Here is a 121,896-nt window from a genome sequence, read left to right on the forward strand (position 1 = left end):
GAAGGGAGATGCACAGCAGATGCTCCATCCCATCCCATCCCATCCCATCCCATCCCATCCCCATCTCCCACCCCACCCCACCTCATCCCTTCCCCGTATCACCATGGGACGTGAGCCGCCCTCCCCTCCCAGGGGAAGGAGCTTTCCCCTCTCGGCCAGGGATGCCCGCTCAGGAGTCGCTGCCCAGCTCAAGCACACGTTGTTTTCGTGCAGTGGAAATTAAACAGACCCGTGAACTGGGACCAAAGTCTCTATTGACAGTGATATTATTTGAAAAGATATGACTTCAAATGTGTACTGCATGAGATAAAACCCGGACAAGCAGACAATAGAAGAGTAGCTTTTTTTTTTTTTTTTTAATTCTTTGGAAAGCAAGATTGCCTTGCACAGTCAGTGCTATAATAAAATAATAAACATATTTTAAAATGGTTTAGGGCAATTGGGAACGTAAAAAAAAAAAAAAGAAAAAACAAACAAAACCATTAGCATTTACTTTACTCTAACTGCCTCTCAGAATTGGAAAAAATCAGTTCCTTCATCTCAAAAGAGTTACATCTCCTCCAGCCAGCTGTTGAGGACCAGCGCATGAAATGAATGTGCCTTCTGAACTGAAGCACCAAACACCCAAAAGACGGGTGCAGGAGCAGCAGCCCTCCCGGGCACCGTATACCTGCACACACGCCGTGTGTCTGAACACAGCCCGAGCCCCGCTGGCACAAAGCTTTACGCATGCAGAAAGTATTTTAAAAAGACAAAATGTACCTGAAATGCTTAGCATCTCCACCCGAGAAACCGAGCAGTTTCGGGCGTGCCCTGCTCCGGTTTCTCCCCCTGGCCTGGCCGTTTGGCTGCCCCAGCCCACAAAATCCCCCAAATCCTCCCCTCGTCCCAGCACATCTGGACGTGCAGATCCAGCTGCCGGAGCCCTGCAGCCACTGGCCCACCAGGGAGGGACTGAGTGGCCTGGGGGCCAGCCCTGCCCGCAGCCTGCAAGGCCAGCTCGTTTTAGCTTTTCCAGTCTTAGACCTCTGCCTTTCTGCCCTTTTCCGTCGGTATTTTAGAATCTGCTAGGGGGCTGTTTTGTTTCACCGCCCTGTTTACATTTAATAAATCAATAGTGAGACAACAGAAGCCAGCTGGGGAGCAGCAGAGCAAATGAACTCCTTTCTTATACCCGTTTCCACTCTTTCCCCATCAGCCTCCCACCAAACCCCACCGCAGCCCCTTGGCCACCTCCAGCCCCACCAGGGGCAGCACGCGGAGCGGGGCCGGGGCTGCGGCCCATGGCTGTGTGCTTGCCAACCAACCCTGGGCTGCCAAATCTGCTCCTTTCTGCTTCTCTGCAACAGCCCCTCTGCCAGTAACGCAAGTCGTAGACATGTAATCGGCTTCCAGACGTTCACCCTTCTCTCAGATGTGCTTGAAATTGGCCAAACCGTTCAGAAACGGTGACGGTGGGGGAGAGACTGGTGAGGAGACAGATGGCAGACAGCTCAGCTTCCCCAGCCCAAACTGAGCTGATGGAGACGTGGGAATGCTTTCACCCTCTCATGAAAAATGATATCACTCTTTCGTTGAAATTCAAAACTTAGCTTCCCGACATTAAAAATGTGACTTCTCCACCTGGCCAAATTGGGGATGACATCAGGGATATCTTGGCAAAACAGTACTTGGTGCTTTGCCAAGGAACGAAGCAGCCCCAAGCAGTGGATTAACATGCAGCTGGAGGACGAGCAGAATAATGGGAACAAAACAAAACAAAACAGAGCGTGGCGTTTGCAGGGGAATCAAGGATGGGAGACGGGCAGCATGAATTGTAAATGCGTTTCAGAAAAATGCATGGGGAAAAGCTGTGCTATCAGCCAGCCCAGATTTGCACTGGCAGGGTGAGTTTTTCTGGGCTGGGTTTGCTGCACGCCCAGGCTGGGCTCGTGCAGCCACTGCTGGGGCTTCTGGAGAGCAAAGCCACCAAGAGCCGCCAGGAGAAGGAGCTGTTTCTGGACCGGCCCTGGAGAGCCAGCCCCGCGGGTGCCAGCAAGGATTCAGAAATCCTGGTTCCTCCTAATAAATCACCGCTCTCGGTGCTCTCCTTCAAAATCACCCCCAGTTCAGAATTGTTTATTCTGAATTATCATTTAACTTTCGTCTTTTCCTAGCTTAACGTGGTCATGGATTACAACTGCTACCTGGTGGAAGTGTACCGCATGTAAGCAAGGCACGATCAAAGGTATTTGCAGGCCAAGTGGCTACCAGACAAAGTCTCTCACCACCACAGTGCCGTGCCCGGCCTCGTGTCAGCCCAACCGCTGAGGTCCAGCCCAAGGGACACAGCAAATGTGGAAGACACGGCTAACCAGGAGCAGCCCTCATGGGAAAGACAACTTTTGAGCTCTTGGCTCCATTTCCGAAGCAAGACGCATCCTCCCCTTGGACACCCCGGCCACAGGGGCACCCAGAGCCCCCGTCCCCCTGTCTGTCCGTGCAGACAGACAGGGGGACGGAGGGGGCACATTCCCATTCCTCCCAGCCATGCATTATGCACCGGCCACCTGCATCTTTGTTCTGAACACAACGCGTGCGCCTCTCCTAGATGCATATTCACTCGGTTCTGCCACAATAAGAACGACGCGCTGGTTTTTGCATGTCTACATGAGCCATCTGCCTCTAGTTTATTGATAAAAACCTGGAACAGCATTGCTCACCGAAACAAAATAAGAGTGCTTGTAAGGTGTGGATGGTTGTGTGTGCGTGTGGGTAATTTCAGCCCAGAATTCTGCAGAAGCTGGGTTTAATGCTTTTTTTTTTTTTCCCCAGTCAGATATCATCTAGACATTAGTATTCCTAACACAGCATATAATTAGCGAGAGGCAATATATTGTATGATCATGCACGTTAACACTTAAGTAGAATAAAAATGTTTCATTGTCAAGTACATGAAAAGCTAAGAATAAACCCATATCACTCTTCCTGTTGAATATCCAAACATCTTTTCATCGTATTTTTCATCTTCTTTTTTTTTTTTTTATCACAGTTTTGCACTTCAGCTTCTCTCTTTCAGTCCCACACGTAGCAAGTAAAACGATGCTCATACCATTCCCATGGCCTCACCAGTCAGTACCAGTCATCCACTAGCTAGAAAGAAGGTACAATTTTCAGTGCTATCTTTGAACTTTATGAAAGTGAAAAGGGTACATGAATTTGTTCCGTGTAACCTTCAGAGCAGAGCAGTTCTTCTTTTATAGACATATTTATAAATTGGCAATAAATTCAAGCTCTACAAGACCTGCTTTTATAGAGACAGGAGTTAGGGAGCTGGCATTTTTATTAATTTGTCCATATTGATGCGATGTTAAGTGATCGATTTATAGAGGATACACTGCGTTTCCTGGGAAAGGAGAGCTGAGACCCGTGTTACTCCTGACGCATCCTCAGCCACAGGTCGCTCCGCATTTCTCAGCGTACCAACCAGCCCGAGGACATGACGGCAGGGAAGGAAGAAAAATCTCCCAGGGGATTATTCCAAGCATCAGAGGCATCAGAGGGAGGTGCAGGGAGCGAGCTCGCCGTGCTGCCTGGTGCCAAGGCACCCCAAAAGCTCTGGCATCCACCCACCAAGCAGCTGGAGATGAAACACTATCACATCCCAGGGCACGTGCGAGAGGGGCTACATGCAACTTGGCCAGAGAATCCACCACGTCCAGCAGTAAATGCAGCCGAGGGGCTACAAAGACCCATCCCTGCCAGAAAAGTGCATTGTTCCAATAGAGAAAGAAGCCAATATGCACTAAAAATGACTTACTATGTACAGTGTGCTTAAATCAACAGTAGAACGTACGTTGAAATGTGCTTCATGCAAATGCCCGGGGGCATTCTACCATAAAAAACATTTTTATATACACATGTATAAATGCCACGCAATATTTAAATGCTAAGTCTACCAAATGATTACTCCACTTACTCTTCATGACAGGCAGGAGGCAAAACTCTCTGCTGGGAAAAAGTCGATGGAGTTACAATAGGGAATAGAGCCCAGCATGACAAAAAATACAGCCGCTCCAGCAGAGGCCAACAGGAGGGATGTGGGACTAGCTTAATTGGAAACCTTGTGCTTGAGATGCCACATAGTGACAGCAAGAGATCGGAGAACAGGTTTTATCCTGAGCACCATGAATATAAAATATTGCTGCCAGGCACGGCCCTGACTTGGAGCAGATCTCTACTGATATTAACAAAAGGCATGGTGGAGGTGGTGTGAAGGAAAAGCACCTGGAAAGTGTTAACAAGACACAACAGGGATGAGGAAAACTGGCAAAATTCTGTGATTTTTCCCAGCTGCTAATGAGAAGTTTGTAATGTTCTCGCAAGTCTGAGAAATTAAGGGAGAGGGAATCATTTGGCACGATAAAATGCCTTCCCTGGAGGTGAAAGGTAATTAATGGTTGCGGGACTCAGCAAAGAATTCAGCTTGTGTCCAAATCCTGAATCCTTCTTGTTCTTCACCCATGGCCAGAACAGCTTTTGGTCTCGGTCCTCAAGTTGAGATCCACCCACGATGGGTAGGAAGTTACAGGGATGCCTCTGGAGCATTTGGTACCTCCACGGTGCTGGTCTGCCACAGCCAGCAGGGGCCAAGAGGCCACGTCCTCACCTCCTCACACCTGCAGCTCCCTTGGGAGCTGAGATTTCTGTTCAGCCACACTTTTGTTGAGCACAGCCCAAGACTCTGCCCTCAAATTTTCTAAAGAGATGAGCATCGATGGATCTTCATGGCTCCCATCTGGCTCTCGGGTCTCCTTTTGAACCTTTTCCAGCTTCAGCTGCCCACTGCTCCGTGCCGGTGACAGGGGAACATGTGGCTGTGTGCTGTGCAAGGCATCGCTGAGCACCACAACCACCTGCATCGCTCACTCTGGCCCCATCTGCAGCCCCTCACCAGGCCCAGGCTGGTTATGTCCCCAAAAAATGATCAAACACATCTCAACAGTGGCCTTTTACCTGCCATATCCAAGCGCTGGGTTTTCCCTGCTTTTCCTTCCCTTGAGAACTGGGGGAGCAGAGGGAAGCAACCTGGCCTTCAGCCATCTGATGTGGGGAGCAGAGGGTGCACAGCCGGCAGCTCTCCCGCTGCACCCTCTTCCGTACGGGTGGTTTGCGTGGAGAAGAGAGGGATTGTAATGCTACAAGAGATGAATTGTAACACTAGAAGTGATGAATGGTAGCTACCAAGTTCGTTATCCAGGCTATCCAGTATTGACCTATATCTGCTTCATAAAGGTGAAAAAACATGGATAGCTGCGTGGGTTGAGCAGGAACATCTTCCTGCTGCCAGCTGGCAAACAGCTTGGGGATTACAGCATGAGGATTAATAGCCTTTGTCATTTGTAAGTGCAGATGCTAACCTTACTCACATGACGGACTGATCTTCTTTGGATTCTGTGCCTGTTTGCTGTTCCAGAAAGATGACCTTGAGCTGCTGTGAGAGACAAAATATTTACACTTTCATTTCTTAAGGCCTACAGTGCAGGCTGCGGGAAGACACGCGCTCACTCTGCTTAGGAGGAGGAGGAGAAAAAAAAAAAAAAAGCTATGCCTTGTGTATGCCTTCAGCAGCTCTGGGGCTAAGGAGCTGTGGTGACAAACAGCAAACCCACAGGTCTGCAGCAGTGCAAGCACCCAGCCTTCCCTCCCCCTGTCCCGGCCACTGCTGGGGGTTTTCACTTCTTGCATAACTTCTTGCACGTCGTGCCTGCTAAATCTGCACCAGATCCCAAATAAACACTTAAATCAGCTACACTGAGTTCCAAGCTCTAAGACCTGCCAGCGTCTGGCTGTGTTTATCGCTGAAGAAGACCAGCCGGACACCAGCGGCCTACCTCCAGCCCGGCCCCTCAGGTGGCAGCTAGCCCCGCCGCCATGCCCTGCAGCAGGCCCTAGGCTTCGCTCGGCCTCCACATCCACCTTTGTGGCGAGGGCAGGAGGCAGCTGAGAGGCCGAGAGATGAAGTGCAGTGATCACACAGATTAAAGACGATGATAAATATGGGAGTGGAAGGAAAGCTCTGCAGGCACGCTAGCTGCAAGGTCAGCACCAGCTGAAGGAGAAAGCGAACCGCCACCAGAGGAAACGCCCGCTCCTCTGCCAGGCTGCCACCGTCAGCTTTGTGCTGGAGAAATGATCAATAGCAGCTGGCAGCCCCTGGTTCTGTGAGTCCAAGAACATCTGAAGACATTCACAACTGAAGATCAGTCGATTATGTAAAGCACACGGTAACTCCTCGGGATCTGAAGCCGCTAAAAATACCCACACGCATTGTCCGTGCACCCCAGGAACCGCGCACCCCGCGAGGGAAATGCAGGCAAGCTGGAGCGAGCAGGACACAGCAGGGCCCAAGTAATTAAAGACAGCGGTAGAAAGGAAACCCAGACTCATCAAACCGCGCAGCAGACAGCCCAGAGGAAGGCTTTACAAAGGGGCACTTCAGTTAGCTGTCGCTGCAGCGCCGCGGGCTAAAAGAGGTTCTCGTTTCTGTGGGCATTAGTTGAAAGTCAGCATTACTGCAGAGAATACAAACGCGGTGAGATCATTCTGTTCTGCTGTCGATACACATTAAAAACAAAACAAAAAAATAAAATAACAGCAGAGTGCCGAGCAGGACAGGGGCGTGCTGGCTGGAGAGAGACCAAGGAGGGAGCAGACTGCAGCTAGCTGAACGATGCTGCTTGAGGTACAGAGATGTACCCAGAGCACTTGCCCACAGCACTCTGGGCTTATGCCAGTGTTGTTAGCTCCTTCCCACACAATGGTTTTGTGGGTTTGGGGGCTTTTTTTTTTCCACCACTCCCCAAGAGAAGAAAATTCAAACAAACTCTTAGGGGATTCCAGACAAGAGAATCAAAAGGAGATGAATCACCTTAGAAAACGTGTTAGGAAACTTGCACAGGGAGGATGTGCAAGTGCCCAAGCACTCCCAGAACCAGGTCAGCCTCTGATTGCCCCACGGCCTCCCTCCTCTCCAGGAGCCCCACAGAAGCAGAGACTGGGCATCAGCATCCACGTGGATGGAGGCTGGCAGAGCACTGGGCTCCAGGTCTAGTGACCACCACCAACAGAGGGCTAAGTGCACGGCCAGATTCCCAAGGAATGGAAGTACTTCTGAAAATTCAGTCTTCTCAGCCACTTCTAAAGGAAACAAGGGGTTAAGACAGTGACTGAAAGGGCAGTGGTATTTACATGAGAAAGACCAGGAGCACAAGGCCAGCCTGTATCAATATTAGCAATGACTAATTCAATCTGTCAATAGGAAGAATTACGGGAGCTCTGCTATAAAGGGGAGCTGCCGCAAAGCCTTCTTCATTTCACAGATACTCAATACTGCAAAGAGAAATAAACCAAAAAAGCAACAAAACCCCCAAACTAGAGCTCGTAAGCATGAGCTCCAACACTGTTCATCCCAAGATTCCTAAATCCCCCTGTACTTCAGTAGGAATTTAATGAACCTCACAAATGTACTGCTCAAGGCATGGATGTGCCAGCGGGTTTAGCAGCAGCCCCAAAATAATAAAAATAAAAAAAAATCAGTGCTTCCCTTCCCTCATCCCTTTTTCCTTCCCTCCAAATTCTTCTTGTAAAACATCAGGCCAAAATGCCGTTGCAATGATGCAGGAAGCTACTGCATCTGAGAGCAAAGTTTTAACACGCTCAGATATTAGCTGACTCCAAGTATCCTGACTCCCACTATTCTACAGTGGAAATATATCTTAAAATTCAATTTCCCTTATGCTGTATCTTCAGAGAAGATGCAGATACGAAAATAGCACGGAAGTCCAAAAACAGTTTACTTCATTGCTTTTTAAAATGGTCTTTTCCAAGATTTCTTTTTAATCAGACAATTAAAAACCTGGGTTATCTCCAGTTCACTTCTGAAACATACTATCAAGTTATGCTTTTCCCTTAGCTAATCATTAAATTAAGCATAAGCAATACTTTGCAGGTTCAAGAAGTAACGAAGAGAATCTCAGTAAGTTTATTATACATACACATTTCAGATAATAAAGTTGCTTATAAACACTTGTATATACATTTTGTGCAGTTCAGGAAAAACAGATGCAGAGATTGGAAAACATCTGAAATCAGCAAATGCACCTTTTGAATTGGGCTGTTTCCTGTACTTTTTTTTCCAGAAGAAAAGTACATGGTAAAAAGAAACACAGACCTGTTCTGCTCATTACCACTCACATGCTTATTTTCTCTCCTATTGGTAATACAGCTGCATTAACAGTGCAGTCAAAAACGTAGTTCTGTTTGGGTTAGATCCTGCTTTGCGATACAAAGCTCCAGTAGTGCAAAGCAGATACTATGCCAGCTTATCTAGGCAGTGGAGGACAACCCTCCTGCATAGGACACCCACCAGTCTCACTGGAAATGGTGCTCAGACAGGTAAGTGTAAGAATATCTATAACCATGACCTGTAGGATAATTTGTCTCACCTATACCTGCAGTCCTTCTCCCTACAGATTATTCTTTCTTGTTGGACTGCCCCGCGAGGGCAGACAAAGCCTGTGTGTATCACACCAAGTGATAACCCAAGTCTAGCACTTCACTGGGTGTGAGGCAAACCAGCACCCACGCTCAATTTTGGTTAAAAAGCCCGTGCCCAAACTTGCACTGGTTAGATCTGCACAGCACCATCAAAGGGAAGGAGACAATTGTGGTGCAGGAGGCAGAGTTTGGTGCCAGGTCTTAGTAAACGATAAAAACAAAACATGAGGTGATTCAGGACTCAGAAACCTTTTCAGCAGAATATTTCCTGTCTCATTACCATCAGCAGGAATGAAGAAATGCCAGTCCTCTTCTAAAGAGAACAGGGAATCAAAATCAGGCCGATGATAGCATTTGAATGTCTTGGCACCTTACTGTCTACGTACCATCACTGCACGAGAGGATGAACATCCTTTGCTGTGTCACACGCAGCTTTGCAACAGCTAACGACTGCTAAACGTTCAATAGTGAGACAGCAGACGAAGACGTGTTCCCTATCCATTGACTCCGTTTTTTTTCATTTTTTGACTTTAACTCACAGAGACAGGAAAAAAGATTAAAATGGAAAATGACAAAAAGGAGTCCGAAGAGTAACTACATAAAAGTGTCATCACCTCATCCAGCAAGCCTGCTCCTTGCACTGGTTTCAGTCAGAGACAGGAAACGTAATACTTTTCTCCGGTGTGGTTCGTCAGAGCCAGCACCCCCTCTAGGAGGGGTCCCCTGGATCCTATTTCTTGCCTGTAGGAGAGCTTGCCCCAAAGATGAAGTGATGTGGTCTGGCATTCCCTACTGCTCAGCATGCCAAAAATGGTCCCTTTTCAGACCCCCAGAAGACATTACAGGATAGAACATTTGAACAAGAGCCCTCAGAGAACTTGAGTTGTGCTTAACTGAGTGAGAGAAACCACAGCCAGAAGGCCTTTCTGTGCACTGCTCACAGGAACGCTTTTCTGAATGAACCTCACTTTTACAGAGCAAAGTGACACATGGCCAAAACGATGCAGAAAAGTGTGATTCAGGCACAAAGGTGGATGTGCAGCTTGTTCTGGTCGTTTTTTGTTTTTTTTTTGGTATCCATGATGACAGAAGCCATGAACTTCAAGTAAGCATCTAAACATGCGTTGTATAACTGCAATATAAAACCGATGCTAGTTACCTCTCATGCACGCCTATGGCAATACAGGCTAACAAGTGCACAGGGTGCCTCATTAAAAATATTGGTAGTATTAAGTCCTAATGAATAATATCAATTGTTAGTACAGGAGACAGTAGTAATGCCTAGGCACTTAAAAGTTGACAGAGAATTCAACAGTGCTTTCCCATGCTGCCTGAAAAATCCAGTCCATAGTGGTACCAAATGCTTATTTCTAGGACTCAAAAACATGATAATGAGAGAGAGAGAACGTGATCTGCATGCAGTTTAGCCTATCTGTGAGCTATCTGCGTGTCAAGAATGTTTGCAAACTTCATTAATATAAATAAGGGAAAGGAAGGAAGGGAGAATTTACCCCAGAAGAAAACAGCATCAAAATCAGACTGTGATGGTTAGGCCTATGATAAAATGAGCAAGACAAGGCCCAAAGAGGGGATGTTGTAGGTTTGCCCATTGCTTTTCCCTTGGGATAATTATTTGGATATGGAAAATGCAGGGAAACCTGCAAAGACAAGAAGTAAACTTGCTTCTCAGGCCTTGCCACTTCCAGTGCTCATGACAGATGACACTGACAGTCAGGTTAAAGTGTACAAGACCTGGCAGAGCACAGTGCTTGCCATGGGATAGCTGCTTCCTGCTGACTGGGAACACAGCCCACAGTCCCAGGACCCGCAGGCTGCCCCTGTAACCATTAGGACTCGAGCAGTGTGTGCCACCTGCAGACCTGTGTCCCCTTTGATTCCTTCATTTCCTGCCAGTGACCCTGCTCTTCCTGCCCGCTGCTGTTCTGCCCCATGGAAATCCAGCCGACCATCTCCTTGCGCTTCATGCTGCGCTTGTTGTATATGGAGATCATGAGCGTGACATCGGAGAGCTGGAAGAGGGCAACCTGGAAGATGAAAGTTTCCTTGTAGACGGGGTTGGGCTGTCCTCGGCGGATGGAGGTCTTGCAGCGAGACATCTCCTGGCCCATGGAGTTGAGCAGGCAGAGCTTTCCATAGGTGTCTAGGACAAAACAGAGGAAAGAAAATGTTTGGAATGGTTAACAGACTAAATGAAAGCCCCAAGTCATCAAAAAACAGCCAAAAAACTTGAAGCAGAGCAGCTTTGTCTGCACTGCAAAACGGATGAGGGCTGGGCTGATCTCCTTAGTAAAATCCATGGGATGAGAAGCAGATGACAGCACCTCTTGGTGCACCTCATATTCAGCTGGGGAAAGAAAGGAAGGAAGCAGCCCTACTGAAGAAGAAAGGAAAGAAACAGTGCTTCAGCCCTACTCTCTTGGAAAAAGCAGGAAAGTTGGTTCCCAAGCCTAGGAAACCTGTCTAAGACTAACTGAAACTATGAGCATCTCTGTGGATTCTCCACGTCAAATGGTGCATCTGCACCTTACCCTCCTCTCCCTCACAACAAAGTTTCTTTGGAGCTGTCCTACCAGGGCCTCCCTTGGCTGCACTTTTTCATCTGAGAAAAAAAAAAAAAAAAAGCCTAAAAGCCTCTACAACCTATTACTTGAAACAGCAAATGAAAAGGGTGATTAAAAAGAAGGAAAAGAAACCTGCGTGCACAGTAAAAAGCCTGTTCCAAATTTTTGTCTTATTTTTTTGGTGGCCTCAAAGTCAATTTTATTCACTATTTAGGTCAATGTAAGGAGTAAAAATGATCAGTAAATAAAGGGAAGGGATTCTAATTCTATATTCCTATAAATCTACCCTTAAAACTCTTGCTGTCTCCTGTATTAACTATTTCACCTCGGTACGTGGTGGTCTCAGGCAGAGCTCTGCAGTCCCACTGCTCCACAGACCCAGCTCTGTGCAATCTTTCGCCTTGCTCTGCAGGCGATGGTAGCAGATCACTTGGCCAGAAAAAGCCTCTCCTAACCCCTCTGTAAATCTGTGCCTGGGTTTCTGCAAGCGATTATTATTTCAGAGTGTGCTGAAGATAGGAAATAAATAACAAGCCGCGGTCTCTTGTCTACAGCATGTCTATCCTCTTCTGTTCCCGTTTGATGTGCTATTTTACGCACTTATCTGCTGAGCGACACAAGGTGTGAAATTACACTTCAGGTGTGAAAACACTTCTGTGTCTCCAAAGCAGGGCTCGCCGCTCCTCAAACTGTTCCACTGAAAAAGCTGTCAGGAGACTGACAATCGAGGAGCAATTTGTGAGCCTGCACAGCTGTACAGCTATCGAGTTACTGCGGGGAAAGTTCAGTCCAATCATTAGCTAGCGGGGCCAAGTTGGCTCCCAACACAACGCTGGAGATGAGTAAACTGTGCCAGCAAAGACCTGCTCGTTAGACAGAAAAGCGGAGCTCTGACGTAAAAGAGTTTGCCGATCGTAGCTGGGAAGGAAAGAGCTGCTTCGCTGAGAGCTGCTTTCCCAAGAGGAGGGCTAATTCCCGCTGGAATATTCGACTCAAATCCCTCGGGTGATGCCGAGGGGTTGGCATCTGGAACGACTTCGGACCCATCAGAAACAAAACACGCAGAAGAGGACTCTGCCCAAGCTCAACTCAACGTGAAACCAAGCCAGATAACCACCAGGCACAATTTCTTGCCGTACTCACAGAGATGTCACTTTATTTTGCTCTAACAAAGCAGAATGTGCACTGAAACACGAGAATCATTAAGGTTGGAAAAGACCTCCAAGACCCTCTAATTCCTCAGGCTGCAGGGAGCTCCCCAGAATTAAAGATAAATGGGGAGTAAGGTGGGTTTTTCTGTGTTTTTTTTTTTTTAACATATTTTTTCTTTTTTTATTGTGAGGACAAATTTCAAAGCAGCCAGAAACTCAGCCAGACTGATTTTTGGATACAAACAAGCATCTAAGTAGGACAATTCCCTGCTTAAATTCCAAACTGCCTTTCCTTTAAAAAATTGAAATCTCACATCTTCTGCATAATTTCAGTACATTTTCCAAACCAATCCCACGTGCAGACAGAAAGCTGAAAAGGCTCATTTCTGCTGGCATGTAAGCGAGGGAAGGGCTGGGACCCAGGAATTCACGGAGCTGAGACCCTCTGTGCTCCACTCCCCTGTAGGCATGGCCTTGGTGTCGCTTCCCTTTCCCCACCACCCTCTGAGAACCGCTTTGCAGAGGGTCAGGACACTTGGCTGGGATCGCAGTAAGGGCTGGGAGGTCAGCGAGGGCAGAGCTGGGTCTGCAGCAGTGCTGGGAAGAGGGGGCAGAGGGAGCCAGAGGGTCCAGGAGCCCCTGGCAGGGCATCCCTAGCTGTGCTGGGGCAGGGGATGGACAGAGCAGAGAAGCAGCATCCAGCCAAGGAGTGCCACAAACGCTATCTGCTATCCCACCCGAACACAGGACCTGGAAACTTAGCCAACAGCAGGTGAAGTGCTTTTTTAGCTTCCCACGCCACTTGGGAGAAGGGTCACCCGCACATGCCTGCATCTCTTTTTCTGAGAAAACAGAGAGGACTGAGGTCTCTCTGCTGAAACGTCCGTTTCGGCAGGCCCTGCGGAGTCAACCAAGTTGCAGTCACTACAGCCAAAGGAGCACGTGGCATAACTGGGCAGCCATCTAGGCAATGCTGCCACTGGAGATGAGCTCCGTTTCAACACTAAACAAGTGCCACAGCTTGAACCTCACAGGTGTTCCACACGTCCCAGACAATTTTCCAGGCAGCAAATGGACGGGTTTCTTGCAGTGTGTCACATCCCTTAGTGAGGCCTCAACTTTGGCAAGTGTGGAGTAACAGAGCTGGCTCTAAAGACAACCAAGCACCGCACAGCTGATGACTTAAACTGAGAGAGATCAAAACCAGAAAATTAGGCTTTTTCCTTAATACGCATCAGAATCTGTTATGTAATTCTCTGGCACCGTCCTGCCTGCACGGTACCAAGGTCTGAGGGAGTTCTGCACACATCATCTGGATAAGGTGAGAACGTGCAGGCTGGGAGGAGAAGCAGCTCACTGCAGAGCTAATACCAGGAGCCTTACTCACCTCCGTGTAAACACAGGCACAAAACCAGTGCAAGTGACATCAGGCTGCTAATTCTTCTCAGATTTATTCCACTGGGTGTATTTTACCAGCCAAAAGAATCGAGCTTGCCTGAACAGAAATGAAGGAGTAGGTGTGGATAATATATTTAGCATATGAAATTTGCTTTGCAGAGCTGGTGCGTACGAAGCAGAGCTGTTATTCTGCTTCACTAACCACATTTGTGGCTCGCTCACCCATACTGCATTGTGCTCCTTTCAGCACCTTTTTAGGTGTCTGATCAGGAAACACTTCCTGGCTCTCCTTGTAGTCCAGTCTGGTTCTCTGAGATGGAAAGCTCTCCCCTTGGCTTGGCTTTGCCAAACAGAATCCACCCCTGGGTACCCGGCAAGATTAGTGGAACTAGAGCAAGAATGAACTTGCCAATTTGCTGAGGAATGTATGTGTGAGAGCATCTATTCATTACGAAGGCAAACATTTTCCATCTAATTACATGCTCAGATTCAGTAATGGCCTCATTACTGTGGTATCTCAGCACTTTACACTCTTGAGTGTATGTACTTTCATGTCACCTCTGTCAAGCACAAAAGGGGAAGAAAGATTAAGGCTTACATTCTTTAAAATGCCTAAGAGCTCACCCTCTATCGAGGCACCTACCTCACTGCTGTGAAGAAGAGCCAGACCTCTTAATACCTGGGATTGTGTGGCACTGAAGCTTGCCTACGGTTACACAAAAGTCTGTGAAGAAGCAGGAACGATGTTGGATTTTGCCAAGACCAATTTTAGCACCGCATCCACCAGGCTCTCTTTTCTGTACAGACTTTGGACCAGAAGCTCTTGCCACAGATCGTTTTTACGTTAAACTCATCATTCAGCCCTGGGATGAGGGGAGCGAACAATGTTCACAGACACGAAACATCAACACCTCTGCATTTAATACCGGAGCGAAGAGCACTAAATCAAGGAATGCTGCAGGCAGCCAGACACATTTTGGGCTGGCGCTGTGTATTACTCCAGAGGCTTGGCCAAACGTCTTCTCCTGCAGACTGCTCTGTCTCCATCAGCAGTGCCCCAACCATAAAACACCTCTTGAGAGCTCATCTGCAAAGGCAATCAGTTTATCTGTGATTCTTCTAATGACCCATTTCTGTCATCATCCTTCCAAGGGAACTAACTGATAATGACAACTCAGGGGAATAATCAACTATAATTTATACGTTCCTGGTTTTGGAGCACGGAGCTTAGCGTGAGCTCTGCTTTCACTTACCCTAAGCTTCACCATTATTAAAAACACTGACCTGTGAACAAAAACACTGCAATACAAAAGGGTCCAGCTCCCTGCTTGAATTTATATTTAGAAAGGAAATAAACAACCAAAGACTTCTGACCTCTCGGGCTGTGGACTGCAGGGCATAACGCAGCACTGTGCGGACTCTCCCACCCTCGCTCCAGGCAAGCTAGCTCGTTTCCAAAAGCAGTATAACCATGCCAGCATGCTGCAATCCAGACTAATAAGACCCATAGTAAAATAAAGCCTTGGGCCTTGAGCTTAATTTCCCCCAGCTGGCATGGCCACACTCCCAGCCCACAAAATAAACAGCAGCAAAGCAGCCTCGGGGGCAGCATCCCTGCTACTCTGCACGGCACAGCATGGAGATATCTGCCCTGGTACCTCCACTGGCTCTGACTGACCTGTCCCAGGAGGCTGCTGCTCTGTCAGCCCATGGCTTTACCTCCCCATGAAACTGGCACCGGGGCAGGGATCCCCGAACCTGGCTCACCGCAGCTGTACCGGTGAAAAGAGCACAGAGGAAAATTAGACTCAAGCTTTTGCGGCCAGCCCCACGTCGTGAAAATCTGCACTGGGCCAGAGGCTGCTTGTGGCCTACTCTGTTTACTATACAAGAGCTGAGAGCTGCCTACTATGTCACTGAGGAGCCAAATTTCTTTCCCTGCTTCCACCGAGCCTCCGCCGCTGCGGTCCCCCTCCCGCGGCTGGCAGCTCTCCGCCAGGAGAGGCTGGGATCTGGCAGCCTCCGCGGTGTCTGAGTCACCGGGGAACAGACCGGCAGCACCTTTCGTTTGAAAGGCAGCAGAGAAGGGTGCTGTGCTCCCTGTAAGCACTGTTTGGCCTCAGCAGGGGGAATTGCCAGCACGGACAGCTTGTTTCGTGCAAGCGGAGGGGCTGCGAGGGGCAGGAGATGAGGGGTCTCTCCAGCTGCACGAGGTCTGTCCTCCAATAAGGGCGTTTTCAGCGCTTCCTACAACGTATAGCGTGCCTTATGCTGCCTCAGAGAAGAGGGGAATTGTTGCTGGGAGTGTATCAGAAAGCATGAAGGCACAGCTTCTCAGCAACGGCAGCGATAGCTCTGCTGCAGCATGATGTAAGGGTGCTTAGGTTTGGCTGTTCTCATCGCCAGCAACAGTGCCCACAGGCACGGCTTTATCGTACCGCCTGTCATCAGGCCTCCTGTGAACGCTGCTCCATGCAGTCGCTGTGGGCTTGCCTTAAACATTCGGCTCCAGCTGAAATTTGGAATTAGCAGGGAACAATTCCTTTGTCTTCTGCTTGTTTTTGGAGGGAAAAAAAAAAGAAAAAAAAAAAACATTTTTTCTTTCTTTTTCAGAGCTATGGCAACGGGAGAGGCATTGCCATGCACTCTGCTTCGGATGCACTCTTCTGGTTCTGAAATAACTTCACATTATCCACAGCAAGTGTAAATGGTCATAGAAATACAAAACCCTTGAAAATGTTACCAGATAACTGCAAGTGCAAGCTATCACTGGATGTTTAATTATTATGGAACATCCCCATGAAAATCTCCCAATTGCTCCTTGAAAGTTCCTTGGTTTTCAGTGCCAGGCTGCACATGTCTCACATGGAAGAGCTGTACCAAGTCAGTCCATCCACCCAACAGTACCCAAGAGCCAGAGCTGCATATGGCATTCATTGTGCAGGTGCTTGGATATTTACAATCAAATAGATCTTTTTTTCTCTGTATAATATACATTTGATTGACTTTTTTTTTCTTTTTCAGAGGATATTTACTATAAGCTTAATACCTCACTCCCAAGAGGCTCCGAGTCCACCCTCGTTGAGTTTGAATCCCACCATGTGATACCTTTCATTTATCTACACTTCATCTTCCATGCCAGTGCCCAGCTGCTCACTACTGAGACATCCTTCTGGGACTCGTTGCAGCTGGCCTCATCTTCACTACCTTGAACAAAGCTTCCTCAGCTTATTTAAATTGATTCAAGATATATCCAAGGACGGGCAATGGAAAGATGTCAAAGAAGAAGTGGTCTTGTACAAGCTTACTGTGACCAACCGGCAAGTAGTCAGCACCAAACAGTTGCACCTTTACTGCTGTTTACCAAGCTCTCTGGGCGGAATCTATCCCAGCTGCCTGGTACAAATCACCCTTTATTACTGATGAGATGGGAGCAGGAATTACAAAGCTTTAGGAACTCAAGCAAGCTCCCTGTTCAGTGCCAGATATGCTGGTTAAAAGTTACCTTTTTATTCAGCTTCCTGGCCTAAGTGGGATCAATTAAAGAAATTAACCTGTGTCTTAGTCCTCCAGGAATGAAACAAGGATAATAACCTTCCTTCCCCAACAACGAATTTGATAAAATAAAATCCACTAATGACTTTCAAACACTCTGATACCACACCAACAAATACCATCTGAAGACCCTGATTTTTCTACATGAGCAACTTCTGCACTTCTTGGCATTGTTGTCTGGGGCTCAGGTAGATGTTTGTTTTCAGACAAGTCTTTACTTCAAGAATTTCTCCTGTTCCCAATAGAAACTCTGATAGCTTGTTCTCTCCCTCCTGTCTTTCCCAGAGTTAGTGCTATTGTATTTGTTTAATGGGGTTAATATGCTGCTGGTATAATAATGATCATGTACGGATGTAATTACTATGTGCGATTAATTCTGCAGCTACTGAAAAGCTTGGAGGACTTTTCTTAGACATGGGAATGTCTTTACAATAGTCCTTCTCAAATTGCACTACACCCAGACGTAAAGCCCAAAAGAAATGTGAAAGAGCAAAAGCGAAGGCTGGATTAGAGGAGGGAGAGCTGCACCCAGCAGAGCAGCTGATGGAGGTTAAATATCTCGTGGGCAGAGACCATCCTTCTGCTGCATGTTCACACGCTGATGAGGGCAAATGATCCCTGGTCCATCACTACAATCCCAAGGTACTATTATACCATGAAGATAGCATGTAACCGGTTATAAATTTTTAAAGATGTGTCTGCCAGTGTTGTATGCTTCTCTTGTTACTTTCCTTATAGTAAACATCCTTTAAGCGAACACGCTGAGCTTTGTTCTTCTAAGAAAACCCAATACCACAGACCGAAATATGAACCCCTACGAAATGCTAACTCGTTAATGTTGGCATAAGTAATGTTAATGATTTTCACAAGAACCGAAGAGAAGGAGGTGCACAGGACACGTATCATTAGTGCTGAAACACCTGGGGTGCCCACATCTGACAAAGCTGTAAATGCATTTGTGCACGAGGCTTTTTGGCAGACGCTGCCAATTTACAGCCCAGTGCTGCAGCCCTACTCCTGAGTGCTCTTAAGTGCTCTGAGTGATAATGGACCTGTTTGTGTGCTCAGGGATCGTGAACTCAGCTCTTTAAGTCTGCATATTCCCCAGAACAATGCCTGGATGCTTATTCTTGATCAAACGATCCTTACATTCCACATATGTGACCTGAAGAGAAGATACTGCCTGGTAGATTTAAGTCTCTGAGGGCCACCCAGCTGTTTCCTAACCCAGCTATTACCCATGTAAGCACCCATGACTTTGATATTGAAGTGACTCAGTTCAACTCTGCATCCCATTTAAAGGTTTAAGGGAAGCATAAAATGTTCCCAGGAAAAAACTGAGAGATGTGCACAATCCCCCACCTCCAATCTTCCTGACCTTCTCCAGAAATTACCTGTTGTAGCCTCGGCAGCCTTTAACACCTTAAATCAGCAGTGCCTGAGTCCAGTTCCCTCTTCTGCGCACTGAAATCCCTGTGCAGAGAGGCCAAGAAAGGAGCACACATGCTGCAGGAGATGTTGAGATCACCTGTGCAGGACCCCAGGTGGCAGATCAGGCAGCAAAAGAGCACAGCTGGAGAATTCGCTGTCTTGTAAGACTCTCCTGTCATTCCCCACAGCTGCAGCTGGCAGCAGCAGACAATACTAAAGCCACTGGGCTGCGACAGGACCACAAAAGGGTACTGCAGAGTCTCTGTGTGTGCAGGGGTGGGAAATGGAGGTGAATTCTGCCTATTGAGTTCTCCCAGTCTTACCACATGTAACTGACCTGCATAGCAGTTTGGTCTTGGTATTTAAGTGTCTTGAAGCGCTATTATGTCTGAAATCCCCATGATAGTGTCAAGAAATAAATCGCTCTCTCCGAGCCTCAAACAGCAGAACCATGGATAGGCTGTATCTAAGGAAACACAAGGGCTATTTCCTCGCCCTCCAGAAAGGGAGGCAGCAGTTTTAGTTTTCAGCTTGTGAAGGACTTATTGAGCTTCCCGTTCAGCCACCAGCACGTTTCAGACAGCAACAATCCCACCCCACAGCATTCCTCTGCAGTGTCTGCAGGAGCTATCAGTGAAAAGCTACTCCAGCATCTGAGACAAGTGCTGGTTTTCTTCCTGCTTCTACTTAGCTTCTTTTGATTCCTGCTTCACAGGATTTTCCTCTTCTCAGCACACTACTGGGCACTTTACAGGTGCAGAAAAAAACTGTGAGTTTGAGTAAAAGAAGCAGATAGTGATAGGTTCAGAACTTCCTTGTAAGAACTGATGAACTTCACCTGATAGCAGATCTAACATTGAGACCTAGCTGGCTTGATAATGCTAAAGTTGATCTGGATATAGAAAGGGTGCAAAGGAAGAATGGGACAATGCAAGATAGCCTTAATAGCAAAGACAGGGAGAACCATTATGAACCAGTGTCAGGAATATTAGTTTGCACGGCTAGCTTACCGAACTGATTTCATTAGGATTATCTGAAGCCCCACAAACACAGAAAGCAGAACATTCAGGCAGAATTTAAAATAAAAGGTCCCTCAAAGAATGCCTTCTTTTCTCATGCACTGCTCCTGTTCTCTTCACATCACCAAACATGCAAAATGCTTACGAGGTTTAAAGATGCTGTTGACCAAGCTACTGCTTTCCTGTGTGCCCATCAGCTAAAAAGCTTAATGGGACATCTAATCAAGGCAGCTAAACTTTTCCATCCTGAAAGCAAATTTGTGCGCACACCGCTAATCTGCCAAACCCCATCCCTTGAGAGGCCCAGGACAGACACAATTACACAGCATTCAGACGATGAATTCAAGGGTTGCTCAGCTTCCTGCAACACACGGAGCTAGATACTGTGCACCCAGAGAGACGCTCATCAGAAGCATACCAACAAATGTCAGCAATTTGATCATGATATTGCAGGTAGTAAATTGGAGGCCAATTATTTGAGTTCTTTGCAATGCAAACATTTCATTTATGGGGAAAGGGTGGGGCAGTACAGCTGCCTGACTGAGCCAAATGCAAGACGTGCGCTGGGCCTGATTTAAGAACAGAAGTGCTGCAGAATCCTGCCCTTCAGGCAGTTAAGTGACAAAACACCAAGACCACAGGTAGATATGTGAAAACACACCAGAAAAACTGCAGCAAATTAACTTGGACTTATATTGGGACTACTTTCATTCAATGTCTGAGAATAAAACTTCAGGAATATGTCCATTTTGCATAAACACATGTGAACTTGCTTGCTAGAGAATGTGCTAAGACCCTACTCTTAGTCTACCTTTGCTTTAAATCAACTAAAAATGCCCTGACTTGAAACTTTTAATAAAACACATGAATGCAAACAACACCACGCCTTTAAGTAACTGCCATGGAGATCTTTGTTGTCACAGCTAATGTGAGACTAGCTAGGGCTACACAGACTGAAGTCATGTGTTTTACTGTTGAAGAGACTTGCACTTAATTCTTGAAGGATTGATTGCTCACACAGTCAGGTTTATTTATGTAATGAATTGAAGTACTGAAGTAGTTTAGTAAAAACTTAAGTTTTCATGTCTGTATACCAAAACATTACATAAATGCTTTGCTAGCTCTGGGATAAAGAGCACAGCATCTTGCAAAAGCAATCTTAGCATTTTGCAAGCTGGAGATACTGCATCAAATCCAGTGAATGCAAGGAGCTGTCAAAGGTTCTTACCTTCTCTACTGGTGACAGACAGACAACCAAATCACAAAACCCAAACACAACAGCAAACAAAAAATGTTATTCTACATTGCCATTAGCTGCTGGTTTCAGCCAGCAGGCAAAAGGATAATATGGGATGAATACAGAGCTGCCATTCAAACCCAGAATAAGGGGCACAAGCAACAAAGCAGATAACGCCACGCACCATGGTTGCACGGCCCCATCTGCATCACAGACATTAGCACCATCCATCCACTGTTCTCCTCAAGGACTAACTATAGCTCAAGCACTAACCAAACCTACTGAAAGGCAATTTCCATTTTTTTCCTTTAGGTATTGGAGGAAGGGAACTCAACTATTGAGGCTCAATAGAACATCTTTCAAATCTTCTTTCTGCAAAAGGCTTTTTTGTGTGGCTACAAAGAAATCACAGCAGGAAGATCCCCCAAGGCCAAAAGCACCAGGTCACCCAGTGCTCAGCAGCACAGAAGGGGACTAAAAGTGTAGCCCTAGGAAATATTGAATGGCACTAGGCAGGGCCTCTGCATGTCACATGGTAACATATAATCACTCAAAAAGTGCTTCTTTTTTCTGTGGATTTGCTGACAATTACTCTGTGCTTTGGGTGTAATAGCACCTTTGCCATGATCAGCTGTTGGAAAGGTACATGCAAGAAAAGGAGCATTCTGGTATTGCTGTCCTGTCAGCTGCGTCTTCAGATGATTGCCTCCATTTACACTGCAAAGTTTACCAGCGCACATATTTGCAATAATGCTTTTAATTTTCAATCAGATACTCTGCACGGAAACCTAACTCAGAAATGACATAATTGAATATCTCGAGGAGGAAAATAAAACACAAATTTTGACTCGGTGGTGTTATTTAATAGCAGTGAAAGTACTTACCAGGTGGCCTATTAATTGCGAGGTTTCGGAAATGACTGCCTTTGATCATCTCCACTGACAGCCGCCCCGTAGTGGCATTGTACGACAAGCCCACAAGCAGCTCTGGCACCCCTCCATGCGACAGGGACTGTGTTGAAGAAGTGCTATCACTGTGAGAGATTGCTGACAGACTAAGCTGAGAGTCTGCACTCTGCAGGGAAAGAGCACTGAAAGTCTCATCAGAATGTTCACCACCACCCTCCCTTTAATTTATATCTTGTAGTCTTGCTTAGTAAGATCTCCCTTAAGAAATGGCAATGACTAAGAATGAATTATGATAAGGCACCAAAAGAATCAGAGCATTACTTTTACAAAAACACCATTTAGCTTTCTCTTTAAAGATGAGGAACGCTATGTAATCTGTAAACCTAGTGTAAATCAAAGCCTCTGAGATAAGCATACATCCTAGTTCATTAAATGCAGAGAAAATCTTAAAAAAAGACTTTTGGATGGAACGCACTTTGGATTTTTTTAGTCACGTACTGTGTATTTTCTTAATTTCTTTCCTTACACCATGACATTCTCTCTATCCCCTTCTCACCCAGACTGTGATGTTTCATTCATTTCGTGTGCCTAACCTCTTACTGAGCTTCTTGTAGACAATGAATCATGTCAGAGCTCATCTACACAAACTGATTGGCATAGCCAGAGCTGGATACAACTGTAGATGCATGGAAGGCTATGAAGCAGCACTGCCAGTTCCTCCTCCCATGACCTACCACTCCCATCTGCCATGAAAAGAAACATTTTCTGAGTGTTTCTGGCAACATGGAAACTGCTCAATTCCTGAGATCCACAGGCCAGGAGCTAGTGCCAAATGAGGTAGCTCTTGAACTGGCAGTAGTACAGCTCCACCAACATAACGGTGCACAAGAACTACTGTTCTCGTTGAAACGAAGGTAATTAGCCTGTGTGATTCCAGGACCCAAGCTATTAATCCTGCATGGCACGGTATTTGATGAGTTGTATAGAAGTACAAGCTTGCTAGCTGAGCCACATTAACGAGGCGCAGCTTTCTGTATGGAAGACATGCCCTGTGCTTCCCCTTACTGCTACCTGTGGTAAGTGACAGTAGGATAGATCCACCAGTTGCATCCTAACGGCCCTGAAGTAAAGGTATTAAGAACAGCTGGTCCCCATTCAGCAAAGGAACAATTTTACAGACTCCACATTTCTTTCATCAAACTTACAGTCAAATTACTCCTTGGCTCCAAGATCAGTGTCACCTTCACCTCCCCTTCCTGGCTGATGTTGCTCAGGTAGAACAGCTGTTCTCCCATCATCTTCTCTCCAACCATCTTGTGCACGGCATAGAGGCGGAAACGGATGGCGTAGCCACTTAACTCGTGTGGCTCCAGCTTACTGAAAGTAATTTTATCCTTGAACACCGGGACGGGTCCTCTCTGAACACTTGTCTTACCCCTCTGTTTCTTGCTCGGCATCAGGACTGTGTGCACTTGCCAGGTGTTCACACCGCTGCGGTCTTTGTCTGGGATGTCCCTGGCCTCCAAGACAGTAACCACCAGCTTTTGACTTGAGGCTTTATAAGTGAAGATGACATCTAGATCACCACATCTACAAACAGGCTGATGAGCACTGTGATGATCTGGTACACTGTTTACTTCATCATGCTCCTGCAAAGAGAAGGAAGAAATATAACCTCCATCAAAGCTGAATTGCCTTTGTGATCCCAACTCTATTTAAAAAAAATTTTGCTCTCCTCACTTGTGTTTGCAAATGTAGGGAGTTTCTCTGCAAAATAAGGGTCCCACTTTCTTTCGAAATGCCAATGCTAGTTAACTGCCTGATCCTGTGTAATATTTCCCATACAATCTAGTAAGCAACAGCACTTGTTGAAACATTTCCAACAAAAAGTTTCATCAATATTTAAATGTTTTGCAGAAGACTGTTAATTTGGCAAAAATTGTATATAGGGGAAAAATGTTTTGGTTTCATTTGGTTAAAAAAAAGACAACCTATTACTTTGAATATACACTGGAATTTTTTCAAGATGGCTTTATTTTTTTTTTTAACATTACTGAAATCAAACACTTCAGTTGAACCTGCTACCTTTTGGGATATTTTGTTCTGTAGGAAATTTAAAAAATTAAGCACTGTGTTCAGCTTGATTGAAGGGGAAAATCATAATGTCAGAACTTGTGGCAGAATGGAAATTCCATTTCTAGATGCTACCCTATAACTCAATAACTTTCCTACTGCTAAAGCAATGATAATCAAGAAAAACGGTCTGATTAAATACATATTGATTCTTTATTCACTTTTTAAATCTCCCAAGAGGTGCATCTGTTCCTTCTGTTCAGTCTGGATACTAATACATTCGGAATAAGAATTCAAAATACAAAATCAAAATGTGCAGACGAATTCACACGCGATCTTTTACCTTCTTCTAAAGCAAAAATCGTCTTGATAAAATAAAAAATGGATGCTCACCTTACCTTTTGATGAGTGGGCGTGTGCGTTTCTGTTCAAAAGTGCTTGTTATCTTAGAGCTAGAATGTGCTTCATGTGATAAAGGGGTTGCTATAGTGATCAATGATTTGTATTTAAAACATGAGTATACACTGTACTTGGGAAAGATTTTCAGTTAATAGCCAGAAGGTGAATTAAGGCCTGTCACTAGCAGTCTGAGTCACCCTCCTCCTCAAACATTTATCTTCTTTCGCATTTCAAGTAACACTTCTTTTCAACAGAGGGATCTTATTGTTTAGAGCACAGATGATGGGCCAGAAGACTTCTGATGTAATTCCCTTGAGAAGTTTCTAGGGTGGCCTGTGTCTCTACCAAGATCTCAGACAAATCTCAAAATTTCCATCTACTTCCTGTCGATCAGCTTTTCAAGTGTTCAGACTCATCTGCAGAGCTCCAGCTTTCCAAATTTTACAAGTGTTTGAGGCATTCGTGCCTGTGGATACAGATGTCCATCTGTGTACATTAGTGATGGAGACCTGCTGTCATATATCTTGCAGAAGTGATGTCAAAGAGAAAAATCACCTTTTGGTCAGCACACAAAATGACTCAGTTGTTCGTAAAAATGCCTTTCTGTATGAGCAGCAGGTTTCAAAGACAAAGATGCCAGGCAGGCCAAGCTGCTGGGAGAGAACGTGACGTTATGCAAATGTAAGTGCTGCTGTGTAGCTGTCAAGTTATTTCTGTCTGGCTGCTGAAACAATATTTAAGAAGGAAATGTAAAGGGATTGCACTTGATTCATGCTTCCCCCCACATGTTCATCCCTCCCCACTTTCATCCGTGCATTTGCTGTTGAGGAGATGGGATCAAGGCGCATTTGAGAATTGCTACTGGAGTACAGAGAAAACCGTGCTTGCAGCATAGCTGCTTTCATCGACATGCCTGAGCTGGGAACGTGAGTACCTGTGCGTCATCATCTTGTACAAAAAGCCAAGAGGCACTTTCCTACCAACAGGGCTGAGCGTCTCATCTTCTGGCTGCCTGAAGGGCGGGCTGAAGGTCAGATATCTGGTCTTTGATGGAGCAGTTAAAATGGATCTGGATATCAGGAAACCTCAAACTGTGCTACAATAGCTGTGGCCACATCCACTGCAGAGAAAACTGCATGCACTGGAGGAACGGAGGGAAAGAGAAATGCCAGACTCCGTGCCAGTGACCTTTCTGTGGACAACCAAGCTGTTGGGATGCCATAGGCTTGTGCTTTCAGAAAGAGCTGTGCTATCTGGGACTCACCTCCCTACATGTGTTCAGCCCACGAAGCTTACAGATGCTCAGTCTTCTTTCTGTGGAAGTCTTGACAAAATTCCCATTGGCTTCTGGGGCTCAGCTGGGTCTGTGAGTGCTTTGTGAATGTATTGGCTATACAAACTATATAAACAGTTAAACTGAAATCCAAGGAAAGCGTGGGGTCTAGAAACTTCATCCGAATTTATTTATTTCCCTCTTCCCAGCTCAGCTGTGGTGGCGTCAAGCTAAGTAGACTGATTGATACTGTATGTCTAATCCAGTCGCTCAGGACAGAGCCAACATCCATTTCACTAGGTAAAATAAGTCCATTTCTGTCAGAGAAACCTGTGAGAGCAGCTAATTATGGACTAGGCTTGAAATGGCACTTGTGGTTCCACGGTAGGGGCATAAAATTATCATTTTTGTCTCTAAAGAGAGGAGCTCTGAATGAAGCATAATAGAGCTTGGACATTCCTGGCATGTTGGAACATTTAGTTCCTGTAATAAAAAGTCTTTCATTAATCCACACAATACCTTTGGATGAGTAGCTGCTCGTAGTAGACAAACTGGGACTTGGGGATATCCGCCACCTGATGCTATAACCATTGTTTGCATTTTTTAACTGTACATACCAGGAGCAACACGAGAGATGGATTCCAAAGAAATACAAGTGGAGGACAGCTGAGACATTGCAACACGGGCGTACCACGGCAATGTACATCAGATAAAGAGAAGGAGGAACGAGCCTCAGATGGGCAGACAAACTCTGCGTGTCAGGCACACGGCAAAGAGAGGTCTGGGCTGCCATCGCATGGAGTTCCCATGTTGTATGGTGCTTTGTGGGACTGGTTTGTGCAGCAAACCAAAATGCTATACAAAATGCCCTTTAAAGCTGGAGCATACGCACCGAGGAGTGGCTCTCCATCGCTTTAACCAGCTGCAGGCAGCATGCTCGGAGGAAAGGAACCTTGCCCTCAGAGCCTTGTTGCTCGGAGTACAGAGGTATTAATTTCCACAGCTGAAGAACTGTCTCCTTTAACTCAGGCAGAAGACGTGACCTTTGTGCGATTCTTTTAATATGTCTGATGCAGGCTGATATTTTTTCAGAAATTCAATCTCATGGTAAAATAATAATGAAACCAAACATCACGTAGAAAGAATATGAGAGAAAAGAGGCATGCTAAGTCATCAGGCATTTACAAGTCTTAAAATCTGTAACGGTTTCTTGAGGCTTCAAAATAAAGGTGCAGAACCAAGGGAAAGCAAAGCAGCTCTAACCTCATTCCCTCTCCTTCCCTGGAAAGATGCCTGGTATCAGTGGGGACCCTGGTGATGGTCACTTTGCCAAGTCACAGGCACCAGTCGCCTCCAGCTTGCCAGATGCTTCCCATTGCCTAAGCCACAAAAACCTTGTGGAAAAAGAGGCAGAGACCTGATCCAGGGACAACACCATGTCTCCAGACCCGTACACTGCACATGCAGCCAGTTGCAAAGCCCTGGGCCACCACAGGGTGCTCTTTGCTAATTGATGGTAAATGCTGGTTGCAGTTTCAGTTCAAAGACCGAAAGTCAGACATCAAGCAAGAAAGCAGCTTCTCTGAATGAGCATTAGTAGCAAGAGGTGCAACACGAGAAACAGGAGAAACACACAGAGAGGTATATGCTCATGCACACAGGAGAACCATTACCTTCTGCTGTGCCGATCAATTTTTCACTTAATTTCTCCCTTAACATTCTTTGGCCCCTGGTATCCTTCAAAATCTTACACCACATGTAATAAATGACAATTCACTGTACCTCAGGGCTCCACGCTGATGAGCTGTCAGTCGCATCATTTCCTTCAAATCCCTGGTTGGAAAATGTTGTCTCCAGTTCCAAACATCCATGGGTGGCTTGCTGGCTAATGCCATCAGCAGTGCGGGACTCCATCCTAGGCCCTTTATGCTGCCCAGCACCCCTACTCTCCATTGTTCTTCTTGAATCAACAGATACGCGGTCATCTTCACGATAGGGTAGGTTGTCTTGGTAACTCAGTTGGCTTAGTCCATCCAGATCTAACAATTTTCAGCAAGAAATTAATTTCAGAGGGATTAGAATGAATTCCTCCCCGTCTCCCTCCCAAAATGTGTCTTCCAATCATATTTTTTTCTTTTCTTTTTTGACCTTGTCTCCACGAGGCATTGGGACGGGTTGCCCAGGGAGGTGGTGGAGTCACCGTCCCTGGGTGTTCAAGGAGAGGTTGGACGTGGTGCTTAGGGACATGGTTTAGCGGTGACATTGGTGGTAGGGGGATGGTTGGACCAGATGATCCTGGAGGGCTTTTCCAACCTTAATGATTCTGGGATTCCACTGTATGTCAGAGGCAGTTTCTACTTAGGAGCACTGCAGCACTGGACTTACAACAAATCTTGTATACATCAGCTTTTGGTGGGATGGAGATGGCTGTTTCTTACTTTCCACATCCTGAATAGAGAAACTAGTTTCCCTTACTTGAAGAAGCTCACCACCAAATGCAGTATGGGGTATTCAAGAGCCTTGGGGTTGCTTTGTAGTCCCAAAGCAATCGCTTCCATGAAAATTTAGATCAGACAAATTACAGAAGAGCACAGCATGACCCTGATGAACAGATATTAAGGTCGGGTTGGATGGGGCTTCGCACAACCTGTTCTAGTGGGAGGCGTCCCTGTCCATGGGGTTGGAACTAGGTGGTCTTTGAGGTCCCTTCCAACCCAAACCACCCTGTGATTCTGTGATATCAGCAACTTCCTTTTATGCAGGAGGAGGAGAAAAAGATGAGTCAGTAAGGCGAAGGGGATGGAGCTGGTAAGGAAAAGAGTTTCACATAGCTGAGAGCGCCACCACGACCCCATCACCCATCCCTGAGAGCATGGGTACACACTATCAGCCCCACAAGCCAACCAGGAATTTCCAAACTCTATGTTTGGGCTAATTTGTTCCATGGGTGGCTGAAGGGAGATGTATTCCCCAACTTCCTTGACTCTTTTGTTAGTTTTAATTGATCTGGTCCCACACATCTGCTTTATGGGCTAAAGGAAGGTTCATTAACAAGAACAAAATGATCTTCTTTGGTTCAGACCACCACTGATTCCTCCTCTACGCCATCAAAGCCTCTATTTTGAACACAGGGCACTTCACTCCAAGGCATCAGTGAGAGCACTCTGTGTAGAGTGACACAAATAATTGCATGGGCAGGAACGCCGATGAAAATAACGTCGTGATCTGGCCTTGAATGTGCTCTGCAAACACCTGCGGAAGAAAATCAAGGACCTTCCTCCTTCCAGTGAATCTGATGCCAGGCCTCGATTTTATGAACACAGAGAGCCAGGTTCTGCCTCCCTCACTTTCAAGTAGGAGCAGTTACAGTGAACAAAAAAAAGCCGCACCTCCACACGGCTGATGAAAGTAACAAAAACAGATTCAGAAACACAGACACATGGGATGCAAAGGTTTGTTCTCATGAAGGTCATTACCATAAAACAACAAAAAATATTCATATTTGGCCTCCAACTCAAATAATAGTAATAATCACTGTATTACATAGAAAACAATGTCTTTGGAAATACTGATTCATCTAAACCAAAGCATTCTCTCCACATCCCACTGTCTTGAAGAAAAAGCCCAAATCCTTCTGAGTAGAAGAAATTCTGTGCTTGGTCCTAGGAGCAAATATGCTGTTTCTGATTCATATCTGCCCCACACAAACCAAACCAAAAGCACAAAGGGAATGGCACTCAGGAGCCATTTCTCAGAGGTGGGCAGAAGCCCCTGCCCCCCTCCTTGGCTACTCTTTCAATCAATGACCAGGACAACTCCTTGTCCCCTTCCCTCTGCCCCCAAAGGGTCTCTTATCCTCCCTCCCAGCAAAATGCCTCGAGTTCAGGCACTTCAAGAGAGCAGTCGGAAAGCACCCCACAGCTTCACAGTTATGGTGCTCTTCTGAGATGTGGGAGATGGTCCTTCAGGGGAATGAGGGATCCAAATCCTGATCTCTCAAACGCCAGGTGAGTGCTCTTCTCACTCCCTTCTAAGATGCAAACGCCACCCTATCTTCTCCTTCTCCCAGCTGGCAGACCTGGTTCTGAAATCAAGAGCCCTCATCCTCTCCCCTCTGCCCCGAGCTGAAATCAAGCGAGGGTAGGAAGTCATTTGATTCTTTGCCATTACTCCCACTCTTCCCTACAACGTCAGAAAACAGAAACAAGTAAACACGAGAACACAGGCAAGAAATAAAATAACTGAAATTCCACATATACAAATTTACTTAGAGTGAATGGGTACAGGCGCTCCTTAAGGCATTTAATTAGCAAGCCAACGTCTAATACACATTTTAAACAGTGGGTCATCCATCAAAGCACACACCACACAGCAGGCTTTCAGAATAAAATGCTACTGTAGTAAGAAATTATCCTCACACAATTGTCTTGTGGTTTTGACTCCTGCTGGGATAATATCTAGATCAATAATAGAGGAATTTTCAAAAACTACATTAAAGCCATAAAAGGCTATTCATAACAGGAAAACTCCAGAAATGTATTAATAGAGCAAGCCATTTCCCTAAGACTCAGGGAAAATTAATGTGTTAGGAAAGCAAATGTAGTATTCAGGGAAAGGAAGGGAAAAGGTGATTCACCAAAACCATTTAGAGAAACAGTCTGGCTTTTTCTTTAAATTTAAAGCAGTTTGGTAAGTGATAATCACTTACAAATACCAGTATTAGGGGATCATTACAGGTAATAGCCCAGCTACACAGACTAGAACAACTATACGTCTCCAATTACATTCATTCTGGTGTTATATTCACAAAAAAAATGGTCAAAACAGAAGTTCTTCATGTAAGGGAAAAGGTCATAGCAGTAAAATGCTTGTAATTTACTTGAGAGAACTTTAAGGAAGAAAATGTCAACTGTCTTATGAATACCTGACATGAATAAACAGCAGAGTATCACAGATATATGTTGAGACAGCATTACCTAACTATCTGAACTTTAATTAGCCAGGAGTCCCCTCAGAGCAGTAGCAGCAAATTCTAAACTTAAGGGCACATTATACACTAAAAGAATGTGTTTTTTCTTCAGTCCTGCCCCACAACCTTTCCCTGTTGTGTCATGTGTCACAAGTCATGATGAAGGCCAGGTGAACACCAGGGAACATAAATCACCAAAAAAATCAGGAAAGTCTGCATTCAAGGTTGCAGAACTGGCTGTGAAGAAACCATGAATTCTGCCAGATGAAAGGATGAGCCTCACCTGCGACACCAGGGAGCAGAACTCCAGCAGGTACTGGGATGCAGAGGCACCTCTCCAAGGATACGGGGAAAGTTCAACACATCCAATACTGAAAGTCAGGCTGGAAAAAACTGTGAAGACTCCTCTCGAATTAGCAAGTAAATGGTTTGACTAACCTAAAATATATTTTTCTTCTTTTTTCAGAGATGCACAGTCTCCCAGTTCTATGAATTACAATGCACTAAAGAAACATCCTGAGAGGCCTCAACAGTTCCTAAAGTGCACTGCCAGAGTTAAAAGATGAAGCCTACTAGATCTTACTAAATTAACACCAAATAGTTTATTAACCATCAAGAAACACTGAGATGAAGGGTTTAATGTGTGTCTCTTACTTGTGCTGGCCAAGGTGATGTTTGCTCTGTGGACTGCAGTGAATCACTGTTTTTACGAGAAAAAGTCTTTTCTTTGCGATTTTCCAAAATGGCAGAAACTTGATCCCTGCTTCTAGACTGAACACAAAAACACGTGGAAAGTTACAAGCTTGGGCAAGAGAAAGAAAGCACAGGCAAGAGAAAGTATTTCAGGATAGATCTTGAAACTTCTGGACTTGGTGGTGATTTTGAAGTGCCTCTTCCTGAAAGACAGGCACAGCAGCAGAGACACGAGTCAGTGGGGTGAAGCACGTTTGCCCTCATACAGCACTACTCCCTTGCTAGATCCCCCATTCCAAGCCATTCTTAGGTGCCTCGGCACCACGTGCTCCCACACGCTGAACCACAGCAGACACGGGGAGACTGAGCCGTGCTCTGCCCCTGGTTATTTCGAGATTACCCATCAAAGTGCTAAAAAACTTCCCAGAAGAGCTTCAAAGAAGCAGAACCATTACCTAATTACTATAAATCTAAACAAAAATGGCTTGTAAATTTTAGGGGCTAAGGAGAAAAAGGATCTTAAATTTCAAGTGACATTATGCAATCAGGCCAAGATTGTTTAATTTACCACATGCTGGGTAATTGCATAAGACGACTCCATGTTTCCAGAACTAAAACAGGCTCTTTATTAACCAGGTGATTTGCAGAGAGGCTGTGGGCAGAGCTGGCATTCAAGCCATTCAGCTCCCCGAAGCATCCTCAAAACACCTCCTTCCTGCCGAGCACACTCCTCTTCCCAGGCTCTATTCAGGTTACTACAACGATTTTTAACGGTTGAAAAGTTCGGGCTAAACAAGTTCAAAGTGCCAACTGTGATGACATTCAGAAATAGAGGGTCAAGGAAAATCTCATTTAAGAACAGGATGTGCGAAGACTGCTGTATGCCAAGGATGAGTGGGAGAGAAGCTATTCAGGGCCCTCCAAGATGCTCAACTTCTCTGGATGCCTAAGTCTGTTGTAGATTTCTGATTCTGTAAAAAAAAAAAAAAAAGAAAACTACCAGTTTGAAGAGACCTGGCATACCCAACGACAATAGTTTACAGGCATTTGTTCATAACGAAGGATCTAATTTTGAGCTTAATGAGGAATGGGGTGGTGAACCCAATACCTTCGTTGACAGCAGGTTTCAATATCTGGTTTAATCTAGTTTCTGAACAGCTATTTAAATAATATTAATATTACCTCTGAAAAGTTATGCCAACACATGTTGTGCCAGAAGAAGAGTTCAATGGAGAGCCATATCTTGAGATGATCAGAGGGTGAATTAAAACCAAGCAATTGTCTTTCAAAATTAAGGCATTCTACGGAACTGAAAACAGAGGGCACTTTCACAGCTCTTCCCTCTAATGAATTTCTCCAGATTTTAGAATGTGTTCAGCCCAATTTTCTAAGTAGCTACATTTTTAAATGCATTCCATCTTTGTTTGTATAAAAGAGTCATTACATTAGTCCATAGAAGATCATAAAATTCTTCCCTTCTGTGCCATAAATTTTTAGTTTCTGTCATTGCCTGACATTTGGCGTATGCGCTGGCAAATGATCCAGCATAATTCATTCACTGTTCACCTTGCGTTTGCAAAGCTGCTGCAAAAGGAGACATGCAACTTTTGCTAAAAGGCTCGCTAAAGAAATGACTTAAATGGCACAGATCAAAAAATATTAGAACAAAGTCCTGCAGTCTTTATTCTGGCAAAATAATCCATAAAAATCCCTGTGGATTTGGAGCCAGAACTCAAAACCAATAGACAGTCAATGGAAAGATCTTCATGGACTTCATCAGGGCTTGGATCCAGACGCTTCCCTCTTTTAGTATTTTAGAAATGAGCTGCAGGTAATCAATAAGGAAAGCCAGTTTAGTAAGAGAGAAAGCAAGATCACATTCAGATACCTCTGTACTGCGCTCCTCATGGCTGGAGAGAAGGAGCTGAATGTGGGTCTATGCTCCACGCCTGCTTGTGTTGCTTTTTCAGATACTCCTGATCAAAAATTTTGTAAGCATGACATAGATCTCAAGCTGCTTAATCACCTCATTCATCACTGAAGATGATGTCAGTTCTTCATCCACCCCATAACTGTTTACTGGGAGGAAAAGACAGCTTGGGCTTTAGACAGTCTGCTGCCCTCAGCCAAGAAGCCAGACGAAATGGCACACTTCCAGCTCTCAGATGGACCTTCGGGGGACAGACAGCTGAGCAAGGGTTTGAGGAAGGACTGGGGAATGAACTTGACATGGACCTGCTTCTTCAAACCTCGGGAAAGCCTGTGGATGGCATACTGTATCAGCAGCAATTACATCTTATTAGACCTTGCCCACCTCTGCGCTTCACCTTATTTTGTTAATGCATATATTTAACAGAGCAGAACAGAGTAGGATAAAACATACACAGGGAACCACTTGTAAAATCGTTAGCCCGTGCAAAGACAAAGCAATCAGCAGAGTGCTTGAAAACTTTCTTGTCCTTCCATTTGCCTTCAGCTCCTGCAAAGGAGAGGGAACTTCTTTTGTGCAGAAAAAGCAACTCAGCCACGACCTCCTCTGGGTAATGCCATGAGCACAGACACGGCACATGGCTAACAGGCGCTGCTGACTCCATCTGCCAGCAGCAGAGGAACTTGGGAGACCAATGTAAATCGTAACCTTTAAAAGTGCAGATACACATTTGAGCACGTCCCCACGAACGCCCTTCCCCTCCTTCTCCCAGCACGTGCTCTGACTATGAGATGACTGCACCCTCATTAGCGCGGAAATATCTGCCAGCTGGGAGGAGGGCTCAATACGCACTATATATACTTGGCCTTGCTTTCTCGGGGTGAAAATGTAGCAGCATTTCGCCCATCTCCCTGCCAGCTCCCTCCCAGCATCGAGGGAGCCCAACAGCAGGAGGCTCTGACCCAGCGACATGCACGGAGAGGGAGCCCTGGGGACGATGGGCAGCCAGGGTGTGCGTACACGTTTGTGTACACGCACGTTTGTGTACACGCATGTGAAGGAGCCAGATGTCCACCGCGGCCAACCTGCTGCTCGCTCTTGAGCACCAAGTATACAATAATGGTTGCCAAGACTCGCTTTGATAATCGCCATGGCAAACCCATGCAGCTGAACAAATGAGCGGTGCAGGCAAACGGGTGGAGGGCTGCTTTCTCGGGAAAGCACCTTTCCTCACCTCGAATCTCACTTACACCGGCCACATGGGGAAAACAGCATCCTGCCTTCATCTGTTAAAAACCTGTGACCTCGATGACAACTTCAGCTCCTTCTCCATAAGCACATCAGCAGCGATGATGGGGTGCTGGAGCTGACAGCACCAAAGCAACCTGTGCCCACCTCCACGCAGCAGAAGGCAACTTCTTCCACATCCCGCTGGCAGACTTGAGCCCCTCTTGCTCTGATTTACCACTTATCTGACAACAAGGCTGCTGCACCTTCTAGAAAACTGCTCTCCGTTGGAGGAAAAAGCTAAATGTTCCTGTTGTGATAAAAATGGAAAAGGGTTTTAGGCATTAGTTTGTAAATGGGCAGTGCCCAGCCATCATAAAATTTGATTATTTTTACATAAGCCCTTAAAAGTAAGTTTCTTTGAAATTGCTTTAACTAAGAATTATTTCAAGTTGTAACAACCCTTTGGTCTAAACGCGCTATGATCTGTCCAAATAATTGAAACACATAAAACTAAATATTCCTTTTCAGCCAACTGTGCAGTCAACTCACTACCCACAGCTCATGCAACCTCTGCAAAATTAATTTCAACGCTCAGCAAATACCGATAACCTCTACTTTACACTTATCTTCTGGGTATTCAAGGCACAAAATAAAAATTACTTCAGTTTAAACAGAAGTGTGCTTTTCACTCAATTTGCCGAAAATCCTGGGTAAAACGTTATCTTTAGTAACTAAGCCATGTCTTTCAGCATTTTCTTGTGAACACGTAACATTAAGATCCTGGGTCCACAGGCACAAGGCTGTACACTTAAATGAATGTGTATTGATGCATGTAAACCAGGTTATTAAAAGAAATTTTGCAGAGGCGACGTGGATCCTGTGCTCCTGGGGCGACCTGCGAACAGAGGGGAGCCCCTTCTCTGGGACAGTCAGCTCAATTTCTGGCCATTTGAAAATTCAGTACTACTTCTTAGGATGCCTAACTGAGGAACACTTTATTAGATTCATTTAAAAGCGTGGGGTGTAGGAGAGAAGACAGATACCAGTGCTCGCTTTGCAACAACACTTGTGGGATTCCTTTGTAAATCTACAGCAAAAACCTAAAGTTAGCTATCCAACTGCAGCCTTTAACTGGGCTGCTTCATCATTTGTTTCCACAAAGCTCAGAATTTTCTTTTTTTAAAGGATCTTTTTTTTAAATGGAAGATTACATTGAGCCAAATTACATGTCTGTACCATCCACTGAATTCATCTACTGTGTCTTGCTTGGGCAAAGGGAGGAGTTTGGCCAGGTTTTAGAGATTATTGGCCTCTTGACTTTGACTCCAACTGCACAAATCCCCAAAGTATGACTGCATCGCTTGTTATGACACGATGCTATTTCTTACTTGCATTCGGAAGCACACAGGCTAATTAAACAGAGGCACTGGGGAATCTGTAGCAAATGCTTGATACGTCTGCTGTTGAATCTGTGCCTGAGCAGCAGACAGCTCCATGTCAGCTTAATGCCTCCGTATTAATAAAACTAACTCTTCCCAGGGGAGGGAAAAATGTTCACCATTCAAACATACAAGTGTCCTGATTAGGAAAGGACAAGGGGGAAACATTTTCTGTATCGCCATGGAAACTGAAATAAAGGGCCCATAATTACAATCTAAATTCTGGAAAGATAATGAATACATCTTGAGATCTGCAGATGTTGCGTAGCATATACATATTTCTAGCAACTTCAACTCAATTACTTCTACGTATCATCTGCTTTACAAATCAGCTTCCCACCGCTCTTAAGGAAGCATGTGAGTTGTTTTTGGTTTTTTTTTTCCAAGGATGACAGCGTGGGAGGAAGGAGGCTGACCTCTTTTTCTTGCAAGGTATTCCAAACTACCACTACTTACTCAGAAATTTCAAACACCCAATCAGTTACAAAGTTGGCTTTCAGGCATCCAGACACACTAAGCTAAAATGTAGGAAATAAATAATTCAAGAATTCTCTGCAGCATTACCAAGTATAAAGAATAACTTAGCATTTGTTCAAAGCTCATCCAAGAAAAAAAAAATTACCAAATAAAATACATAGCGTAAGTGTAAAATATAGATGTACCGCATCCTGTCTGCTTGCATGTTAAAAAAAAAAAAGTGATTTTGGCTGAGCAAGAAAAAGTTAGCAAATCACAAATTTCTGCTTTCCTGTACATTTAATGCTGCCCTTCACTTTCTTCCTAAAGATTTTGATTCTGCTTTACTGAGGCCAGTGAGAGCTTCCATGGGAGCAACCATCAAGCCCTGAAGGAAGTAGAAGTGTTATACCAAAAAGAAAAGTATTTGATCATATAACCACAAACAATATCAGTATATCTATGCATAATGCATACACTTGGAGAATCCCAGGAGCTCTCGGCGCAGCGTTCTGTGCTATTACAGAGCCAGCCACATAGGCCTGGTCCTAAAATTTTCATGATGGGGATGACACAGAGAAACGGTGATCTGTGCTGGCTTCTCACTCAGCAAAACCCAGAGCTGCACACAATAAAGAGAAGGGCTTCTCCTTGGGAAAACTGAGCCTGCTGCAAGCAATGGATTTGTTAGAGCTTCTCAGAAAAGGGGAGGAACATTTTTATAAAGGAAGCATATGGCATTACACGGGGAGTTGCTACTACCAATTTCTGTGCAACTACAGCTTTGATTTGCACGGTGGCTCTGGTCTGGTGTCTTCTTCTCACTCTTGCTATCAACCAGTTGAACTGGGGGTGCAAATCAATGTACAGAGTAATGCAACTGCCTGCTGCGTGGGTTTGACTAGGGAAGAGGCAACCCCTGCCTTCATTGATGCTCAAAACTACTTGGAGATAAAACCCCATCCCCAAAAGCCTTCTTTTTATACAGCAGAAACCAAATCCAGAGCAGCCACCCAGACCTCAAATGTATTTAAAATGGGTGGAGAACGCACTGGGACGCATAAACCCCATATTTCTCCATATGCCTTTATGGACTGAGACACACCGCTTCACCTGCACGTTTTCTTTGCACTCAGGCCTGAGTGTTTTTGTCCCTTTCCTGTAGGTAAGGGACCGGGGAGGCATTTGGTGCCCGGTGTTAAACATAAGGCCCCCCATTTGCTCAGGGACAAGTGGCGGTGTCCTCTTTTTGCCACAAGTCCACCTTTATCAACCTCTCCATCTGTCCTCTGTCCCTGACCAAACCCGACGGGAAGCTCTGCGAGGAGAAGGTGCCAGGTGCGATGCAGGCAGAGAGAATCACAGCTTGGCAGCTTTCAGAGCAGGGGAAATTTCCAGCTGCAAGCGAAAAGCAAACAAAAAAGTCAAGGGGTAATCAGAAACAAGACCAATTGCGGTATTTGGCTCTGGCCATCAGGCACTTGTAAAGCTGAACAATGAAGCAGTCAGAGCAATAAACTCCAATTCTGCACGCTGCTGTGCAAAGAAATAGAGACCTGCCCACAGAAAACAGCGTGACAATCAACATCTTTTCCTACCGCTTTTTTTCCTACTCCAAAATTCGGATTTTAAAAATAGGAACACGGGATTCGGCTTCAAACCGACTCCCGCTTTGCTGCCTAGGGTTCTTCCACAGCGAGAGGAAATTGCAGCCAAGGAGCAGAAGCAAAACCCATCCCTGATTTTCCCAGTCACCCACTTTGCATTTTATGTGTGGAGTAAGCGTGAGTCGGGCTTTGCTTGTGTCACCAGGTTTTATCAGCATGGGCCCGGGATTTGCAGAAAAGTGGAAGACAAAAGGTGACGCAGTGCAGGGGACCCTGCTAAGCCAGAAAATCCCCTGGTGTGGACAGGGCTGCACCCTGAGCCGTGCTGCACCCCACGGCCAGCTCCTTTCCCTTTAGAAGCATTATTTCATGACAGCTTTCCTGGTTGCCTTTTTACCACAAGGGGTCGAATCCCTTCAGGTTCCTTGTCGCCCAGCTCTTCTGCCTGGCTTGGATACTTGGTTCTCCTTCTACAACAAAAGTCACTTTGGAAGCTCCCTCTACTAGATGTAAGGAGGTTTGCCTGAAGCAGCACTAGCTTCATCCAGAAAATGGCCTTCCCCCCTCACAGAAATCGAGCTGGACAAGGAGACCCCATACACTGACTCCTGCTCCTCCTGCGGTTTTGCTGTGCCACACTCACAAGCAGCCAGATCCAGCAAATGCAGGCTGATTACGCACCACTCGTGGCGCTCAGCACTGTACCCACCAGCTTCACACCCCCAAGGCTTTGTTTGCTGATTAACAGGGTGGAAATCGCCTCCCTCGCACAGATATTTGTTTGGGGTTGCTACGGATAACTACCGCATTGCAACAAGGCAGATCTTTATTTTCCTGCTGGCTTTTCTAATTGAACCTTTCTGTTTGCTACCACGGGGCTGATTCACCGCAGCCTCCTTTCACCACTGCTGCAACACCACCGCTGCCCCGGCACCCCGGGGGAAATCACGGCCCTCAGGGGCAGCGGTGGCTGCAGATGTGGTGCAACAGGACTCTGACGGGTTTGTGACCACTGCTGTCACCTGAAGGGGACAGTCCTGTCTTCCTTCTCCTCCCCATTTCTCCCTGTTCCAGTTGTGGCCGACTCACCTGGCTTATCAGTAACAAGGAAGGGGCAGGTGACTCTCAGAGGAAGCAACGAGCTGGTTCAATTCCCCACACAGCGACACTGGAAGAAGCACAGCTTGTGAGCAGGGAAGGTCAGAGCTCCTCAGCTGCAGGTTTACATCACCTACTGACAACTGCAGAACCACCCTCAGGCCCAATGGTCTCACAGCTACAGCACATTATTTACGGTAAGAGGTCCAGGCCCTGTGACACAGAGCTTCAGCAAACCTTGGTGTTCTCATTAATCCAAACTCAGGGCTTCCTCTCCAGCACTGCGACTCTCAAACTATTTGCTGGAAAGTGCTCCCACACAGATTATGCTGCTACGTATAGACCGCATGGGCTCGAATCTCCTCAGCCCGAGGAACGAAACGTCTCCGAGCACGTGGCTTGCGTGGGCACACACTCACCCGGTGCCGTGAGTCCTTCCAAGGATGCTTCATCACGCATCACTGCTCAGCTCTCTGGATGGGGGAGCACGTGCCTGCACGTCAGGGAGCTGCTGGGTGGGGTGAGGAGGCCAGGAGAGCAGCAGTTATTTTCAGAGTCAGCATCAGTTCTTTTCACAGTCACCTGTCTTCTACAGATTATGCTACAGATTGGTCTGAGATTCAGTCTAAATCCATGGCTGGACTACAAATAGGTATAGATGAAGCCTTCCTAAACCAGAGGTAAATGCAGAAGAACCACACGAACGCACATGCAAAGGTCCAGCCCAGCCACATCTCCCTCACTACCTGGAAGATCCACATAGCACAACACTGCCCCTCACCACCTGTAAAACTGCACATTTTTCCCCCATGACCGCAATCTCCCTCTCTTCTTTCATCCCAGTCTTTCCCCTTGGTTACCACAATTGTGTTTCAGGAGTCCACCAGGCCACTCACGATGACGATGGCTGCCAGCAGCTCATCACAAGAGCCAGAAATGAAGTCACATCCTCACCCCCTACCTCTGGCAAAAGGTGAGGAGCACCACCAGCTCACCTTTCGGCAGAGCGATGCCATCTCAATAAGTTCATACGAGTGCTCTTTGTGCTGGCAAGCAACACAAAGAGGGTAGGAAGAACCAGAGAAGGATTACCCATGCACCCGGCAGTTCTTACGGCCGTTCCCTTCCGCAAGCATCTGCCTGCAGCCGTGGGTTTGCACAAGCAGCCTCCTGCAAAGCAGGCCAAGCGAGCAACGACTGCAGCTGGAAACAGAAAATGGAAAGAAGTACTACTGTTTGTGTCAGCTCAGGGAAATACTATGTCCTAGTGCTGCAGAGTGCTGCTAGTATGCCTGCACGTAACCTCCACCACGACGCAGTGAGATCATTCACACCTGCCTCGCCTGTAGTAGGAGAAGGAAGGTGAGGAGGCAGGGTTTCTAGGAGAGAGGCAGCACTTCCCAGCTGCTGCCAAGATGCTGCTTATTGGCAAATGAAGCCTCCTGAGCCCTAAACAACCTTCCCAGAGGAAGATAAAGTCGCAACTGCCATATGGGGAGTGGGAAGAGGATGCCACTTAGCAAAAGCGGATCAGAAAATACATGCACAAACACACACGCTCACACACACAATTTGTTCTGCAACTGTGCTGAATGGCAACAGGCATTTCTTCCTCTTAAATAAATCTTTCTGCACGCAGCTTATGCAACCTGCTCGACGGCCAGCACAGACGACGAGTGCTCCTGAGCAGAGCCCCCCAGGGAGCTGGGCAGGACGAAGCCTTGCCTGCCAGGCAAGGAACTCGGTGAAAATCCAAACCAGTGATCCACTGCGGGCTGGCAGACTGCACCTAAAACCACGAACTGAGGATGAGCAGCAGTGCTGACGGGGAAAAGACAGATCCCGCAATAGTAGCGCCTTTGAAAACTCGTGTTTTGAACCACTCTTTGCCTCCACTCCCCTGGCTATACAGCTGGAAATACTGCCATCCGCCGCCCTTTCAGGGCCGTCGCATACTCTCATCCACTTACTTGTAGCATCCCGGATGAAAATACCTTATAACTTGAAGCTTTGCAAAGGCAGAACTGCAAAGGAGTATTTTAAATATAAAAAGGAACACGGTGCCACCTTCGCAAGGACAAAAGTCTGCGCACAAATACTTCCTGAGTGGCTCTGAGTTTCCCAGAGAGAAAGCGCTGAATGCAAACTCGTGTCTGCACTTCATCTCTCCCACTCGAGCAGCCAGGAGTATTTTCTGTGAAGTGCTTTTGTCCACCGTCTGTCTTTGCTTGCTTTCACTCAGTCCTAGTGGTGCTGCTGATTCAGTGTACCCTCTTCAGATGTCCTGCTTTGAGAGCAGGCGCTGATTTTTATAGAGCTACGTTCTGGCTGGAGCACAGGCTGGCTCCGTAGGCAGACAGGTGATAAAATACATCAACACTCGGGGTCTTTAAACGGAAACAGCCCATCTATCTATTTTAGTCCCAGGTGCAGGCAGAAGTTTGATTTATCACACAAGCAACAGCTTTTTGGTACAGGTGGATTACGCTACAGGACCTAATGAAAACTCACTTCTTGCCGAGGAATTTCTGGCCGTATAAAGGGTCATTTACTGAGGTCAGGAGTTCTTACATAGAGCAGAAAGAATAATTTCCTCCACTACAGCGATTACCAGGAAAAATCAATGACCCCTGTTAAGCTGGAGGCTAAGGTGAGTAAATGCAACGGAGCTTTCTAGTTTTAGAAACTCTCAGAGCCTCCCGTTACACACGTGTGGAGGATGACTATAGCCATCCAGATGAGATTCCCATTAGGACACCAAACTTCCTGGTGTTCCAAGGTCAAAAATTTTACTTTAGTGTAGCTGAAACGCAGTCTTCAACTAGCACTGGGATTGCCTAATTGATGGGAAAAATCTCCCCAGACTTGATGCAATTTCAGCGTAGTGCTCACCTATATATTACGCTCGTGTTATGAACACGGTGTCAGACAGCTCGGGAGGCTCCTCAATCACAGAACTGGCTGTGCAAAAATAGCTCAGCTCTGATTCACAACCTCGGCTCTGCTGGCATGTGCCTCTCCCCGTGTCTTTTCAGAGCAGCCACTGCCAAAACCGCTTTGCTTAATGGTCACTTTGACTTTGTTTGCAAAGGACGCAGGCCCCGAGGAAGAAGCGGGTTGAGATCACTGCATTCATGGCACGATTATCGCTGCTCTTCACTTTTTTTCATCAGTACTGATTTTCTCTAATAGCGCCAGGCTGGGAAACAGACGGACTGGCCAGCTCTACCCCTCTGCTAGCAGCGCACTACTTTTGGAAGTGCCTTATTGCTCCGCTGCTTTTTTTTCCTCCCCAACTCTTAAGCCAAATGTGCAATGATAGATTTGGCAGCCGCTCTCTCACCAGCCACCCCCAGTCAGCTGATCCGCTCCGTCTCAGCCTCAGGGGGATGCGAAGGCTGCTCTCTCCCCCTTCTGAGATGGGTGATGGTTCCTCTATCAGAAACACTGAGGTTAGACAACAAGGAGGGTCTCGAGGAAGCTGTAAGAGGAAGTTCATCTGTATTCGCAAAATGTACAAGTGGTGGCAGAGACCTGCCTGCACAAAGGGGCTGCATTCCCATCACCAACCCCTCAAACCAAGCACCGTGCTTCGGTGAACTACTTCCCTGTTTTTATGCCATGGCCCAAAAGCATCCGAGGTGAAAAACTTTTCCCTGCATTTGTTTCAAAACCTCGGCACACCATGACAAGCATCACTTAAATGCAGACCAGGACTCGGCAGCAGCCAGCCCTGCACCCCGCTGCTTAGCATGCCCCGCGGTACCTAGCAGACGTTTGACTTAAGAACCCAAGAATCTCGTTGCTAAAATGCTGTATTAAATCCCTAAGCCTAAAAATGGTTTTCAATAACGCGTGAGCTGCTCTGGGGCGTCAGAAAAGCTACCCTGGGAGCTAGGACACATTTCCTAGGAGGCAAAAATGTGATCGGAAACATATCTGATAAAAAGAAGGCGGCATAATGATGGGTTTTAACCGCAATTTTATTTTATTTCATCTCAGAAGCATGATGTAAGTTTAAGAGAGGGGAACAACTGGATTTTGTTTTGAATTATTTTTTTAAACTATTCTCTTCTAGGGTGATTTTTTTCCCCCCTAAATCTAATAAACTATATATTGGAATGACCTTGTAACGGGTTTCTGTGGCTCTTTAATCACCAGTGGCTGCTAAATGAAGCATATCTATTTTCTCTGTTACATTACTATTGGCAACCAGGTCTTCAGTAAGTGCCCAGAAATATTTCCATGGCAACAAAAAGCATTCAGCGTTGCAACTGTTTTGTGCCAATTTAGCTTTAAAATATTCTATTGTGGAGAGAAATATGGTACATTAAGTGAAATAAAGTCAAGATGCAATGTTCTGAAAGAATATAAGGATAAACAGGATACATGTATTTTGTACAAACGAAGAAAAAATGCCAAATGCAAGGAAAAATGCTCAAAGCTAATAGCGATGCTACTGAACGCCTTTGCTGAATGTCAGCAAGTCCATATGCTCACTTACATTGTCACTTAGGGTTAGGTAACAAAACTAGCAGAAATAAGGATACCTCAAACATCTTCTTTTGATCACTCTAATCCATGACTGAAATTTTAAGTTGTCAGGGCATTACAGCCTCCCTACATGTCTAGGTCACCATCAGAAGAGTTCACACTCTTGATGTTAGAGAATGAATCTAAAGGAAAAAAAGGAAATACAAAGAAACACGTGAAATACAAAGAGCATGTCTGTGTTTTGGAAGAGAAGGGTCGCTGAGAAGAGCAAAATGAGTCCTCCCACATCAGAGTTCTCACAGAGGGCATTTTCAAATCCCAGTTCAGCACCTTCTCTCCTATTATACAACTTGGATAGCTCTGAGAAGAAAGGTATGGGGTCCCAGCCCTCCAGCAGCCAACTTCACGACTATCAGGCATTGAGAGCACTGGATGGCCCTTTGTGCAGGGCACTGCTGAGATAAGAAGATAAAAGACCATTTGGGAGCATTTGGGGTGACATCCCCTTTGGTGTAAAAAGCTTTGCAATGCCCTCTAAAGCGCTTTGTGGGGAAGCGGAGCACTCTAGGCTGCAGCGAGGTGGGTGCTAGGGAGGTCTGTGAGGCCAGCCTCCTAGTCCTCTAGAAGGAAAGCCAGTAAGTAATAAGAGAGCCCAGCACCAACGCGGTCAGCATCTGCTGCTCTTGGCTGGGGAAAAGGTTCACAGCGACTCTCCCCTTCGGCTGCAGTGACGGGTTACTCTGGCACCTCTGAATGTCACGCTACCGTATGAATCTCACCAGAAAATTCATGTTGTCCATCCCAGTGCTCCTAAGAACCGTCCTCCTCAGGTGTCCCTGCAGGTGAGAAACCGTTCTGACAGTGACAGCAGCTCGCTCCTGGCCCCCAGCTCCCCAAGAGCTCACCACCTTTTCTCCCACCCATTGGGAGCAAGGGTACGGTCCAGAGACAGGACAACCTGCCCTGTGCAGCACTTGTACAGAGGGAACCATGGCTCCAGCACGCCCTGGAAGGACACTACAAGCCCTGCTCGAATCCGTATTCATTCAATTGGAATATGACACAAGCAGCCCCAGCTTGGGGGACAGAACAGCTAAACCGAAAGCTCTTTTCAATTACAGAATCACAGAATCACACCTGCTTAAGGTTGGCAGGGACCTCTGCAGGGCATCTGGCCCAAGCCCCTTCCCAAGCAGGGCCACCCAGAGCAGGTTGCCCAAGCCCATGCCCAGATGGCTTTTGACCATCTCCAAGGAGGAAACCCCACAGCCTCTCTGGACAACCTGTGCCAGTGCTCCGTCACCACATAGCACAGAAGTGCCTCCTGATGGTTAGACAGAACCTCTTAGATATTAGATATTTGAAACTGAGCTCTGAAGAGGTTCAGCAAGTCTCAAGTTCTCCACCAGCCTCATACTGTAAACCTCCCTGTCCTCCTCCCATTATTCCCCTTCTTAGGGATTTGTTCCTGAGGAGCAGCTTTAACCCACCAAGACCCCAAGGTGGTGCCAGCAGGACTGCAGCTTTCCTGCATTTGGTTGGGACAAATTTCCATCAGCCTTCTGTGGCCCATGGAACCACTGGCCACACGGACAGAGGTAGCCAGTGAGTACAATTCAAGTGGCTGAGATTCAGTCCTGAGCACGACCTGAGAAGCTGTTCATGTCACTTAATGATCAGAAGTCACAGTTAGGTCTATTTTAAACTGAAAATACCAAATTCATTTCTCCATCCCATAATCTCCTGCCTGCTGTCCTTTTCAGTTTTATTTCAAAAGCCTGTGGGGGTGGTGGGAGGGGAGGAAAATGATTTGGGAGCCTTTCATCCATAAAATCATGAGATATGGCTGGGACTTTTTAGTACAGCATTTCACAGCACATGGCACAGTAACATCTTGAGATTCCTGGCACAAAGAAACAAGGTTTGAGATTATATATATATCTTTAATAGCAATGACGCAAAGGCAGATGGTTCTCAAAGCAAAGGCTTAAGGCTAAACACTATCTTCGAAGGATCCTGCTACCTGAAACAAAACATGGTTGGGTGAGAAAACTACTCCATGCTACTGCAACCGGGCCTGAGTGGCATCTAACAGCATTTCATCCTGGAGATTTCCACTCATTTCAGTTAGATCAGTTTCATGAACAAGAAAAGAACTGAAAATGTAAGAGGGAAAGGTTAGATTTTTCTCTGGTATTTTTGTTGGGTTTTGTTTTAGCTGTGAGAAACAAAGACAACACTGAACAAAACGAGCAGATTAGCAACTGCATCAAATCAATAGTGGAGAAGTGGTCTGGGTGTTTGAAAGATGCTTACCTGCAAAACTTGCCTTGCCATTATGAATTTCTGTGGAGCCACCCACGCTGAGGTTGTTCTCGTGGTCTCTGACCCTCACAGAGGGCTCACCTTCTTCCTCAGCGATAGTAGGAAGCCGATCAAGTGGCTGGAAATCTTCATTCATCCAGTAGGATCCGTTGGCTGCCAAAGGCCTGGTGCTTTCAACACTCTGCTCTGGTAAGCTGGTGGTATTTTTGACCCATTTTTGCCTCTGGAGACCCAGGTCAGAGCCACTAGGGAGGGGTTGTGAAGCAAGAACAGGACCCCCAATGTGACCGTCTTCTCTAGGATATGTGTATTCCTCATCCCACAGGTCCATGTGTATTTCATCTTCTGATTCCTCAGAATAATTCTCATAAACTCCTCCATTGTCCTCCAAGTCCTGGTTTCTTTCTTCCTCTGACTTACGACCCACTCCGCTCAAATTCAGCAATGAAGCTGATATAGAGTCTCCTGCTTGCTGGATAGCTTCATATATTTGAGACATCCAAGATGACAGTGGCTGGAGGAAATTTTGAGCAGCCTCAGAAGCCATGTTTAACACTATGCCGGTATCTGGTGATCAGTTGTTCGGTTTTGCCAGCATGTCACTTATAATTCAGGGAGCTACAAGAATAAGCATCAGAAGAGATTACTGCAAACTGCTTGTCCATCAACACCTGCCAACACATTATCCACCTAAGGTGTCTGGATCTGAGAGGAGAAATGGAAAAGTGACTTCCACCCATTGAGAATACCACTAGAAAGCCAGAAATGACGGACAAATCACACATATTCCTGCAGAGTTGCTAAACCTTATATAAAAGCACAAACATAGAACATGGGAGCAAAAGTACCTTTTCTGAAGCACGCACGTTCTGGTTACAGCCATCAACAGACCTGGTAAAAAAAAAAGAAAGTACAAAACAAACTTCAGTCAAAAAATCTCAAATAACTTCCTGGCCCTGACTTCCTCCACACCCTTAGCATGTCCAGATGGGGAAAGGGAAGCATGGAAAATTTGGGGAGAATTATGTTTTGGTTGATTAAAGTGACAGGCCCCAAGCTTGCAGAACCAGCCTGTGGCAGAAAACCACCTCAAATGCTTTATTTCAGAAGGGATTTACAGACGCCCTCTCTGCCCCAGAGTAACACAAAGAAAAATAGTTGTGCCCTTCACAGAAATGAACAAAAGACAGGAGGTAGGATGTTATAGATATTAAATTACTGGAAACAGGAGCAAGTTAACAAAAGCATTGGTCTGTATGCCCATTATAACTCTCAGTGGCTGGAATAAGCTACCTGCTTCAGCCACATCTTCACTATGAAGGTAGACACAGCCCAGGTCCTTATAGCACTACTTCAGTACAGAACAATCACAGGAAGAGATTTATAAAAGTTGGTATATTTAACTGCTGTTTAAGCACCGTCATACCCAGAATAACCACACATTTGGAGAACTGTAAATATTGACCTTTGGGTTGCGATGAACTCCGACACATGATTTCTCTGAAGCTGAAGATGGAATCAGGCTTTCCATATCTTGCTTTCTTAAAGCTCTCCTGAATACTAAATAGGAATATTGGTCTTTTTTGCTGTCATAACTTGCAGAAAGCTAAAGTGCCTTTTTTTGCCCATTACACATTTTCCCAGATTATCACAAGACAGACATTCTTTGAGGGACTCGGAGAAGAAAAAGCCTACACACACAGCATGATGGCTTTAGGAAGAAAGAATTAAATAGCTGCAGATCTGGGGCTAACAGAGAACTAAAAAGATGCAAAAAGAAGTTTCGAAATTGAAATAATCCCAGCAGCATTATTAATAATACTACTACCAGTATTAATTTGTGTCTTGCTGAACTTAGAGGCCTAGGAGTAATCAAACTATAAAAGGGTAAATACATAATGAGTAGCAAGAAAATAAGATCAGCAGCAATGTGTATTACCTTGTTAAACAGTCTTCAGAGAAAAATTGTGGAAAGCCCACTGTTTGGGGTATTTAAATGGAGCATGGATGAAGGAGGTTACACTTTTTTTTTTGGGGGGGGGGAACTGCTTCCTTATGGATGAGATTAGTGACTTGAAAGGGTCTCTTACATTTTGAAACACCTCGACTGAATAATTCTACTGAATAATTTTGTCCAGTGCTGTTGACTTACAGTGCAGACACTTCCAACAAGCTAATCATCCGCTTCAGTATGTACTTTAAATTGCAGTCCTACCAAGGACAGTAAATAAACACAGGTCACTAAAGCCCGTTTAAAAGCTGATGGCTGTTACAAACTCCTCTGGCTCTGGGCACACTCCAGCACCTACCTGCCAGCTGCTGGCCTCTGACCCAGCCCTGGGGCCCAGGCAATGCTCCCTGCCACGCTTTAAACCTTTGGCAAAGAGCAGACAATGCCGTGACACAAGCTCCCAGGTGAGCTGCTCCCTTCACTGACCCTCTGTGCCCAGCCCTGCCCTTATCAAAGCCTCTGCAACTCATTTTCTCGCAGAGCTGGTTACACACTCCAAGCATAATGCATGGCACTGGTAAGTCACGGCAGTCACTGGGAAGCGATGGTAATTTAGACAGCGAGATTTTCTGACATGTGGAAGGAGGTAAATTTGGGTCAGTAAGTACTAGTTACAGGATACGTTTTTAGCCAGTCAATTATTTACAGGAAACAGCAAATGAGTCTGATTTTGATGAAAAGAGGACTTCACAAGGCTCTGCCTCCATCGCAGCAGCAAGAAACACGACAGCAGTAGCCCTCGGAGGGATGCAGGCATCCAGGAGTGACAGCTAACCAATGCAGAGAAAGCATATGGCTGCAAAAAGGAAGCTCTGATCTGTTCTAAAAAATCAACAGAACGCAGACTTGTGATATTCTCGTAGGGAATAGCTAGCTCCTCTCGTTACTTATTTCAGAGCTGACACCCAGTTGGTCCCACGTCTCCTGGATGCTGTGGCCGATTGCCCCGTGGCTCAGGCAGCCAGCGCCATGCTGCACAACAGATTCCCCAGCAGGGAGGCTGGCACCACAAACGTGAAGGCTGACGGGTTTTTTGAAGCGTGAATTTAATTCCGTCACAGAATTAAGGCGGTGATTTGCAGTCACCTGCAGGGGCTGGATGCAGTCCTTCAGGCATCCCAAAGAGGTAGCTAAGGCTTGAACCTGCAGCTGTCATGCACCAAGTAGGCTGGGGCAAACGTGATGCATACACACATCCTTTTAGTGCCATATAAGACTGTTCAGATTCAAAAGGAAAGGATGGTTAACAGAATCACAGAAGCATCTAGGTTGGAAGAGACCTGCAAGATCACCGAGTCCAACCTCTGACCTAACACTAAGAAGTCCTCCACTAAACCATATCACTAAGGACTACATCTAAACGTCTTTTAAAGACCTCCAGGGATGGTGACTCAACCACTTCCCTGGGCAGCCCGTTCCAATGCCTAACAACCCTTTCGGTAAAGAAGTACTTCCTAACATCCAACCTAAACCTCCCCTGGCGCAACTTGAGCCCATTCCCCCTCGTCCTGTCACCAGGCACGTGGGAGAACAGACCAACCCCCACCTCTCTACAGCCTCCTTTAATGTACCTATAGAGAGCGATAAGGTCGCCCCTGAGCCTCCTCTTCTCCAGGCTGAACAAGCCCAGCTCCCTCAGCCGCTCCTCGTAAGACTTGTTCTCCAGACCCCTCACCAGCTTGGTCGCCCTTCTCTGGACTCTCTCAAGCACCTCCATGTCCTTCTTGTAGCGAGGGGCCCAAAACTGAACACAGCACTTGAGGTGCGGCCTCACCAGAGCCGAGTACAGGGGGACAATCACTTCCCTAGCCCTGCTGGCCACACTGCTTCTTATGCAAGCCAGGATGCTGTTGGCCTTCTTGGCCACCTGAGCACACTGCTGGCTCATATTCAGCCGACTATCAACCAGTACTCCCAGGTCCTTCTCGGCCAGTCAGCTTTCCAACCACTCATCTCCCAGCCTGTAGCTCTGCTTGGGGTTGTTGCGCCCCAGGTGCAGGACCCGGCATTGGCCTTGTTGAACCTCATACAGTTGGCCTCAGCCCATCAGTCCAGCCTATCCAGATCCTCCTGCAGAGCCTTCCTACCCTAAGAGAATTAATATAGAGATGTCTTCACCCACCATGAGTGTAAAGAAAGTGTGAAGAAAGGTTTGAGCTAATTCCAGTTGAAATAGCTTCAGTCACTTACTTGGTCATATCGTCCTTTCAATATTCAAAGCTGAAGCAAAAGCATGGGAATTGTTGCTTCTAGAAACAGCCCAGTTCTCTTTCGGGTAAGTGTTTTGTTTTTCCTTCAGCCAGTTGTGGCGTTCTTTAGGTGGGTTAGAGTGTATGGGCTGATGTGTTTCCAAGTTGAGAGAGGTAAGCGTGTCTTTTTGAGGTAGCAACTAGTAGGATCTTTTAGAGTAAAGCAAGCTACGTAGTAGTAGGTGCCTTTACTGCATGCAGCTCTTCTTCAGGTCAGTAATTTTTAGAGCATGCTTATGGATAGGAAGATGATGTTACTTTGCGTGTTTGCTTTGTGGTTCTAGGTCTCTTATGATTTTTGCAGAATTATGGGGCTTACTGTGAATGTGACCTTATGCCTTCACCTGTATGTCAAATATTATTGAAGTTACAACCTTGCTGTTAAAGTGATAGAGCGGGGTTTAGGGGATATGTATCATCCAAGTTCCCTGTACCAGTGAGAAAACAGCAGAAGTAGGCACGTAAAGTGTAGTCTTTTTCAGGGTTAGGGACAGTTTCTTATATTTATGGAGATTTTTTCTGCTGTTTTGCTGACTGTAGAGTCTTTAGACTTTGTAGCCTTCTAGATTTTAAGTGCTTGGAATTCCCTTAATAGAGGGATATTTAGAAAAATAAATAAATAAAAAAACTCCCAGCCAACATAGGTTCACGAGGGGTAGGTCCTGCCTAACAAATTTGGTTTCCTTTTATGATAAGATCACCCATCTGGTCGATCAAGGGAAACCAGCTGATGTGATCTTTTTGGACTTCAGCAAAGCTTTTGACATGGTTTCCCATAGGATCCTACTGGACAAAGTGCCCAGCATACAGCTAAACAAAAACATTATACGATGGGTGAGCAATTGGCTGATGGGCAGGGCTCAAAGGGTTGTGGTAAATGGGGCCACATCAGGCTGGCAGATGGTCACTAGTGAGGTCCCCCAAGGCTCCATTTTAGGGCCAGTCCTCTTCAATGTCTTTATAAACCATTTGGATGTAGGACTAGAAGGTGTTTTGAGCAAATTTGCCGACGACACCAATCTTGGAGGAGTTGTGGACTCGGATGAGGATGGAAAGGCCTTGCAGAGAGATCTGGACAGATTGGAGAGCTGGGCGATCACCAACCGCATAAAGTTTAACAAAAGCAAGTGCCGGGTCCTGCACCTGGGACAGGGCAGCCCTGGCTATACGTAGAGACTGGGCGATGAGACGCTGCAGAGCAGCCCCGCAGAGAGGGTTCTGGGGGTTGTGGTTGACAGCAAGTTGAATATGAGCCAGCAGTGCGCCCTGGCAGCCAGGAGGGCCAACCGTATCCTGGGGTGCATCAAGCACGGCATCGCTAGTCAGTCGAGGGAAGGGATTGTCCCGCTCTACTCTGTGCTGGTGCGGCCTCACCTCGAGTACTGTGTGCAGTTCTGGGCACCACAGTACAAGAAGGACATTAAACTGTTGGAGAGTGTCCAGAGGAGGGTGACAAAGATGATGAAGGGCCTAGAGGGGAAGACATATGAGGAGCGGCTGAGGTCACTGGGCCTGTTCAGCCTGGAGAAGAGGAGGCTGAGGGGGGACCTCATCACAGCCTACAACTTCCTTGCGAGGGGGAGTGAAGGGGCAGGCGCTGACCTATTCTCTGTAATCACCAGTGATAGGACCCACGGGAACGGCGTCAAGCTGAGGCAGGGGAGGTTTACGCTGGACATCAGGAAGAGGTTCTTCACCGAGAGGGTGGGTGCACACTGGAACAGGCTCCCCAGTGAAGTAGGCACTGCACCAAGCCTGTCTGAATTTAAGAAGCGATTGGACTGTGCACTTAGCCACATGGTCTAAAATTTTGGGTAGACCTGTGTGGTGCTAGGAGTTGGACTCGATGATCCTTATGGGTCCCTTCCAACTCGGGATATTCTATGATCCATTACTCTAACCAAGTCCTGGGAAATCCATCCAGATTAAAGCTGCAAACCCCCACAAACATTCTGATTTCAACATATACACAACAGACAGACACTGAAGTGTTTCATTGGAAAAATCTGAGCTGCTTTGCAGCCACACCAAGGACACACCTGTATGACCACAACCCATCGTAGATCCTCTCTGCTCAGCCTGTGCTTGGCTTCTCTTCTGTCCCCTCCTCGTACTGAAGGCTCCTCAGTCTGCGATCTGCTGAACAACTGGAGTTCAACTGAATTATAAATTGCTTATTTTTGGTCTTGCAGCAGATGGATAAAATATGTAACAAGCTGCAGACAAGTTTAGGCAGGCAAGGTTTTTACAAACTCTACAGAGGATCAAAGGGGGCTGATCTCTGTTATAGGCTTGCTGTTTCCCAGGAGCTCTCTCCCTTAATTAGCAAGCACTGCTCTAACAGGGTGTTTATGATATATTTCACAACATGGCCTTTTCAATGTTACGGATTTTTACTTTTCAATTCTCTAACATTTTTGACTTACGTTAGGGGAAAAAAAAGAACTGAGAAGAGCATCTGAAATGTGTGGGAAAGAAAAATCCATTTCTTTTTAAAAGCATTCATCAATAAAGAGAGGGGAAAAAAACAGTTTAGCAAATTCACTCCAAGTTCCATCTTCTAAAACTAACCATAAGAATTTTCACATCGAACCGCCTGCTTAACTCAAAGTTGTTTTTTTTTCCTCTTGGAAAATCAGATAGCTAAAAGGATCAATGCTAAGCCTTTCTCAGAAACCATCATAACCTTTACTACAATCTATACTCCCTTGTCTTGATAGGATCATTACCTCTGAGCCGTGTTCCCATTGAGAGGTGCAATTACTGGATAGCTAAAAAGAGTATTAGCAGAATTTCAAACACTACCACAATGCATAGGTTTGTAATATTAGCAAAGTGTCCTTCAATCTTCTTGATAGGCAGACTCCTAAAAACTGCCATCAGATGTGCATTTCTTATAGCAATTTCCCTTCTTCAGATTGTTGTATGGTATAGGCACTTCCTTTTCTTCAGTCACTTCGTGTCTGTGCAAACCTACCAAACTGCCCCCCTGCAGGCAGGCTGGTATACCACAGGTTGAAAACCACGTTCCAGCACATAACAATTTTCTAGCAAGTGCTTGTTCCTGAAACACAGCCTCACATCTCTGCCTGGGAAAATGCTGTCCTGTGTTGAGACACAAGAAGAGGAACTTGGCACCCAGCTTCCAAAGATCAGAAGACACTTTTGCTGCCCCAACACTGTTTTAGGAAGATGCACCTTCTTTGCCACTGCCAAGAATATTGTACCAAAAAGCTCTGTTAGCACTTTGGACAGGTTGCTGAATCTAACTTTCCACAATTGAAACTTTGAGTACTGCTGCTGGGTTGCCAGTTTAGACAGGTCCACAACATGTATCCAGAAAAACGATTCACAGGTTACAAATCACCAGGTCCTAAACCCTCTAAAGCAAAGCACCGTTCCTGCAGTCCCCTAAAGGGCAAAGTAAAAACAAAGATGAGATCAGACAGACATTTAAATAGCCACTTGTCACCCTGCTGAACAGCACTTAGCCTGAGCAGGGGAAGCCTGCAGACTTATTTCTTACTCCCAAACCATCTCATGTCTTTGCAGGCAGCTCACTACTAGTGATGCTGTGCCAAATTAGTTGTAAAAAAGTGATACCCAAATGACAGAAGTGGTTCTGGTCAGTATTTTTAGCCCCACGGTGTTTCTGTCTTTCTTCCCAATCCTTTTGTCGCAAGCTCTCCTCTTGTTAAAAATAATGGCAACAACTAATTACGGATCCTCACAGTTTCAGCAGGTAGGTGGAAGAAGAAAGGGATAACAGAGAAACGCTATTATGCAAATGTGACATTAATTGCTGAAAACCACGGAGCCTTTTTCAAAAACACAGATCTCTCCACAATGGAGAAGAATGGTGACAAATTCAGACAAAAAAAAAGTGCTCCCTGAAGTCCGGCATCCAAATACTAACGCTCAGAAGCTCCACCAGCAATGTGTCTGAGACACCGCCAGTGATTTCCTACAGTGACCACCAGGCACCTTAGGCTTTGCTCAGACTGTAAGGCCTCCTGAAGTCGGAGGTGTGTCTGTTGCATTAAGAGCAGCGCTCACAAAACAGGGAATCTGTAACTGCATGCATAATGTCAGCAAAATTGTAATATCAACCCTGTGTGAATTTTCAGGAGGCAAGAATGGAAACACCTTCCTTGCCCATAACACTTGGCCTGGGTATACCAGGGAGCCAGATTCTGTCTCAGCACTGGTGTAACCCCAGAGTTACTCCACTGAAGCGAGTCATGTCCTCCAAGTTAAAATCAGGTCCCTTGCAGTTAAATAGCCACTTGTCACCATAGGCACGCACAAAACAAACCCAACAAACAGTTCTGTGCTAAGCAGTAGTACAACCAATCAACAATGTGTAACTTCCATTACTTTTATTTCTCAAACCAAGAGTTACAAAAAGGGCATAAAGGAAGTCACAGATTGTTGGGGTATTAGAAAAGTGGTGTTAGTAGTGGCAACCGTGTTCTTTCAATGTAAAGGAGGGAGAAATGTCTGTAATTACTGGATTAGGGGAATGAAAGTAGAAACCTGCAGTCAGAAATTACAGCGCATTCTGTAATTGAGCTGCTGTCATTCGTCGGCTTGCATGAAGACAGAAGATCCAAAAGGAAATCACAAGTTCAAAAGCCTGGAGAAACACCAGCTTACACCACCACTCGAGCCCACCCACCTGTGCTGTCAAGCTGTTCTCATAGAGCAGACCCAGTAGACCGAGTCCCCACTCCGCCTGCACTCGTGCTACCCAGCCTGCAGGAACTGAACAAGCCGGGGTCAATCAGAGCAATTACTTGCATGGAAATTAGCAGTGGGAGAGCCTGTCTAGCTGTTTAACACAATTCTGTTATTTCAGAAACATTCTGAGGAGTCACCCGGTTACTGTTACTCTTCCTTCCCCCACATTTGCTCCACGGTAGCACAGCCTATGGAAATTGCTGTACTGATGGTATGGACCACCACAGGCAGCGCACAGTTTGGGAACCGCAGCCCTGGCTGCCAAAAGAAGTGGGTGACAACCCGCTCCTCATTACCATTTTGCATAAACTGATGGCTTAGTCCGTACCTGCCATCTCCTGTCACTTCTGCGAAGCCAAGCGCCGGTCCTGTTGGTCATACTGGGAGGCTGCGGGGTCACCGGGAGAACTAGGTCTGGTTTCAAATTATTTAAAAGGATTCAGAGCCACAGATCCAAGCAGACAGCTGTCCCTACCGACTCAGTAACCACTCCCACAGCTACACTACCCTTAATTCGGCATTGTTGCAGGCCAGGCTTTCTGATATCTAGGCAGGCATCAGTGGCCACATTCACACTTCCCCATGCACTCTTTTTTTAAGAGCCTCTATCCAGACAACTGAGAGAGAAAGCAATTTAGAAGAGCAGCTTCATTTCGGCACTGAGAAATTTCCCTTTCGAGAGCTCCTCTCCCTCCTGCCCCTGGCTGCTCAGGGAGCCTGGCAGCCTGGCTGAGCCACGTGCCTCAGCGAGGTGACATCTTCAGTCTGCACAGAGCCCCAGAGCTCCTGGACCCTCAGAGTCAGGGTTACAAAGACCAGCCACAGGTTTATTCTTTTTGGAAAAGCACATTTGTGTCTTACCACTTACCACTGGAGGAAGCCGGCCTGCTGTGCATACCAGAGTGGCACCATCACACCGCACCCATGTTACTTGTTTTCAAACATCGAGCTCAGCCTCTGCTAACATACCAAGGTCTCACAAGCTGCACATGACGTTCCCAACTCCGGGCTGAGCCCAGGCCGTGCTGACAAAGCAGGGCCAAGAGGCAGTGCTGCTGCCCTTCCTGCTCTTGGCTTTTACAGGTGTCGATTCCTTAAAGCCTCAGCTACTGAAGACGAGTGGTTTACGTAAGAACTGAATCTCCATTTATTTATTTTAAGTATGTTTCTAGCCCCAGAGGTTGGAGCAGGGGCTGTGCAGAATAGCTTGAGAACATGAACTGAAAGCGCTCTCAAGGCTGACGGGACAGAAGGAAAAATGGAGAAACATTTCTTCAAATCTCATATTTAAGCAGATTTCACGTATCAGGAGTATAGGCTTAACACTGTGACAAGTGTTCAAGGCAAGGTGCAACTGGAATATTTTTGTATAAAGCATGGTCAGAAAATCACAATTCCTTTCCTGGTCTCTGGTCACACCATTATATGAAGATTGCGGTACAGAACAAAGCGGGCCCTTTTCTTTTTTGAGTCATGGCATTGAAACACACGGTTCAATACAGCTCTTTACACAAGGGTTTGCCCAGCATCGTTGCATGTTTCTGTGAGGGAGTTCACTTCACACATGAACTTTTGAAGCAAAGGGCTCGGCAACACAGCAAACACCATCCGTAAGAACACCATCACCACCTCTTCGTCATGAAATCCACACTACAAAATGGGACACCAAACCATCACAGCCCCAAAAGAGGTCTCACGAGAGACCCCACTGACAGGCCTCTGTTCAAGGGAAGGTCCCTCCTTGTGCAGGCCACCATCTACATGCTTGGGCATAGCCAAGCAAGCTTAAATAAATGTGACCTCAGCTCTGTGCTACCCTCTCACTTAAGCCTTTACCAGATTCTCTGTGCAGCTTTGCGGCCTGCTCTAAGCTCTCTCTTGCAATGCCAAGCCTGTCCAAAATACAGGGTGATTATGTCCAGACGAGCTCCAGCCCCAGCAGCAACTGGATTCCTGCAGCTGAGGGAGAGGCCATCAGGGGCAGCGCATCCTGGTGCAAGAGATGGGCTCATCGCCAATGTCAGTGAAGGAGTCAAGAGTAGCAACCACAAAAGCCTCAAGTATCGGAAAAGTTATCCATTGTGTCCCAGCAATTAAGAGCCTTTGTCCTGGAGTCTTCTAAAAGGTTTTCAATTAAATCATCATTTTCACAAAGGTTTCTCCCTTCTCTTGTTCCTTTCATAAGGACAGAAACTGCGCAATTACAATTAAATTAGTAACAAACCAGCCAGATGTATCATAGAGCCATGATGATGGAAACATCTCTTTCATTCTGACACCCCATTCTGAGGTCAGGCTCTTTATAGAAAAGCAAAACCAAAAGAAAACAGACCTTAACACTTTACAGTACATTTTCTGAATGTCAGCTCACGCACCTGCAAAGTGCAAAGCAGGCAGAATTGCTTATGTTTCAATACCAACTCTCCTTTTTTACCGGTAGGTAAGTTAAAACTTGGCTAGATCCAAGGACAAGAGAAAAACATGCATCAAAAACCCAGAAACATCCAGAGGCTACAGCCTTCGTTTACGTATGCTGTTGTAAATTTTGGTTTATCCTACTGCAGAAATTATGGTCATGCCAAACACAAAATGCCTTCTGACCTACTTAGATCTGTTATAATGCTGACAGTCATAGCAGACTAATATGTTCTAACCACTCTTGATTCCAGATGGGGAGAAGTGGAAGGGTTTCCCCAGTCTGAGAGTTAAGAACTGGGAAGAACAATCATTATCAGCTTACATGTTAAAGAACAGCAGAGCCTGTAGAGTCAGGATCCCCTTGCAATAAACACAGCTCACCAGAAGAAACAAGCTGAGAACAGGAAAAGTGAATGCTAACCATTAAATTACATGTTACAAACACTTCACCCTGCTCCTTTCTACCCAGCAAAGTAGGACTGGATTTGAAACCAACTCTTGCTTGTCAACACTCCTCTTGGGAGAGCTCCCTCACCATGCAACTGCTGTGCCAGAAACTGGCTTTCCTGGCTTCCCAGCCCAAGCTCAGGTTCCAGGTTTCTGCGTTTGCCATATGACATGTTATGTCAGTCCCGGGTTTAATCTATCCTCTCATGCTGCTGTCCTTTAAAAACATTAGCATTTCCTACACGTATATTCCATATTGGCCTTACAAGTATCAAAACGCTATGGTAAAATTTAAACTAAATATAGAGACCTGATATTTTTAAATAGCTCTTAGCTCCAGCTCACCAGGCTGATTTTGTAGAAACAGAAAAAAAGAGGCTCCAACTTTAAGTTTCTATTGTAATTAATGATTACAACACATTCCTCTACCGAATCAGATTTAGCACCTCATTAATGTGTGTGGTATTTTGCTTGTACGGCACAGCTGTAGTTAAAGTTGAATTAGTGTTTCCATTATAAACCCATGTTTTCAAAGGTTTATTACTCAGACACATAAGATTTAGTCTGAAATGAAAATTGCCATCGAGTGTGTCAGCTGGGAAGCAATTTTTTGTCCTTCAAAATTCGGAAGGAACAAAACAAAAAAAGCAAGCCACCCTGTTTATTAATAATTCACATTTTAAAAGGCATTGCAAATACATGTTTACATGATAGCCTGTGACAGCTCCATAGAATGTCAACGCCTACACATTCCTGCGAGATGTGTCATCTTAAAAACTGAAATAAAAGCCACATTTTTACACTACTTGATGGGAGGGGAAGAGAAGGGAAGAAAGACTTAAATATAATCTTGATGAAGGAAACAGTTTAAAAAAAAAACCAACACAATCTTTGCTTAGAAATATCAAAGTCAAAAAATTTTAGCAGGGGAGACTTGCAAGCACCATTTGCTTTTGTAACTTGTGCGTGCCATCAGCCTGACCCTAGCTCACTAAATACATTTTGCAAGAACCAGCGAGTCCTACTGACTTCCTATCACACATAACATCCAAGCCTTTGCTTGCTCAAAAGTCCTCGACTCTTAAAGTATAATCAGACCAAGTCCCTTGCAAAAGCCATGCTGAACTCAAGGCAAAAAGTACATCAAAAAAGCTCCAGAGGCTCCAGGCTGTGCAATTGTGCCTTTCTACAATTACCTTTATGACTGAACCTCTAAGAAGACAACCTTTTAATTGTGAGGCTTCTGAGGCCACTTCTTGGCTAATTGTCTCAATGACTATATGCTTATGACATGCAAATTTACAAATAAATGTACGATGAAATTATCAAATTCTCACTTACCACCATTACCAGAATAGATGCATTTCTGACAGCCAAGAAACATAAAAATGTTATTTTTGCAACTCAGTAAGGTTTCCTCATGGGCACTCTTACAGTTATTTTGACTCCAGGACTCACGGGTTTACCCAAGACATAATGTTTCCAGGCAAGAACAAATGCATGAAAAAGCATGTAATAGCTACTGCAAGAAAAACAGGAGAGGTGCATCCTTCAGGAGCAGAAAGGCAGTGTCGTTACTTAGAATTGTTCACATTTTGTTCTTCACTGGATTAACAGCACACTCCCATAACAGACAGAGAACAGGGAGTGTTTTTTCCCCAGTGTTGCCCTCCATTTCTCAGGAGAGTACTCCAGACAACAAAGATAATAGGAGCCTGGTAGCGATTGCATATCCATTTGATCAAGTTTTGGAGGTTACTATAGTCTATCCAAAACCCTGCTGTTTTCCACGCAAATAACCTGAGACACAGCAAATGGCTCTATCTCTATCCTCTCTGCAATCAAAGCCTCGAGAAGATTCTGTACATCAAAGGCGGTATAATATCGTGATACTTACCAAGGCCATCACAAACTCTAGACTTTTCTCTGTAGTGTTTTCTTCTCCCTTGTTCCAGGCATGAGAGTCCACCTCTCTTTTCAAAGCAGAGCTTCTTGTTGATGAAGAGGAAGAGGACTGCAAGGAGGACAACGAAGACTCCAACTACAGACAAAAACCCAGTGGCCTCAGGAGTAACTAGGAAGAAAAATTCAGAAAGAAAATATCAGCACAACTGGAAGAAATTGTCCAGAGAGAGATGGGTTTAACCACATCTGCACCCATAGCTTTGCCTCCTGTTCTCATCCCCAGAAGAAATAGCAATAATTCAGCAGAACTTGGGACTTGTGTTAGATGGTTACATCGGGCCAGTCTTCTGAGGACATAAACAACAGGGGTTACATTACACACCAAACCTGATTCTGATCGAGGTCTTCCCTTCTGTCACACGGTGAATTCCATCACGGGAGACCCTTACTGACTCCAACAAATTTCATCTTAGTGTAGAAGTCCACTGGCTTCAAGAGAGGGACTCGACCTATACTGGCAACAAGGACCTAGCCAAGGAAGTGCTGTTGGCCATAAACCATTCCTGAGCCCGCAGAAGAATGCTCAGGGGAGGCTGTGGGGAGGATTAGCTCCGGGGGAGAAGGCCCAACGCCTCCTTTGGAATTTGTACATTTTCTTTAAATCCAGCAGACTATGTTGGAATAGCACTCATTAACTTCACTACATTTACTAAGAAACAGGTTAATGTCTAGCCTACGAGCCTCATTAACCTGTTCCTTTACCCTGAAGTAGGAGGTATATTACCGGGGCACAGCGTTCCCAGGCTCCAGCTGAGGCAATTCAGTTTAGCTCCCCCGGTATCAGTTTTGGCCACCCGTAACAAGCACAGTGGATTTGCACCAGCTGACGACCTAGTGCTATACATCAACATCCCTACCTTAAATTGTGGAGAAACAGTCTTATTTCAATTCATCACATTCCACTGTGCCACCAGGTCTGCAAAAAACCGCAGGCGCCAGCAAAAAGCTTTTAAAGCCGTTTCACCTCTCTCACACATATCAAAATGCCAAAACAAGGGACAAACACTGCATAGATCATCCAGTGTGGATGGCAAGGGCACACACGTCAAAAACTGTAAGTGCCGTGGACAAAAAAAAAAAATAAAAAAAAATTGGCTTGTTATTCTGGTAATTACTTCACCAAGAAGAGGTGAAGTTCAGTTGTCCAGTTCAAGTCAAAGATCCCATAAAAATGAAACATCAGCAGCATCAGTGGCACACCAGGGATGCCTGGGCTTGTAAAGCTACAGCTCATAGATGAGATGAACAGTTGGAAAGGATGTAAACAGAGCCAGCCCTGCCTGTGAAACAGCCCACTGGGAGTTTACAAGACTTGACTCAGCAAAAAGACTCAGGCTGGAAGAGCTGAACCATCTCCAGCTACAGCCCGGAGAGCGCACTCTAGGACTATGATCTTGGGGATTTTAAAAAACTGAATTACTGCAAGGCAACGTGCCTTAACTGGAAACAAAATTCACAAACACATAGCAGCAGCCCACATAAAAGCAGACGAGCACTGGGGGCAGAGCCCAGCGTAACAGGGGTTACACAAACCCCGGAGCTGGCTCCGACCTCGCTCACTGCAGTACGAGGAGGGAACATAAACACGGGCTGAGTTACGCCAGGTCAAATGACAACACGATCAAACCTGCATTCGCCTTGCTCTCTTCTGTATGGGCACATTCACTTCTCTGGTGGACACATCTACATCCCCCTCATGCCAGCCCAGTGCTGAGCAGGGGCCATGAGGGCAACAGGTCTCCAGCCGGGGCTGAAACTTGCCCTGTCCCCCCAGCCCGTCAACCCCAGGCGCAGCTGAGCGATGCACCCAGCAGCTATTGTCAGCTGCTGAAGTCACCATGAAGTGGCTGCAGGAGCCAAGTATGAATCAAAGGAGCTGAGTATAAATCAAAGTAGCCATAAACCCAGGATATATATGACAGCCCAGCTGGGTCCCATCGCTGACTCTTCCTTTTCTTGAGCACAGGTAGCAAGTGAGCCACCAATATTTCTGAAGACCAGATGTCCACCACATGCTCAGATATGCTACAAGGCCCCCAGCCACAGAAGTCCCTGAAGTGCCCCTTTCTCCAACAGAGCTGCAGGGCACCTTGCAAAATCCCAAAGCACCACCGCAGGTCTGGCATGACATGGTACCCCCTGCACAGGTCTCTCCTGCACAGTGTCCATCCAAGGAGGGTCTGCACAGCTGCGAGGAGGTGGCTGGGACTTCTGCAGCATGAGGCACAGGAGCTCGTGCATCCTGTCCCACAGCTTCAAGCAGAAGTTTCCTCTTCTCTCCCCCACGTTTTCCATGCCAGATACTAGTGGTTTGTGCCACAGCATCTCTGAGGGAGGGCTGCGAGTTTGCACCTGAGCACTGTCTCACATACGTGGGCAGAAACGTTACATCTCTGCACCTGGCTCCTGCTGGAAGCACGTATTCCTCTGGGACAGGAGCCACGCTGGTGCTCGGCTCCTCCGTCATCAGCGAGAAAATGAGCTGCACCTGCATATGGTCCTGAGCACGGGGCCCAGCTCTGCTCTCAGCCCCCAGCAGAAGGGCTTTCTCTGCAGCCACGGAGCTCCAGGCTAAGCCTGGGCAATCATTTCAGGGCTGATTTGGAGTAGAGCTCTGTTCTGGCTTATTCAGAACTACATGTTACCTATATTAAAGTATCACTGGAGTGTGTCAGAGCTTCTCACTCAAGTAAAAGATCCAGCCTCCCAGCACTGGGTGATGCACTGTGCCCGAGGGCAAGAAGAGAAGGAGCAGCCTGGCACTCAGTTCTTGGTCCACACTCTGGGCACCCAAGGCCAGGAAGGAGGTGGCCACCGTGTGCTTTGGGACGTGAACAGCCCATTCAGCCAGGACTTTCTCCCACTCATTTACCCATTTTTAAGCCAAGCAATTAACGGTGTAGATGTCTTTGTGAAATGCCACAGTGAGTCCCCACATTCTGCAGCCCCAGGTGAGAGCGCAAGCCAAGAAATGGTGTTAACACAGCTGGCAGGCTGAGGGCATGCAAACTGCACACACTCCTTTGTGTACGCTGCTGAAGAACAAACAGGAGGTGCAGTGTGAAGGGCCCCAAGCCAGGAAAGAGGAAACCAGAGAAAGAAGGGAGGTGAACAGGAGACATCTGGCAGCGGACACAAGGAAGCACAAGACATCACAATGCTGTCCTGGCTCCTGCACTTCCCTCAAAGCTGCCTCCGTGCTACCAGATGACTGAAGGCAGAACCTGTCTGGAAGAGCAGTTGGGAAGTACTGGCCACGCCATTACCTTCATTGAATCTAGCTGGCTATTTGCTTTGCAGCAGGTTTCATAGCAGTTCTGCTAGCCTTCTGGGCACCTCCAAACGGACCAGGTGAATGAATGCAATTGCCATAACAGATTCACTTGGAGAGTCGGCAATTAACAAAACCTTAACACAATTTGCTTTGCAAGGGTTAACTTTTTGCATAAAATTGTATTCCAGACAATAGCTCTTTAATTCCATTTGTTACCAAGCTTCCTGCAAAAGGAATGTTTACTGGTACTTTTTAATTATGAAAAAAAAACAAATTGTCTGTTTTACTGTCTACGCTAATTACATTTCATTATATATTTGGAGTAAGCTATGATTTTCCTGCTGGTTCCCATGACATTTTTCATTATCAACCACTAATTGTCTAGCATGCACACTGCATTGTGAACCAAGTAGGCTGATGTGTGGGCAGAAGTTCTAGCGAAAGCTGCAAGGCAGAAGAAGCGCACATTATTATTATTACTATTATGATGTATTAGAAAGTTTCCACCTACTTGCATACCTCCGTGTCCTCATCCCCATCAGCAGTGTCACAGCACAGCAAAGCACAGGAGCCCATCTGCAGTAAGCCTCATGCTTGGCAACGATCAGCAGCTACTGTAGGAAAGTTATCTGGGGTGAAATGATGACAGCAGCCCCACTGCAAGGACAAGTTTCTTGTTGGGGACAATGAGAACAGCAAGAAGGTTTCTCAGTCACTTCCTCTATTCATTGACCAAAGCACGTGGCTATCAGGATCTCAGGAGTCACCTTGCCCACCCTTAAGCTGAGGTCAGGGCTATAAAGGAAAACAGCACCATATGTGGACTCCTAGAGGGAGGAGAGCAGGTAGCTAATGGGACCTTCCTGAGGGAGCATGAAAAAAAAGCGAAAGGGTTTTCATGAGCAACAGATTACACTGTTTGCATAATAGCAAAACCTGTAATGAACCTGTACCTATGCAAGCTCAGAAAGTGCCACAAAGGACAAAGCAACTCACTGCACGCAGCGTTTCATAAATTCCAACCGAGGCAGAGTTGTAGGAGCAGATTCTTCATATAGCAAAGTGCTAGAACAAGGAGCGCATGACCACTGCTCCCAGGATCATCGTTATCAGCCTTGGACAGGTGGCAATTCTATTCATGTGCACCACACACACAATACACAAACACTTCAGAAATAAATGTGTGTTTTCACAGGATTGCAGCTCTCTCCTGATATCTATTTCAAAGGAGACAAAGCCCGACCCTTCCTAGCGGCGCTGCGAGGGAACGGTTGTGTAACTCCTCCTCTTCTCCTCAAGGTGATCCACAAATACATTGTCAGACCCGCAAGCAGACTACGTGCAGCACTGTGGCAGGAGGGTGAAATTCCCACCCAAGGCAGGAGGACTTGCCCTGCACCAAGGCTCAACTTTCACACGCTTTATTTTTATGTACTGATTTACAGACAGCGAGATGTGGAAGTTCTCCAGTCCTTTTATATAAGTAATATGAAAGACTGAAAGAAACTTTTGACCTGACCATGCTTCCATTAAATTCGGCTCCAAAATTTAATTGATGAAAAGGTGGAAGAAAGGTAGCTGTTGCTGATGTGTTTGCAGGTCACCTCTAAAGATTTAAGCAGCCCTTATGTCCTGTGACATAGGGATGCAATTTCAAAGGTCTCAAAGACAGTACAGCAAATTCCTTTCCCCCTCTTCTGCAAGCCACACAACCACAGCATCCAAACACCTTGCAGGCTTCAATGTGCTTACGCCCCCAGCAACTCTGCAAGGCAGGGAAATGCTGATGCAGCCACTCCACAGAACGGGAGCCTCAGCACAGATTTTCTACAAAAAGTGGTAGAAGTAATGCCCAAAAGAGCCATAAAGAAGAGTCCTGTTGATCTACACAGGCACTTAGCATCTAGAAGTACCTCAGTTTTCACCCCAAGGCTGAGGCTCCCAAACAGAATACCTACAGCACCTTTCTACAGATGACACCATACTGACAGCTGCTGGCCTCTGGGCATCTCCTCAGACACCTAAAATCACCTGAAAGCCACGGGGCTGGCATTTCTTTCCCTAAACCTGATTCTTCTTAGGGATGCAATCCAGGAGATGTGCTCAGGTGAAGCCCAACACCTCCCAGAAACACCAGGGAAGGCACATCAGGCACAACAGGCACACGGAGGCAGTAGCAATGAATGAGAGCTAAGAAATGAAAGGCCCCAGACATTCTTCCATATACTCGTATTTTTCTTTTCCCTGTACAATGTCCCTGCCTCACAATCAGAGGGGAGCACCCTCTACCCTTTCAGCTGAGCAGGGCTCACTGTGCAGCCAGTTTTGGGGCCAGCAGGAGAGCCAGCACTGGTACACCTTATTTTTTTCAACCTGCTTACTGATGTTGGAGAAGGACAGACCCAGACTCATGTTCTCAGGATACAGTCTGGGCTTTACTGTGTATCTGCTGCTGCTAAGTGACCAGAACATAAAAACCTGGAGGTAAAACCTCAAGACCATCCAGCAGCTTACCTGTGAGAGCCATAAGCCAGCAACTTGGAGAGCCAAGTTCAAGCAGGCTTTGTCTGAGACCAGATCTTCTACCTCACAAAGGCTGCTCTATAGCTTGTATACACTACTCTGTGGCAGCACTGCTTTCCCTGCAGCAGAAACACCACCCCAGTTTTGAGCAATGTCCCCGACAATGCTTGTGAGAAAGCAAACAGCTCTGTAAAATATTCTGCTTTCACCAACAGGCATTTTCCCACTAGAAAATATGAAGTATTAGTTTTGCTGGATGCATTTCAAACAACTCCGGAGTACTAGGTCAAGGCAACAGCAAGTACACTGTGTTTGCATACGATGATGCCTGATGTTCTGCGTCCTGGCTCTCACCCAATTCTCCGTGTGTAAGCACACACCGCAAGTACAAATGAGAAAAGGAGACAGAAGTGTGTCATAATGGACAGGGGAGCACTCACGTTGTCTAACGGAGGTGACTCAAGTAACAGTCTAGGCTTCTAAAGGATGATCCAGAGACTAATTGTTAATCTTAATAACGTTAGACAAGGCCCCAGTTAAGCATGGTTTTTAAAATTCATTGAAGTTAACGGGGCTGTGGAGACTGAAAATGTGAGCAGCACAGCACTCGAATTACCATTCACAGAATTAAAGTTGGTCCTCCACATGTCAGGGCTGAAGAGGTTGAAGAGGGACAGCACAAGGAACTTCATGGTCCCAGCCAGGTACCAGTACCTCCTGTCCCACAGTTGCTCCCTGCCCCAGGCTACAACAGGATGGTCATGGCTTTGAGCTCTGCACACAGACTGAGCCCCCTTCCCTGGGAAAACAGGGAGCAGTCAGCTCTGCCAGACCCCAAACCATCCTTCTGACCAGCTTCCCATATGTACGTGTCCTTCCCCAGACCTTCGGCTGTGGGAACGCAGGGCACAAACCATTAATGAGAAAACATCTTACTGCGCTAAAGAGTCAGAGATGAAAGCACCTGCAATACCCAGATAATCCCACCTCTCATTTAAGTTTCTACAATTTGAATGCTCATGAGCATTTCAGGCTGGGCAGAGCAGCCTGAATCCTTCTGCGTGTCCCACTGCCCACAGCAGTCATGCTCCCTGCCCCCATGGAGAAGCAGACTTAAGCTCTTTTTTCTCCATAATCTGATCTACTAAAATGCTACAGCAGCCACCTTCTCCCTGACATTTTTCCCCAAATGAAGACTTCCTATTAAGAAAAAATACTGTTCTCTGAGCTGGGCCAACATCTGAGATAAACAATGAAAACTGCAGCCTCCACAGCGGTTTGTCTCAGTCCTCTTCCAGACCAACAAAGGAAAATTAGAACCAGGCAGAAAATCATTTTCCTAGTCCCCGGGTACTTCTGAGATCTCCTGATCAGCGCTTGGGCAAAACCAAGATCTTCAGAAAATTATAACAGGCTGAGTCTGTAGGTGAGTGTCCCACCTGCTATGAGAAAACACCGACACTCAGGTCTTCCTTCTGTCATTTCATGGCTATCTCAATGCTCACCCCAATCTCAAATTCTGTTTGTACGCTCCAACTATTTCCCACTGTAAAAACTTCCAGCAGAAAACGCAGTGAGAGGACTAATCTGGTGATCAAAGCTTTCACCTAAAATGTAGAGAACACCTAAAATGCAGAAAAGCAACAAAAAGACTGTAGTGATAACTACGTACACAATTTGGATTAGATCAAGTGGGAGAAGGAAACTAGTCCCTGAAAGCCAACCTCCTGCTGCCCAGGGCTCTCACGTTAGAGATGAGACCTGGGTTCAAATGCAAGTCTGAACGAAGCAGGGCAGAGACTTAAACGGGCAGCTTCCATGTGTCCTTGGACTCTCCTACCACCAGAAAACCTACTGCTATGGCAAGGGACAGCTGCTTTCTCCTGCTGTCACCATGCTTTGCTCAGAGGGGAATTCCATCCTGAGCAAGGACATGATTTGCATTTAGGAAAGGTTTTTCAAGATGATGTTTTTCTTAGAAAAATTACACATTTTAACCAAATTGAACTGTCTGACAAGAATATGTTTTCTCAGAAATTCCCAACCGACTTACTGCGATAGGTTTGTCTTTGATTGTGTCCCAGGCTTGATTTCAGTCACAGTACAACACAGAGTTCATAATCGGATACATTTTGTCATAGCTGACACCGCCACTGCCTTCCTGGTAGAAAGGGAAGGCTCGGGCTGTCAGTCTGCCACCTTTCTCAAACGCTCAAGTCACGCTTCCTTTTTTTTCTTTTTCTTTTCCTTTAAAGACAACTTCTTTGTTGCCATGGTATCACTAATGCAGTATTTTGAGACAGGGAAAGAAGACAACCATGCATCATCACAGTGACACATCTATCAACTCCCATCCTCTCAAAAAAGGGTAAATAAATAAGGATGCCAATATAGACTTTTAAAGGCTCCTCTACCCTTTTTAATTTCTCCCTTTCATACACAAATTGTAGTCTCCAAAGGCCATGCCTTGGCTTTATGACAGAGGTCAGAATTTGTCTCAGCAAGCAGTGTCTAGGTTTATTTTTTGATTCCTTCTCTACTCCCCATGCTACATGACACCAGGTGAGGGGCATGAACACAAGAGAACCAGAGCACTGGAACATCCACAAAATGCCAGCCTGTTTCCCCGTGTTAGACCACGCAGTGAGAATTTTTGATGGTGTTTCCCATATACCACCTTCAACTCACCAGCTGTGGTCTTGTTAGCACTGTAGCACATCTTTCCTATCAACTCCAGAATTACGTTAAAGGTACCTTAATTAACTTAGCACACCAAGGCCTTGCACTCAGCATGATGGCATTCCCCTCCTTGACACTGCATCAGGTCCCTTCCAAAATTTCAGAGAAAGCTCTGCACAGCACTGGCCCAACCTTTCTATCTCATCAAAATCAGGAAGATGCCTGTGTCCCAGCGCTCTCCCTGACTTAGAGTCCAGATCAACGAACCAGCAGCAGACCAGAGTGACATTGAGCACGCCAGCTCCCCACGCACACCTCAGCTGCACCATTGCAGTGGTATTCACAGTGGTGGCATGCTGAGCATTTCAGCCCCAAGGTCCTGCAAAATGAGAAATAATGTAATGAAATGAAAACCAATACAAGCTCAATTTATCAACACTTCTGCAACAGAGGAGGGAATGGAGAGCAGCAAGCAAAGCACTGATGGGAAGTCAAACTGGAAGGATCCCCGGTATCGGTCAAGAATTCATCGATAAGCAGAGAGTCCTATTGCAAATGAAAAGAAATATTTTACATTTGGGAGAGAGGAACAGGGAGCAGAGGGAGGAGAAAGGAGGATCTCAGTTAATGCTTCTCTGTTATTTGGGGAGAAAAAGATTAAGTTGTCTCCACTCAGAACTGAAGTGCTCTTACCTCTTCAAAGAGGAATCTAATTGGGATCTTTATGCTGTCATGTACTTATTTTTCTCATCCACAAAACCTTGTTCTTAGTTCCACCAATGTGACCCAAGGCAGAATGACTCACCACAGTAAAAGGCCGGACAGCAGCTTTTTTTTTTCCAAAGACCTAAATAAACCCCTCTCCATCAATTGACCAAGGACGATGCAGCAGTAAACCTCTCGCTGAAGGCTGCGCGTTGCCTTGGCAACCTGTCTGATCTCCATTGCTCCAGGGACTGGAAATGTGCTGCCAACAGGAGATTTCAGCTAATCAAACCAAATCTCCTAATTCTTAGACCATTTCCCATCTGCAGAGAGCAGGCCATGTGCCCACGGGAAGCGGGGCACCCTCTGAACACAGCCCTGGCTCCTCCTCGCCCCGTTGTTTTTTGGCTCCTGGTAGGCCGTGGACACCTCCTCACAGCTACGGAAGGGGATGAGGGGGCGGCAGGAGGCCATTATGTGCTGGGTATCTCGGTGCACTCCTGGAGAGCCTCCTGGGAGGCTGAGGAGAGGGACAGGCAGCGAGGAGACCGCCTGCCCACAGGCAGCGGGACCCTGACAAGGCCCATGCTTTCTCCACGCCTCAGCCCCCTCTTGAAAGAAATACCAATTTTGAGGATTGGGAACAAGCCTGGTGCCACCTGTTACAAGTGTGGCCTTCTCAATCCACCTCATCCATTTTTCAGCCCCCATTAAACACATCCAGGCAACACCAGCCATGGCAATCTGCTGACCTGAGAGAAAAATTGGGACAGCCACGTACCACCGGCTCCTGACCTTCCTAGACCGGGCACTGCTGTCAAACCGCAGTGCAGAACACCTGCTTTATTATAAAACTCCTAATTGAAAATGCTAAAAGGGCAGCTTCGGTGCCTAATTTTGCCTTGAAAGCACAACCAGTAATTGATTTTTTTAAAACTAAAACAAGGCCTTTCTCTCGCCCATTCCACCAAACACTCCTGGCCCACGCGTTTAAGGCCAGCCACAAAGCCAGACCATTAGCCTGGCATTTAGGCAAACCGAAGGGACATGAAAAGAGGCCAAAATGGCAGACAGGAGGGAAATTTCTCACAGAAGAAACTGTGCCTCTGAAAGAAACTTTACTTGGTGGCGAAGAGATTCGTGTCAGTGAAAAGCCCCCAATTACCATCTAACAGCCCTCAGCCCTACATCACCTAGCATGGTTCTGACTGTGACCTTTCCACACAATTGCTGGAGGAAATTGGGGGCTTTGAACAGCGCGGCCAACCCCAGCATTCAGGCTCTCCTTCCCCTGCTGGGCCATTCTTTATTGTACCGTGGAAAACATTAACCCACCACTCTCTGAACCTGAAAGCCACGGGCCATACACTGGGTTTTGTGGGGCATTTAGGTGTGGTTTTGGCCTGGTATGGAGGTTGTCTTCATAGAAGAGGCTGTGCAGAGGCGCAGCTCTCTGGGACCTGGGCTAGCTACCAAGCTCAGGCACCAGCTGTTGAGGAATGGGATGGATGAATTGTTGGTATTTAAGAGGGAGCCCTGAAGCGGAAGAAGGCTGCTCATAAAGCAGGGTGTGGTTTCCAAGAAAGATCATATTATGGAAGATTTCTAGGCCTCTAGTATCGACCAAGTGACCTACACCCTGAGAAAATATGTCCTAACAATAACAAAAGCCATTAACACAAATGCTCGGGGAAAAATGCCAGTGGTTTCTAGATTCGTGTATTTAATAGAGTGAAGAGCTTAGTGAGTACTGCCACCTTTTACAACGTCACTGTGAAACTTTCTCTACACACTTTAGCATAACAAACCAATTAACTTGTTACTAGGGCTGCAAGGAGAAGGGCATGAACTGAAGTCATCATTCTGCTAACCCAGGGCTCCGTGACAAGGGAGAGGAAAACAGGTCCAACAGGAAAACAGGCATAAGGAAATGTGAACCAGAGCTGGTTTTAATGGTAAGGAGAAGACCTGGGTCCCCACATGTGCCTTCCCCCCTTATTCTTCCCTGTACCATGCCTTCTGTCCATTCCAGGCACTCCTTGGACAGGATTAATCTCAGGTCAGCCAAACTGAATCAGAGGTGGACCCTGGGACTTACGCCCAAAATATCTGTCTCTGCCATGGCAGACAGCCATGGAAATCAAAAGCGGGCTTCTCACTGACTTAATGGGGACCAAGAGTGATCTCAGAGAAAACAAATGTTGGTGATGCAAGACACCCTCCATAATTCCTTTGAAAAACCAACTCACAGAGCAGGACCTCAATGCTATGAAAGCTGGGAGAATGGCCCCCTCCAGACGAAGGTGACCACAACTCTGCCCCAGAGGCATTAACAAGTTTCAAAGCATCTGTTTCTTTCAAAGTTTCTTTCAAGCAAGATCAGTGATGTTGGACCAGCCTCAAGGCCAGAATGGAGAGCCACACCACATAAGAGCCACAGGAAGAGTGAGAAGGGGGGAGGCAGATAGAGGTGACTGTCAGACAAAACAAATGCAATGGAGACAGACTAAAACAGATTCTGCATATTTCAAGGGGATTGCAGTTCCGATGCTCCAGTCCAGCCCATGTGAACCCCTGCACACATTCTACAAAATACTTGACATAGAGGACCACAAGAATGAAGCACATCATTCCTTAGATGTGTTCAGACACGTGCAGTCAAACTATGGAGCCTGCTTACTATTTTATTTGGATTTCTTCAGCTATTTTCTCCCACAAGCACCAAGCTACACTTAGGCCCTTTCGTTAACCTACCTCAGTCACAAGTACCTACACGGATCCATGGCTTCCCCTGCACAGGGATCAGGTGCACCCTCTGCTTAACAGGAATGCAAGTTCTCTGCACTTGCGTTACTCATTCCGGGTCTGTAATTATGGTCTTACCACTGTTCTACAGTAAAACCTGAAGTGACAGCAGGAAACAGCACAATGTCAAAGCAGAAAACGGAAGAAAAGGCTAACTCCTATTTCATTATTTGCAATTTCCAAGATCTTTGTATTACCACTTCAAGAAAACCAAAAAAGCATGCAAATCCACAGTAACAAGTACTGCTAACACGAGATTTGCTTTTAAAACCATAATTGTCACAGAAGTAACAAAATAGGAAAGTTATCTTCCCGCCGAGAAATAGCCGCAAATCACTGAAAACACTAGACTTACCTAATTGCTGTTACATAAAGCAGCAAAACTAGTCAAACCAGCAATGAAATCTCCCCAAAAACACTCTTCTCACAAATAATACGTTTCACAGCTTTCTTCCCGAGGCAGGTTGCTAAATCTTTTGGACGTGTGGTGTACACGCACGCTGGGCAAAGCTGCAGAGTCCTGAGTTTCAGGAGCAGGAGTGGTGCTCTTGCTCTTTCTCTGTGTGTACATGTTGACTTAAAGTCCCAAGGAACAAGGAAGGCTGCTGGTTGGTAAACACGTGACAGCCACCAAAGGAATGTTAGCCAGAGAAACGAGATAAAGCAGCCTAAGCCACTTCAATGGGCTTTGTTTAGAAATTACCACCTTACCCGTAGCTTTCCTGACCACTCTGCAACTTAGGAGTGCTCAGTCTATATTTGAACAATTATCTTGCTGATAAATTTACCTAAAAAAGAGCAAATTGCCAGTCAATTACCACAAAATAGCAAGTAATTGTTCTCTCCTGTACAGAGATATAATTTATTGTGCTGCATAAATTCACACTGTGGCCATAAATATTTTGCATCCACTTTAGAAATGTAGCCTTTCCATCCTGGAATCCCACAGATTTGCTGGGAAGAGCAAAGTGAGGATCAGAGTCGGCATTCAGTTGAAAATGAAGTGTTCTATCCCCATGGCACAGCCCACCCCTTGCCTTCACCAGGCCTCATCCAGCCCTTGCTCCCCAGCTGGCTCTGCTAGACGAAGCTGGAAGAGCAAAGCAGCACCAGCAGCTCTGCCACTGCTGATGGGGTTTGTATACCCACAGATAAAAACCGTTCTTAGAGCAAGAAGAGTAAGACTCTGCATTATTGTGTGTGCAGCACAGCATTGATCCTAACGCAAAGCAGGTCACATAACTACTACACACCTGTGACTAGTGGGGATTTCATCTTGGAGACCGCCTCTTATAAAGTATTGCCTTCATTGAAGGGAAAAAATAAAGAGAGAGGAAATGGACTTCACCTCCTGATTTGCTTGGTTTTGGTTTTAGACCTTAATGCATATTTTAAGGAAGGCTCTGTGATGCTTGCTGTAAGATCACATCCTGTTCTCACCATCCACACAATTGATGCTTTGAACATGGATTTGGGATGTACATTTGATCCGCTTTAGAAGGGTTAGCTTTCCCCATCATTCAGGTCAAATCCATCCCCACTGCCTCTTCTCCCTGCAGAGAAACTGAAGATCTTCCCGGCAACTTATTAATTACTGCAAAATTCTGTTCCTGGTTTCTGTAATATCCCGTCCTCCTCACAAGCAGTATGGAAAAGCTGTAGAATAAAATCACATCAGCTGAACCTAGCTACAGCCAATGCTCAAAGCAGGAGGGTCCATGGGGAAGGCAGACAAAAACGTAGGGAAGGAGGGGAGTACACCCCCTGCCCAGGAGCTTGCAGACCTGGCCGTTCACCACCAAAACCAGCTTCTGGCCCCAGTGCCTGTAGCAATTTTGAAGTTGGCTCTAATCAGCTATCAGCAATGTCTTGCCTCTCTAAAGCTAACTGCTCCCTGAGGCAATTTTTCACTCACCCCCACCCAAAAAAAAAAAGAAAAAAAAATGCATTCTGATGAAACTGTTTTTAAAAGTTGCTGCCTGGCAGATCCCTGAAGAATAGTCCAGACTGGGAGCTTCAAAATAAGAGCTACTTAGAGCTGAAGAGGGAGGAAAAAAAAAAAAATCCTTGCCGAGCAGACGCCAAGCCCCTTGACTTACAGGAGCCTTGCCACCCTGGGTGTCCCATGCATCGGGCAGGCGATGTGCCGTCTGGTTCCTCAGGCTGGGTGATGACTGCAACTTTCACTGTGGCCCTTACCATTTTTCTGTGGTAATAAACGTATTGATCCACTTTTATTTAAATTTCTCCAGAATTCATCAGGACCGTCATATTTCTGAAGGAAAACGGGAAACAATTTAAGTCTTAGTCCAACTCTCATGCACTCAGCTGCTTTCTTTGCTCTCTGGCATTAACCTCTTACTCTAAACTTTATTCTTGAATATATCATTTGTTACGTTGCAATGAAAAAAGTACTACAGGAATATCACTACAATAACACTAGGAGAATAAAGCTCCTATCCTTGTCTACTTGACACTTCTCTTTTTTCTACCACTTTTTCACCCCCACAAACTGTTGCTAGAAGAGCTGTGGCAGAACTGGCAGAAATTCAAGCACCCTTTCAAACAGACACAGTTTTTATTATTATTTGTCAGCCACCAGCTAAACTGCAAAAATATTCCTTTTATACCCTGCTAAATGTCAAGCTGTTATTTTAAAGGCCCGGACAATGCGTCTCACACGAACCTTTACACCGCTGTTTCCAAGACCGAGCATCCCCTCGCCAGGGAGCACGGGGAGAAGGTGCCAGAGGGGGATTTGTAAAAGCTGGGAGGAGGAGGAAGCTGCAGGGTCCCACAGAGGTGTCAGGAGGCCTCCCTGAAGCCACAGCCCCGCTGCCAGCCCCATTCCCAAAGCTCCCCACGTGCCGCTAGCTGTGTTTCAGCCCGTGCTGATGCTCTCCTCCCAGGATGTTTTGATGCTGCCATGATTTCTGAATACCACTCAGCACTAATGCCTAAAAAAAAAGCTTAGTGTAAAGTTTGCAAAAACCAATGCACCTCCCGCTTCTTATGCTCAAAGTAAAACTACGCTTCCCCCTCTGCCTCAAGCTTTATTCAAAAGAAATATGAGACCAAAGAGAATTGTGTAAAACAGCCAGGCCCCTGAGTGTGTGTCAAGAGACAGGGAGTCAGCGAGCCCCCAGGATGGAAACCCTATGAAACAGGACTGAGAAGTGCACCGACCTGCTGCCTCTTACCAGGTGTGTGTACGGGATTGAAGAACCCCAGGCACATCTCAGCGCCCGCTGTCTGCCCGGTCCTTCCCTCCCCTGGACTAGCAGAGCATGGGAGCTGCCTACACTGGAAGGAAGGTGCCTGTGCTAGATGAGTGTGAACTCAGAAATGTTTACACAACACGTCTGCCCAAGTCATATTCACCTGCTGCTCGCTAACAGGTGTAGATGACAAGATTCCCAACTCGGTAGCAGGAGCTGTCGTGGCAGACCCAGCGCACAGATTATGCACATGCCTGGACTCCACTGCTTTTCCCCAGCAAATTGCTATGAAGTGGCATAGACCAAAGCACAGCCTTGTTTACCTGAAACCACACTTGAAAACTACCTGAAATGAGATCCTAAGTCATTAACCACAAGCAAAAAGTTAAGTTTCACCTGTAGACGAAAATATCAACAAAATCACTGTGTCTCATAAACCTGCAGAAGAGAAATCTGACCTGGTTTGCAGAAGTATGCACAGAAATTGTGTCTGTTTAGATTATTAAGTCAGCAGTAATTTGATGAAACAATTTCCCCGTGGCTGTTCCAGCATGTGCTCTTTGATGGCCAGGCTTGCTACAATCCCAAGTACCTGCACGCTTCACACTGTTCTCAGATCCAAGCCTGACTTCTGCCCCGAGCTTGGACTGGGGGGTTCACTTGTTCCACTGAAATCCCTCCCACTAATTCAATGGGTTTTGAAGGGAATCTGAGCAGTCCAGCTCACAGATACTTGCAGAATTTGGGGGCAGAACCAAGGGTCTCTGCTCTTCCTTGCAACCCACACTTTTTTTTTTTTTACTGTGCCAGTGAAGGTGGGAAGAAGGAAAGCAGAGCTCAGTCCAGCAGGACACCCAGCAAAGAAGCTGGTATATAAATCAACCCCTAAAAACAAAGCTTGCAGACAGGCCGTCCAGAATTCCACAAGAATTTCCAAAGAAAGTCTGTGTACATGCGGATGGAAGAAAGATCAAATCCATTTAGAGACCTGAAAATCAATGGTAAAGACTTTCTTTTTCTAATTAGAGGTGGGTGGTTTATTTAATAATATCTGAGCATGAGGAGAAGGATAAACACTGAAAGACAGTGTTGCTAGAAACACAACCAAAAGTCTGACAACTACAGATAAGATGAATGGAGGCTGGAATTCCCCAGAAAAATGGCAGTTTTTCTGTCAGAAGCTAAGAAACAGATGAGCAGTGTTTTTCACCTTGCAGCTGAGTCCACAACACACTTTGGAAAGAGCAGACAAAGTAGAGAGCTTGGGGGTTACATGAATCCCGTTTGCAAGCAAGTGAATGGAGAGGAGAAGAGGTAAATCTCCAAAACTGCCCAAAGAGAGCTGCAGACAAGCACGCTGTGCAGGGAGGGAACCAAAATGAGAAGAACACAAATACCAAGTCAGCACACAGGCTCCTACCAAAGCAAGGCAGCAGGGCAGATGAGGCAAACAGACCCAGACCAGAGGCAACACCAAGCAGCCTACCAAGGGAAGTGATACGAGAGGCAGAGAGGAAGATAGCCGCTCTATCAGCAATCTTGGCAGGACTGGAACAGACAGCACCAAACAGCTCAGGATGGAGAAAAAAAGCAAACAGTAACACGTGCGCTGGCTGAGAACGCTGCTGAAGAAGAGGAAGATGCATGCAGAGCGGCTTTAACTAATTCAAACACTTGCCATGTACAAACAGTGCAATCTAATCCCGGTGACACTGATAAGCAGCAATATCAGACTGAAGGAAAGGAACCAGCTGCTCGCAATGCACAGTAAAACCATTTAAAGATGCATAAGCAAACGCAGGCGGCCAGTAAGGAGCCCAAAGCACCAGGAATGTTATCACAAAGCCTTCACAGTACTTGACATGCACAAGGTCTGTCATCTGCCCGTGCTCAGCGTACGTGAATGACAGCCAGGGACCTGCTGGGAGCTCACCACGGCACGAAGGAGAAGGGAGGACACCAGGGCCATGCGACCAATCCAGCCCAGCCCCAGCCCTGCTCCGAAAGAATAATTTGTCTGAATGCAGAGCAGGGAAAAACCAAACCCTTCTGCAACGGCTGTGTGTGGCCCTCAAAAACTCTCAGCTTTTGAGAAACTTGAAAGCCAGAAGGAAATACCCAGCACACGCAGGGAATCCCACACTGTAAACAGATCAGCCGTGCTTCCAGATGCTTCTGTGCAACTGCACGTGAATGTAATATGGTTACCTACCAGCAACGAAAAGAAAATCCGTGAAAAGACAGTCAGCAGGCTAACAGTGCAGGGGGCATTCCCCTACCAGTAATGACAAAGCTGCAAGGGTAGCCCAGACCAGGATTTGGAAAAATGAATGTGTTTTCAGTGACAAGCAGGTTGGTTTAGGACACAGAAGCAACAGGAAGGACACAAAAGTCATTAAGAGAAAACCAAGCAAAGCAGGCAGCTTCTACACGATAGACACCAAGGACCGTAAAGCCCATAGCAGAGATGAGCGTGATCGGCCTCCGCCTGTCAATCAGTCATGGGAAGCAGTGGAAAAAGTTAGTGGAGGACCTCCAGAGTTTGGGTTGGCTAGAAGAAAGTAGTGTTACATTAAGAGAACCCCTTCACAATTGCCCATGACAATTTAGTTTATTTAATTAAGTGTATTTACTCTGGTAAATCTGAGATTTGAACATTTGTTACCAGGAAGGGAACATGTGATTTTCAGGAACATCACAGCAAAGCTCGGCACCAACTTACCCCTTTCTGCAGAAAAAAAACAAATCAGAATAGTGCTTAGAGGACCAGCTGGGAGCTCATACACAGACCTGGATGGAAAAAAACAGAATCGTCCCCTCATCATTCATGACAAGGATGTCAAGTGGTTTGCTCCCCTCCAGACAACGCCGTGGGGCCCCTCGGGATGGTGCCACAGCTGCCGAGCAGATCCCTTCGCTGCCCTTTGCTTCAGCCCTGGCACAGGCTGCACCAACATAAATCACTTGGCCTGGGGGGGAAGGCTCAGCGGTTCTATACTGAATTCTGGTTTGTTTAATTTTTACCTTATTTCACAGTGCATTTTCAATCTAAAACTCCTCATACATTGAAAAAATAAAATCAGAGTGATTATTAGCTACCAAAGCTTAGTAAATAAGAACCTTAGCTTAAAAGTCAAGCTCGAGATTTAAGAAGTGCCAAACCTTAACTTAGAAATCTAGATGAAAATTACGACCTTGAATAAAACTACCTTTAAACATTAAAGACTTTTTTTTTTAGACTCTAGTGCTCAGATACTCAGGTTTTGGGATATTTACTCTTAGGGAGAGGTAAAACTGCCAAGTGTGATCCCTTAAAGAATCTACAGAACTTAGTTTTTATACCCACGTAAGTTAGCTAAGTGAAGCAACCTTCACTACATTTCAGAGCTTATAATAATTAAAGTTTACAGTAAACCCACAGAATTCAATAGAATTAGCTGGCTATAAATCTTGGAGCATAAAACTGGTTTGTGGAGGTAGCATGCAAACGATTCTCAGCCTTCCTGCAAGGTGCCAGCCACTGAGAGAGCTGATTAGACAATCTTTGATTAATTGCCTGCTGTGTAAGAGCCAGGGTCAATCTACTCAATTAGGTGAGGGTCTGGTGGAGATCAGAGATGTAAATCAAAACCTACTGCAAAAGCTTCAGCACAAGATGAGAACATACCAGCCGCCTTCCTTCCCTGCAAGGAGCAGCAGCCTGCTCTCCATCCGCTGCCCTAAGTGGATGCCGTAGGAAAGAGCACGAGCAGGACACCCACGTGTGCCCTTCTCTCCTGAGTAACCTTCCCACCTCCAACCATGGTCATTTCCGAGGAGATCTCGAGTCTGACATGGTTTGTCTTCTCCAGCCTCTCGCTGAACCCACAGAAACCTTTTGCACCCAAGGCACCCTTCAGCAGAGGTCTTTGCAGGCTGCCTACCTGCTGCCACCTCCTTCTGAGCCTGCTCCTGATCCCTTTGATGCCCCTCAGGCTTTGCGAGGCTGTGAACTGCCCACCTCCTCCGCTGCTACTCAGCCAGGTCTCTGATCCCCCAAAGTCAACCTCTTTTCCTGCTTTATGAGTCTGTCAACCAGTCCTGCCCAGTACCAGGACTTCCACGCCTCTGGCCCGGCTGCCTGTCCTGGACTTCTCCCAGCTCTGCTGTTTGCTTTGGGGAACGTGCACAGTACTCATGGCTAACTCCAGGCTTACACAGTGGTGTAAATGGCAGTTGGCTTCCAAGTGGATTTCAGCCGCAATATTCCACTTCCCTAATCCTTGGAAAAACATTTATATGGAAAACAACAAATAACTTCAGTACCTTGCAGATAAGAGGTATGGAAAGAAAGGGCGGGTTATGCCATCACACTCCTGTTCCACACGTGGTTGGCTCAGAAATCCAGGGTGCAGGCAGCTCCTGATCTTCAAGGCTGACAAAAGCCATCGGGAAACTGCAAATCCCCAGACGTGGCAAGCAGCGAGCCATCAAAGCAAGCGAGGCCAGCGGGGAAGTGGTGTGAGGTGATAAAAAAAAAAAAAAGCACAGATTACGATTAGTAAAGCCAAACGGACGGTGGCACTGTCCACCGGGCTAAGGGAGATTGGGTGTGCAGACAGAAAGCAGCAGTGATCTGAAACCACAGTTATCCCACACGGATGGGGAAATATCTTGACAGGGCGATGAAAAGACTGTCTGCTTAGACGTCACAAATAAGTAGTGAAAAACCTGTAAGCAGCCAGTCCTCAGACACACAAGGAAGGCGACTCTTCAGCAGCCCTGCAAAGAGAAAAAGCCCACAAAAATCCAACCCGCAATCTTTGATCTGAAAAAGGGGAACTATATAAAAATCCTTGTAGCTGAAAAGGTGGGAACGCTTTCAAGACAGCATGTACAGGTGCAACAGGAAAGCGTCAGGCTACCTGTATCACCAATTCAAAGCACACTAAAAGGACAAGAAAATCAATTTGTTGTTTGGGGTTACACAGCAGATTAAGATGGCTTCTGGCAGTAAAGAAAAAAGGGGAAAAAATATCCTTCAAAATCTGAGCGTCATGTTCAGAGGAGGAAGGAAAAAAAAAAAAAAAAAGACCATGAACTTCTGGCAAGTTAAATGTAGGATCATAAGAGGGCAGACCAAGAAACAACTGTGGTAAGCAACTTCCTAACGGCATAAAAATTTAATTACAATTCTTTTTCAAGTGCTGCAGAAATAGGACACCTTCCAGAGAGCTGGTGGGGTCAAAGATGATGAAGGTGTACAAGAAACAATCAGGATGATAGGCCTAGAGCAAGAGAGCTGAATTTTGCATCGGTGCTACTTGCAGAGAAGCTGAAGGACCTAATTCAACTGTTTTCGCTCAGAAAAGGGGATTGTCAGCGACTCTCCAAATAGTTCTTTGAAAGTAAGATCAGTGCTGAGCAAAAAGGCAAATAAAGAGATAAGAAAATAGGAACTCCCTGCTGCAGGGAAGCACAAATGGGTTCAAAAAGCAAATGGATAAATGGAGTACGGGTTCATCAAGGGCTACCAACCACAAATGTTGGACTGAAAGCCCTGGCCTAAGCTGCTGGCTGCCAGAAGCTGGGAATGCATCGCCCAAATCTGTTTTTTAACCTCCCTTAACCTGCTCCCCAGGTACCTGCTACCAGGCAGAGTCAGGGCTCTCTGCCTTGACACAGCACAGCCGTCCTTCTGGCAGCACACCACAGTTTGCCTTTTTTAACTTCTTAAAATTTTTTTTGGATTCTAAAATAATCTGAACCCATGATTGCAAGCTATGACAGAAGATGAACAAATAGCCGCCCGGTTTGCAGCTTTCACTCGGTGAATCAAACAAATAACCTGCTCCAGTAGCTTTAGCTGTCCCATAAAACTTTCTGATCATTTATTTAAGCTGAGGGGCAGCAGTCGCTACCGAAATGCCGTCTGAAAGCTGCTTCAGGCTGCTAATCACAGCTAACAGCATGCCACGGCAGCCCAACCAGCATGCTGTGCACACACCAGTCAATGCGAGCCCCCGTGTCCTGCAACTCGACTGCACAGAAATATTGCGAACACCACGTAACCCAGACTCACCCCTAGACCAGGGCAAGGCATTAACTGGAGCCTTATCTTTATTCATGCCCATTTTACTAAGGTGCTTTTCATTCACGCCAGGCAGCGCAAAGGTCAGTGCTGCGGTGATAAATCCTCTCCCAGGCACCGATCTCCTCCAGCCCGGGCTCTCCTCTGCCACGAGGATTAACACCACCTGCCCGAGGGCTACAGCGTGGCCACACAGCATCCCCTCCCAGCCCCAGGCATAATCAGTGCCCGTGTGTGTAATGAGGGACACCCCAGGGATGCTGAGAGCTCCTCACGTGGGCTTCGCTGCCTGATGGAGAGGTCTGGGAACCGCACGCTCTTATTGCCCCGGTGGGCAAGGAAACCAGAGGAGCCTCAGCCCACCTGAGGCAGAAAACAAGAATAATCGTTACTTTGGGGGAAAAGGAGATACAAGACCATCTATTTATTTTTTTGAATGAAAAATACTCAACTTGGAGAGGAAACCTTCACATCCGTTAACATTCCCTCGACCTTCCTGGCAATTTTTACACAGCCAAGTAGGGGGTAAATAAAAAAAATAGAGGGGGAGGGAGAGCAGAGGTGGAAGGAAAAACGTGGAGAAGGTGAAGCAGAAAAGGAGAAAGCAATAGAAAAGGTCCCCCCGAGCTGGGTGACAAAACAGTACAACTTCTAAGTTGGAAAATGAAAATGTATTTCACAATTTCTTCCAGCAAAATGACAGTATCTTTTTATGCACCTTTTTCTGAGATGCTGCCAAGCTCGGCTGCCAAGAAAATAAGTTTTGAATAAAATGTTTTGACCAGCTTTGCCTGAAACACTCAATTAGTGGCGACGGGAAGAGCTGGGGGGAGAGGCCGGCAGCAGCAGGGCAGCACGCAAAGCAAGCCTGTCGGGGAGACGATGCCAGCACCAGGCCACCAAGCAGCTCACGCAGCTGGGGTTGGGCTGATGTGTTCACCCTCTCCTTCAGGCAAAGCTCATCCTCTGAAGGTCCTGATGCCCTGCGCCACCTTCCCCAGAGAAGCCCACCAGCCCGCCCGGGTGCCTCGTACCCTGCGGCTCCCCGCAGCGAGGTCTGCGGGAGCTCTCCGGTGCCTGGAGCTACCAACGCCCACGGCTGGCGCTGAGAATAAATCCGAAGGCTCTTTAGGAACTCATCGCCACACGGTGACAGTCACCAAGCTGGGTTAATGCAACTCCAACCACGCTTCGTGCACTCGAGTAACTGCTCAAATATAGCTGGTAAGCCGGGCTCCTTTCGGTGCTCAGAGATTCGTGTTCTTCCTTTCCTTTCCTACCCTCTCTTTTATTAATATAGTACATCTCTCTGGCGTCTCTTTAACTTAATGCTCCATTTGCTGGCTGGCTGACAGGTCTCAAAAAAGCACATCTTTCTCCTGCCAGCGCAATTCTGTTTAATCTTGTATGGAGAAGGTGTACCACTTAAGGAACTTTTTCTCCCCCCCCCTCCTTTTCTGGAGGAAAAGGGAACAAAGTTTGAAAAAAAAGAGTGACAGCAAGTTAGTTTTAACCTAAACAGCAGCAATTTGCATACAAATCAGATTTTTCAGGTGCCACAGAAGATGTGGGGGCCCTGACAATCCAGAGGAAAAAGATAAAAGGCAAGGAGAGTTTGACACAAATACTGTCAAGAGGTGAACCCACAATTTACAGTTTCTTCCCCCAGAGCGAAGTGCCCTGGAGAGAGAGGCTCTTCCGTACTACTTTTATTTTCATTCTCATTGACACTATCATTGTAAGACAAAGAACCTGCTTCTTCTTTTATTTACGCTCCTTCTCCAAGCCCCTTGCATGCAAGCCCTACAAAACGTAGTCAATACGTGAGTAGGTGCAGCTGGTTGCAAACCCAGGTGGGAAGTGGTTTCCTTGCCGAACTTGATGAGAAAATGAGTTCTCCAGTCAATAAAGCAGCACCAGGCTGCAGAGGAAGAGAGCCATACGATGTACTAAACAGCACCCAAACATTATCGCCAATAAATCACTGCTCTACGGGAGCCAGCAGGGGTGTCAGGGCTGCGGCGAGCAGCTCAGGAAGGCAGCAGCCTGTCACACCTCTCAGAGAAACACATTTCAGGCAGCGATTCCTGCAGACGTTTCCGTCCTCTGGACGGCACTGAAGGGATCTTTTTGGGAAACTGAGGGCACCAAGCCCCGTGGCAGGGGATGCCACAGCCCTGCATGCTCAGGACCCTTGCGCCACACAACACAGAAGCAACAGATCCGTCCAAACCAAACCCACAGCACTGCAAAGTGTGCGCAGACAACACTTCAACAAGATCCTCAACGTCAGATTGACCAGTTTTATCTTATATTGAAGAGGGAGAGAGAGGAACCGGAGGAAAATATCCTGCCTTTGCCTTCCCATGTATACTGCAAAGCAGACCAGGAGAAAGTCTTCAGCAACCAGGCTAACAAATAAGCTACAGCTGCTACTTAGTGACACAAGCATGCATTTGCCCTGGGAAACTGGTACTGAGCACAAGTTTCGCAAGTATTCGCTTTTCTACTTTCTCCTTCGACATTCCCAGCATGCTAGTACAATTTGCCACGACTGTTCTTACAGAAGTGTTACACCCTTTCTAAAATAAAACGGGGCTATGTGACAGATCTAAAGCAGCAAAACGCATCAGAGCAATTAGCAGTTCTGCTGCTTTTATGGCTCTGATTGGAATTCTGATCTAAGGAGCAAAGCGTGTTCTCCGGAGAAATGCAGTGGCTTTGCATAAGGGCTCCATCTGCTGGCACACCGCTCCCCTGGCTCTGTTCAATATATAGTAAACTGAAACAAAACCTACACAGCCATCAATTACATTTTTTTTTTCTGCTCGCAGCCTATGAATTTCAATAAATACACCATCTGTTCATCTTCTGTGTGGGAGTTCAGTCATCTTCTTGGCAGCAATATTATTCTAGAGCAATTACCTGTGTCTTTATCACCTATCATTGTGCTTCATCATCTTTTCATCATGTGTAAAAACCAACCACTTTATTACTACAATTTCTGTAGGCAGCCCAGTCCTCTTAGTTACCATGGCGATGATCTGTCAAAAGAAGTCTACATTTAAAGAAGTAAAAGCTGAGAAAAGGAGGAGGAGAGAAACACAAAGAGCCTGGAATGAACTTGTTTCTCCAAGTCAGAGTTTAAGCACAAAAGGCACATCTCAGGCAGCAACACGGAGATGCCACCACCAACCTCGTTAGGAATCCATCAACCTGCCAATACGGAGGATGAGTCAATGATTCACAGGCATTACGATGCGCTCGGAGGTCAGCGGCTCGGCTTTAATCCCTCAGCTGAGTCTCATGATCTGCTCTTAGGAAGGACAATTCTTATTACTATAAATCAAAAGATAAAATGAGGTGAGAGAGGAAGGGCAGGCTGGAATGGCAGGCAGCAGCAATTTCCCCTCCCTGGTGGTCGCTAGCAAGACTGAATTTTACATCAGGTGCCCTGCAGCTTATATCCGTCCCTGAGAACTGCTTCAGATTCATCTCTTTCTTCCCCACTTTTACCTTGTTAACGCTCCGCTTTCTCTCACCCCTTCCACGGATTCCTGTCTAGCTCTGCTTTTCTGCTCCTTTCTTCACAATCCGCATGCACATTGCTCTCCTTTCTGCAAAGCAAACGCACCTGCAAGTGTTTTACCTGTGTCTTTCCAAATTCTTATGCATTTCTAAAGCAGCTGTTAGTGCCAACTATTTCTAGCCGCTTGTTCCCCCACCAACCCACATACGCCCCCTGACTTCAGTTCGTGAAATCCTCTTTTCCTCTTCAAATTCCTTCATCTCCTCCAGTCCTTCAGCTCCCACCCTTCCGAGCTGTAACTGCACTCGTGCTACTGCAGGAAAAACATCAGCGAGGTACAAAGGACTTGCTGATGCTCTGTGTTTCTGGGATGCGTCATTAGCAGCCTTCAGCTGGAACACGCCAGGCTGCAAACTGCTTTGCTTCACTTCATCCTCATATCCCTGGAAGAAATAAGCAATCTCAAGGCTATCCAATTTGTTTAATATCAAGCACACACGCGCTGAGTTTTAATGAGGCGGGCTGTCATTCGGAATTGCGGGAGGACAGGAGATAACCGCTGACGAGCAGGAAGATTAATTCACCATCTTCACGAGTACCTTCCGAGGCAGAACTACCCCAGCCTACAAAGCTAGGAGAGGGAAGAAACATTTTCCAAAAGTTCTCTAGAATTTTAAGCACTTTAATTCCTGTTCGTCCACCTTCAGACACAAGGTACCCAATTTTCCCAAGTGTCTCTCTTTTCCGTGAGTTTCTGCCTGCAAAGCATCTTAGGAAACGTTGTCTAAATGATATCAAAACTAGATGCTGCAAATGAGACAGAAGTCTAGAAGTCTGAGACTAAGCAACTACTGGGTATTAGAAAAAAATAAAGTATTGCAGCAGTGAAAAAAAACAGTGCTTAAGTTCTGAGAAAAAGAGGAGGGCACTTAAACCAGCAGGGTGGGCTATAAAAAGACAGATTATCAAGAACACGCTGCCATCAGTGTTCAAAGCAGAAATTTCATTGATATTTACAAAAGTACCAAATCTGAAAAACTCTGTATTTGCTGAGAAAATATGAATTAAACAAGAAAAACCCCGTGCTGATCTCAAACCTGATCTCCCCTGAAAGTTTACTATGGCGCAAAAGTTCTTCCCATACGTCCCGTTAGGAGGAGGGCTGTTGGAGAGACTGAAACCACAGCGAGATCAGACTCTGCAACAGCTTAAGGATGAGGAAATGGCACCCACGCACCCTCCTTTATCTGTCAAGGTGTGGGCCCTGTGTTTCCTCTCCCTGCAGACACCTCACGCAGCCAGACCGTGCCACCGACTTGCAGATGGCGCTTTACCTGCCACGAGACAGGCCCGGGGACAGCCACTTCCCTGCTCTTTAGCAGGACTTCTGCTGCACAGATTGGATGGAGATGGAGACGTGCCCAGGCTAAAAGATGGTTTCCAGCATCCTGGGCCAACGCAAGCCGCCTCTCGGCACGTGTGCTGGAGAACCTTCTGCTTCTGCCAACCCCGTTTCCTCCAGCCAAGCCTTCCAGGCGGGCTCTGCAATGCCGAATCCGCGCCCTTCCAAGTTTGCTGCCCTCGACCAGCAGCATCGGTGCTGCCTGTGCCCTCGGTGGGTGCTGGAAGGCAGCCGGGACAGACGCTGGGTCTGCGAGGAGAGCAGACCCCCAGGGAGTGCTGCCTGCCTGTGCGGGGCTGCTCCGTCGGGGCAGCATGCCCCCCACATAGCCCACCACTGGCACTTGGACAGCAAAGTTCTTGTCCATCACCCCAACTCTTCAAAGCCCTCAGCAGCTTTGCAAAATTACCAGTTCTGCTTATTCTTTGGTTTGAGCAGACGTTCCCAGCCGCTGCCGTGTGCTTGCGCAGCGATCCTCCCTCTCCCGGGCTCTACACGCAGGAGAGGCAGAAGGCAAAGCGCTACGGGGCTTGTGGCTGTCCTAGCCGGGCCACCCACAGCTTGCAAAAAACAGGAGAGAACAGCAGGTGACGATGGCCAAGCAGGAATAAAAACACAGCCTTCTCCTTCCCAGAGCGTCCTGCCACAGCCTGCAGGGTCGGGCCTTTCCTCCTGCTGAGCATCCCTGCTGGACAGCAGGCCGAGACAGCACCTGCTCGCCCCATGCCGCGGGGGAAGTAAAATCAGGTAATAGCGACCTCGTGCTGGGTGAGCCCATGGCAAACACATGGTCGGACCACCTAAATTGTGCCTTAAAGCCTCACAAAGCCATTTCACCCAGTGACCCAGCATCACCCCTCATCAGACCACAAACTGGGGCAGTGGGAAAGGCAGAGGAAGAAGAGAAGCGCTAAGGAGGAAGGAAGGTAAGTTTAATCACTTAACGAAAGGCATCGTGAGCTCTTCGTTCAGAACCGCTTTCTTCCAAGCAACCAAACAAAAGGCATTCCTGCATCTCTCACGGCTTTGCAGGTATAAGCAAGTCAACACGGCTCATCCAGCCATCTCGTCTGCAGGAGTTTCCCACCAGTAATCCAGAAACCAGGATACTCCCACAACAGCACGCAGCCCTTGGAGAGAAACACGTAGCCAAAAAGCCACAGCCCCCTTTAGGGACGGAGAGGGCAGCCTTCCTCCTCGCTGACAGACCCGCTTCCCTCACCTGGAGCTCTGGGACAGTGTACCTGTATACCTGGATAACCCCAGTTCTGGTAACGTGGGACTTGCATTACATTATATATATATATTACATGCATTATATGATGATATTATAACTTGCACTTTCCAGATGTCAACCAGAACTCGGCCGCTGCAGCCCAAGGTGCTGTGCAGCCATTCAGTAACAGAGCCAGGGCCCAGAAAAGTTTGCAGGCACAACAGGGAAGGGGTAAAACGCAGATCATGTGGCAAGGAGAGAAAACAGGACCTACTCCCTGAAACGCCAACCTGAAGGATTAGGTTAATGAGGAGGGATCATTAACACCTTTCCCTCTCTTCCTTTAAACTCCGTAATACTCATTGCACACACAAAGCAATCCCTATTTCTGCGATCAAAGCAGCGTTAATTATTTCAGCTCACAGCGTGTTTCTGTCCTCAGCTGAGCACCAGCCTCCACTCGCTCTGTAAAAACTTACCAGTAAAAGTGTTCCTGGCCTGCCCCTCGGGCAGCAGCTTCCTGGCAGTGCTGGATGCGTACAGTCAGCGCCTCCCACCCCAGGCTGCCTGGCAGAGGAGCTGGGCTGCATCCAAAGGCAGCCCCGGGCTGGGGAGATGCTGAGACGCCAGAGCTGATGCTCTGGCAACAGGCACGGGGGAAAACGGGAGCTTCCTCGGAGCTTTTGGAGGAAAAAGAGGCTGAAAGAACTTAAAAGATCACATCCTCAACTGTTCTCAGGCCGTTCGGGGACCATACACACTTTTTTGTTTTTCTATACGTATTACTGATGTAGTGGTTATTCCACAGGCTTTTTATAGCTGTTTCATTGAACGGCAATTAAAGGAAGCAGCCAAAGTCAAACCTGACCTGTGCAGTGGTGAGACAAAGTCTGGAGAGAACAGTTTTTCCTCCCCCAGTATAGATTTGAGGAAGACAGATGGAGACACTAGATCTATTTCATGTTTTACCTCGTGTCTGCAGGTAGCGGCACACAGTCACAATGGAAATTCTTGAAGGCAATTCCCTTCAGGCGATTTCCTGCCCTTGTTACTTGCAGGTATTTGAAGAACAGAATCAAGCCTTATGCTGCCATTTGCTTGTACTGATGCACAAGGCCAGCACAGTGCTCTGGCCCTCTGGGACAAAGGGACACCCCGTTTTGTACCCCTCACATAAATGCTGGCACACAGCCTCATAGGAACAGCTACTCACAGAAGTTGCTGTCAGCAAGGAAAGACAGTTAGCACTTTCCTGATTAATATAAAATATATATATATATATAAATACTTGCTGAACAAACCATTGCTCCATTCTCATTCTCCAGTCTCTCATTCTGCAGCCCTGGAGGAATCAAACTCATGTGAAAATAAGGTTGAAGTAAGAAGATCGCAGGGAAAGAAGATTAAAAAAAAAAAAGAGCCCCAAGATCTCACAAAAAGTTCGGGATACTCTTCTGTAAACTCTTGGGGCAGTACTGGGAATCAAAGGCTCTTCTCAGCAAAGCCTTCAGCTGTGGCAGTGCACCCCTGGCCTGACACGGGACGAACTCTGCAGAACGTGAAGGCTGCCTTGCTGTCTGTCTGCTTCATACCCTGCGTTTCATTACACGATGCAGCAGAGACTTCAGCTAGCTTCAGGCTGGCTTGCACAAGTAGTGGAGACAGTCAACTCACGGCAGAAACGCACAGCCTAATTAACCTTGCCAACGATTAGCTTGCAGGATAGACCCAGAAAAGCCTGTAAGCTTCTCTGGGATCAAGCCCTTTCACCCGCAAAGAGACCTCGACAACTGTGGTGCGCTTACAGCCACGAGACACCAGCCCCATGCTTTGTATCCGGCAGTAAGGACCGTCCCTGCATGAAGCACAAGAAGCAATCCTTCCTCCCTTCTCAGTACTGCTTCCTTCTGTGGTACTGCGTCTAGTGTCCAGGAACACACTGGGGGTAAAGAAAGGGACAATTTAAATGGCCATTAAATGAACACGTAAAAGAAAGATCATGGAAAACATGATGCACGAGGAGAGGACAAAGAAATGGGGACCATGTAGGCCGAAAAGAGAGGATTAGAGGAGGGGGAAAAATATAAAATTACCGTGTAAAGAAAGGGAACTATCTGATCTCTGTGTTTACTAGATACAATGCAACAAGAAAACTTGTCAGGAGAGATTTAGATACAGCTCACCTATACACGGGGAAAGGGAATAGACCCATCTATTTCCTTTCCACCGTTATTTTCTGTGATTATGTGTGCTCCTCAGAACCCATGGGTCAAGACACCCTCTTCCTGACTAGTACACAAAGCCAGTCAAAATAGGATTTGGCTCCCATTTTGTTCAAGCTAGAGAGTTTCCTCCCAAAACAATAAAGTCTCTGTTTAGCCTCAGGTCCTACACATCCAAACAAACAACAACAAAATAAAAAACAATAAGAAATAACCACATCCAAACAACAAAAAATGAAAGTAATTCTACAAACGGAATGTCAGTATTAAAATCCATTAGGCAGGGAAAGGCAGACTCTATTAAATTTATTGCTTGACTTCAGGACTTGGGAAGAGTCTCTTCATTTCCTGTACCTCTCGAGTATTTACTATGTCTCCTATGAGCTAAGTCTTCCAGAGTCATTTTAATGTCATGTTCTAAGCACTTCTGCATTGTAATTCATCGATTTTTATCTCCTTCTCCCAATCAATGCAAAGATATTTATGCTGAACACATAAAAGCTCTTGACACTATAGAAAAACCAATTACGCCCTGCGAGACGTTTGCTTTTGGTCGTTGACATCACGGAATTATCCATTACACTTTGCACATGCCTGCCGTTTACAGGAAGGCAGTGTGACCTTGCCTGCCTGCCCTTTGCATCTGTGCAGCTTGGGGAAGCGAGGCAGAGGGACCTGGGGAGGCGAGGCAGAGGCAGCTCCAGCAAAGACACCCATCTCCGCCTCGGGCAGCGCCCTCGCTGCAAATCATGGAAGCTGGGAGAATCCTGCCCTGGAATAATGCTGCACCCTCTCTGGAAGGGATCAGGACACGGGGCACAAGAGCACAGCGTGCGCTGGGATGGCTCTCCCGTGCCACGCCACTGGTGAGAGAGGTTCACGAGACGAGCCAGGCACCAGCCCTTTTATCTTGGCAAAGCTGCTACAGATTTGTCAAGTCTCTTGAGCAGTTTACAGTCATGACTCACCCACCAGTCCCTGTCTTGCACTTTCTTCTTCTAGCAGCAGCAATTCCCTCCTTCCTAGCAAAGCACCGAGGACTCTGCTCCCCAGAAAGGCCCCTCTGTCAACAGACCCCCAAGAGGTGCAGTCTCTCCAGCCCTAGCTTCTCCCATGCCACCAGCTCAGCAATGAAAAGGAGTTTTCCTGCCATGCTACTGGCAGCCACATGGATGTGCCCTGGCCATCACACCACTCGATGCTTGCCTTCTCACCTATTAGACAGGAAATGCTTCACCCAGCACCGAACCTGAGGACCTAGCACATTGAACAAGAATGCACAAGAGGACGGTGCACCTTCCCAGCACTGCTCATCCACGCAGCCGTTTCACTTCAGGTGCCTGTCTGGATTTTATCCAACGTTGCCACATGCCTGCAGCCCCAGCACGTGAGGACAGTCTTCACCACTAGCTAAAGAGAACTGCGTTTCATTTTAAAACCTTCGTCAGATCGCGTAGTGCGGCAGACTAATTCCAGGGAAGTTAGGGAGCTGCGAAGATTGCATCAGATCCAGCCCTGTAAGCCACGAACGCACCTTTAATAAGAGCATATAAAGACAGAGAATATTAAAAACCCAATGGTCATCATTCAAGAGCAAGAATTACAACAGCAGTAACACCAGCGTAAGCTTTAAGGCCCAGAGTCATCCTGTTTAATTCTCTAAGATCCCAGCTAACCCAGCTGAGAGAGGCAGAAGTATCTGTCATTAGGAGGATAATTCATTTTTTTGTGTATCTGGTAGACATAAGTTCCTGGCACAGCACGGCAGATTTATATATTCTCAGCCAAACTGCTTACACTGAATCTAACTTCTACATTTTTGAGCGATTAGAGGGGCTTTTTGTGTTTATTTATTTTGGTTTTTTAATCTTTTGCTGTCAAAACAGGCAGAACTCTGCCAAGTTCGCTGCCTAGTGGCAAATCTGCCCCCATGAATGGACAACCAAACCACCTGGGGGAAAAGAGCACTAAAAAGCCCTACCGTGTTTAAAAACTGACAACCTCACTTTGACTCTCAAATTGCCAGAAGAAAAAATTGATTTTTTTTTTCCTCTGTTATTCATAAGCTTCTGAACACCTGGAGCGTCAGGCAAAGGAACGGCGTGAGAATGCCAAGCAGATACTGAGGGCAGAAGGGGGAGCAGGAAAGAGGTCCCACACTTTAAAGGGGCTGACAGAGATGTGCACTCAAAAGAAATGCTAAAGACAAGAACTTGCAGCATACCAGCTCACCAGCATTAAGCCCTTTTGCAATCTCTCCTCTTCAAAGACTCAAAGTAGCCTTAAATTACAACACTATACAATTAAGCTGATTTCAGGCACTTCAAACCAAGTCAGACAGCACACGCGGCTCAGTTTTAAACCACAGAGAAATAACAACCTTCATTCACAAGGAGAGTGCGTACACAGACATTTATCATCATTCTGTTAATCCACTTGGAAGTCACACCTTCGCTAATTAGAAAACACAGAGGGAAATTAATTGGTACAAACATAAATTAGCTGTGATTTCTATGCAATACCTACGCAACGCATCACCCAGCAGTCAGCCAGATTCAGAAAGTCTCTTACTGATAGGCGACACGCTTGAGGACAACATGTTTTCGGTGTTTGAAGAGCAAGGCACTCCAGCAGGCAGCCTCAATTCACCTGACCAGTTAAACAAACCAAGGCCACTGCCAATCCCCCAAAATGTCCCGAAGTTCCTAGGGGGGAACCGGTCAGGCTGATGCGCAGCTGCTGGGTTGCAACATCTGCCCCTGGCTTCAGGCTCTGGCAGACCTGGAACTGGAAGGAGGGAAACCTAATGGGGAAAATTCACTGGGTTTGGAGAAAGCCAAGGAGAAGAAAATGAACGAAGGCACTGCATTTAAGTAGTCTAGAAGAGACCGCATCAAACAGAAATGCAACCACGTCCTGTGCGCTGACGAGCACAGCGTAGCTGCCTGCGCTGGCTGGGACTGTGCAAGGCTCCTGCCCCGACAGAGCTCCGTGCGGCTGCAGCTGGGCTGCTTCCAACATCCATGCCAGCTCACAGAATCACAGGGTGGTGTGGGTTGGCAGCGACCTCATAGCCTATCTAACCCCAGCCCCTGCCTTGGGCAGGGACCCCTGCCCCCAGCCCCATCCAGCCTGGCCTTGGGCACTGCCAGGGATGGGGCAGCCACAGCTCCTCTGGGCAGCCTGCGCCAGGGCCTCACCGCCCTCAGCATGAAAACCTACCTTCTGTACACCTACATATATCTAAACCTACCCTCTTCTCTTAATACAAAGCCTTTACCCCTTGTCCTATCACTCCACTCCCTGACAAAGAGTCCCTCCCTCCCCAGCTGTCCTGCAGCCCCCTTTAGGCCCTGGCAGGTCCCCTACGAGGGTTTGCCACAGCCGTACAAGGAAAGGCACCTCCACATTGCTCTCTGCACATCGCAGGTGTCGCCGTGCAGCCCACGCACCAGCCTGCAGGCAGCCAGCCTGCCCTGCAGGACACGTCCTTCCCGACTACAGCACTATCCCGACAGCAGCTCAGGCAGGATGCTCCTGCACTTCGCAGCCAGAAGCTGAGCGCCTGGGGCACACCATACAGGGGCTGGATGCGTGTCCTCTGCTCCAGCCCTCAGCTGTTGGTGCTGCATGGCCCCGTGGAGGGCAGAGGACCAGGAGGGTCCCTTTAAGCAGTCTGCGGCCCCTCCACTACAACAGCATCCTTTTGCAACAAGGTGTTGTCTCCAGCCTTAGACCAACAGTGGCTTCCAAATGCTGAAGAGGACAGACAGGTGGAGCTGCAACAAGATAAACAGGACACGGCAGATGAGTGACACTCAGCTATCTCGTTCATTTCGGTTTTTAACGCAAAACTGAATAAAAGATAAACCAGATAGAACTGAGAGGGAACGTACTACTGCTTTTTGTTGTCGTTTGCTTGGTTTTAATTCTCTAAGTACGTATAAATGTATCAGCAATTTTCCTTTACTCAGGTTGAAACAAGATCACGTTGTATCTTATTTTTCAGCTCAGTAAAGTCACGTCTCTGTTATCCCCTGCTCTCCTTGTCCTGTCATCACTTCTAATTTGCACAGACTGACAAGGGGCGCTCTACTTTGAAAACAAATACATATTTCAAGAGCATCAAGTATTAAAAACTCTGTGCATAGGGATGTGCACTTTGTATTTTGTATAACATACCGAAGTTAGTAGCTGCATTTCATGCCATTAATGGAAGAAAGAGTCCCTAAACAGAAGTGATGCATGGCAAAGAAGAGTCAGTTGTTTAATCCACTCAGAGCTTTTTGCATGCACCCAGAGTAACTACTTAGGACGATCCTCCTTTTCCTGCTGCATAAAGGAGTCAATTTCAATTTGGAAGAAGCATTGCTACAGTGAAAGTTAACAGAAATCTATCATCCACTGACTCTCAGAGCGATGCTGGTAGCACGCTCCTAGCCCGAGCACCTGCCTGTTGGATTTCAGCACGGGCTCTTCAGTGCCGTCACCGAACGTGCCTGCAATGGCAACGACGCCCTGACTCTGTGCGTCCCCGGCACGTGCATCTGTGCGAGCAGCGTGCAGGTGCTGCACCAGCGTGCAGTGCCTCCCCCGAGGGAGAGGCACCTCCAGAAGGGCGGCGAGCACAAAGCACTGACCCTTGCTGACGGCTGTAAAACAGCAGGTGCTGCTGTGCGCTCCTATTATTAGATATCAGGGGAAGAGGGTCGCGTATGCCACGCGCGCCCTCCAGAACATCCTTCCAGATAATTGCGCGCACGTGTTCTGAAAAGAATTGGAGGCATCCGAGTGTGACTCCTGCGCTTTAACTCACCGTGAGCAGACGCCTGGAGGACGACAGGCTCCGCAGCCCCCGTGTGCTGCGAGACCTGGGCTCTGCTCCACTTTGCAGAGACACAGACGGTCACCGGCTGGGGATGTGAACTCTCCCACAAAGCCAAAATCCACAGGAAGTGCCCATTAGATAATCAGCCAGCTGCACACACAAACTCTTTATTGAGTAGAAAGTAGCTACTGACCCCTTCTGACAGCTTGAGCAGCCTCGAGGTTGTGGCTCAATATCCTTCAGAGCAGCTTGCCATACTGAATCAACACCCTATCGCTGCGAACGCAGCCTTGTAACGTTATCTGCAGATGTGTGCATGGCACATTTGAGCTCCCATCTAAAATTAATTTGAAACCTTCCTGTACAGGGAAATGTGGTTTCAAGCTGTGCTCTGCTGACACGATGATTTATTGATTTACCTGTATACAAGGAGAGCACACGGCAGCACCTCCAGTCGAAGGATACGCTGCATTGGACTGTCCTGGAGGAGGAGGAGGAAAGCAACGTGGAAGCAAATAGCTCATTTGTGGAGTCTGCAAGATGCACAGGAATGCTGAATTTATGTTGGCTGGCTTGTTTGCTTAAATCATACCCAAATATCCTACAAGCGATTAAAAATTTAAAACAAAATCAGTATAGTTAGTCTAACGCTCAAGGTTCTTCTAAAAAGAGGGACAGGTCTTCTTGGTACAAAAATTTTCATTAGTCAAAGCTTTCTCTGAAATAAATTCTAAATTACTTTTAACTACTTTAAGCAATCATCCTAAGGAGTAAGATTATGAAAAAAAAAAAAGCTACTTGTATCACAAGGATGCTGCAGTGCCCTCTAGAGTCTCCGTCAGTTTCTCATTCCAGCATTTAGATGCAGAGATTCTTGCAAAAATGGCTCTACAGGCATCACAGAGGGGAGCGGATATAAAGCAGGGCTAATAATTAAGTTGAGAGTTCAAGTCATTCTTAGTGTTACTTGGACAACACCTCTCCCCCCAGCCTCTATTCAGAAGGGTATACCTATAAAATAAGGCATAGCATTTTAGGAAGGACTTTCAATATTATCATCTTTATATCCTACAAAAATAAAGAAGCTAACTAAGGTGAAAGCAAATACTGTATTTTTATTACTTGCTCCCTTCCCAAAAGCCACAACTATTCCCATAAATCATATCACAGGGCAGAATCTAACTGGTTCCTTCCAAGACAGGTAATTGCTGCACTCAGATCTGCTGCATTCAAACTCCGTGAAGGACTACAGAAGGAAGGATACTGCTCCCACCAGTGCTTTGTTTTTGCTCTTAAGAGTTTCAGTTCCTTTTCCTCAAATTCGTAAACTAAAGGTCCCTTAAGGGAGGTTCCTCCCTACCACACATATCCCTCTGTATGTATTTAACCACCATCTTTTTTTTTTTGCCATTTATAAGCTGGCAAGGGGAGGACAAAACATACTTTAAACATCACATAGCAAATCTTTGTCAAGTGTCTTCTGCTGATACCACATCCTAACAACCACGGGCACAAATCCCCACTGCCCGTGCTGCAGGAATATGAACCAGATGGGAGAAAGGGAGCAGGAGCTGGGAGCTCGGGGGCAGGTGGGTGGGGAAGACTGACAAAAATGCTGCGAGAGACAAAACCAGAACCCCAGGGACCAGAGCCCCTCTTAAATAGCCTGGAGATGATATGAAGTCTTATGAAGCCGTGGGAAATGGAGCCATAGCAATGACATACACGTGTCTGGTCTTTGGGAAGCCACACGCCTTGCTCAAAATTTGGTGTATGCTACGTTAGCACAATTAGAGCAGTGCAAGTTTTATGCCTGGACATGCCGTAAGCACACATTCCCCGTTTGCATCTTTCTTTAAAAAGTTTTGGGTTTTGTCTCTTTGTTGTTGGGATTTTTTGTTACAAAAAATGTATATTCCCTCTGCTAATTTAGTAGTGTCCCTTCAACGTTTCATTACTCCTTGGGCAATGTTTTTAGGAGCTACTGAGCACTGCTGCAAACACCGAGATACTGTTATCTCCATCCAAGACAAAGTTGGAAAGCTTTTAAGTTAGCCAAATGTACATCACATTGAATCACACTCAATTAACCTAATCAAGTATTTCTCTAATGAAAACATACGTTTCTGTGCTGGCAGTTTCTGACTCAACCACAATTCATTCAACGTTAAAGAAAAAAACATTAGAAAAACCATCTGTTCTCTTTAAATAGAGAAGCTATTTTTACCTTCATGACGAGCCCAAGTAATTATAAAACGAGTGGAGTGGGTTTCAAAAAGAAAAAGAAAAAGACAGGGCAAGACAGCTGCTACTTTGCGATTATCACAGCACAAACATGATACTAACCGTGTGGTTTTGGCCTTACACTACTCATCCTGCTATGCATCATGTAACCTATTGTCACCCCGTTTGCTGAAGCTCTACAGCATATGCCATAGGGAGAGACAAAGGTTAGAGTGCAGCACAGAAAGATTTGGTGAATGAATTTTTACGTACTAGAATTGAATGTCAACAGAATCCCAAAGTTAAAGGTCTTACAAAAGGGTTGAGTCTTGCAGGAAATAAGTGACAAAAGTCCCACACAAGCTCTTTTTTTAGGTGCCAAATTCAAAACTGCAGTCCTCAAAAATCATCAGTCAGGTGGCACCCAACCCCAGGGGAGCTGACATTTTCTGCATTACAGTTCTCCAGGCACCCACATGCGCACAGAAACGGCGATCGCATTAACCCAATCAGCACAACGCCCTCACACTTAATCCTTTCTGTAACCCACAACGCAAACATCTGCCTGTGCTTCCTGACGAGCTTCGCTCCCACCCGAGAGGCAAAGCAATGTGTAAGATCAAGCAGGCAGCACCTCCTCCAGCAGATGTGTGGCAGTGGCTACGAGACAGGACAGTCCTCAGCTGCTGTCCCTGGCTGCCTGGAAGGAGCATGAAGGCTCCTCTTTTCAGCTTCAGAGGGGGAAACTTCTTCACAGGATTACATACTGACTGCCTTGAAGCAATTCACGCTCAGGCTGCTGGCTGTAGGTTTTCCCATGCAGACACGTGGCTGACCACAGGATCCCTGTGACTGTTGTGTTAATGGTCTGACAGGAGCTCATCCCGGATCTCACTGCCACGTCTAGAAGAGAAATATTCCTTCCGTGTCCCCAGCTCGTGAGTGATCATGCCAAGCACAACTCTTAATTTCCCACTGACCCCATTCTAAAACCGTCTAGTTATGGATTTCACACTCCAATAAACTCCAGAAATCCCAGGCTGCCTCTGACTCACCTACTCCTTTCAGCAAGGGACGTTCACAAATGGTGCTCAGTGACTCCAGGCAGGCACAGGCTGCTGAGCAACACCATATGAGCAAGTGTTCCTTCCCTCTCCCGAGTGGCCAGCTCCACACAACTCTCCTTTCCCCGGTCTAAAAGAAGAACAAAACACAAACCGAGGTGGCAGCAGAAGCTCTGACTGCACCCCTCTGCCAGGCAGGAGACAGGAGAAATTCAGAGAGAGTAAAGAACCGAACCAGGAAGAGGCAAGAAAACATCAGGAAAGCAAATGAGGAGAACAGCAGCTCTGGAGGTCTGTCCTTGTGCCTTCAGCCAGCCAAATACACGACCATTTGTCCTTCACACTTCTTTCTGAGGAACGCTGAAAACAACTGTTTAAAAGAATCACTCCTCACCTATCAGACTACCTATCTGGAAACCTTTAATCCAATCCTTTGCCCCGCAAAAGGGGTACCCTGCAGCTCTGTTATCAGAATTGCAATCAAATAGAAGTTACTTGGTGTTTTTCTTAAATCTACAGATGTAAGAACAATGGAACAATGTAACTATGAAAGAGAAACTCAGATTTGATCTACATTTTTGTTTCTAGCTCTCACACTTGCAGAAGAAATAACTGAAAATCAGACACACGCGGAGTAAAGACTGAAGAGTCAGAACGTGTGCTCTGTTTGAGACTTGGAACTGCTGCTTTTCAATGTCAGGTTACAGGCTTGGGAGGCCTGGGTTGTTGTTTTTGAGCACGTGGCAATGCTGTCATCTCGACTCCTCACAGAGCCTAAACCATAGCATTTGGACATACCCACATTGATTTTCAGAGAAAACATAACAGCTACGGGGAACAGCACGTCTCCTGTCTCCTCGTCATTGCGGCACGTACTACAGCAAGTCCCACTGATAAAGACAAAATTAATTAGCAACATCAAACCGGAGTGTGCTGAGTTGTATCAGCACAGCCAGTAAAACCAACACCTTGAGGACTCCTTCCTCAGCACAGCACTTTGTAATTGCCTTTACTAAATTACAGCTCTTTTACCATTTCAAACTAGGTCACATGGCCAGCCATAACGCTCCTGGGTAGTCAAAAAGTCCTGAGTGTTTCCCAGCATTGGGGCTAACATCAGAGCATCGTCAGATGCAAACAGTCAAGGCTCCGTAACTGAGGAGTGGGATCCCAAAGAAGTCACCGTCTTCTCCCACCCACGAAATGCCCCCTTACTACAGCTCTCCACGACATTAGGTGCACGTCAATACAGTTCTCTACTGCATGAAAATGTTGGCAGGTGGCTCTTGGAGACAGGAGGTTGAGCACCCCTGACATACAGCAGCACAGACAGGCCGTTGGACTCCTCGTGACGGGCTGCCTTAGAGAACACAGCAGGCAGCGTACGTTTTGGCAACACGAATATATCTTAATTTGCTTCCAGGCTGCCTTCTGACTTCAGCATCATGAAACGTACTCTGCTTCACATAAAAAGCCTGTGACAAACATACAACCACATAAACTCCACAGGTGTGCGAGGGGGTAACAAATCAAGTACTTGAAATCATAGAGGAGAAAAACAAACAACAACAACAACAAAACAAAGCTGCAAAACACTGTGAGCATTTTACGCGCCTCATCTAACAGGGCTTCAGTGAAACCTTAGCAAGCACTCACCTTGGTGTGCAGTGACAGAACTGCTCGGCCTCATGTCCCAGCAGGGCTGTGCACATGGGGAATGATGAATGCAACTGCAGGGTCCAGGTACAGAACTTCTGCAGAAAAGTAATTTGTAACTACACCTACCTTCATGGAACGTGTATGCTTGGTCAAAGGGCTGTTTGAATGCAACTATCACAACCTCACCAGCTAAAATGTCAGTCTTCATTGAGCTCTAACAGGTGTTGTTGAGGTGAGTGTGAGGTGATGAGGTGAGAATCTCAGCTGTTGTAACAACCAACTTCCTAGTCTTCACGGCAATGAAAAATAAATCCCTTCTTTCTGTTCACCTGCTCCCCGAAAAGAAGCTCAAAGAATTTAAACTGCTGCAAAACAAGAAAGAAGACAAAAACCTCCCGCACATTAAACATTGTGTACGTGATTGTTATGGTGACTGTACTGTTCTTCAGGGTTGACTCAAAGTTTTTAAGCACAAAGTGTAACCATAGCACAGCTATGCAAAATGGATTTCAAAGAGCAAAGCTTCTTAAGAATTCTCAACAAAAGTTTTTGGTAGAAAACATTGGTTCCAAAGATTCACTAGGAAACAAAAAAAAAAAAGAGAAATATCCACCCTGGAACAGACAGTTTCGGCCTCCTCTGCTACTGTCTGATAAATAGTTTTAGGTTGCTTTTGCCCAGTTACAAAAGAGTGAAAAAGTAAACCCACAATATGGAAAACAAAACAAAACAAACAAACAAACAAAAAACAATATAGAAAAAAAAACTACATTTTGTCAGAAACTCACTTGAAACTCCCGAGATCCAGACACGACGCAGTTCTGATACGTGCCAAAAATATTCCAGCTAGTGCTGGTCATCAAAAGACACCTACCTCAAACACAAGTCCTGCACTACCACCACCTCCCAGATCCAGTGGCTTTGCTACTGTGTGGGCATTTTTCAACCTTCCCAGGATGGTTCGTGCAGGGAATCCCACTGTCTGATTTTAAGGCTCACCCTATTCTTGGGATGGAAAGTGGTGTGACCGTGAGTCCTCTGAAATAATTCTCAGAAACTGGGCCAAGGGAATCATGGCAGTTATTTACTACAAAAAAAAAAAAAAAACAACATTAAACAACAATTACTTAGTGTGGAGACACATGTAAGGATATCATGGAAAACCACACTTGGTTTTACTCCAGCTGCAAGAAATTCTTTCGTTTCATCCAGACCAAAAGATGCCAGGGCCCAGCCTGCAGGCAGGACACTCGCCCTGCTTTCACAAGACCTCTGCTGGCAGAAGCAAACATCTTTTTTCTCCAGAGGTCTCTGTTCAGCTCAGTGTCTGTCCTCTCTCCCTCACGCTCTTCTTCCAACACTTTTCTCCAGCTCATTACCTCAGACCTTCAGAAACCATGCTATAATACGTTTCCCAAAGGGGAATTCACTGTCTATCTGCACTTTATTAATACTTGTGTTTCTTGGGCATGACCAGTCAGTCTCCTATTAACGACTGTCTTGGCTCTTAGCTGCCGATCGCTTGTTAACCCATTGTGAAATAACCCCCTCCACTTCACTCGTCAGGCCAGAAACATCACCGCCTGAATTCCTGCAAAGCACATTTCATCTCAACACCACGTGCACGAGCATCAGTTTATGCCAACGGCTACGAGAGACTGCCTGCTGTTCGTTGTTAACTCCCAGGAGAGAGTGAACAAAACCGACCACAGCTTCAGGGACACTTCGCTGCAGAACACCACAGCACCGGGGGTCTTTGAGACATGGGTGGTAAGGAAGCAGCCGTATCTACCTGCAGCCAACACAGGCACCGCAGGCTACGACATCTTAACCATGCTTTTGATGCTCAAACAGCCCATTAAAAATGAAGGGTCTCTATATCTTAGCAAAACACAGACCCAGCAAAGCTCCGGCGATCTTTGCATCAGGAAGTGCAATCCCACCTGAAATCACAGGGCAGAGGTGAAGAGCAAACGCCGCAGAATCCCTTTGTTTGCTGCCACCTTCTCCAGCAGCAGCGTGACAGGACACTGCCCCCCTCCACTTGCCAGCAGAGCTGTGCACGTCTGCCCAGCGCACTAATACCTGAGGCACGCACGCGTCTGAGCCGTGGCTGCGTGTTGGTTAGTTAACCAACAATTCCCTGCAGCAGTTTTACCTGCACAGCCTATGGAGCAGTCTGCAGCGAGCAGAGCAGGCGAACGCTGCTGAAAGGGAGAGCCCGCTCCCAGGTCTGCGTTTGCTCGGTCAGCCACTGCTGAGCTTCAGCCTTTGCTGCAAGGCTCACTTCCTCGTCTCTTATCTGAGCAAAATTAAATACTGGAAAAGAGAAAAACCTATTGCAATTGTTTGCTGCAGACGACAACCCGAGATCCTGATAATCACCTTTGGAAAGTGGCTCAAATGCTTCTCTTCTGATCAAATTAGCAGCAACGCCACCAGGAATTAGCAGGGTGCAGATGCCCTCTACCTGCAGAATCCCGTTGATGAGGCAATGGTTAGGAAAAGAGCAAGTACCACACCAAGGAGTAATGAACTCTTTCAGAAAGCTCTTTTCTTTCGGTCACAGTGAGGTATCACAAAGGGCTGAGTAGATCTGCCTGAAAATTACTGGGTTCAGGCACCAAACACATTTTTGTTTCAACTGCATAAGCGCTTGGTTCTCAGGGGGAGGCGATGGGAGAGGTTTGGTGGATTTTTTAATACATTTGTATACAATACGTTACCTGAGTATGCTCTCTAGACACTTGTGAGATGTAAATCACGTTCTGATTTTCCACATTTTCACAAGAAGTGTTTAAGAGTCTCCAAACTTCGACTGAACTAAGTAGTTCTGGTATCCACAAAATTGTATTTTTTTTAAAATAATTAGCCAACTGAACATGTCAGCCAGCTGCAGAAATTTTGCACTACCTTGCAAGGTCCCAGGTGCTCTCAGACCTTATTAAAGCCAATGAAAGCTAATTATGGCTGAACCCCACTCCTTGGAGGCCCAAGTGTTGTGTACATTTAACCCAGAAAGGCTCGATAATACTGCCTAGCTTAATGATACCTCAGGAATTCAGAAGCAGAACAAGGACTGAAGCCCAAACACAAATCCCAGCCGTGCCTTCTGCACAGGGCCAAGACACCACTTGCGAAAAGGAGCGGTCAGAACAGTCAAAGATTCTCTAAGGAACTTTTTGTATACCTGCAAGTGTTGATTAAGGGTTACCATAAGAAACTAAATAAACCAGCCCTATTCCATCTTCTCCAGTGCAGCTCGGGCATCCTGCTCTCCTCTCACAAGGAGGTTTCGACAGGGAGCTTCATAGGATTGCTCTTTACAGTCCCTACATACTCTTTAATTCTCTTCCTAGTCTTCCACTTTGACTACCATAAGCTGCTCTCCTCAGGACTTCATGAACGTCACCTTGTCCTCATCATACCTGTTCAGAAGGCTGCCACAACCATCACTCTTTCAACCTATTGCTTTAACCAAGTCCTGCAGCTGGTCACGCTGCTGATGGATAACATTGCTGTTGGCAATTTTAGCCATCTGTTTATCCATTCTTTTAACCCACCAACACCAAAACCTAAAATAGGAAGACATCCAGGAAGCTCACCCTGGATAGCACAGCTAGCATAATATCTGTGACTAAAACTATGATTATGATTATGACTATGATTAAAACGTGTCTAACTGGATTTGCTTACAGCCACTGTACTAAGTTGAGCACATACTTACCAGAGGAACAATCGATAGCTGTATCCTCCCCGAGTGGGAATTCATTTCCTAAAACTCCACCAAGAACAGTCAGTACAGAGCCTGTGTGCCCAAACAGCAGCTCACAGACCCAGCTTGTAGAGTCAGTGTCTTCCCAGCCCCTAGACAGATCGGACTGAAGCCCTTGCTGAATAATTGATCGAACCTTCTCAGCGCACAAGAGCAGTAAGCACTAGATGGTACGAATGGGAAGGGAACACAAGGGCTCCTTAACGCACACTTAAGCCCACCGCTCATGATGTCAGCCTATCTGAGGCATAAAGAGGCTGCTTTTGGAAATAATGCTGCCCGATGTTTTCAGATAGCCTCCCCTGGTAATTATGACTGCTCCTGTTGAGATGAGAGGCAGCTCTGCAGCTGAGCAGCGCCGTGGCTTAGCCAGGCCAGATGGCACGCGCTTGTTTGCCATGTGCAGGGGAACCAAAAGAACACTTCAAGAAAGGAACACGCAATAAACGTTACGGACTGCTGCAGATGGGTCCCCGAGGAAGTGCTGGCATCATTACTTAGAGCGAAGACAAGCCGCAGACCTCCATTTTACAACCCCTTGCACAGCTAACAGTTCTCCTGCTGCCGCAGAGCTTCCAGCACGGGGCCCCAGCGCATCCACAGATTCACCACCACATTGCAGGGCTTCCTCCTTAATGGCCCGCCCGCCCCGAAAGGGACCCATTTCACCATGACCTAAGCATACTAAATTAGTGCTCCGGCCATTACCAGCAAGGCTCTGGGGCCAGATTTGATTTAAGGTGCCCTACATGCCTGAGAACGCTTGGTTTGGTACCTCACTTGTGCCTTCAAACCTCTAAAAATATTTTTTAAGAGCCTGGCTTTCAGGGCCCACAAGCCCAGTGGTCCCTTAGCTCTTCTTTTATCGGAGAAGGAATATCGCCTGCACTCCTGCAACTGCATCCCAGGTCCCCATCCTCTCCTAGAGCAGTCAAAGTTGCCTGTCTTCGTGAATAACAATGCCCAAAGCAAACCCTCGTCAGAGGCAGCTTCCTTGGAGGATACCCTCCACTCCAACGATCATCAAAACAGGAAGGAAACAGAAGATTTAAAATGCTCTCCAATTTATTTCGCAAGCCATTTTCAAGCCTGAATACGTACTTCTCTTTCAAAGTTTTCTCCTGGGGACAGCGTGTAAGCACAAATAGAGGCTCTTTATAAAATTAACTGTGTTTCAAGTATTTAGAAAAGAGCATACAACTGCAATCAATATTTCACACAAAGCAGGCGTTTTTCAAGATCTGCTTTCAACACAACAAGATGCGGTGCAGGTCTATTATTAGCACAAATTTAAGCAGCGTTGTGTCAAAATGAAACAAGAGAGGTAACAGAAATCAAAGCATCTAACAGCCCTGATTACTTTCAAATGGGAGGTTTTTCACACACACCAGCGCGGCAGCACTCAGCAAAGCCTTGCACGGTTGCACGCAATCTCACGGGCAGCTATCAGGCATACAGGTGCAGGGGTTGGCTCTACGCAGGCATTTCCTAGGGCCACCAGCTCACAGTGGCAGTGAAGTGACTGCCATTGTGAGGGGAGGGACGCAGACCACCAGCCTTGTTGGCAGAGCTCCTCCACGCTCCTTCCTCGCTGAGCAGCTCAGGACCCAGGAGCCAAGGCCCTCCCAGCCAGTGCTTTCAGGCACGCGAATTCCTAACACCACCATAAAAACCTCAAGACCCACATCTTCATGCCATCCATCCAGACAATGCAAGCTAACCAGTAAGACTCTGAACTGTTGTTGACAATTTATTCGCTTTTTTTTTTTTTTTTTTTTTTTTTTTAAGAAGCACCTAACAGTCTTGCCTGTATTTTCTAAGCTTTTTAACAAGGATCTTAGCCAAGGAAACGAGTGCACCCTTCTCTAGATCGCTATACCAGACCCACATCCCCTTCCTAGCATCTTCCTTAAGGGGAAATAATTCATTCAGGATTCAGGTACCTTGCCTGGGATCTTATTACTGCACTAATAAATATTAATGATACATTGCTGCACTGTGAAACCCGTGAACATGAAGTAAGGGAAATACACAGGCGCAGATTGTTTAATTAAAGTCTTGTTCAAATGACCAACAGCCCTTCAACAGTGTGAAGCTGCCTTTGGGTGGAATACAGCCAGCACACTCATCTGTGCAACAAACAGGGCTGCTAATACAAAACGTGGTTAAAGCCCTGATGCCACAGACCCAGCAGCAGAAAACGTGCACATCCCTGTAACACTGATGGTTTCTCTATACATCTCAGGTTCCTACGTCAGCAAAAAGAGAACTCACCTACAATAAAATGAACTTTCAAATTAAAACTACTTTATTCTCTAGTATTTAAAGTCTGCTCTGAATAGTCACTTGTGTCTCCATTTAACTCATCTTTTCAACATGTCCCCTTGGGAGATTTTTCATTTAAAAATGTCTGGAACACACTTACTGCTGTGGGGACACCATATTTATTACCATTAGAAGTGTATTCAAATGATGCACAGTATTTTCTCTAGCACTGATCTGAACTGTGTCCAAGCTGTATGCATTTCAAATTGGGCAGAAGCCAAAGCTACTGGAGACCAAACTTGCCTCGCTTCCGATCCTTCAGCCATCAGGAACAATGAATTATTTAACGATAAAAACCAGAGCAGACTGCTCTAACATGCATCTGTGATCACCTCAAGTCATCACCGCCACCTCTTCTGACAGCCCAGGATCACAGAGAGACGCTCTGGCTATTATTCCTTTCCCTGAGGAACAACTCTGACCCAAGGACGAAATTTGATAGCACCTGAGCTACAGGATGCCCCTGCTCCTCCCAAAGTTCCCTGATCAACACAAACCCTCTGTTCTGCCCATGGTGTCACTGCTCCATGTAACTACTGGCAGGGTTGACAACTGCTAAGGCACCTGTTAGACAGAAAGCTAAACAGAACAATCCAAGTTTGCCCACTTGAATTGAATCATAGAATTATAGAATCATTAAGGTTGGAAGAGACCTTTAAGATCATCTGGTCCAATCATAAAAATCAGTTTATATCTGAATGAAATTTAATACAAAGACACCATCTTACCAAGCCCAAGGAATGCAACCTCTTTCTTCTAATATTGGGCATCCCTCAGGTCTTTGGTACTTCAGGCATTATTTCTCAATTGCTATATCGAGTAATTGCCAACTAGATCAGGAATTAACTGTTAGATGTGCTTACCAAGATTAGGTATTGCAAACCACCATGGAACCTCGTGTACACAAAGCACATGGGTAGCTTTGAAAGCAGTACACTGGTGACTGCAGCAAGTATCTCAGCTCTAAAGGACAAGAGGACTAAGGCTGAGATACAGAGTGGTGAGGAAAAAAGGAACTTCAGCCAGCTCTGACCTGGCACCCAAAACAAGCACAAAACAGTAGGCTGTATGAGACACTCTGGTTGCCGCAGACAAAGCCAGATGAGTTTAGCAGGGTTTATCAGCTTGGTCTCTCACCGCAGTGCTAGTGAAAGGCGGAGGCAGCCCCAGGACAGCAACACAGACAGGAACTACAAGGAAGAGCACCCAACGGAGCACAAATGCTTCCAACTTAATGCAAAGCTCAGCTAAAAGCAGACTGGGACACAAAGATCCACACCAAAGGGCAATGTAAACGTCTCCAGGCTACCTCCTTACTCTTACAGTCAGTTGAGCAACACTTCAACACTGCACTGATCAATGCGCTGATCACACTGCATTGTGAATCCCACCCCTGGCACTTGTTAGGCTTAAGAGGGGCTAATTTACAGCATCGCACATAACTGCTTCATGTTATGTTTGCTGATCTAGTTCAATCTACTCACATTGACCAGCAGCGTTCTCCAAAGGCCGCGTTGAAGCACGAGATGACGTCCACATCGTGTCAGCCTGGGCCTTGCCCAAGATCACCCTTCCTTAGGGACACTCTTGAAAGACAACGAGGAACAGCAAACACAAGTGAGCACCACTAAATGACAAAAGGAGGAGAGAAATTACACTCCCCGTTAAGTCCCATCTTTATAAAAACTCAAGCCTAGGATATTTTGTTCTGGGGAGACGATGAACCCGTTTTGTGCCATCCTGACATCCTTTAAAGGCTCCTGCGATTATTTATCCCCCAAATACTCTGGTAAAAGACACAGGAAAACCAGCCCTGCCACCTCCAGCACAACCGATGTCCGTGCTTCTGCAGCAGGCTGGGGGCTCCCCAGGACCCCGGCAGAAGCACCCAGCTGGGTTTTACCCCCCCGGCGCTGTGGCCTGGCGCACGAACAGGAATTTCTGCCCTCCCTGCAGCCGGACCCACACAGCAGCCGGGGCTTACGGCGTGTGCCATTAGGATCAGGAAACAGAAGGCGATTTTCCTCAAAACCACTGCTGCGGCCAGAGCCCCCCCCCCCAGCCGCACACAGACACAGCTGAACCCCCCGTCCTTTGTTAATACCCCTGCCAGCAGGTGCTCTCCCTCCCGCTATTCGTCCTCCCACGACCACCACACGCCTTGAGGAAAGCCCCGGCAAGGGGCAGCGCCCCTCGGGCATCCCCCGCCCGCACTCACCCTCCGTCGCCATGGCGGCACGGCCCGGCACGGCTCGGCTCGGCCCGGCCCGATGGCGGAGCCCGGCCGCCGCCGCCGCCAGCGGGGAGGGGACGCGGTGACCCGCACGGCGCCTCCCCGCCGCGGGGGGAGCCCCCGGGCCGCGGCCGCGCTGAGGGGAGGGAGCGAGGGATGGGGTGCGAGGGGGGTCCCGCTGAGGAGCCGCGCCCCGTGAGGGGAAGGGGAACGGTGTTCTCGGCACTGGTGTGTTTGTGTGGTAAATAGCGGGGGATGAGGCAACACCTGCTCCTCACACGCCTCTTTGGAAGTGTTGCGCCAGTCCCAAAGCCTCTTTCCACATGCGGGTCCCTCAGGTGTTCTAATAAAGCACCATCTCCACCACCCCCTATCGCAGCACCCAGCCCCCGTCAAAAACTAATCTGGAGCCACACAGCAGGGTGTGGTTGAGCTTGTATCTGAGATTTAAGTGATGCCTCACATGTCATTGCGTGTACAAAACTTTTCTAAAATATTTAGGCCCAATAACCCTAACAGCTGACGACCTGCCCCTATATCCACCACTATTTTCCATATCCAAGCTTACATTTCTATGAGTAAAGAGGAACCTGGTTACAGGAAGTTCAAGGTGTTGGCAGCTAATTTTCCTTTACATCTGTTTCTATTGCAGTCTACCTACCATGTACGAGAGAGAAGGCTGACCCAAGCCTTTAAGTGCTGAGTAAGATGGAGCTTCAGCACACTGCTCAACAGCTTGTCACAGTCCTGTGTCCACATGTAGGCTCGCATAGAGATGGAGGACACAAGTATTCACTTACCAGGCTTAGTCTGGTGCCCAGGTTTGAGGACACAGATGAACATGGGGTGAGGAAACCAGGACCTCACTCCAGCTCCATGCAGCAAGCTTTGGAAAATGTGAATGGATGATTCCAGAAATGGTATGAACTTTAGAATGAAACATTCCAGAAAATAAGGGATAAAATAGCCATGCCCTTTGAAGAATTTTATTCCCATGCATGTGTGATGAGAAAATATAAACCGTCTGCACAGGGTCACATTATTTAAAATATTAAAGTATATGACTAGAAGAAACTTGAGGGTATGCTCTAGTCCCTCTCCTTTCTCCAAAGCAGGATCAGGTCTACCTCAGACAACCATCACTACTATTTTTCCAATATTGTTTTGAACTTCTACAGTAAAAGCGACTCACTTTGCTACAAAGCCAATCTAGCTTCTTAACTGCAAAAATCCCTCATTATTTTAATAACTTCATATTGCTGTGAGTTGTATAGCTCTACCTCAGTGAACATGGAGAACAATTAATCACCACTTGCATAAACACATTACATAGCTATGAAGACTGTTATATTCACTCTCAAACCTTTTCTTTTCCACACTAAACTCTCCCAGAGCTTGTTTTGTCTTTGTTGCCCTCCCCACCATCTTTTTAAGATCCTTCTAGAGATGTCTGCATACTCCCCAAACTGCACACAACCATATCACCACTGCCATCCGCAACACTTGGAATTTTTCACATTAGTACCACACTGCTGATCCACCTTCAGTTTGAGAGCTGCAAAACCCTCCAGACTGAGAACAGCTACTTAGTCAAGCGTTCCCTAGCTGGTATTTGCATTTAATTTGTCCTTCCAAGTGCAGCCTTTCGCACTTACCTTTACTTGATTAGACCTTGTTGATTTCTCCCATTATTAGAGTAAAAATTGTATTGGAAAATGTCTTCCACTTAAGCTGTTTCTAAACTGATGTCACCTCAAAGTGTTTTAAAGTGTATTCTGCTTTTCATCACCCACGTTATACTTGTAAACATCGCATACCACACATTCAAACGTCCACTTAGAGGATCCTTCAGCTGTGCTAAACATATGGTGATTACTACTGTATGAATGTTATTCTTTAGCCAGTTGTATATCCATCTTAGAGAAGTTTCAGCCAAACCATATTTCTCTAAATTATTTAGAAACGCCGTAATAGCATCTAGATACATACTGTCATGCTGCTTCACCCTTATCTAGCAGGCCAGTTGGAAGTTCGACTGGAGATACAGAGATGAAGTTCTCTTGAGGTCTTTCACTACTGTATTAACTGAGGCTATAACCAGGAGAGAAGTTAGATATTAGAAAACAATATTCTTAGAAATCTACATTTACTTTTTTGTTGTTGTTGTTGTTTTTAAATGACACCACCTCGCTTTACTGAAGCATCTTAGGAATTCCCTCTCTTGTTTTTAATAGCCTGTGATTGCTCACCAGACTGCAGCAAGGGAATTTATATATATATGTTTTTTAAGAGAGATCACACCAGCATTATGAAGTGTTGTTTACGGTTGCCTCAAAATTCTAAAGATTACTCTTTTGAAATATTACCACTGTGTATAGTCACAGTCAAGTTTATCCTTAAGCATAACTTACTTTTTACATCTGTTATTTTATAAACAAATTAAAGAGCACACTTGTTTTCATAATTATAATATTAAAATAACTGCTAGTTGAGTGCACCCATCTTAGTGCATATTCAAGCCATTGCACGCATCAGATGTTGATTTGCAAATCGTTTTCAAAAGAGTCTGCAGGAGAACTCATGTCACTGAATATCAAAAACTGAAAAATGCTCCTACTCAGCTCTTGGGATGGTTCAAAGATACAAAATGAGGCAAACAAGATGGTCACATTATAAAGAACTGCTACTTCAGGGAAGCATAAGCAATGTATGCTTGACAGAATAATAACTTAGCTGAAAGGAGCGTGTCAAGAAAGTGAAAAGTAAGTTTTTGTACATGTGTTTAGTCTTTAGTCTCCTTGAGGAAGAAACCTGCAAGTCAGAGGGAAATAAAGAAACCACCTTCAAGTTTTCCTTCAAGAGAAGAACTTAAAATCCTGTAGCTGGAAGACCTAACTTAACCTTAGTGCCTAGGAATAGCAGAAGGGAACTGGTGCTGCAACATTCATCCTTAAACAACCTCCCAAGTGAAGAAACTCATAAGCGGTGAATTTGAAGCCATAAACCCAGTATCTGCATCTTTTTTAACAGTCCTGGGGTTTCCCAAGAGATTCAAGTTCTCTGTATCTCATTTTCAAATTGTTCCTCTGTTGCACCAATACTGTTGTTCATCCTCTGCAACATCAGGATACCAGAGGCTTCTCTGTCAGCCTCCATATCCACAGCCAGAGCATCAGCTGGAGTTGAATAAATGGACAAAGGCAGTATTGCCCACAGGATCCTAACAGCATTACTATGAGCAGACAATGTTGACCAAAAAAGGTCTGGTTATGTTTTCCTTAGGAGGTTTCTTTACATCTCTTGTATTTGCTTATTAAAAATTAGGGGCAGAACAGGTTTTGCTAGTAACAGAAAAGCACAGCCTCTATTATTGTCAGAAAACCCATATAAAACCAAATCATTCAAAATTAACAGATATGATACCTGCCCACACTTATAACTACAGATGAGTCTTTTTAACAAAAACACATCTGTGATATGTGTTTTTTTTTGTTTTTGTTTTTTTTGTTTTGTTTTGTTTTGTTTTTTAATCAACAGACTAAACCTAACAAACAGCACCAGAAGATAAATGGAAGCAGGTATGTCACACCAGGAAAAAGGAGTAGAAACTAAATGTATATATGGTAAATTTAACTGTAAATTACTTCTATGGAGATTTTATTTTTCCTGTATAGATGTACTCTTTTTCTGTAATGACTACATCTGGACTAATAATGACTTTTGGATTAAATCGTAAAGTTTTTAGCTGTTCGATTGAATATGCAATTGTTCACTTAATTATACAGTACATTCTTGGCTTTATTAAAAAGTGTTTCCTCTTTGCCCATAAACAAAGTTTCCAGTGCAGCACTAGTGCTTAATTATTAGTTTTTCCAGTATCCATCCTGTTCATCATTTAGGCCCATTCCTCCTTACCAACTAATGCATTTAATACATGCCTCTTTTATATTCAGACCCTTTATATTTACACTTCACAGCTTCTTCTAGATAAAGGTACTTCAATTCCTTTGGCCTTTGAGAAACCTGCCGAACTAATTCATTCAGTTTAGGCCCCTTTTATATTGAAAACCTTTCATATTTCTATTTTGTACTTCTTATTGTAGAAAAGGACACCTCAATTCTGTTGGCCTTTCCTGACAGGTCATATTTTTTTCAGCTCTGTTCAACTAGAGAAAAATACCAAGGAGAATGAATAATTATCCACGTTCTTCTTGAATTGTCGTTGTCATAGGGGGCTATTTAAGGCTATAGCCTCACAGGGCTGAATGATGACAAATTCTAGTGCTTGTTGTTTACAGAAAATACGCACATACAGCTTATGATTCTCAGTCTTTCTGCAGTACTGTTGCCTAGCAATCGTTTCCCTGTTTCATACCTGTCCTTAATACAAAGCTTCATGTTTATTTCCACACCTATTTCTTCCACATCCACACCCCAATTTATACAGATCATTCTGAGTTCTAGTCATGCCCTTGTACAACCCGGTGACATCTGCAAAATTAATAAATGCATGCTGTATTTCTTCATTCAAATACACAACGACACCAGGTCTGCTGGAGACTGAGTACAATAAAAGACTTACCAAGTTCAATTCCAACACCTGTGGGATCAGTGATAAATATTGCTGAAGTTGCACACTATAAAACGTAGCAAATAAACTGTGAAAGATGATTTATTGTACTAATTTTAAACAGTCAGTAAGCTTATTAAGTTCACAGACAAAAGATTCCAAACATCTCTCATATGGGAAAGTATTTTGTGAGCTGTTCTTCCAACAGCCTCAGCTAAAAAGTGTTGCAAGTCAACATGAGTTCCGAGTAATTACTCACATTGTACAAATTAAATACAAGAAGCAACCATCTTCTCGCTCTTCCCTTCTCAAACAGCACACGGCAACTTCATCTCCCACAGGCATCACTCACCAGGTGCTATACCATGAGACTGCTAAGGTATACCAGTCACTACCAATATTCCAGTGTCACCCGTAGTTCTGGTCCCAGCCATTTCCTACTGTACATCCAAAGGCATCCAAACAAGCACTCTGAGCAATGTCTGACATTTACAACTTGACATTAAAATTCTCATTAGTGCTTCTCCAAGTGGATCCTCTAACGTCTTCTTCTCCTCTTGGGGAGAGAGAATTCTGAAAGGAAATAAAAAGATTTTTCTGACAAGCTTTTCGATCTATCTTCTCTCAGGGGAATGACTAAAGTAGAATTAATTCTGCACAGAAAAAGGAAATGAATTAGATGAGCTCTTGAGATCTCCTAATTCCTCTCTGCATGGCTTTAAATATGAAAAAAGTCCTTCTAGATTCTGTTGCATACGATATTATTCAAAATATTAAATACAACTCCACTAATTAACAAAATACTGTACTTTTAAACTAATTCAACCTTGACAGCTTTCTGTTCCTCGTGAACTCTTAACATTTCATTGTGAATTTGACACACAATACTCACAAGATCAAGCACAAAATTGCTTATTGGTATGTTTTAACACTTCAAGTTTACCAGCAAAGCTATCTGGAGAACTCCTGGTTTAAAGTCAAAACATTTGGACATTAACAACTTAAAAAAGTAAATAAAATCAACTACAGTATTAAATGCACCACTGTGCCTTCAACCTGACATCTAAAAGTTGAATGACTTCAAACTGTCTACAGCTAACTAAGGTGATCAGAGGATGTAATCATCTCAGTACCAAATATGTTCTTTAAGAGGAGAGAATATAAACGTGCTGCCTCACAATGAACATATTTTGATACTTACTATTCTCTCTTATATGAAAATATCTTTCTGTTACACACAGTTTTTGATAATAAGTTAACTTAGTATCTAAGAGGTTAGCTCCTCTCCCTGAGAGGCTGCCCGTATATGAGTTGCGGCCCCAAAGCAGAACCCTAGACTCTTCGAAGAGCACTACTAAATGAGGTATCTCAAGAAAAAGATGATGCAGTTTTCTCTGGACAGTGTCTGTTCCATGGTACTTATGTTCCCCTCAAGTGATAACGATAACAGACACAGAGCAGTTGGAGATTAACATATCAGCATACACTAAATGCATTTGATGCTTCTGTACAGCAACTCCACCATCAGCTTTGAGAAACCTGGTTTACCACTGCTTCCAAATAAAATTTACTTTATTTTCAGCAACACGAGTGATAGCAACGTCATCCATCCTTCTACCTCAGTTCCCAGATTCCTACCCCAACACTTCTAATATAGCAGAGGAAGCTATTACCATGTGCGTATACTGGAACTTAAGCCTCGAAGCATTACCCAGCTGAAATTAAGGCTAGAGGGGAAATTTCTACATCCCTCACTTCCACGACAGTGAAGGCAGCAAGGACTACTCTATCTTCAAGTGCAGGTTACAGAAGTTCCCAGAGCTACTACTACAGGTATCTTGAATAAGTAGGGGTATAACCAAAAATCATTTCTCCTTATACATTAGTACTCTTCAAGGGAGATTTATATTATAGGAGAGTAAGTCGTCTTTTAACTGGACTAATTTTAACACTGAGCACACTATAATGAATTCTGCGTACAAAACCCATGATTCACAGGATTTCGCCATCATGTGTGCTTACAACAAACCCTCAGAGCAAAGCTTCAACTTTCAGGCAACAATTTACAGGCTGAAGACTAACCTAGCTTTTGCAAGGAAGCAAAACATGGTCCAAAATACCAGGTTTTGTTTCAGAAAAAATATGGCATAGTAGAAAGCTATTAAAATAAGTCTCCAGCTTGTAAGAATTTCAATCATCATACCTTCTTCACCCGAGTTATCTTCTTCTGTGATTACAGGCATCCCAATGTGCTGAGTAACAGTTTCCTTTTCTGCTTGCATCTCACCTGCAGATATATTTTTAGGAAAAAAAAGTCAGGTTTTTTTTGGGTGTGTGTTTCTGCACCTCAGGTCCTGAAGTTAAAATACTGTTCTCTTACTGCTATCTCAACTTCCCAGTCAAAGGCTGTGAAGAAACACCGACATTTCAAAGTACCTTCATATGGCTCACTAGAGAAATCCTCAATAAAAAGTAACTAACAGTACAAGCTTAGAGCATACTAATCACCAGCTCAGTTCAGAGGTTATTCAAAAATCCTCTCCTTATTCCCTCTCCAATACATTGCCTACTGTTCTAAAGAAAAATTGCCCAGTGCCCACCTCTGAAGAGGGATGAATTTTCTCAGAAGCTCTTAGTACACCAGAAAACAGACTTTAGAACTCTGAAATGAAATCACCGTCTTCAAAATAAAGTTTATGCAAAACAACTTTGCTGCTCAAATTTATGTAACCTTTAATAGTAAGTCAAGTGATTGACTTAAGTGGCTGAGCAACTTTTATCAGCTTAAAAGTCAGACATCAGAAAGCTGATTTCCTTCAGAAGACAAAAGCCATTTACCACGTTTTCAGAACTAGGAGACAAAGATCAAAATAAACTCTTGGAAAACCAAAAAAAAAAAAAAGAGATGCATAAGCAGGGATGCACAAATATGTGGAAAGAAAGTGAAAAAAAATGCACAAATCCAGATGGCATAAATGCTATGATAGTAAAATAAATCACTCACTGAAGAGTTCATATATGTCAAAGATCAGCAAAAATTCACAGAACTATTTATGACACTTCAGTTTAACTATAAACAGCATGCCCTCATGTCTTCCTACCTGACTAGACTGTCAAAACCAGACAGAACGGTTCAATAATGAAAGCGGTATCACAAAACTTTTCCTTAATTTTCTACGTCCACTAAACAGTAAAAGTTTAAACCAGCTGCCTTAGCTGGCAAAACAATTGAAAAACTTCTGCAGTCTCTCCAGAAAAATACCTTTGAATTCCAAAGAACCTCTTCTCAGTGCTGGCTGTGGTCTCCTACTGGTTTTTTTACTTCGGCTTGGAGATTTCCTATAATCTGATCCTGATTCAGAGGATTCTAATTTTACCTGACGATGTCTTCTGGATTTGGAGGCCTAGAAGGTAAGCATATGCATAAATGATAAAAAACAAAAGTTAAAGGGCTACAACCACATGTTGCTGTAAATCATCAGTACTTAATCAGTCAGCACAGACCCAAGTATCAACTTCCTCATGTATCAGAGGAGAAGGGCAGGGAGGAAGGGAAGACTCCCACTAGTTACTGTTTTTCAGTTTAACATGACAACATTAGAACCGATTCTGTGATTTAATGGGCCCATTGTTTAAAATTCAGGTAAAGAAACTATCATTTATCCTCACACCACTTTCTGTTGGCATCAACCTACACTATACTGCACACCACTGCATGTAAGCAAAGGGAACATTTCCAAAAACTGCTACATCATAAAGCTTATTTACTATCATATTTTTCTTAGGTGCCCAGAAAACAGTACCACTGCATATTCACAAGTCTGGATTGTTCATTGTAGATTCCAGAGATCTTTTTCATTTAATAATGCACTCTCCCATAATTGATTTAAATAAACAAGGAATTATGTAATGTTTATATAGGTCTGCCATAAAAAGGCAATTCAGCAATGTTTAAAAAGTAGTACTTATTGAAATAATGTTTCAAAAGTTTGCCAAGTGACTTTAAAACCCTAAGTTCCATTTTCATAACCATCTTCACAGCTTCAAATACCTAAGCCTTGTGGAATTTGAACAATTAAAATCACAAGTATTTTTAAATTCCATTTACATAAAATTCCATCTATTAAAAAGCAGAGTACAGACAATAAAAGATATCCCAGAAATGAAAATCCCCCAGGCACAGACCATATTGCATTGCTTCCCTAAATCTAACAATAGTGAGGGCTTTAGGTTTTCCCACTGTGTTAGATACGGAAACTAGAACATGCAAAAGTCAAATTACAGAGTGCAATTTTAACTCCTTCCTTTCTGACAAATCGCTTACATTGAACTGGTACTTAAAACTACTATTTAAAACCAAATACATCCCTATCATCAAATTTTGTATCTACCTCAACAACTGCAGAATAAGACTTGTATTTGATTCTAGCCAACGCATTTGCTCTTTCGGAACCCTGCAAAGAAACAAAAAGATCAGTCAGAAAAAGTTTTCATATTACAGCAATATTAAAACAAAATATTAAGTTAGATTTGAGCAATATTTCACTATGGCTCTAATTCTACAATAAGTGGTGACAAATTGTTTCTTAATGAAAAAATGCTCAAACTCCATTAAGAATGCAGAGCTTAATTTCGGTTGCTTTCAGTTACATAGCCCAGCAGGAAAAAATAAAATATGAGACTTTGTATGTTACTCAAATTCAAGGTTGAAGCAAGCAGGTAAAAACAACACAAGGGAATTACGTAGCATAAAAAGTGGATACTGCATTTAGTTGAAACTCTAGGAGGAATCATAAAGGAGTTTGGCCAAGAAAACATGTCTCTTTCCCCTCCTTACTTGAAAGAGGCCATAGCTTTTTATTACAAGCATCCAAGAACTACCACAGCAGGGTATGCTCAAAGCTTAACAGAAAACAATGCAATTTAAAAAACCAAATCCCAACCTCACTAGCTATTCTTGGAATTTACTTTGACACGGGCCCTGACATACACCACTTCAGACCACTGTGATCTGAAGTTAAGGAACTAACAGATTTTGCCTGTGCAACGTAGCAAACGAGTTCAATCTTCTTACTTCTGATTCTAGTGAAGTTCCTTCTTCCTTTTTGTTTAGCACTTCATCAGCTTCTTTAGCATTTAGGAATAATTTCTGAAAAAATACATAAGAGAATATTTTTAAATGTCTATCGTTCACAAAGCAGTTAAAAAATTCAAGAATTTTGAAAAACCAAACCAATATTTAAGTAACCGCATATGCTGATTTTTTCCACCAACATTACACTACAGCCTTTCCTTGACCCCAGGCTGTTACAGAGCTATTTCACACAGGCATTCTAATACTATCCACAAACCACTTCTTCCAGGGCTTACGTGTAAGCAATCATTCACATTATCATAGAGGCAATAGAAGCCATTGTCCTTCCCACCACACCGTAACTCTGCCTAGGGTTTTACTTATTCCGTGCCTTCAGTGTTCCAGTTCCTCTGCTTACTTCTGAGATTTACAGAGTATGTTCACAGGTAATGACACTACACCAGTTCTTACACGTTCACATAATCTGTTAAATTGCCACAGCATAATGGTTGGTATTACCTACCATTCTTTTTTGCTGCCATTCCTGATGTTCCAAAGTTATGTCTTTAAGAGTAACTACAAATTCATCCTTTATCAAGCTCAGGGCCTTGTCTGGCTGGGATTTGTCAGCTGATATGACACACTTCATTTTCTGATAGTGCTCATGGATATTCATCAGCTCCTAACACAAAAAAAAAAAAGAGATGATTTTCAGGAAAAAGAAGATTACAGCAGTAGACTGATACTAATTCTCACTGAACAAAAACTAAGGTTATATAAACTATTCTAGAGACCACTGCAGTAGCAGAAGTGTGAGATTGTTTCTATCAGTTCAGTTTCAGGGAGCCTAGCAATAATGTTACCTAGCACTTTCCCATCAGACCACCAACTAAGCAATAGAAGAAAGAGTACCTTTCGTTATTTAAACTGAGAAAGAAGTCTCTGCGAGAGCTGATCCTCAGTACCACTGAGATTTCACTCTGATATGGTAGTCTATTTTCTCTCTGGAGGAAGCATTTTACAGTCTACTCACACTGTCATTTCACAGATTACTGAATTTTGTAGCACTGTAGTCAACCTTACTGATGATACGTATTTGCTAGCAGCAACTGGAAAAATTATGTAAGCAAAGACCTACTATTGAGTCATAACGAGCAATGTAAGATATACCCTGCTTGAATTATTTATTTACAAAGAATTGTTACGTATTAAATGAAACCATGTTTTAAAAGGAGAAATAAAGGTTTGAGAACACTATAATCTTGCAGATCATTCATTTTCTGTTACCAGTACCTAGCTTCCAGCTGAAAGCTGCAGACATCAAAACAAACCTGCTTCCCACAACCCACCGTTTTCCGTTTTCCTTTGCCTAAGTGACAGTTTACCATTTTTTCCCTCCCCCTTTTACATTTTACTAAGGCAAAGCCACAAAATGTTGGAGTGTATGGTACAGGTATCATGGTACCAACAGGTACCACAGTTCTTCCAAAACGTTCAGAAAAATTGCTGGCACAGACTATTACCTTGGTCTGCATTCCGTAAGACAACTCATAAAGGACAATCTTGAGCTAATTAGAAAAGTTACAGCTCTCAGACACGAGAAAAACACAAACAGTGGTTAATCTATTGTTTAAAGTTACTGTACCTCCAACACATCATTAGTGATGAGGCTGCTAACTCTGTTACTTGGGTCCTTAAATTCTTCTTTAAATTCATTTTCCTGAATCTTCTTCTTAGTTCTGTAGTTTAGCTAAAGCAGAAGACAACACTTTGTGACTTAAACAGTCAACTTAAGCTGCACCTCCTCTTGAAAATCCTTACCGCATGTCCAACAATTAAGAGATGCTCAAAGGCATAAAATTTAACTCATCAACATAGCATGCAGCTTCATTGTCAAGCGCTCAGTCAGCGCTTTTTGAAAATTATTCCCTAGTCAAGAATTTAATCCAGCAACCAAACTCAAGAGTTCACCATTTCCACAAATCATGAGACATCTCAAATCTAATGAGAACATTAGATACTGGAAAAAAATATTTTCAGGCAAGAAGCACACTACATTCAAACATCCTCTAAGCTTTATATTACATACCTAGTTATATAAAGCAAGACATAGTACATCTCAACACAGCATGAAAGCCAAACTAAATAAATTAGTGTTGTTGAACTGCCAGCCATTGAAAGTGAAGATACTTTATTAAAAATGATAAGTCATTAATGTAATAACTCACTAGCTTTGGCATTGCTGTGAAATGGAATGCTCTGGCAAGTCGCAGTGTCCTGAAGATGTATGCCACATCATAATGCTGGGAATCTATCAGCTCCTGTTGAAATTTCAGGATTTCAGGCCAATCCTTGAGTGCAATTCTGATCTGCAACAAATCAATTGTATATTATTATACTGACGTGTATTTCAACGAACAAACACAAATTCAGCTGACTGCTGTGACCACATTACACGCACAATAATTGGATGTCTGGATGCAGCATGTCACATGATCACAGAACTACGGAAAGAATCCTACTATAACATGTTACTACTATCACAAATGTTGCAGATAAGCTTATTGTACTGTTGTGTTACATATTCTTAATGCAGTTGCTGGCTATGATAGTGACGTGGAAGAAGAGTCCTCTACGATATCTGAAAAAGTTAATTCTTCATGTTGAGGCGTCTAAAACAAAATGCACTCCTAGAAGGCTCTGATTCACTAGGTAATTAGGAAACAATACTTGTACCATGACCTGTTGCCAGTCAAACATTCATTAAAGTCTCTCTCTCATTTCTTGCTTTTCCTCCTCTCCCATCTACACTGTCCTCTTAAATTTTATTCTACCTAAGCTACCTTCCTTGATGATTCTTGGACTCTCTAACATTTGCTATATAGCAGCTGTTTTAAATTTGCCTGAATTCATCTCCGTAAAAGGCAATGACTTCTCTGAAGTTAAGATATGAGATGTCATGGCATCACTGCAGGACACTTAGATTTCTGTTTTCTATGTAAAGAATTTGGACTCCATTGTTAACATGCACACAACATACGTGACAGTTCCTGTATAAACCGCTTCTCCTTGCACTGATTTTTCAACTCCTTTATATACTGATCTCCTCCCCTAAAATCAGCAAGCAGGCATGTCATTCAGGCATTCAAACTTTCAACCTCTTTACGTATTCCACTTCTAGTTAACAGGAACTGGAAATAATTTAACCTGCCTTCATTCTCTTGAAATTCTAAGGAATGACTGGGACTGCAATGGACTTCTCCCTGCATTTGATGAGTAGTACATTCTCAGTTCCCATTTTGAAAGCTAGTCTTCTTCATTTCTTTAGTCTTACAAACAAGATTTCTAAGAACACAGCTACAATTTAGAAGGTATAAACAGTACTGCAGTCACGACCACTTAAGTTCTCAAACCCAACGGTGTCTGAAAGGTTACCTTTTCCAAAAAGACCTTTTGATTCTAAATATTTTTACTTTAAGAAAGTGAAAGGAAATACCCTGCCCATTTCTGATGACAAAATATACAGAGGTATACAAAACACCTTATGTCTAGTACCTCCTGAGAAGGAAACCCAAGAACCATTACCTTCTGTTTTGGCTGGCAGAGCTGTGTATTGTAGAGCCCATACAAAAGGTACAGAGCACCAACTCTAATCTGGAACGCATATGGTGGCAAGAAGTACTGCTGTGCCAGTTCTAACGTCTTCTTTGTGAGCTTATTCCTCTCCAGAGCTCTTATTCTACCACTAAAGTAAACAAAAAGGAACTATGTTAAAAGCAAGTAACTATAAAAGCACAGGCTTTACAAAGTCCATAACACAGAAACAAGCATCATGTATTTTAAAACATTACCACAGGGCTCAAGTTCTGTGAAGTGTTGAAAGATGGCCAGGCCCTGAGGTCTCACCTAGTAACCCCTTGTAGTGAGATCTACAGTGAAAAATGCAACACCCCATAGTCGTATTTTTTAATATCATTTCTTAAGGACTGCACCAGGATCCTACTACTATACTACTACTATAGTTCCAACCATCAGCGTTCAAACTCCGTGTGTAATTAGTAGACAAAATAAACCGGCCTAGTACTTGATGGAACAACTGATTAACCTTTTTTTGTTGTTGTCCTTTACCTGCACTCCTGCCAAACCTCTCCCGGGAGCCCTCCCTGAGGGAACCGCGGCTCACCAACACCCCCTCACCACCCAGGGGGGCGCTGGGCGCCGGGGGGCTGCGGGACGGGGGGCACAGGGGACCGCTCCCTCCACCTCCCACTCACTAGAAGATGGTGTGGAAGCGGCGCTCCCTCCACAGCTCGGCGAAGCGCTCGAAGCGGACGGTGTCTGCCTCCTGGAAGGCTCCGAGCAGCTCCTCGCAGTCCGCCTGCAGCCCGTGCACCGAGCCGGCCGCCGCGGCCGCCATTTCGCGCACGCTCAGCCGGCCCCCTCAGGGCGGCCGCTCATGCGCCCTGCCCCGCTGCCGGGGCTCCACCGCCGGGAAGGGGGGGCTGAAGGGAGCCGGGGCGATCCGAGCCGTTCCCCGCATGCACGGCCACACGTAGGCGGCAGGGCCGGGCGGCTGCCGAGCAGCACGTAGGGTGCCTGGGCGCGGCTTCGGCGAGCGGGCGCCGGCGGCTCTCCCGCCCCTCAGCCGCAGAGGCAGCCGAGGGAGCCCCCTGCGCCCCGCCGGAGCCCAGGTGGGTGATGAGGGGAGCCCCCCAGGGTCCACCCTGCCGGGGATGTGTTGAGGGAAGGGGGTCCCGAGCGGTGCTGGGGGGCCGGGGAGACCCAGCGGGGGGAAAGGGGGTGACTGGGAAGGGAGCGAGGGGTGCGCCTCCGACGGGGGGCTGCTTAAACCTGCGGGAGTTCCTCG

General features: G+C 45.7%; 2 protein-coding genes across 7 annotated transcripts; both read right to left on the bottom strand.

Annotated features, from left to right (window-relative positions):
• Positions 1 to 8,007: 8,007 nt before the first annotated feature.
• Positions 8,008 to 110,464, bottom strand: SYT16 (synaptotagmin 16). 6 transcript variants are annotated; one of them, XM_035551111.2, is made up of 9 exons: positions 107,371 to 107,469; positions 106,637 to 106,738; positions 59,568 to 59,744; positions 46,654 to 46,696; positions 45,797 to 46,423; positions 27,347 to 27,603; positions 23,025 to 23,468; positions 21,796 to 21,985; positions 8,008 to 10,699 (listed from the first exon to the last, which is right to left on the bottom strand). In XM_035551111.2, the coding sequence occupies exons 5-9, from the start codon at positions 46,350 to 46,352 to the stop codon at positions 10,386 to 10,388; spliced, it is 1,761 nt and encodes a 586-aa protein (XP_035407004.1). In that variant the 5' UTR covers positions 46,353 to 46,423; positions 46,654 to 46,696; positions 59,568 to 59,744; positions 106,637 to 106,738; positions 107,371 to 107,469; the 3' UTR covers positions 8,008 to 10,385. The 6 variants fall into 6 exon arrangements, with proteins under 6 accessions (XP_035407004.1, XP_035407005.1, XP_035407007.1 ...); XM_035551112.2 differs by lacking the exon at positions 107,371 to 107,469 and adding an exon at positions 109,375 to 110,464 and having other exon boundaries at positions 8,032 to 10,699; XM_035551114.2 differs by lacking the exon at positions 107,371 to 107,469 and adding an exon at positions 63,421 to 63,523 and having other exon boundaries at positions 8,032 to 10,699; positions 106,637 to 106,661.
• A 1,568-nt stretch (positions 110,465 to 112,032) lies between these two features.
• SNAPC1 (small nuclear RNA activating complex polypeptide 1) lies at positions 112,033 to 121,628 on the bottom strand. The gene is made up of 10 exons (XM_035551110.2): positions 121,304 to 121,628; positions 120,615 to 120,774; positions 119,258 to 119,398; positions 118,675 to 118,779; positions 117,553 to 117,711; positions 117,030 to 117,104; positions 116,347 to 116,409; positions 115,218 to 115,359; positions 114,159 to 114,242; positions 112,033 to 112,528 (listed from the first exon to the last, which is right to left on the bottom strand). Exons 1-10 carry the CDS (start codon positions 121,444 to 121,446, stop codon positions 112,494 to 112,496), a joined length of 1,107 nt encoding a protein of 368 aa, XP_035407003.1. The 5' UTR covers positions 121,447 to 121,628; the 3' UTR covers positions 112,033 to 112,493.
• Between the last annotated feature and the right edge of the window lie 268 nt (positions 121,629 to 121,896).

Source organism: Cygnus atratus, chromosome 5 (genome assembly GCF_013377495.2).
Source record: "Cygnus atratus isolate AKBS03 ecotype Queensland, Australia chromosome 5, CAtr_DNAZoo_HiC_assembly, whole genome shotgun sequence".
NCBI lineage: Eukaryota > Metazoa > Chordata > Aves > Anseriformes > Anatidae > Cygnus > Cygnus atratus.

What these genes read in the sequence shown, in the direction of transcription:
- SYT16 (XM_035551111.2), bottom strand. Translation starts at nt 46,352, where the DNA reads ATGGCTTCTGAGGCTGCTCAAAATTTCCTCCAGCCACTGTCATCTTGG. An exon ending in TGGCAAGGCAAGTTTTGCAG is followed by an intron (nt 27,604 to 45,796) that starts GTAAGCATCTTT and finishes GAAAATTGTTAG; the next exon opens with ATCTGGATGGACTAAGCCAA. An exon ending in CATCAGCGTGGAGCCCTGAG is followed by an intron (nt 23,469 to 27,346) that starts GTACAGTGAATT and finishes TTCTCTTTGCAG; the next exon opens with GAGCATGATGAAGTAAACAG.
- SNAPC1 (XM_035551110.2), bottom strand. Translation starts at nt 121,446, where the DNA reads ATGGCGGCCGCGGCGGCCGGCTCGGTGCACGGGCTGCAGGCGGACTGC. An exon ending in AATGGCAGCAAAAAAGAATG is followed by an intron (nt 117,105 to 117,552) that starts GTAGGTAATACC and finishes GTATTTTTTCAG; the next exon opens with AAATTATTCCTAAATGCTAA. An exon ending in AGGTTCTTTGGAATTCAAAG is followed by an intron (nt 114,243 to 115,217) that starts GTATTTTTCTGG and finishes ATATATCTGCAG; the next exon opens with GTGAGATGCAAGCAGAAAAG.